Source organism: Phocoena phocoena, chromosome 15 (assembly GCF_963924675.1).
Source record: "Phocoena phocoena chromosome 15, mPhoPho1.1, whole genome shotgun sequence".
Lineage (NCBI taxonomy): Eukaryota > Metazoa > Chordata > Mammalia > Artiodactyla > Phocoenidae > Phocoena > Phocoena phocoena.
This window is the reverse complement of record NC_089233.1, coordinates 63,698,536-63,840,949: the sequence shown is the minus strand read 5'-3', so window position 1 is coordinate 63,840,949 and position 142,414 is coordinate 63,698,536. Positions and strand designations below refer to the sequence as shown.

At 46.0% G+C, this 142,414-nt stretch overlaps 4 protein-coding genes across 6 annotated transcripts in view; 2 read left to right on the top strand and 2 right to left on the bottom strand.

Moving 5' to 3' along the window:
* The window catches only part of MYH7B (myosin heavy chain 7B), a 23,573-nt gene extending 7,118 nt beyond the window's left edge, over positions 1–16,455 (bottom strand). Inside the window, exons 1-24 of the mRNA XM_065893287.1 lie at positions 16,414–16,455; positions 15,950–16,105; positions 14,592–14,698; positions 14,281–14,424; positions 13,621–13,777; positions 13,303–13,330; positions 12,162–12,258; positions 9,844–9,864; positions 9,606–9,698; positions 9,408–9,471; positions 8,256–8,354; positions 7,491–7,594; positions 7,239–7,377; positions 6,819–6,937; positions 6,578–6,727; positions 6,225–6,395; positions 4,968–5,147; positions 4,743–4,875; positions 4,586–4,662; positions 4,073–4,160; positions 3,793–3,910; positions 1,887–2,010; positions 1,649–1,785; positions 610–865 (exon numbers count right to left, since the gene is read on the bottom strand). Coding sequence (XP_065749359.1) covers positions 610–865; positions 1,649–1,785; positions 1,887–2,010; positions 3,793–3,910; positions 4,073–4,160; positions 4,586–4,662; positions 4,743–4,875; positions 4,968–5,147; positions 6,225–6,395; positions 6,578–6,727; positions 6,819–6,937; positions 7,239–7,377; positions 7,491–7,594; positions 8,256–8,354; positions 9,408–9,471; positions 9,606–9,698; positions 9,844–9,864; positions 12,162–12,258; positions 13,303–13,330; positions 13,621–13,777; positions 14,281–14,424; positions 14,592–14,698; positions 15,950–16,040 — 2,697 coding nt within the window. The 5' untranslated portion in view covers positions 16,041–16,105; positions 16,414–16,455. The remainder of the gene's footprint in view (positions 1–609; positions 866–1,648; positions 1,786–1,886; positions 2,011–3,792; positions 3,911–4,072; positions 4,161–4,585; positions 4,663–4,742; positions 4,876–4,967; positions 5,148–6,224; positions 6,396–6,577; positions 6,728–6,818; positions 6,938–7,238; positions 7,378–7,490; positions 7,595–8,255; positions 8,355–9,407; positions 9,472–9,605; positions 9,699–9,843; positions 9,865–12,161; positions 12,259–13,302; positions 13,331–13,620; positions 13,778–14,280; positions 14,425–14,591; positions 14,699–15,949; positions 16,106–16,413) is intronic.
* Positions 16,456–34,048: 17,593 nt separating this feature from the next.
* On the top strand, positions 34,049–67,288 carry GSS (glutathione synthetase). Its single transcript, XM_065892027.1, has 13 exons — positions 34,049–34,135; positions 36,855–36,989; positions 51,831–51,976; positions 54,251–54,326; positions 54,631–54,770; positions 55,459–55,575; positions 58,917–58,997; positions 59,095–59,172; positions 60,684–60,750; positions 63,415–63,609; positions 64,096–64,177; positions 65,655–65,844; positions 66,730–67,288. Exons 2-13 carry the CDS (start codon positions 36,861–36,863, stop codon positions 66,851–66,853), a joined length of 1,425 nt encoding a protein of 474 aa, XP_065748099.1. The 5' UTR covers positions 34,049–34,135; positions 36,855–36,860; the 3' UTR covers positions 66,854–67,288.
* Positions 67,289–67,745: 457 nt separating this feature from the next.
* On the bottom strand, positions 67,746–115,426 carry ACSS2 (acyl-CoA synthetase short chain family member 2). 2 transcript variants are annotated; one of them, XM_065893613.1, is made up of 19 exons: positions 115,207–115,384; positions 108,999–109,194; positions 82,020–82,111; positions 81,698–81,801; positions 81,378–81,450; positions 81,021–81,096; positions 80,745–80,859; positions 79,914–79,952; positions 75,414–75,551; positions 73,907–74,077; positions 73,465–73,598; positions 73,135–73,267; positions 72,997–73,053; positions 72,721–72,801; positions 71,483–71,591; positions 69,957–70,025; positions 69,423–69,599; positions 68,765–68,839; positions 67,746–68,624 (listed from the first exon to the last, which is right to left on the bottom strand). In XM_065893613.1, the coding sequence occupies exons 1-19, from the start codon at positions 115,382–115,384 to the stop codon at positions 68,497–68,499; spliced, it is 2,145 nt and encodes a 714-aa protein (XP_065749685.1). In that variant the 3' UTR covers positions 67,746–68,496. The 2 variants fall into 2 exon arrangements, with proteins under 2 accessions (XP_065749685.1, XP_065749686.1); XM_065893614.1 differs by lacking the exon at positions 79,914–79,952 and having other exon boundaries at positions 115,207–115,426.
* Positions 115,427–118,565: 3,139 nt separating this feature from the next.
* Positions 118,566–141,344, top strand: GGT7 (gamma-glutamyltransferase 7). 2 transcript variants are annotated; one of them, XM_065891932.1, is made up of 15 exons: positions 118,566–118,764; positions 124,910–125,145; positions 125,524–125,675; positions 126,924–127,041; positions 128,054–128,121; positions 128,337–128,410; positions 128,742–128,938; positions 130,860–130,947; positions 132,881–133,008; positions 133,180–133,268; positions 134,914–135,063; positions 135,184–135,301; positions 136,074–136,211; positions 137,366–137,465; positions 140,595–141,344. In XM_065891932.1, the coding sequence occupies exons 1-15, from the start codon at positions 118,596–118,598 to the stop codon at positions 140,756–140,758; spliced, it is 1,989 nt and encodes a 662-aa protein (XP_065748004.1). In that variant the 5' UTR covers positions 118,566–118,595; the 3' UTR covers positions 140,759–141,344. The 2 variants fall into 2 exon arrangements, with proteins under 2 accessions (XP_065748004.1, XP_065748005.1); XM_065891933.1 differs by having other exon boundaries at positions 118,596–118,764; positions 137,366–137,458; positions 140,595–140,657.
* The last annotated feature ends 1,070 nt before the right edge of the window (positions 141,345–142,414 follow it).

Genomic DNA, 142,414 nt, shown 5'->3' with positions numbered 1-142,414 from the left:
CAGTTTCTCTGCCATCACTGTTTCCTCACTACCTGGCTGCATAACGTCTCCTGCTCTAGCAGGTGAGTTTGTGAGCACAGGCCTGTCTGTTCTCCCACCGATGTAGATCCAGAGCTTCCATGGGGCCTGACACTCCAAGTATTTGCTGAAGGAAGGAATGGCTCTGTGGACTTGGTGAGGATCCGGACCCTTGATCTCTACCCTCCGGTTGTTACCGTTGCCTGCTGCCTGGGTTCCCGTGGCCCTCAACCAGAGAAGGCAGCATGCGACTGTCTCGGGGATGGAGGGGAGGGGAGAGCTGGGGAGATGGGGCTGCCCTGTAGCTTTGCAGGAAGCCACGGGGACGCAAGGCGTGGCAGCATTAGGACACATGCATAGACTGGGTGGGGAGGTTGGGAACGTGGGAGGCTGCACACGGGCACAAGCCCACGAGCCTCCGGAATAGGAAGACAGACCCGGGCGAGGCCTGAGCACCCAGAGCATGCCAGGTCCGCCCCGGCTGGGGATCTGGTTATGGTATTTCCTCGGAGCGGCCTGGGGTTCTCTGCGGGGGCTGGGGGCCAGGGGGCACCAAGTCGCAGAAAGAAACCCTGCTCCTCCCCTACTCACTGCCTGCAGCTGCAGGGCCAGGTCATTCTTCTCCTGGGTGACGCTGACGTGCATCTCCTCCAGCTCCTGGCACTTGGCCTTGGCGGTGGCCAGTGCCCCTCGCAGCCCCCGCAGCTCTGCCCGCAGGGCCGCCAGCTCCGCCTCGGCCTGCGCCGAGCGTAGTAGTGGCTTCATCTTGAAAAAGAGCTTCATCCATGACCAGTTCTTGACGGCGTTGAAGGCGCGGATGTTCCACTGGATGGTGAACAGCGCATCCCTGGGGAGGGGCAGCCACAGGTGGCCAGCAGGTTCAGTGCCACCCCTTCATAATGACAGCCCCGATGCTCCCTGAGCACCTACCCTGGGCCGGACATTGCACTGAGCACTTCAGCGTGGGACCTCGTTAACCTTCCCAACAGCCTCTCAAGTAGGTCCTAATCCTCTGCTTTACAGGCGAACTTGAGGGTGAGGCCCAAGGTCACACAGGTCTGCCCCCGGGGTGGGAGCTCAAGAGCCCTGAATGGCCCCTGCAAGTGTCCTGAAGACACCAGGGGCGGTTAAGCCACTGGGCTCTTATATAAGGTCAGACTGCCTGGACTCACATCCCAGCCTCCCACCTCCCGCCACAAGCCAGCAGACAGGCTCCCTCTGCTCAGACACCCCCTCTAGTGAACAGACACGATCATGGCACCTACCTCTCAGGACTGTCCTGTACTTTAACCAAGATAACTTCAAATAAAGTATCTTGCCCAGGGCTTGGCACTTAAGAGTCTTGGGAAACACTAGATGCCCTTATTACTACTCTGGGCCACACTCTGGGATGGCCTGGAGTACAGGCAGGTTCTCTTACCCCAACTTCTGAGGTGAGGAAGTGGTAGCTGGGGGCTGTATGGCACAAACCACAGCCTTGCCCCTTGGGAGGCACGCAGGCAGCCACACGGTGAAATCTGACCCACAGGACGGTATGACAGGGTTCAGAGAGTCTGGGTTCAGAGGGTTCTGCGAGCTGGGGGACAGTGGCTGTACTCCCGCATCACCCCCACCCCCTTCCGACACCCACCTGCCTCCAAGCAGGCGCTGGTACTCGAGGCGCATGAGGCGGCCCCGGCTCCGTGCCTGCAGCAGTGTCAGGACCTTGGCCAGACACTGGTCACGAAGCTCCTCCAAGACGCCTAGAAGCCCAGCCTTGAAGAACACCTGGGGTGTGGGTGGTAGGTGTAACCCTCAGTCGCCTGCGTGACCCCTGCAGTGTGACTGCCCACATCCAGTCCAGCGCCCTAATTCCCTTGTGCCCTGACCTTGGTATGGCCAAACTGGTACTGGGTGTGGTCGATGTTCAGCGAGGCCAGCAGCTTCTCTGTGGCCTTCCTGCTGTCCATGAAGGTGTCGTCTGGGATGGCACTGGGGTTCAGGATGTGGTACCTGGGGGAGCGGGGAAGGGCTGGAGAGGAGGGTGCTGGGCAGGGAGCCGACGACTGAAGAGGCTGGCCCCTCAGAGGCCGGAGCAGAGGCTCCAGAGGGGCACCCCCTGAACAGGCTGGCGGGGGACGGCCTTGTGACACTGGAGGACTGGGCATACCCGGCTTTAAAAGCTTGGGTAGCATTTAAATGCATTCGGTAGTTAAGTTCTTTAAGAGCCTGCAGCATTTACAGAAGGCATACAGCACTTTTATAATTTTTTAGTTTATGATTTTTAATAATTTATCATTTTTTTCAGAAGGCCAAAAAAAGTAAAGAAGGTGATGTGTTACAGCATATCACAAACTGAAGAAACATTTGGGAGAGAATTCTAATCAACAAGAGCAAGGGTTCTGGCACACCCACTTCTAAAGGGGACACACTTGCACATGTGTACAGGGCTGTGTGGGTCAGGCTGTCGTGACCACACTGTGAAGGCAAAACCCTAGAAACACAAAAAGGCCCCTTACTAAGGGACTGATGAACAAAGCACGGTTCACTGGATTATGGGATATTTTACTGCCATAACAAAATGGATGCTGCTGCATGTGTCATTACATTTATCCAAAGCCCTAGAATGTACAACACCACGTTCCATTACACCAACTGTAATGGAAACTATGGACTCTGGGTGATTAGGATGTGTCAGTGCACGCTGATCAGCTGTAACGAATGTCCCACTCTGGTGGGAGATGCTGATGACGGGGGAGGCTGTGCACGTGTGGGGGCAGGGGCTTATGGTAAATCTCTGTGCCTTCCCCTCAATTTTGCTATGAACCTAAAACTGCTCTAAAAAAAGAAAGTCTTAATTTAAAAAAAAAAAGGATGATGATGCAGACTTATGTCTATTAATAAGGAACAATCTCCAAGACATATAGTTACAGGGAAAAACACAGAGAACATGTGCGTGTGCACCCATGTGTACAATATTTGTATGGACACACAAGTATAACGGTCAGCGTGGATGGCCCCGGTTACTTCTGAAGGGGGAGGGAACTGTGCACGATTGCAGCCTGACAAAAATCAAACCTATAAAGGGAAGGCAGAGGGGCTAACAGCACGGACTTGGTGCCAGCCATTACATAAAGTCTAGTCCATGTGAACCCTCATTCAACTCCCAAATCTACCTCCAGCTCTGCCTGCCCCCCGACCCTTGAGCTCCAGACTAACAAATCCCATCTCCCCCTCAGCTTTCCTATCTGCTGGAGACATTTCTTTTTTTTCCAGCCATGCTGTGTGGCTTGTGGGATTTTAGTTCCCCAACTAAGGATCGAACGCCCAGGCGCTCAGCAGTGAGAGCGCGGAGTCCGAACCACTGGACTGCCAGGGAATTCCCTGCTGGAGACATTTCAAAGTTGACATGTTCAAAGTAGAGCTCAATCCACTCTCCTCCTACTTCCCCACAAAATTTTTAAAATCCTATCTTGGTTTCTCAGTAAATCTACCACCAACTCCCCAGTTGCTCAGGCCAAACAACCAGAAGTCACCCTTGTCTTTTCTTTTTCTTTCTTATTCCACATCCAATTCATCAGTAGCAAGGCCTGTTGGCTGCACCTCCAGTATTTACCCTGAGCCTGTTCACTTCTCCCCCAGCCCACCGCCCACCCCCAGGTCTCAGCCATCAGCATCTCCCACTGGGATACCTTCTGGCCCCCTCCCCAGTCCCCCTGCATCCTCCTTGGTGCCCTTCCATCCCCTCAGGCTGGAGCTGGGGAGGAGCCAGGGCTGGGGCAGGGAGACACCCACCGTTGCCGGAAGTCAGCGTAAAGCAGCCTATTGGGGAATCCTTGTCGGCAGATCCGGATCCCCTCCAGAACCCCATTGCAACGCAGCTGGTGTAGCACCAAGAAGGCATCCATGATCCCTGGACATGGTGGGGGTTAAAGGAAAAGACAAGGAGTTCAGGCACAGGGCTCACTTTGAGGCTGAGCAGGCCCTGCGGAGGGGGCAAGACCCAGCTTCCAGTCTGCCCTGTCCCCTCCCTCCAATGTGCCCCCATGCCACCAACCCACCCTGGGGTGACTACCTGGGGTCTTGTTCTCATTGGGGACAATGCAACGGACAAAGTGGGGCTGTGTGGCCCGCAGGTTGGTCATCAGCTTGTTGAGGTTCTCCTGGGGGTGAGGAGAGGGGAGAAAGCACAAGAGGGCAGAGAAGCAGAATTGGAAACCGCAGTGGATGAGCCCCATAAGGACTGCGCAGTAGGTGCCTAAGCGTGTCTCTGCAGTGCTGCCCTTTCACTCTGCTCCTTGTGACCCTTTGCCCTCTTCTGTTTGACTGGGTCCCCGTTACCATCACCAAAGTCTTCACTCCCCCACCCAATCCCCGTGGCTCCGGCCCCATCCCCCGCAAACCCTGCCCAGGCAGCATGGGGACGGGAAGCAGCACAGACTTGCTGTGATGTTCACGTGGAGAGGAATTAAACATCACTGCAAGTCTTAACGGCCGCCCGCCCAGGGTGCAGGGGACAGAGCAGGGAGCCGGGACTGGGTGGAGGTGGCAGGGTGAGGGCCTGCACGAGGCCTAGACTGGGCTTCACCTTGTGTAGCTGGGACACCGTCTGGAATGATGCTGCCTTCCTACGCTTCTCTTTCACCCCAGACTTGAGGGGCTCGGCTAGGAGAGACATGGGACCAGTCACTCCAAGGGACATCCCCCTGTGAGTCCCCTACAGAATCTCATCCCTCTGTACTCACTAGAGCAGGAGCCAGCATAGTTCTCGTAGAGAGTAGCCAAGAGCTTGTTCTGCGACTTTTGGAAGATGGGGATCACCGTCTCATTCAGTGGATCCTTGTTTTTTTCCAGCCAGCCCACGATGCTGTAAGGCACCTGCCAGAGACCAGACGGGGGCTGAACCGAGGAGGGGGAACCCGGAGGAGGGAGGAGAGAGGTCAAGAGCTGGGGTTTCAACAGGCACCTACCACGCCCGCGTAGTGGACCACCTCAAAGTGGGCCTGGTATTTGCGCTTCTTGTCAGGCCGTGGCTGCTGGAAATTGGGCGACTTCCCCGCGTGGTTATCATACAGCTTGGCCTGGAAGCTGGCATCTGAGGCCTTGGGGAACATACACTCCTCCTCCAGAATGGACAGGATGCCCAGTGGCTGGGGACAGGGCACAGCTTGAAGGGCCTCCATCAAGCCAGCCCATCCAGGCTGGGCTGGATCCCCATTTCCTGGAGCCCCTCCCTCTGGGAGCTTTCCCAGACCCTCCAACCTCAGCCATCTGCCCTGAGGGACGAAGAACTGACCTGCACCCAGGAGCCCTGTCTTCTAAGAAAGAAAGTTTGTGGTTTGGCTTCCAAGCCCTTTCTGCCCAACTTGCAGCTCTGAGTTGTTCTCTTTACTTATAAGAAGTGCGCAAACTCAAGCCGGCATCCGTGGTCTCACACTCTCACACGTGGTACAGTCAAAACAGGCAGTTGAGTTCAAATTCTGGCTTCCTCACTTAGTAGCTATGGGGCCCTTAGACCTCTCTAAGCCTCAATTTCCTAACCTGCAAAATGGGGAAATGAATACTTTCATTGCTATTATAACAGCAAAAGCTGTCAACCACCTAAATGTCCACTAGTAGGAGATTACAGAAATGGATGAAAATCATCTGCTGCGTGAACTACTGTGCCTTCTTCAACAAAGCACCATGCTCAAAATACACTCCCAGAGAAAAGGTAGGACGAGAAATGCGTCTGTGTTCATAAGAGAAAAGAGATGCCCAGGATAAAGGACTGGGAGGAAACAGGTTGTGGTAGGATTGGGGGACACATCTTTTCTCCTTTATTTCTGATTTTTCAATTTTTCTTTGATTTTTTTTTCTTTCTAGTCTTTGTACAATAGGGAAATGCATATAATGTTTTATAGACAAATAAACAAACGCCCTGTAGTTCCGGACAGTTTTGAGGGTCCAAAGAAACTGTGGCTGCAACAGTGCTGGGTTGCACGCTCACACACACACACTGCTCACCAACACACAATCACACTCAATCTCCAATACACCTAGTCACACACATGCACACATTTCCATTCATACACACGTTACACACACACGTGCACAGCCACGCTCATACATGCACACACACATGCAGGCTTGCACACGCTCACTCACACACAAGTGCACATTCATTTCTGCTCACCCACTGCTCCCATGCCTTCCCTCCCTTGCAGTGACCTGGCCCCAGGCCTCACCTTCTCGATGAGGTCAATGCAGGGCTGCAGGTCCAGGCCGAAGTCAATGAAGACCCAGTCGATGCCCTCCCGCTTGTACTCCTCCTGCTCGAGCACAAACATGTGCTGGTTGAAGAACTGCTGCAGCTTCTCGTTGGTGAAGTTGATACACAGCTGTTCAAAGCTGTTAAACTATAGTGGGAGGTGCCCGGCTCAGCAGACCTCCTTGTAGATGGAGACAAGGAGACCCACAGAGAACAGGGGTGTGCGGGAGCTCACCCCGCCTCCAGGCAGACACCCAGGGCTCCTGTCCCCACCCCCATGGTCCTCCACCCCAGAGAGAACAGAGCCTGGGGGTGTGGGCCTGCCCTCACCTCAAAGATCTCAAAACCGGCGATGTCCAGGACGCCGATGAAGAACTGACGGGGCAACTTGGTGTCCAGTGTCTGGTTGATCCGTGACACCAGCCACCGGAACAGCCGGTCATAGGTGGCCTTGGCCAGAGCCCCCACGGCAAACACCACCTGGAGGCGCAGGGAGGCTGCTCTGGGACCTGGCAAGGAGGGGACCCTGCCCCAGCCGTCCGCAGGTGGGCCCCGCCTGCCAGCCGCTCACCTGCTCCACGCTCTGACCCTTGGTCACATACTCGTTCCCCACACGCACTCGGGGGTGCAGAAGGCCTTTGAGGAGGTCTCCACTGCTGACCCCCATCAGGTAGGCAGCCTTGTCAGCACCTGGCAGGGCACATGGGTGAGATGAGGGGGAGGAGGCCAAGAACACGGGTACGTGGGAGCTCTACCGGCCTCAACTTAGGGTTATGAGAGGGAGGTTGGAAGAGGTTAAGTTCAGGGTCAGCAAACTGTACAGCTCAGGAGGGTGAGGGTCTGGAATTGAGAAGTCAGGGTTTATAATCAGGGCCAGGTTAAGACTGAGGTCAAAGGCTGTGAATAAGGCTTAGGGTTAATGGTCACGGACTGGATGCTGGGATCAGGGTCAAGAGGATGACCAGGTCAGGCCAGGGTCAGGGCCCCTCACTCTCGGTGCCGTCGGCCTCGGCCTGCTCGTCCCACTGCTTCTGCTTGAATTTCATGTTGCCGAAGTGCAGGAGGGCCCCCACGACCTTGTAGCAGGCACACTTCTCATCCACGCTGAAGCCCAGGATGTCCATGGCATGCTGGGGGTGGGGTGTGGAAGGCTCAGAGAAGTCTGGGCTCCTCCAGGGTTCAGCCGAGTGAAGGGCACTGGACCTGCTCCCCCAGGTTTCCTCCCTTCCCACCACAGACATACGTCAGTGGCCATGAGCTCCTCCCCGTCATTCATGTGGTCCACAGTGATGACGCCCTGGCTGCAGAAGTGGTAGTCATAGGGGTTCATAGACAGAAGCAGCATGTCTGGGGTACAGGGGGCAGAGAAGGGCAGGTCGGCTGTGTTCACCCAGCTCTCCTCCGTCTCCCCATCCCAGCGTGGTGGATCCTGGGAGCCAGCCTGGCAGGAGAGTGTAGGGCCCTCCCGAGACTTTGTAGCTTGAGTTTGTCTCCTCGACTCCCACACCCATGGCTTCTCTTTCTTTACAGTTCTGAGAAATGAGCCTCGGTCCCTATGTCTCACTCATCTTTTGACCATTCCACAAGCCACCCCTATGGCCCAGACCCTGTGCTGGGTGCTGCGGCCCAGCGAGGACCAGATTCTGCCCTGCCAAGAGAGGGGAGCTGGGCCTAGACAGGGCCATTGCTCCCCACTGGTGCTAGGTGGGGCCTCTCTAGTGTCAGGACAGCAGGAGAGACAACCTTGCCAGGGCAATGGTGCTAAGGGGCCCATTTCCTAGCATGAGGAGGAGAGGGCTCAGCAAGAACTGGAAGTCCCAGGAAGGGGGTGGGTGGATAGAAGGTGCTCTGGGTCTCCAGGAAAGAAGGGATGTCACAGACCCCAGAACAGTGGGGGAACAGGTAGCCCAGGGCCTGATCTGATGGGGGCCGGGACAGGGCTGGGCAGCCCAACTGCCACCCAGACCTGTGGGTTCTGTTTCCCACCCCATCTGCTTCTGGCCCTCACCCTGCAGCTCTGGCTTCTTCCCCGAGAGGATCTGGTAGTAGACGTGGTAGCCTCGCTCACCAGGCAGCTGGAAGATCACCCTTGACTTCTCCAGGAGATCTGGGGAAAAGGGAGGTGCTGGCCTAGTTTCTCGAGTGGGTCACCCCACTATGGCTGAGGCGCAGGGAGGAGGTGTCAGCAAGGGGCCGGGGTGTGTGTCGAGGTGCCATGTCTGCACACATGCCAGCATGTGCTGAAGGGTGTCTCTCCATCAGCACACGTGTCACGGTGTGGGAATGCATATGTTTGTACGTCTGTGTGTCTCTGTGTGTGGGTGTATTAACGTAGCTGTCTGTGTATGGGTCTTGATTTGCCTATTCTTTCATCTGTGCTTTCATTCCACCATCCACAGACCACACTCCTTTCCTCCAGAGCACTGCTGGTGTGTCAGTGTGTCCACCGAGCAGAGCCTCTGTGTGTTTGTGCATGGGTCGGTCGGGGCATGAATTATGACGTTCCCGCCTATCACCACCTGCCCATGCTTATCCATCAGCATCTGGCCATGCACCCCAAGATGGGGAGCAGTCAGCGTGGGGGCCCCTCTATGCATGCAGCCTGGGTACCTGGTGTCTATGCAGCAGGTCTGGGTCAGGTGGGATGGGCAATGACCCCAGAGAGGCATTGAGGGAGGCTTCCAGGAAGAATGGGGACTCGAGGTGTAGAGATGAGGCCACGGCAGGAGGGGCACAGGCCTGCCCTATCGAGCACCAGAGAAAAGACTGGGATGGTGGGTGAGGGGAAGGGCCCAGTCACAAGGAGCCTGACTGGCCAAGTAAAGATTTGGGTCTCCATCTTAAGGTGATGGGATCTGGAAAAGGTTTTTAAGCAGGAATGCGATGTGGTCAGATTAGTCTCTAAGAAAAGATCACTCTGGCTGAAAGGAGATCCAGCAGAAGAATGGAGAATGGAAGACTACATGGGGGCTGGGGGAATGTTCCAGGTGAGAGGTGAGGTGGCCTGAGCTGGGCTGTAGCCAGGGGATGAAGAGAAGCGCCTGGGACAGGTGGGAGCCCCAAGGACTTGATGACAGACACTCAGTCTGTCTGAGCGGAAAGACTCAGGCCTGGGCCTGTTTCCCCATCCTCACCCTCCCCCACCCTCTCCTAGACTCACAGCTGTCAATATCCGCGGATGCCAGCTTCCCAGAGGGACCAAAATGAATGCGGATGAACTTGCCCTGTGGGCAGAAAAGCAGCCTCAGTTGGGTGCCCAGCCAGCGCTGCCCTATTCGTCCAAGGCTCCCACCACCTTGTGTCTCCCCGCGACAGACCGGGCTCCACCCACACCCGGCTCTCCCACTGCAGCACTCACGAAGCGGGAAGAGTTGTCGTTCCGCAGGGTCTTGGCATTGCCAAAAGCCTCCATGGCAGGGTTAGCCTCAATGATTTGATCCTCGAGGGTGCCCTGGTGGTGGCGGGCCAAGGGCTCTGTCAGCCCGTGGTCCCGGGGTCTCGGCCCAGCCCAGACAACCTCTGGTTGGGAAGGGGAGGGGGGGTCCCCAGGACCTCATAATTGTTGCCTGCCCCACTCACACCAGCCCCATACCTACCCTGGTCTTCGTGGCCAGAAACTGCCGGGAGGAGAAGGAAGACAAGTTAGAGGCTGTGAGGTGTCACCAGGCAGGACCGGGCAGTGGGTGGCTAGCGGGACAGTGAATGTTAGTCACCCAAATGTGTACCCCCCACCCCGACCCCTCATGCCCGACCCTCCAGGGACTGTTAGAAGGAGAAATGCTAGAAAGTAGAGCAAACATGGCCCTAGTCAGGGGCTTGAGGCAGGGGCTGCGTCTGGGGGTCTCCTATTCACAGCCCCCCCAAGCCCTGTCTCTGGCCTCCTCCATATCCCTTCATTTCCCATGCCCTAGGAAGCGACCCTGCCCCAAGCCCTAGAGGTTCCTGACTACAGTCTACTCCCCTTTAGAGCCCAGCTCAAATGCCCCTTCCTCTAGGAAGGCTTCCCTGATGCTCTGAGGCTGGAAGAGACCTCTTCCTGCCCAAACCTTCTGAGCCCTCCCCTCCCTCTATGACTTTCCTTCTTCCCACTACTCCTCTGTACTGTGGTGAGGTGCGTTTTCACCCTCCCCTCCCTCTATGACTTCCCTTCTTCCCACTACTCCTCTGTACTGTGGTGAGGTGCGTTTTCATTGTACAGTTGTTCACCGACTATTATTCAAAGTAGCCCTGTCGGGTGCACATTATTAGCCCTAAGTTGCAAATGAGGAAACTAAGACTCAGAGCAAGAAAGTGATCTGCTCCAGATGGCACAGTAAGTCAGGGGCAGAGCAGACACTGAGCCCAGGCATCCTGCTTTCCACGATGCCCGAAGCCACCCATATGTCTCATCTAGAGGGACTTACTGAATGGAGGGGATCCTCCCCCCATTGCTCTCCTAGCCTCATCCTTGTCTTCCCTCCTTTTCCCTTTCTTTCTCTTCCCTACCCTGGATCCCAGCAGCCTGGGAAAAAAGGGAGAAAAAGGAAGGAATAGATTTTGGAGTGACAGGTGCCATGCCACCTGTCCCATGCCAGGGGACTGTGGTTATTCACTCACCTCCAGGGAGCCCAAGACTTAAAAATCCCCCTGAGGTATTGCTGGGGAGACAGAGGCAGGAGAGAACTGGCAGGAGCCCCTCCCCCGAGCTCCACCCCACACATTCATATCCAGGGCTTTTGAACAGGGCTCTCTTTGGAGATGTGGTCAATTTGGGGGCCGAGGGGAGGGAGGTTGATAAGGCTCTTAAGCGCCAGCACCCATGGCCCTTGCGGGGCAGCCTTTCTCTCTACCTCCCCTGCCTGACAGCTCCCCCCAACCCCAACTCCACAATGCAGGGCTCCTTTCTGCCCAGGTGCCCCCTACCCCCACCCCTCCCAGCTGCATCCCTGCCAGCTCCCTGCCCTCCATTCCTGTTCTTGGACCAATACCCGACTTTCTGTAGCATCCTCAGAGACACTTTGGGAGTTGGGAAAATGGGGTGGGGGGGAGGGAGGAGAGAGTACCAAAAAGTCAACAGCAAAAACAAAACAATAAAAACAACCACCACCACACCAAAAAAACAAAACTGAAATAAAAAGAAAACACAAGAAAATCAACTGGGAAAGTAGGAAGAGGCAAAAAGAAAAAAAACTTTAAATGGAAAGAAGAAAGAAAAATGTCCCAGAACAAACGCAAGGCTCAACAGGACCAGGAGTAGGGGCTGTGCAGGAGGAGGCCTTGGGTTTCTGGAAAGAAAAGGCAACCCATTTTGGGGTAGGGGAGCACACACAGAGCTCTGAACAGATGGCCCTTGGGGCTAGGAATGAAAGTTGTACCTCAAAAACAAAAACAAAACAAAAAACTGGCTGCCCCATTGTTTCAGAAAATTTCAAAAACCACAAAGAAATCATGGGGTGCAAAACTGCCCCTTAACCTTGGCTGTTGGGAATGCCAAGTGCCCTTGTCTCTGGCTGAAACTGCTTGTTTGATTAACAGCAGGTAACTGTATCTTTGGTGCATGAAAACTAAGAAAACAATTACTTCTTGGTAAAAGCAGCCTACCTGGTAAACTTTTTCAAAATATGAAGGTCATGATGAAAGGGAAAAAGTACATAAAATGCTTAGGAATAGCAATGTGGTCCCACCCGCTGTGTTCCAGATGGGAACAGTGAGGCAAGCCTGGGACCACGTCATACAATGTGACAGAGAATGGCCACAGCCTCGCTGGTCGAGCCTTGCTCAGGCCAGAGTCTGCCACCAGGGTGGGAGGCTCAGGCAGGGCTGGAGGCTCTGGGGAATCAACTTTTTAAAAAGAAAAAAAGAAGAAAAAAAAAGGAGAAGAAAGAAAAGAAAAACAGAAGCAGCAGGGAGCAGCGCCCGCGTGGGCGAGTCTTACGGCCTTCTTGCCCAGCCCGTCTCCCAGGGCAGCGACGATGGCAAAGTACTGAATGACCCGCTTGGTGTTAACCGTCTTACCGGCCCCCGACTCTCCCCTTGGACGACACAAACATGAGTCACCAGTGTCCATCTGGCTACTCTAATTCCTCCCATCCCCCAACACCCTACCCCTCAAGCAGGGCCCCTCTGCCCTCCCCACACCCAGCTACCAACTCAGGACGCACACCTCAACTCAAAACTCCTGAGATAAATCAGCCCTCAGAATTGTTTACAAAACAAGCGAACATAGACCATCCCAGTGAGATGAGAAAACACATTATGATGCCACTGTTTACTGAACACTAACTTACTGCCAGACACTGGGCCAAGTGCTTTACCTATATTGGCTCATTTAAGCCTCAGAAACCTGTAAGGCAGGCACCATTATCATCCGCTTTTGATAGATAAGGAAATGCGGCTCAGAGAAGTTATGTAGCTGTTTCTGCTGTGTGCCAGGTACAGACATTAACTCACTGACTCCTATAGCTCTGTGTGGTAGGTAAGTAGGATTGTTCTGTCTTTTCTGATGAGACTCAGAGGCCCAAGCACACCAGCAGGAAGTGGACCCGTGAGAACTTGAATACAGGTCTTTCTGGTTTCAAAGGTCTTGATCTTCACCAGCAGGCTGCAGACACACACACACACACACACGAACGATGTCCATATTGGCTTGGCTGGATATAAACTTGGTATATAAGAATTCTACCACTTACCAGTGAAAGCAAACAAAGGATTAGAAATAAGATTCAGAAATACGGAGACAGTAAGAAGGAGGAAAGGGGTCTCCCCACTCCCCTTGAGCGAGAATCAGAACTCCCAAAAGATCAAGGTGGGAGAAGATTCCAGGCCCTAGGGACAGAGGGTATCAGGGCTGGTGATCAGTCTGGTACCCCCTTCCTGCCCACCACCCATAACACATCTGCCCAGAATAGGGGGCAGAGAAAATGCTCTAATTTAGTTTCACCTGGGACACTGACTCCAGGCGGTAAAACCCCTGCCCTAAGCACTTTGTATTCAACCTTGGGAAATGATTTTAGTTCCACTCTCTTCCTGCCAGATGGCCAGCATTTCCCACCCCATCCCCAGAGCCCCACACTCACGTGATCAGCATGGACTGGTTCTCTCGGTCTGGAAGAAAGGGGAGGAGATAGACAAGTTAGCCAAAGTGAGGGACCAGCCACAGGTGGAACACCTTGGGTATCCTTGGCGCTGGGGCAGCCCCTCCACCACCCAGGGCCAGAAACGGCAAGGACCAGGTGGGACCTTCAGACTTCAGGCCAACTCCCACTCAGAGAGACAGAAGGATATGCTAGAGTGTCCAACAGCATCAAAAGGAGGGCAGTGCAAGTGGAGGGAAGGGGGTCCTGGAGCCGGGGGAGGGGCCTCGGGTGGGGGAGAGGAGTCAAGGCGGCCCTTACTGCGCAGCATGTCATTGTAGGCGTTATCTGCCACCGCATATATGTGGGGCGGGGCCTCCGAGCGTCGCTTTCCCTTGTAAGCGGCTACCACGGAGGCTGTATAGATCGGGAGCCATTTGTAGGGGTTGATGGTGACACAGAAGAGGCCCGAGTATGTCTGAGGAGAGAGTGTATAGATAGGTTGTTGGAGGCCAAGTTCCCATCCCCAGGCTCTAGCCCTCGCAAAACTGTGACCCTTGCAAAATCCCCCAAGGAGCTGCTTAAGGTGCGATGCCACACCCTTTGTGGCCGCCCTAGCCCCGCCCTAGCCCTTACTCCTACCCACAGCCCGTGGCCCCTTCACAGCCCCATTGCCCAGCCTCTGTGCTGCTGCAGCTCCGCCCCTACACTGTCGTAGCCAAACCTCCAGCCCTACCTCTAGCCCCGCCCCAGCCAGTGGCCCCGCCCACACAGGCCCATGACATCACCCTACCCTGCCTCTAGCCCTGCTCCCCACTGCACACAGCCCCGCCTCTCACTGCACACAGCCCCGCCCCTTCCCCCCGTTCTGTCCCCACCAAGCTGTGCCTCTTGCCCTAGCCCCGCCCCTGCTACTATGGCCCCGCCCCCACCACACACAGCCCCATCCCACCCGTGGCCCCTCCCCGGCCCATGGCTCACATAGATCATCCAGCGAGTATAACGCTGGCGCAGGTTGTGCAGTACGGCTGCCTCGTTGAGGTGCGTCATCATGGCCATGTCCTCCAGCAAGTCGAAGCGGGGCGGGTTCACGGGCTGCAGTTCAGCTTCACGAACCGTCAGCACCTGCCAGGAAGGTCGTATAGTGGGGTGACAGGTGGGCAGGAACAAACTGACCTCAGCCTCTCACTCCTGTACGCTCCCAGACACCCTTTCATCATCCAGAGCACACTGGCCAGGAGCTACACCCGGGAAGGCAGAGGAGCTAATTCCAGGAAAAGGGGGAGCCAAACCTTCTGGTCTTTGGTCTCCACGTTGACTCTGCCCCCAGTAGCCTCGGATTTGACCTCAGCCTCCACGTAAGCATCCTGTTCATCAGGTACCCAGACCCGCTTCTTCCCTGAGTTTTGGGGAGAGCATGGGGGTTTTGAGAAAGGCTGACACACATCCAGGGGTTGGGGACCCAGCTGGGGTTCCCAGATCGTGTCTACACAGCTGTGCCCCTCCTAGGAGCCCCTCTGTCAGGATGCAGGAGTACCCAGAAAAGATCCTTCCAGACACAGACTCCCGGAAGGGCAGAGCTGGGAGGGTCCCTAGAGATCTCAAAGGATTCCCTGACTGAGGTTACAGTCCCTCACAGCCCTGGATTACACACTTGGGTTCAGATTCCTGCTTCTGTTGTATTTGCCCTGTGACCTCAGGAAAATCCCTCATTCTCTATGGGCCTGTCCCTGAAAGGTAAAACATTATGGGCATTTCCTTAGTTCCCATATGGAGCAGCCCTCAATATCAGGCACTTAATTCTCAGTGGGTTCTGCCTCCCCCATTTCACTGAAGACTCAAACCCAGGTCTTGTAAGTCTGTCTTATGCTCCTTCCTGCCTGGTCAGCTGGCCCCAGAGCTACAGGGAGCCCATATTTCATGGCAGTTAAAGGCACAGACTCAGGTGTCCTGCCACTTACTAGGCAAGTGCCTTAGTCAGGACCAGCTCCATGACTTGCAGGCCCCAGTGTTAAAATGCAGATCCTCTTGTTAAGAAATTATTTACAGTTTCAAGGTGGTGATAACAGAGTGTTAAATCGAGCATGAGGCCCCTCTGTGGCTGCAGAGGTTGCACACCCACGAAGCTGGCCCTGGCCCTGGTCTCCATCTCCCCAGGTTGTTGAGATGATGCATGGAAAGTCATCTGCTCTGGGCCTGACACACAATAAGCACTTGATACACATTGCCTATTGTTATTATTGTCCTATGAGCAAACTGGGTCATAAATAGTAGCCTTTATTCCTGTCCCTGATAAACAGAGGCTTTGGCTCTATGGAAAGCACTAAAAATAACTCCAGCACAGGTTTTATGGACATGTGGAGGCAGCCTGCACACATACCAATCACTCTCATCTCAGAAGCTTCAGGCTCCAGCCACAGACGGCAGCTCCAGGAGGTGGGTGATACTGTCCCATTTTACAGAGGAGCAAACCGAGGCTTGCTCACAGACATACAGTGATGTACACAGGCTCCCTGGGATTTTATCCTCAGGGCTAAAGCTTTCAGGCCAGAGTGCTCCTTCAGACCTGAGCTGAGTGCCCCCCTCCCCACTCCTGGTCTGAGTCCATAAGGGCTTCTCTGTAGCTGTGCCCCACTCTGCCCTCACTTACCATCCCACAGGACAGTGTGCACCTTCATCTGCTCCTGGTAGCCCTGGCGGAGGTAGCGGGCAGACTCCCCAAGTTCACTCACATCCATCATGGTAGTGGCACTGAGAAGTGGAGGATGAGATCTTAGAGGTTCAAGGCAGTCCAAGGCAGCAGGCACTGGAGGATGACAGGGGAACTGAGGGACCAGGGGCCCCAAACTGGGGCATGATCGAAAAACCCACAAGACCTAATAGTAGGTGATTCCGTGGGGCTCCCCACTTCAGCCTCCCTGGTGAGGCAACACACACACACACACACACACACACACACACACACACACACTCTCACTCTCTCTCTCTCTCTCTCTCTAACACCAGAGTATCCTCTCCCACAGAAATGGAGAGACTTGTGCCAGCCCATAGGCACCCTCACCCATCAGCCTGTCTGCCCTCCCTTGGGCTCCAACTCCAGCCCTGATCACCCACCTCAGCACCACGGTGAGGGCTGGGAGCTGGGCTACCCCTTTTATTGCCACCGTCAAGGTCAGCGGAGGAGAGCTATGTCAGCAATCTCCACGTGTCACAGCCCCCCCTGCCTGGCCACAGGACACAAAAGGCAAATTCCCTTTTATCTCTACCAGCACGGCCCCTGGGCTATTTTTACCTCCCATTGTCAGGGGATCACAAAGGCAGATAGAGACACTCACTCCACTCAGAGGTTGAGATTCAGACCGACAGGGGCAGGGACAAGGCAGGGAGAGATTTGGGAAGACTGAGGTGCTGGGAGAGAGAAACTGAGTCACAGGGAGCCTGATACACCCAGAAAAAGGTCCACACCCCCAGAAGTGGAGAGCAAGGAGACTCAGGGAGGGCGACCACAAAATGTACTCTGGGACTATTTGGTCCAACCCTCTTTACACATCCAGAGAAACTGAGGCCCAGGGAAAGGAAAGCGCTAGCCAAACCTCACAGATAAACAGTGGCAGAGACCGACTCAAAAAGAGAAGCAGAGACACTAAGGCATCCCTCTCCAAGCACCTGGATGCTGTCTCTTCCCCACTTCCCCTCACCTCTATCCCTAGTTCTCTGAGGTCCCCTGGGGAAATTACACAAGAAGAAAACCAGACCTAGGACCATAGGCATAAAGGAATAATTTAGCTGAAGAGGAAGCAAATTGAGGAAATTTAGACCAATCAGGAGCCCCCTTCATAATGACATTTAAGATTCACAGGAAGCCAAGTTCCCACTCTTAGCCCCCTCCTGCACCCTACTCACATCAGGGGTTCGGGGTGCTGACACTCAGTCTGCCTTCAGAATGTGTCAGGGCACTTCCAGGCTCTCCTTTCCTGTCACCCCATTCAGGCCCTGGTGACGCCACAGAATCTTGGAGTCAGAATATCAAAGGATCCTGGAACCTTCAACACTGGACACAAAGAGGTCCAGAGCCAGGATTCCAGCCAGACATTAGGCTGAGCTCACAAAGAGAAATCCTCTGCACCAACAGGTTACCAATTCCAAATATACAGACATATCTATATTCTATAGGAATAATTTCAAAGATACATTTTCAACCATAAATAGTTCAAAACAGGCAAAACTAACGAATGATGATAAAGTGAAAGAGTGGTCCTTTGAGGGAAAGTAACAACGAGAGGAGGCACAAGAGAAGCTTCTGGAATGCAGGAAACACTCTATATACTAAGCTGGGCTGTAGTTACACAGGTGTGTTCACTTTGTAAAACTAATCGTGCTATATGCTTAAGATGTATGCACTTCACGGTATGTATGTTACGTGAAAACTTTGTTAAAAATGCATGGCCAAATTTGGCAATATCTATCAAAATTACAAATGCCCAGAACCTTTTAGTAATTAATCCTACAGATATTTCCCCATGTTACAAAATGATACAGGTGTCCTTTGGGTGGACAGTTAGATTGTTCTCTTTTTGCCATTACAATCAGGGCTGCGGTGAATATCCTTGTACAGTCTGATGAATTTTCACAAAGTAAACACACTCTGTTCAAGAGCCCAAAATTACCAGTATCCCCATCAACCCTCTTTCAGTTATCACTCCCTCACCTACTATCCTGACTTCTAATATCACAGACGGTTTTGAAATTTATATGAATGGAGTCCTACATTATGTATTCCTTTCTTTTTTCTCTCCACATCACATTTGTGACAACATCATTCTGGTATTTTTTGTTTTGTTTTGTTTTGTTTTGTTTTGTGGTATGCAGGCCTCTCACTGTTGTGGCCTCCCCCTGTCGCGGAGCACAGGCTCCGGACGCGCAGGCCCAGCGACCATGGCTCACAGGCCCAGCCGCTCCATGGCATGTGGGATCCACCCGGACCGGGGCATGAACCCACGTCCCCTGCATCGGCAGGCAGACTCTCAACCACTGTGCCACCAGGGAAGCCCCATCATTCTGTTCTAATTATCTTCACAGAACTTAGATTGTTTCTTCCCTGCCTCTGCCTCCCACCCACACCCACACCCAGTAAAGGGCAAGAGCTTGGTCTAGGCCCCCAGCACCTTGCAGAGTAGCTACACATAGTAGAAAGTCAATAAATATCTATGAAGTAAGAGAATGAAGCAAACTTGATTGATAGTTTAGATTACAGAGTTTTAGTATCCATATGGGGTCAGAGGCCAAGGAGCTGGGCTTGAGCAATTGAGAAAGCCCAGAGGGTAGGGAAAGCTCTGCTCCTGTTCAAAGATGCTCAGAAAGCAGGGCTTTGTGCCTAAGGCCCGAGCAATAGAACCGGCCTGGAGAATCAGAATCTCTAACAAGCCTAGCCTATACCAAATATAATGGGGGTCTGAATTCTAGAGTTACCTGCTCATTGTAGGAACCTGGGGCTGAAAAACCAACCCAAAGAAGTGGGTCTAGAACTGCCCTGTAAGTTCGCTTCTACTACACCGGACACTCCTTCCTGCTGAGATGAGCTCACAGACAAACATGACAAAGCAGTGAGGAAACCCAAGATGCACCTGAGAGATGCAACAAATGCTACAATCTGCAAGGACTTAAGGTACCAACTTTAAACACCTGAAGAGCCATGCTGGAACAGAGGGAGCCTGTGTGACTTGTGTGGCCCCAAGAGCAGAACAACAGTGCAGTTACAAGGAAGCAGAGTTTGAAGATACACACAAAAAAGGACTTTTTCACACTTGGAGCCAATCAGCAATGGAACAGGCTGCCTTGGAAGAAAGTGAGCCTTCCAAAAGCAAGGAAGAATCAAGCAGAGGCTGCACAGGGCTTGAGGCTTTGGACTGGATGACCTCTGAGGTCTACTCCAACCTCAGGACTCCAGGATTCCAGGATTTTAGACCCTCTGGAAGCTTTTTTCTTAACAACCACCCTCTCAACCCAACAAACCCACCCACTGCGTAGCCAGTATAGACAGCCCAAAGTCTTTCTTCTTGCCTTCTCTTCCCAATGCTATAAGTACAGAGACAAGACATATATGCACCTCAGTTTTAGAATGCTGGGGTATTAGAACCCAGGGTCTTTAGAACTCTGAAGTGCTAGAATCCTGGCGCAAAAGACTTGAAGCAAATATGACAAAAGGTACAATGGTTTGTTATTATTTGTACTTCCCTGTATCTTTTACATTTGTCCCTCCTTTGGGTTTTTTTTTTGTTTGTTGTTGTTTTATTTTTATTTTTTAAGATTCTTTTGATGTGGACCATTTTTAGAGTCTTTCATTGAGTTTGTTACAATATTGCTTCGTTTTATGTCTTGTTTTCTTGTCTGCAAGGCATGTGGGATCTTAGCTCCCTGACCAAGGATCGAACCCACACCCCCTGCATTAGAAGGCAAAGTCTTAACCACTGGACCGCCAGGGAAGTCCCCTGTTGTTTTTTTAAATTAAAGACTCCTAGGGCATTAGGAATCAGGAGTATCAGGGCTGGAGGGCTGGAAGGGAAATCAGCTTAGCTAAGCACACCAAGACCCTGATGGGGACAGAGGGAAGCCCAGGCCAGACTCCAGGATCCCACTCCGAAGGCAAGCTCTCTACCCCTGCACATGAAAACTGGGAAAGGAGAAAGCAACTTCAGGCAGGACCAGCATGAAGGCAGCTGGGTCACCTGCAGCCTGGCCAGCAGTGTGTCCACCCTCCTGGGCTAGAGGGACTCTCCCTGGAAATCACTCAAAGAAACACCATCTTCAAGGGACTTAGGGTACTGACAGCCCCAGAAAAGGCTGTTGGGGAGGGCTGGACCTCAGGCTTTCTAGTCTGTGTCTCCAGGCCCCCAGAGCCAGGTGGCCCTGAATAGGTCTACCACTGCCCTCAAAAACTGATATGCTGTCCACCAGCCCCCACTTACACCAGGGAACCTTGGGCCTGGCTAGGAAGAGAGTTGGAGGGGAGAAGCAGGACTCAGGGAAGAGAGTAAAGTGGCCAAAGATAGAGATTGGAAGTCTTAGTATGTAGGAGGCGAGAGCCAAGCTGGGCACCAGGGTCTAGGTGTCCCCAGTTCCTCTCCACCAAAGACCTCAGATCAGCAGTTGCCAAGAGTCCTGGAACCCACAGCTTAGTAGCAGCCAGACTGATTAGACAAAGCTTGAAAGGGGCAGAGTATCTCTGGTGTCTCCTCTTCCAGCCCAAAATGCCAGTAGAGGAGCTGAGCATTGGAGAAAGCAAGGGCAGGCAGGTAGGCAGAGAGGATGTAATTTGGGAGCCACCCCAGCCCCAAATATATCTGCCAACAAGGCACCCCAGTGCCTGGAAGTCCTTCTTTGGATAAAGACATTGAAGGACTCTGTGAAGGAGGGAGGGACACATGAATTCAATTCAATATGCATCTGACAGCTTCTCTTATGTGTCCAGGATGGGAACACAACACTCATTGTCCAGGAAAAAAAGTGATGCTCAAGGAGGATGTCAGAATGGAGGAGTTTGAAGGTTAAAAGATTGTGGCACGTGCTATGAAGGCACCACGCAAAGTAGTGCTGTGGAGGGTAACGGGGGTGTAACTCTATTCAGGTTAGTCAGAGAGGGCCTCTCTGAAGAGATGACATTTAAGGCAAGACCTGAAGGATAAGAGGGAGCCGCTTAGGTGAAGAGCTGGGGGAAGGATATTCCAACCAGGAGGAACAGTAAATACAAAAGCCATGAGGCAGAGCATAGCTTGGTGTGTCTGAGGCCCTGTCACAGTGCTAGTGCCGCTGGGTTAGGAAGGTGGGGAAAGTTTTTCAAGGTGAGGTTAGACAGGTAGGCAGGGGCTGGGTCACCGGGACTCTTGGAGGACTTTACTCCAAGTGCGAAGGGGAGCTGTTAGGGCAGGAGAGTAAGTGGTGAAGGTTAATAATGATCACTCTGGCTGCCATGTAGAGAATGGACTGGAAAAAGCAAGAGATGCCACAGGCAGACCAGGCTGTGGCCATCCAGGGAGAGGCACTGAAGGAAGAGGACAGGGGACGGACAGCGTGAACCTGAACTCCAAGCCCAGAGCAGCCACACGGGCGTAAAGGGAGGTGAGGCTGGACGGAGCAGTTGGGACTGGATTGTGAAGGGCTTCAAAAGCCAGATTAGGATTTGGTTCTTTATCCTGCGGGAGTTGGGGAGCCATCAAAGGCATTTTTATTTTATTTTTTTCATCAAAGAGCTTGGAGCAAGGGCATTTGACAGTGTGTTCAGATTTATGTGTTCACAAGAGCCCCATGACAGCTGGTGTGGAGGATGGACTGCAGGGGCGAGACCGGGGCAGGAAGACTTAGGAGGCGGCTGCCATAAGGGTCTAAATGCGAGGTGGTGAGGCCCAAAGAGGGGCCTCCACCCTGGCACCCCGGGGGGGGTGCCCCTGCTCGTCCAAGGCTTGTCCCCCTCCTGGGGCCGTGGGCAGCTGCAGAGGGCCCGAGTGGGCCCCGGCTCTGATGCTTCAAGCAGAAAATAGGATGAGTGCAGCCAAAAGGCATCAGGGCTGTTTATCCGGTGGAGAGACGCCTCAGCATGGATTTATGGCTGAAAGGTTACTGGGGGGAGGGGATGGGGGGACCAGCTGTCCCCCATCCTCACAAAGGGCAAACAAAGGAGGTGACTATGGCCTCCACTGCAGCAAGAGGGAGAGAGGTTAGACACATGAGGAATATGTCCTGACAGACATCAGAGGATGAAAGGGCCCTTCAGGGATCATGCAAACCAACACTCTCATTGGGCAGCTGGGGAAACGGAGGCACAGAGGAAGAAGCAGGTCCATGCCCAAGGTCACATACTGAATTAAAGCTACAACTAGACACAGCAGCACAACGTCTTCCTTTCAAAGATCTCAGGAGTCTCCCAGAGCACTCCCCAAAGCATGTTCCTTCAACTGCCTCGGAAGGATCTGGGATGTGGCTCTCCCAGAAAGAAGTGTGCTTGTGTAGCCCTCCCAGAGCCCCAACCAGTCACTGGGTTTATGGCATTTGGTGGGAGCCTCCTGTATCTCTCAAGGGTCTTGGTCTTTCTGTGTTACCCTGTCTCTCTCTGCCCTCCGAGACTCTATTTCTTTGTCTTGGCCTCTGACTCAGTCTCTGTAGAGCTGAGCTAGGCTGGACCAATCTCCCACCCCCAGGGGGCCCTCACTGGTAAAGTACCCCCACGTAGACAACGCTTGGGCCCAGTGCCCAGGCTGGAACAGGTGACAGCAGCTGTGGATCTATCTATAGCCCCCTTGCCCTTCAATTGTTCCCAACATCAAACAATGGTTGGGCCCTGGATTAGAGGCACCCCCCAGCAGCCCTGCTGAAATGGATCCCGGGGGCAGGGGATGAGGCTTACGAGGGCCACACTGTGATCTCTCGTGTCTACTTCTGTCTGGATCTCCATGTTCCTACCTATAGCTCTGGGCTCTAAGGCCTTCCAGCTCAGAGGCTGAGTGAGTAAAGGACCAGTGGATAAGGGACAGGGTGTGTGTGAACAGCAGACAGTATATAGGCATGTGAGTGACACGTGGGTTTCCCTCGTCCTACCTTGGTTGACAGACACTCATGGGCACTGGGATGCCAGTTCCATGAGGGCAGAGACCTAGTCTTTTTTATTCTTTGCTGCAGACCAGCCTGAGCCTGGCCATGGCACGTGTTCAATATACAGTACATCTCTGACCTTGGCCCTTAGGAAGAGCAAGGTGTGCTGTGTAGTGGCATGACATAAGTGTGAGCAGCAGTACAGAGCAGTGATGAAGAATACGTTATCTAACGTCAGACTGCCTGAGACTGAATCCTGGCTCTGCCAATTACCAGCCATGAAATCGTGGAAAATCACTTAACCTCTTAACAATGGAGATTCGTACAAAGTACCCACCACATAGGATTCTGATGAGCACTATATGGGTTAAAACATCTGAAGTGCTTAGAACAGTGCCTGGCACATAGCAGAGACTCATGATGTAACGTGGGTTTCCCTCATATTATATTATTATTTACATTATTGTTGTTACTTTCAAGATATCTCATTAAATGAAAAAAGGGAGGAGCAGAGAGGAATAGGTGGCTGGAGGCTAGGAAAGGGACAGACTGATATTTTTTCCTTGTGTATCCTTTTATACCTTTGAATTTTGAATCATGTCTATGTATGACCTATTTCTTAAGTGTTTGCTAAATGAATAAAGGTCGCTTCCAACATATCGACCCTTGAAAAAGCAAGCCCCTACTCTGTGCCAGAGGGGAGGGCCTGGAGGAGGGTGGGTCCTCAGGGTGTGGGCTCAGTGCCCTCAGCCCTGGGTCTGAGTCCCTGGGACACCCTCTGTCCTCCAACCCAAAGGTGGACAAGATGTATCTATGCGAAATCATCCCAGAGCAAATTGTAAGCCAGAAGGAAGGCTTCCCAGTTTCTAGGCCAAGCAGCAGGGGTGGAAGGGGCAGTGGAAAAAGGCTCCTGCCCTCTTCCCTGGCCCCAGCCCCCAGCTCTTCAGCCCAAGCTATTCTTAGAACCCAGATAATGCCAGCAGTTGCTGCTGTTCATATCAGCTTCCAGAGCCACCGGGTCCTGAGAGGCTCAGTGCTGCCCCCACCCCCAGAACGCTGGCCTCTCTGCAAGGTATGGGCGTCCTGCTCACTCTATCCACCGTATCCCGCAGGCCACTGCAGGTAGGTAAGAGGACTGGGTGGAGGGCCCCTCCAAGACTTCCCTTGCCAGGCAGCTGAGTGGAAATAGGAAGGGCTAAAGGACACCCTAGGGTGTGGGCTGACCCCTGGAGGTCACCATCCAGATAGTCTGACCCGGCCTCAGCCTCCAAACTATGCTCAGAATATTAATGAAAGGGCTGGGGGCTCTGGACATGGGTTAGCCTGGGGAGCTGGGGTGGGGGAGAGTGGAAACAGCAGCAGGAGGAAAGCCTGGGAGGGTCAGCGTATAGGGGAGGGAGGACGCTAAAAAAAAGGAGGAAGAGATGGCAGAAGAGGGTCTGATAGCTCTGGCTCCAGAGTCAGACTGTCCAGCTCTGCCCCTTACTTGCTATGTGACCTTGACCTTTTCCTGTTGGAGCTTCAATTTCCATCATAAAATGAGCATAACCTTATTCCATTGGGTTGTTAAGCAGAGTCAAGGAAATAATGTATGTAAAGAGCTTAGCCTGTGCCTGATACCTACAAGCCCTATGTAAATGACGACATTATCATTGACTGTTTGAGCAGGCAATGGTTCTTTTTTAGCTTTGCACCTGCAGGGACTAGGCTGGGCACATGTTAGGACTGCCCCTTTGAGTCCTTGCTCTGCCATTTACAAGCTAAGTGACCGTGAGTTAGTTACTTAACCTCTCTGAGCCTTGGGTCCTTCTTTGCAAAATGGATATATGAAGAGTACCTGCTTTATAATGTTGCTGAGAGATATAAATGAACCAGAGTGCTTAGCCCATGGTAAGAGATCAACAGTGTGAACACGCCAGTCCTGTGGTGATGTGTATGTTGGGGTAGTCTGGAGAGGAGGCCTTGGGTCTGCCACTCTGGGGATGGAATTTGAGGTAGTGCCCAGGGCAGCCAACATTCTGGAAGAGACATCCTTGTGGGCATACGTGGGAGGAAAGTCCCAGGGTCTTAAAAGACCACAGCCACCCCACTGCCAAAATCCTGTGCCAAAACCTTGGCCCTGCCTGGGGTCTCAGGATCAAGACAGGCGTGTCCCAGCCTCTGTCAGCTTCCCATTTTGTTGAGTTCAACAACCGCTCTCTGATGCCACCCAGATTGGGACTGGTTGTAGGCTTGCTCCTAAGGAGGAGTCTGTCTGGTAGAGTGGAGACTGGGGGAAGAACTCTCAGAAGACCAATTAGAGGTAGAGTGGGACGGTGAGGTGAGGTTGTGTCTCTGCCCTTGTGATCATGGTCAGTCAGCTTGGTAGGTGAAGGGCAGAGAGAGGCTCAATGAGTTGGGATTGGAAACCAACCCAAACAGTCTACCCTGGGTATCTTGAGGTGTGCAGGGTGACCCTGCACTCTCCCACATCTCAGGTTATACTGCAAACCTCTCTGTGAATCTGCACTTTGCTAACTTAAGGGTGAGAGGTCTCCCTGAGCACAGCCCTCAGTGTTTTTTTTTTAATGGGTTGAAAATGTTGTTATTACAAATATCTCTATTTTCCTACCTAATTCTTTGGGCCTTAAATTTCATTTCCCAGTCACTTTCCAATTGAAATTTTTCAGATAATTGTATAGTTACAATAATTTATAAGAAATAATACAGGACTTCCCTGGTGGCACAGTGGTTAAGAATCCACCTGCCAATGCAGGGGACACGGGTTCAAGCCCTGGTCCGGGAAGATCCCACATGCTGCGGAGCCACAAAGGCCATGCATCACAACTACTAAGCCTGTGCTCTAGAGCCTGAGAGCCACAGCTACTGAGCCCACGGGCCACAACTACTGAAGCCCGTGTGCTTAGAGCCTGTGCTCCGCAACAAGAGAGGCCACCACAATGAGAAGCCCACGCACCACAACAGAAGAGTAGCCCCCACTCGCCGCAGCTAGAGAAAGCCTGCGCACCGCAGTGAAGACCCAATGCAGCCAAAAATAACTAAATAAAATAAATTTATAACAACAAAAGAAAATGTAAACTGGAATCACCCTATATTAAAAAAAAAAAAAAAAAAGAACCATCTTCCCCAGGGGCCTCTCACTCTGCCCCCTGCTGCCTTCTCCATGCCAGGCCCAGTGGATATTGCAACTTGCATTTCTCACCTACCCAAGCCTGGGCAAGCTTCTCCTTTCTTTGCTGTCCTGGGTTTAGCTGAGCCAGGCTAACAATACAGCACAGTGCTTAAGAGTTCTGGAGTCAGACTGCCTGGGTACAAACCTTCAGTTACTCTGCCCCTTTGATCCTCTGTTCCTCATCTATAAAGCAGGAATAATAACAGCACCTACTCCACAGGGAATTAAATAATACCTATAAAAAGAAAAAGGTACAATGCCTCGCATATGTGTTCAATACACAATCCTTACTATTATTTTTCTTATTATCATTATCATCATCCCCAAACTCAGTGAATAAATAAGGGAAATACAGGGACTTCCCTGGCGGTCCAGTGGTTAAGATTCTGAGCTTCCACTGAAGGGGGCACATGTCTGATCCCTGGTCAGGGAACAAAGATCCCGCATGCTGTGAGGTGCAGCCAAAAAATAATAAAAATTAAAAACAAACAAAACAAAAAACCAAGGGAAATACATACCACCAATACAGAGACCATGAGAAGGTCCTCAAGAAAGGGTCATTCCTAAGACCGTGGGACCCCATTCTCATCATTACACAATTCCCTTCTGGCTTCTCTCTAGCTCCCTCCCTTCTTGGTGAAAGTGTGGGGAGATGGAAGGGCAAGACTATAGCCTCTCCCTGGGGTAAGGCTCCCATTGCTGGTTTCAAGGTGACAACTGCCTTTCCCCATATATATAGAGTTGTTGGTCTCACCCAGTGCTTCCTAGCTCCAGGGTCTCCCTACAAACAGCTGGCAGTCTAGGCCCAGAGCCCTGCCATCCTCTAGCCACAGGAAGAATAGAGGGTCATCTCCTCATCAAAGAGCTGAATCCATTCTACTTTCATGCCATCCACCCGCCCATGCAAATATTTACTGAAAAATAAACTTTGCTGTTAATCTGGGAAATCCTAATGAGATATCATTTCACACCCACTAGCCTGGCACAATCAAAAAAGCCCAACAATACTGAGTCTTGGTGAGGATGCCGAATAAGGGCAATTCTAATACATTGCTGGCAGGAGTGCAAATTTGTGAAACCACTTATGAGAGTAATTTTGTATTATCTAGTAAATCTGAATATGCCCATGACCTTCAACATACTGCACAAGGAGGCACATATTAGACTGTTTACCCTTTGTAACAGCAAAATAGTAGAGACAACCCCAAAGGATCATTCATAGGAGAAAAGGTAAATGAAATGTGGTATTTTTATGCAATGAAACCTATAGAGCAGTGAAAACAAATGAACTAGTTACTCTTATCAACATGGATGAATCTCCCAGCATAAGGCTGAATGAGAAAATCAAGCTGCACAAGAACACACGTTACCATGTAAAGTCCCCCAAACAGGAAAAACAGTATCATATATTTTTTTAGAAACACACACCTAGTAAAAGGGCTAAAAATGCATACGACCTACCTCGCACCATGAATCAAAGACCTAAATGTAACAGCAAAACCCATAAATCTCACAGAAGACAGGTGTGAGTCTTCATGATTTTGGATTAGGCAATGGTTTCGTAGATATGACACTCTAAACATAAGCAACCTAAGGAAAAAAATAGATGAATTAGATTACATCAAAATTAAAAACGTTTGTGCTCCAAAGGACACTATCAAGGGGTGGGATAGGGAGGGTGGGAGGGAGATGCAAGAGAGAGGGGACATGGGCATGTATGTATACATATAGCTGATTCACTTTGTTATACAGCGGCAACTAACACAACAATGTAAAGCAATTATACTCCAATAAAGATATTTTAAAACACCCCAATTTCTTCAATATAAAGAGGCTGCATAAAATATATAGATATTTACCAAAAAAAAAAAAAAAGACAACATCAAGAAACTGAAAAGAAAACCCACAGAATGGGAGAAAATATTTGCAAATCATATATCTGATAAGGGTCTGGTATCCAGAATATATAAAGAATTCTTAAAACTCAATAATATTTTTGCCCTTAAAATGGGTAAAAGGTTTTAATAGACATTTCCCCAAAGGATATATACAAATGGCCAATAAGCACACGAAAACACACTCAATATCATTGTCATTAGGGAAATGCAAATTGAAACCATAATGAGATACCACTTCACACCCATTAGGATGGTCATAATCAAAGAGATAAGTGTTGGTGAAGATGTAAAAATTGAAACTCTCATACATTGCTGGTGGGAATGGAAAACAGTGCAGCCACTTTAGAAAACAGTCTGGCAGTTCCTCAAAAAGTTAAACATAGAGTTACCATATGACCCAGCAAGTCCACTTATATAACCAAGAGAACTGAAAACATATATCCACACAAAAACTTGTTCATAGCAGCGTTATTTATAGCAAAAAGCAGAAACAACCCAAACGTCCACCAAGTGATGGATAAACAAAACGTGCTGTATTCACACAATGGAATACCATACCATAAAAAGGAATGAAATATTGATTCATACTACAACATGGATGAACCTTGAAAACATTATGGTAAGTGAAAGAAGCCAGACACAAAAGACCACATACAGGATTCCATTTATAGTAAATGTCCAGAATGGGCAAATCCATAGAGACAGAAAGCAGATTGCCGGGGCTGGAGACAGGGAGGAATGGGGGAGTGACTGATAATGAGTATGGGGTTCCTTTTGGGGGTGAAAATGTTCTAGAATTAGATAGTGGTGATGGTTGCACAGTCTTGTGAACACACTAAAAGCCACTAAATTGCATACTTAAGCAGGTTGAATTTTATGGTATATGAATAAAAAAATGGCATAGGGGCTTCCCTGGTGGCGCAGTGGTTGAGAGTCCGCCTGCCGATGCAGGGGACAAGGGTTTGTGCCCCGGTCCGGGAAGATCCCACATGCTGCGGAGCGGCTGGGCCCGTGAGCCATAGCCGCTGAGCCTGCGTGTCCGGAGCCTGTGCTCCACAGTGGAAGAGGCCACAACAGTGAGGGGCCCGCGTACCGAAAAAAAAAAAAAAAAAAATGGCATAGAATAATAAACACCAAATTCAGGAGACTCTTAACTTCGCCAGGGGTTGGGGAGGTGCAGTTGTAGAGGGGCACACAGGGGGCCTTCAGCTATATTAGCAGTTTTTATTTCGCAAGTGGGGTGGTGGGTATATGGTTGTCTGTTATACTAACATTTATACTTTTCTCAATGTTTTTATTTTAAATAAAATTTAAAAGCATTTACTGAGTGTCAAGTAGGACCAGGCACTGGGCTACTTGGGTGGTATAATGGTGAGTAAAAGTGGATCTCACCCTTCCCAAAAGGTAGATAAAGATAAGTAGTGGGATTTCCCTGGTGGTCCAGTGGTTAAGAAGCTGTCTTGAGGGTTTCCCTGGTGGCACAGTGGTTAAGAATCCGCCTGCCAATGCAGGGGACACGGGTTCGAGCCCTGGTCCGGGAGGATCCCACATGCCACGGAGCAACTAAGCCTGTGCGCCACAACTACTGAGCCTGTGCTCTAGAGCCCGCGAGCCACAACTACTGAGCCCATGTGCCACAACTACTGAAGCCCACATGCCTAGAGCCCATGCTCCACAACAAGAGAAGACACCACAATGAGAAGCCCCGCGCACCGCAACAAAGACCCAACACAGCCAAAACTTAATTTAAAAAAAATCTGTCTTGCGATGCAGGGGATGCCAGTTCGATCCCTGGTCAGGGAACTAAGATCCCACATGCCACAGAGCAACTAAGCCCTCGTGCTGCAAATACTGAGCCCACGTGCCACAACTACAGAGCCCATTCCCTCTGGAGCCCGCAAGCCACAACTAGAGAGCCTGTGCACCACAACTAGTGAGCCCACATGCTCTGGAGCTCCCGAGCCACAACTAGAAAGAAGCCCGTGCACCACAACGAACAGCCCGAGCACTGCAATGAAAGATCCCATGTGCCGCAACTAAGACCCAATGCAGCCAATAAATAAATAAATATTTTTTTAAAAAAACAATGGATAAGTAGTAAGCGGAAAAGAGGGGCTATAAGTAAGGCATCGCTCCTTTCTGGGCTCCTGTTTCCTCATGGATGAAATGAGAGCTGGACTAGAAGCTTGTTGATAGAAAGTCTCTGAGGATCCTGGGTGCTGAGGAGTGTATCCCCTTTATCGGCTCACAGCTTCAAGAATTCATCATGCACGATGAGCACACAAGCCCTAGAGTCAGTCCTGGTGCCATCAATCACCCCAAGTGGGCCTAAGGTAAAGCCCAACTGAGTCTGTTTCTTCTCAGTAAAATAGAGACAGTAACTTCTCCCTCCCAGGATTACTGAGGCATGTAAATGAGATAACACATGTAAAGTGTCCGGGACAGGCCTGGCACACAGTAAATCCTCAACACATGGAAGAGCCCTCCCTTTGATTCCAAAGGCATTTCCTGAGCAGCATGGCTGGGCCAGGCCTGTGGTAGGTAGGGGCTGGAAGACACAGGAATTCCGCTCTGAACGGCCAAGCAGTGGCCCCCAGTCAGGCGTGGAGACAGCCTCATAATTCCAGGCAGAGTGATATCATTGCTAAAAAAAGACAGCAGCCACGTGCACAAATGCAGACCTCCGTGCAATGCAGACCCTGGGACGACACAGATGTCCCAGTCAAGAGGCCCAGTCTAGGCTTGGCCAGAGGCCCTTACAGGGGGAAAGGCAACATACAAAGAGATTGGCCTCCATTCACACTGCAGTGCAGCCCTCCTTGCCTTTTCCTTAAACTAATTTAGACTCAAATGTTCCCACAAACCCAACAGAGTTTGCAGTGGATTCAGAAGTCAGCTTTGGGAAGCCTGAGCTCGTGGCACATTCCAAGGTACGTGTGTAGGTGCACAATGGCTAAGAGTGTAAAGCTGCATGATCTTCGGCAAGTCAGGGCATTTCTTCAAGCCTCCAAGTCCCCAGCTGTAAAATGGACATGATAACAGTACTCACCTCATAGGTTTGTGGTGAAAGTAAGATAACTGTAAAGCCAGCAGCCAAGTACCCGGCACTTCACGAGCAGATCAAATAAAGATTAGTCATTGTTAGAAAAAAACCAAAAAACAGATTCCATTTTGAAAGTGAGGGAAGTGGGATTCAGAGAGGTGAGAAGTCTTGCCCATAGTCACACTGATAGTTTGTGGAGTCGGGATTTGAACTCAGGTCGGAGACATGAAAGGCTCAAGACATCATAAACTCGCTCTGCTCCAAAATCTTCAGCAGGTTCCCTGATGTCCACTAAAGGGAATCTATCCTTGCCATGGAGGGAGGAACCAGCAAAGGCTTGAGGCCAGAAGGACCTCAGGCAAGTTCCCTAATCCTGGATTCCTTGATCTGGGATCCCTGAGTAGGCCGGAAGAGGTCTCTGAATTCCTCCACATGGTCTGCTAAAAGTTTGTGTCTAATGGAGATTCTCAAAGGAGCCTATGGCCTCAAAAGTAACAAACGACTGACTTGACCTCACTTCCCATGTTTTCTTATCACCCAATGGAGATACAGTACCCACCTGGAAAGGCTGTGAGGGGATCAAATGAGATAGTTTATGAGAAGCACCTGAAACATCCCAAGCTTTCACTTAATGTTGGTTTCCTTCCCTTCCTCCCTCCCCAGCTTATTTCCATCAGTCGGCAAATATTATTGAGTATCTACTATTCCAGGTGCTGGGGGTAAAGTGGTGACCAAGACAGATATTGCCCCTGTTTTCATGGAGCTCACATTCTAGTGGAGGGAAACACATAAAATTAAGAATTTCAGATACTAATAAGTGCTATGTAGAAAGTACACAGGAAAATGTGACACAGGCTGATCAGGTGGGGATGTCATCTGAGAAGGAAACATCTGAATGACAAGAAGGAGCCACTTATGCCAAGATTTAGAGGAAAAGCATCTGGGCAGAGGGAGCAAGAAAGGCAAAGACTTGCTGGAAACATCTTTGGCCAAGAGCCCCTCACTTCCAGTCCCACCACAAACTGGATCCCCTTGAACAAGTCACATAACTTCTGAGGCTCAACTGCCACGTCTACAAAATGGGAATGAAAATACCTTACCTGCCACAATGTGAGAGGACACAACCAAAGGGGTGTTAAGGTCTGGGATCCTCCCCAAATCTCACAAATAGGCACATGATACACGTCATTTGGCACCCATCTTGGAAGAGGAAAACCTGCACAGAGAACCCTGGGTCATGATTTTTTAATTTCATGCTGCCCTAGAAATAGCTTCCTTTGTTCCTTGTTAGCCCGGTGGACTTTTTCTGGCACCTGGGGCCTATTATAGTAACTGCTGCTTCAGACTCTCCCTTAGGTACAAAAGCAGACAAAAGAGGGACATCATGAAATCACAGTTGTGGCAATAAACAGACCACCTATCCCTTCCTTCCCACCAACAAGATTGGAAAGCTCAGTCTGTCCTGTAGGTAATGTACATACTTTATTATTTTTTTAATATTTATGTATTTATTTATTTATTTTGGCTGCACTGGATCTTAGTTGCAGCACGTGGGATCTTCGTTGTGGCATGTGGGCTTCTTAGTTGAGGCATGCATGCAGGAGGATCTAGTTCCCCAACCAGGGATCCAGCCTGGTTCGCCTGCATTGGGAACAAGCAGTCTTACCCACTGGACCACCAGGGAAGTCCCACATACTTTATTTAAGGAGTTGGAAACATCCTGTACTCTGGATTGGGCCGCTGATTTACAATCAGTCGGAGTTCTCTCTCCTAAATATCTCTTTAATCTGTCCCCTTCTCTCCATCTTCTCGGCCCCGCCTCATCATCTCACACCTTAACTACCTCTGAGATCTCTCTCTGGCCTTGGTCTCCCCACTTACAAACCATTTGCCATGGTGTAACCAGAACCTAACACACCATGTCTCCCTCTTCCTTAATATCCTTAGACAACTCATTGGACAAATGCTAAACTTCTTAACCTAGCATCCAAGGCTCCCTCCCCAAGACTGAGCTCCTAAAAGCCTGCTCCAACCCCCAGACCCTCCTCAGTATCTACACCACACTCCTCATTGTCTCTAAAACAAGACTAGCCACATTCAGGATTATTTGCCTTTGCTGTTTCTGCTCCTGCTACTTGGTACACTAGCCCCTTTCCTGCCTCTAACCTCCACCCCTACTTCCTTCACTGTTTACACATGCTTACCTGTCCTTCAAGACCCCAAAAGCCTTCCCTACTTCCCCAGAAAAACACTGTTTACCTGTCTACCTTTTTAATCAGATGTGAAAGCCAGGGCTCTGTCTTATTCATGGTTAATTCCCCAGAGCCCAGACTGATAAATTCAGTTTAATTAAAATTCATATCAGGTGCTTCAGACTGAGAAGAATCCTATCACAATCCAGAAAGAAGGCACAGTTAAAGAACTGGGGAGCTGCCAAGGGGTGAGATGGAGGTAGGGATAAAAAACCTGCATTAAAAAAAAAAAAACTGCACCAGATCCTGATGCGAGTGATATTGGACATTTTGTGAAACACTGGATTACCCTCAAACGTTCCTAACCTTAAAACTGCTGGAAAAATGAAATTACTTTCCTTTTACCATTAAGGCTTTTCCTGCAGCTGTCCCAGGGTTGGAGAAATCGGGTGTTCTTTTCTGGGACCCAGCTGGGTTCCAACACTGGCTCAGCCTTTAACGTGTTATGGGACCCTGTGCTGGGCTCTGTCTCTGTCTCTGGGCCTCTATTACCACACCCACTACCACCAACTGTGTGTCCCTAAGGTAGTGACTGCCCCATTCTGAGTATCAGTTTCCCCATCTTGCGTCGGAAGTCAGCAGTTCCGACGCCCTACGAGCTTTAGCTTTTCAAACCCGTAGCTCCCGGCGGCCCCAACACGACTCCTCCCTTCCTTCCCAAGGTGCTGTTCCAAAGCTGTCCTCACACGGACCGCCCCTTCCCAGCCACCGTCCAGCTCCGCTGCTCTTTAAGCCCTGCCTGGGGGTGGGGGGGTCGGGGGGGGCGGGGGATGGGGGGGGGTGGGAGGGGACGCGCAAGCGCGTTGGATCACATAGAGGCCCCGCCCCCTGAAGCTCCGGTAAAGGCGCGAGAGGGCCTGAGTACGGAGAGCGGCAGGACGACGAACGAGTAGGTTGGGGCACGGCAACGGCGGCCGGCAAAGGTCACGTTTCTTCGGGAGGAAGGCCATGAGGGAGGGGTCTGTCAGCGATTGGAGCCCCGGAGACCAGGAGATGTCTCAGCTCATACCCATGGCAGGGACCTAGAAGCTGGTGTCCAGTGAGGGGGTGGGGCTGGTGCTTCTCGATTGCAGATTTCCTAGATCTCCTGACTCCAGATTGTGCTGGTGTCGGGCACTCGGTGCCGGTGAGACTAGAGCCGGAGTTTTTTTTTTTTTAAACAACAAAAGGGGAAGCGATTAGAACCAAACTTTGCCTCTGGTGGGAGCGAGCGGGCCGTGAGGTGGGGCAGGCCTGGGCAGGAGACCGTGTTGTTGCCCCGGGCCTCACGCAGGCATTGGCCTCGCCCTTGGCTTTTAAGTCCGACCGGGGTTTTCTTGTGGGCGTGTTAAGGCTTTTGGTGATCTGGCTCCAGTATGTCATTCATTCATCATTCTTTCATTTAACATTCATTGAATACTGTAGTAGGCGCTGGAGTTAGAGAAGTGATCAAGACACACTATTCCCAATGATACAGGGAAAATTGATGGGTCGTAGAAAGAAGCCCTGGGCGGGGAACAGGGACGGCTTCTGAAACTAAGTCGTGAGCGGTGGGGATTGTCCCAAAGAGAGACGACAGCAAATGCCAAGGCCTGGAAGCGGGAGACTAGCCGGTGTGTCCTGAAGATACATCACTCCGAATCTGTTTCGTGCCTAGGGAAGAGATGGTGGTAGTCGGAACCACGCCTCCTAACGGTGAAGGTGGAGAGAAATCAAGGAATTCAGAGTACTGTATACTGAGATAGAATCCACAGGATTTGGGGAGAATGGGGTGTAGGAAAGACGTATGTACAAGGCTTGGGTGCCTGGGTCGGGTTCATCAAGAGTAGGAGCAGATTTATGGGGAGACAACAACACATTCTATTCTGGTTCTATGGAGACGCTCAGTAAGCAGTTGGATATTCTCCGTTGAAGGTCAGGAAAAGCACTGCAGTGAAGTTATAGATTCGAGTGTCATCAGCAAAACAGGAATAAAGCCACAAGAAGGATTGAGACTGTAGAATGAGAAAAACAAAGGGCCCAATTAGCACTTCTCATAGTAATTATTTTTGTCTTATCTTTCTCTGCATCCTCAGTCAGGGTCCTGGCATTAGATACCAATCAGCGTTTATGCCAGCTAAACAAAAACCCAACAGCAGGCGGAGATAATAGAATCCCAGAGTTGTGAAGAGATGGGGGCCAATGGAGGGTTCCATTGCTCTAATGTCAGAGTCACAGGTTCTAGTCTTGGCTCTGCCACCAGGCTGCTGGTTGACCTCTGACAAGTCTTCTACCTGTAAAGTAGGTACAGCCAAAAAAGAAGCTCCCATGTATAGAGCTTCAAACACTGCTAAGGAACTACACACAGGTTTTTTTTTTTCATTTAATCCACATGGTGACCTTATTTATAAAGGAAGTAATTATTATGGATTCAAACCCAGGTCTGACTGACCTCAGAGCTTTGTTCTCTACTATGACTGCCCTTATCTATGTCTCACCTGACAGGGTTGTTGTCAGGACCCTCTTGAAATCACATGCTCATTCTTTCAAAACATTGTGCTGAGGCCGACAGACTATCATTATTGGTCTAGCACCAGTTCTGTCATGGGGAGTGGGGGATGGAGCTGAATGTGATGGAGGTTACTTGTCATTCTCCAGCTCTCTTCCTGGGACCACTGAGCTGGGCAGCCATGTTCTAATGACTGGTGTTTCCAGATTTTTATCCAGATTTTCTTATACCCCTGGGGCCTGCTGCAAAATCAGTGAGTGTCAAAGTGTGAGTTGGTTCACCCTGTGTGTCTCTGGCAGCCAGTTGGACTCCTCCTATTACATTGGGCACTTGGGTTTCACTTATTTCTATCCTGCTAATATGATTTCTCAAGAATATTTTCTGTCTTTTGGTTCTATGATGATAGATGTCCATACAAGGAATGTAATCATTTCCTGCTAGTGAGTTTGCCTCTGGTTAGTATGAGGGAGGAGTTCACCTTATTTGCATTTAATAGTATTCCACAAAAAGCTCCTTTCCCCCACTCCCACATAATTTATTTGAAACCTGCCGACATGGGTTGTTGGAGCTAGAAGGGAAATTAATAATATATTGCAGCAGTTCCTGTCCCAGGAAAATTTATTAAAAATACAGAGCTTCAGCCCTTCTCTCCCCTCAGACCTCTTGAATCAGAATCTCTAGTAGGGCCCAGGAATCTGTATTCTTTTCCAAGCTCTCCAGAATATTCAGCTGGTTTGGAAACCATGGTCTACCCCAGACCCCTTGTTTCACAGGTAGAGAACCTGCAGCTCTGGGAGGAGAAAGAACTTGCCACGATCACATATGTTATTAGTGCCTCTTTCTCCAATGGAAAGCATTGGGCTGGGAGTCCAGAGACCCGAGTTCAAGTCCAGGTTTTACTAGTCATTACATTGGGCAAGTCATTTCATCTCTCTGAGCCTCCGCTTCCTTACTGTGAGAATAAGGTCATCATTGGATTAGGACTCAAAAGAAGGAGTGTCAGTGGAAATGCTTTGTCAAGCTTTCCATTTTGTGCTCATGGAAATTGTTAAGAACTGCCAGCCAGTGTTCACTCCCCCGTACCACACTGCCAGTTGCAGGGCCCCAGGCCATCTGTCAGCCCTCCTCTCTCCTGTTGCAGGTCGGGATGGCCACCGGCTGGGGGAGCCTCTTGCAGGATGAACAGCAGCTGGAGGAGCTGGCAAGGCAGGCTGTGGACCGGGCCCTGGCAGAGGGAGTGTTGCTGAGGACCTCACAAGAGCCCAGCTCCTCGGATGTAAGCCCCTGACCCCTCCTCACAGCACTGACCACACTGCTTGGATCCTACTAGGCCCCTGCCAGGCTGGAGGCAGCTCCTTTGGATTATCTTTTTTTTCAATAACTAAAATTGATCTCTAGAAGTATGTAAAGTTAAAAAGCACCATGCTGGAGTAATCAAATTTAAGTCTGGGGCTTGACGTGTGACTTAGGCAAGTTACATAGCCTCTCTCAGCTATAGTTTCTTCAAATATTAAAAGGAATAATAATGGGGACTACCTCATGGAGTTGGTAAGAGAATGAGAAGGTAATTCATGTGAAGCACCTTGCCCAGTAAACTGTTATTTTTTAAGGGCCCCTAGTCACACTGCCTTCCCTGTAATTAGTTTGTGGTATATCCTTCCAGGTCTTTCTCTGTGCATTTACATACATTATATGTATATAAAGAAATACAGTTGACCCTTGAACAGAGCTGTGGTTAGGGGTGCCAGCCTTCTGCACAGTTGAAAATCTGCATATAACTTATAGTCGGCCCTCCATATATGTGGTTCCTCTGTGTCAGAGGTTCAGCATCCATGGATTCAACCAACCTCAGATTGCGTAGAACTGTAGTATCCACTACTGAAAAGAATCTGCGTATAAGTGGACTTGTGCAGTTCAAACCCATGTTGTTCAAGGGTCAACTGTATATAGTTTTTAAAAGACAAATTGGATGATATATATTATGCTGTGATATATTTTTGTTTTCTTTTCATTTAACAATCTGTCTTGAACTCTTTCCAACTCCCTCCGTAAAGGTCAGCTTCATTCTGATGCATAGCATTCCAAGTGTGAATGGATCACAGTTTAGCTTTCCTCTACTGATGGCTGTTCTGGTGATTTCTAATGTTTTATGACTACAAGTAGCCCTACAGGGAACGTCCACGTACATGCCTGTTTGGGCACCTGTATGAGTGTTTCTCTAGGGTTGATACATAAAAGTAGAACTGCTTAGTCTAAACCACATCTTTAAAAAATCTCGTCCTTTAAAAGAGAAAAACTTTTAATTTTGTGACTAAGTAAGACATTTTCAGGCTTCAAAATTCAAAGAGTTTACAGTTTAACCCTCCCTTCCACATTCCCTAGCCACTCACTTCTCCCTCCCTGAAGGCAACCCGTGTTTTAGTATTCTTGTTTATTCTTTTAAACAAGAAAATACGTATATATTCCTTTTCCCCATTTTTTACACAAAGAAGCATATTAGACAAGCTCTTCTAGCCTTAACATATACCTTATGATTATCCACATTAGTAACTAAGCCACATACTTTTTTTTAAAACAAATTTATAAATTTACTTATTTATGGCTGCTTTGGGTCTTCGTTGCTGCACGCAGGCTTTCTCTAGTTGCTGTGAGTGGAGGCTACTCTTCGTTGTGGCACGCGGGCTTCTCATTATGGTGGCTTCTCTTGTTGCAGAGCATGGGCTCTAGGCACTTGGGCTTCAGTAGTTGTGATATACGGGCTCAGTAGTTGTGGCTCGCGGGCTCTAGAGCACAGGCTCGGTAGTTGTAGTGCACGGGCTTAGTTGCTCTGCGGCATGTGGGATGTGGGATCCTCCCGGACCAGGGGTCAAACCCATGTCCCCTGCATTGGCAGGTGGATTCTTAACCACTGCGCCACCAGGGAAGTCCCAAGCCACATGCTTTTTTTTACCAAGCCACATACTCTTTTGTCTCTGTGTGCCCAGAACCTAGTTAAGGGCCTGATAGAGAGTCCAAATTCAATAACTGTTTACTGAGGCCCAAGTGAATGAGAATGGCTGTCACCTAAGGTAGGCTGATACTATAAAAAGTCTGCCTCTGGCTTTGGGAATATAATTGCATGGTTTGTGAACTTCAGATTTTGTGAACTTCTTGTGTGAACCCATGATGAAGCACCTTCCACTCCGAGATTTTATTTCTTCTGTTAATCAATAGGTATTGTGTGCAGGTCCAGCAGCTGGTCCTTTTGGAAATCAATGGAGCCTAGAAAAGGCACAGTCCTCAGTGAGATTTCCAGTCCAGAGAAAAAAGACAGGAAATGTGTGTATGTGTATGTATGTGTGGGGGATTTCATTCCAAATCTTTACCAGGTGCCTGTTCTATGCCTGTCCATTCTAGGCACTGAAGACACAGGTGAGTCAGCCAGAGGCTCTGACCTCTGGAGCTCATGGTCTAGTTGGAGAATGTACTACCAGACAAAATTAAATAATGTCAGTTCTGGAGACTTCCATGGTGGTCCACTGGTTAAGACTTCACCTTCCAATGTAGGGGGTACGGGTTCGATCCCTGGTCAGGGAGCTAAGATACCACATGCCTTGTGGCCAAAAAACCAAAACGTAAAACCAAAGCAATATTGTAACAAATTCAATAAAGACTTTAAAAATGGTCCACATCAGGGGCTTCCCTGGTGGCTCCGTGGTTGAGAGTCTGCCTGCCGATGCAGGAGACATGGGTTCGTGCCCCAGTCTGGAAGGATCCCACATGCCACGGAACGGCTGGGCCCGTGAGCCGTGGCCACTGAGCCTGCGCGTCTGGAGCCTGTGCTCCGTGGCGGGAGGGGCCACAGCAGTGAGAGGCCCGCATACCGAGAAAAAAAAAAAAAAGGTCCACATCAAAAAAAGTCTTTAAAAAAATAATAATGTCAGTTCTATGATTGAGTATTTACTACCTGCCAGGCACTATTCTAAACATTTTGGAATCTCTAACTCATTTAATCCGCACCACAGCAGAGATGAGGAAACCAAGACCCAGAGAAGTTAAGTAACTTCCCAGGGGTCATTTAAATGGTGGTATAATTGGCAGAGCCAGAATTCAAATCCAAGGAGTTTGCCTCCTGAGTCCATGCTCTGAAATTACATTTTTTACTGCCTCTCCCAGGATACTGTATAGGACACCTGGAAGAAGGATCAATTCATTAGTAGTATTTGAACTATACCTTAAAAGACAAATCACAGAAAGGAACAGCACAGCAGAGGCCCCAAAGAAGGAAAAGGCAAAACATGTTCAAGAGAATGCAGCTGAATGCAGGGGACATAAGTGGATATAGTGGGAAAGAGTCAGGCCAAAGTCAGACAGCCAAGAGGCTTTGGGTACTGGGCAGAAGAAGAGTGTGAACTTTATCCTGTAGATCAGGCCTACAGACCAGCCACGTGCAGATTAAATAGTTGGCTTCTGCAGTGTTTAGAGAGTTAAGTTATTTTTTAAAATACATGACCAGGGTACAAAATTCAAAAGGGTATTCAGTGTAGAATAAGTCCTTCCTCCAGTAATGGTTTTCCCTCCCCAGAGGCAAGCATTGTTAACAGGTTTTTCACCAGATTATCTTTAAAAAGTCAGAGCCAACATTTTTTTTTTTATTGAAGTACAGTTGACTTACAATATTGTGTTAGTTTCAGGTGTACAGCATAGTATTTCAGTATTTTTGCAGATTATACTCCATTATAGGTTATTACAAGGGGTATAATTACCTCTGCTATACAGTATATTCTTGTTGCTTATCTATTTTATATATAGTAGTTTGTTTCTGTTAATCCCATACCCCTAATTTGTCCCTCCCCCCTTTGGTAACCACATATAGAAACCCCTTTGTTTTCTATATCTGTGAATCTGTTTTGCATATACATTCATTTGTATTATTTTTTAGATTCTATAAATAAGTGACATTATACAGTATGCTGATATCATACTGACTTATTTCACTAAGCATAATATCTCCACTTTGTTGCAAATGGCAGAATTTCATCCGTTTTATTGCTGAGTAGTATTCCGTTGAATATATATACCATGTCTTCTTTATCCACTCATCTGTTGATAGATACTTAGGTTACTTCCATATCTTGGCTATTATAAATAGTGTTGCTGTGAACATTAGGGTGTATGTTTCTGAATTAGTGTTTTCACTTTCTTCGGATATATAGCCAGGGATGGAATTGCTGGATCATATGGTAGTTCTGTTTTCAGTTTTTTGAGTAACCTCCATACTGTTTTCTATACTGGCTGAAACAATTTACATTCCCACCAACAGTGTATGAGGGTTCCTTTTTCTCCACATCCTCTCCAACATTTGTTATTTGTAGTCTTTTTGATGATAGCCATTCTGACAGGTGTGAAGTGATAGCTCATTGTAGTTTTGATTTGCACTTCTCTAATTAGTGATCTTGAGCATCTTTTCATGTGCCTGTTAGCCATCTGTATGTCTTCTTTGAAGAAATGTCTATTCAGGTTTTCTGCCCATTTTTTGATTGGGTTGTTTGTTTTTTTGATATTGAGTTATATGAGCTGTTTGTATATTTTGGATATTAACCTCATGTCAGTCACATCATTTGCAAATATCTTCTACCATTCGGTAGGTTGTCTTTTCATTTTGTGTTATGTCAAAGAGTGTTCCACCTGTGTTCTCTTCTAGGGATTTTATGGTTTCAGGTCTTACATTTAGGTTTTTAAACCATTTTGAGTTTATTTTTGAATATGGTACGAGGGAATGTTCTAATCTCATTGTTTTACATTTGGCTGTCCAGTTTTCCCAGCACCACTTATTGAAGAGACCGTCTTTTCTTCATTGCATATTCCTGCTTCCTTTGTGGTAGATTAATTGACCATAGGTACATGGGTTTATTTCTGGCTCTGTATTCTGTTCCATTGATCTATGTGTCTGTTTTTCTAACAATACCATGCTGTTCTGATTACTCTAGCTTTGTAGTATAGTCTGAAGTCTGAGAGGGTTATACCTCCAGCTTTGTTCTTTTTTCTCAGGATTGCTTTGCAATTCAGGGTCTTTTATGGTTCCATATAAATTTTAGGATTATTTGTTCTAGTTCTGTGAAAAATGTCATGAGTGTTTTGATAGGGATTGCATTAAGTCTGTAGGTTGCTTTGGGTAGTATGACCATTTTAACAATATTAATTCTTCCAATCTAAGAGGATGGGCTATCTTTCCATTTCTTTGAATCATCTTCAGTTCTCGTCATCAATATTTTTATAGTTTTTAGAGTATAAGTCTTTTACCTTTTTGGTTAAATTTATTGCTAGGGATTTTATTTTTTTGAGATTTTAAACAGGATTGTTTTTGACTTTCTCTTTCTGATATTTCATTATTAGTATGTAGAAATGCAACAGATTTCTGTATATTAATCTTGTATCCTGCTATCTTGCTGAATTCATTTATTAGTTCTAATAGTTTTGGGGTGGAGACTTTAGGGTTCTCCATATAACATATCATGTCATCTGCAAATAGTGATAGTTTTACCTCTTCACTTCCAATTTGGATACCTTTTATTTCTTTTTCTTGTCTGATTGCTGTGGGTAGGACTTCCAATACTAGGTTAAATAGAAACAGTGAGAGTGGGCATACTTGTTCCTGAACTTAGCAAGAAGGGTTTTAGCTTATCATTGTTGAGTATTACGTTGGCTGTGGGTCTGTCATAAATGGCCTTTATTATGTTGAGGTATGTTCCCTGTATACCCACTTTGATGAGTTTTTATCATGAATGGATGTTAAATTTTGTGAAATGTGTTTTTTGTGTCTGTTGAGATGGTCATGGGATTTTTATCCTTCCTTTTGTTAATGTAGTGTATCACATTGATTGATCTGTGAATGTAGAACCATCCTTGTGACCCTGGAATAAATCCAGCTTGATCATGGTATATGATCCTTTTTATGTATTGTTGGATCCAGTTTGATAATACTTTGTTGAGAATTTTTGCATCTATATTCATCAAAGATATTGGCCTGTAATTTTCTTTATTTGTAGTGTCTTTGTCTGGTTTTGGTATCAGTGTAATGGTGACCTTGTAGAATGAATTTGGGAGTGCTCCAGTCTCTTCAATTTTTTGGAATAGTTTGAGAAAGATAGGTATTTGTTCTCCTTTGTATGTTTGGTGGAATTTCCCTGTGAAGCCATCCAGTCCTGGACTTCTGTTTGCTGGGAGTATTTTTATTACAAATTCAATTTCACTTCTAGTGATTGCTCTGTTCAAGTTGTTTCTTCTTGATTCAGTCTTGGCAGGCTGTATATTTCAAGAAATTTGTCTGTTTCTTCTAGGTTGTCCAATTTGTTGGCATATGACTGTTCATAGTATTCTCTTATGATTTTTTTTTTTTTTTTTTTTTTTTTTTTTTTTGCGGTACGCGGGCCTCTCACTGGTGTGGCCTCTCCCGCTGCGGAGCACAGACTCCAGACGCGCAGGCTCAGCGGCCATGGCTCACGGGCCCAGCCGCTCCGCGGCATGTGGGATCTTCCCGGACTGGGGCACGATCCCGTGTCCCCTGCATCGGCAGACGGACTCTCAACCACTGCGCCACCAGGGAAGTCCTCTCTTATGATTTTTTATATCTCTGTGGTATCAGTTGTTATTTCTCCTCTTTCATTTCTTATTTTGTTTATTCAACATTTTTTAAAATCATGAAATTAAACAAAAAAGCTCTAAATACCCAGCTTATCTTGAAAAATCAGGTCATTTGGTTTTCCTGGCTCACTTTCCTTCATGGCAGCAATTGGCTAGAGTGGAGTTATGACTGCCCCCTTTAGATAAGGTGGGGTTCTTACTTCTGTCACTCTCTGTTGTATTGTTTTCCTGGCTGTGAAGATGAGTGTTTATTGCCATGCATGTGCTATAGTTTTTCTTATAATAGAAGAATATGACTCTATGTCTGTGTGTCTATCAAAAGTGAAAAGACTGTGTTTCAGCCTTTAGCCTATGGACAGCAGAAAACAGCGCTATACTATTGATCCCAAATCCAAGTGGGCATAATGAGTCACGTGGACAGAGGCAGAAGGAAGTCTTAACAGAAAAACTCTTTGGGAGTTTTTCATGCCACATGAGATTTGTTGGAGGAGTCAGAGTTCTGAGCTTTAAAACCAAGGAAATACCCCTGCAGTTTTCACACATGCACTCAGTGTATTAAGTCACCCCTTACATATGTGCAGTATTTCCCACTCTAACTCCTAAAGGCTTCAAGCTGAAAAAAACCTTACTCTCACAAACACCCTTCCTTAATTTTGTCTTAAATTGATGCTGAGGATGGCAATTTAGGAATTATTTTGAAAATTTTAATTGGATTTACATTAATTACCTGACATTTCTACTTTTAGAAATTTATGAACCTTCTCACACACAAAATAGCTAGAATGTATATTCTAGGATGTTCACGGAAACATCAAGGTGTAATGGAGGAAACAAAGGAAACCACCTTGATGTTCATAATAGAAAGCTAGATTCAATAAATTATGGTATATACAAAGAATGGAATACTATACCACCATTAAAAAGAATGAGAGAGACCTTCAAGATGGCGGAGGAGTAAGACGTGCAGATCACCTGCCTCCCCACAAATACATCAGAAATACATCTACATGTGGAACAACTCCCACAGAACACCTACTGAACACTGGCAGAAGACCTCAGACTTCCCAAAAGATATATATTTTTTTTCCCTTTTTCTCTTTTTGTGAGTGTGTATGCTTCTTTGTATGATTTTGTCTGTATAGCTTTGTTTTACCATTTGTCCTAGGGTTCTGTCTGTCTGTTTTTGTTTTTCTTTTTTTTTTTCTTAGTATAGTTTTTAGCACTTGTTATCATTGGTGGATTTGTTTTCTGATTTAGTTGCTCTCTTCTTTCTTCCATTTTTTTCTTTTTTTGAAATTTTTTTATTTTTAATATATTTTTTTATTTTAATAACTTTATTTCATTTTATTTTATTTTATTTTATTTTCTCTTTCTTTTTTCTCCCTTTTCTTCTGAGCCATGTGGCTGACAGGGTCTTGGTGCTCCGACCAGGTGTCAGGCCTGTGCCTCTGAGGTGGGAGAGCCAAGTTCAGGACATTGGTCCACCAGAGACCTCCTGGCTCCACGTAATATCAAATGGCGAAAGCTCTCCCAGAGTTCTCCATCTCAATGCTAAGACCCAGCTCCACTCAATGACCAGCAAGCTACAGTGCTGGACACCCTATGCCAAACAACTAGCAAGACAGGAACACAACCCCACCCATTAGCAGAGAGGCTGCCTAAAATCATAGTAAGGTCACAGACACCCCAAAACACACCACCGGACGTGGTCCTGACCATCAGAAAGACAAGATCAAGCCTCATCCACCAGAACACAGGCACCAGTCCCCTCCACCAGGAAGCCTACACAACCCATTGAACCAACCTTAGCCACTGGGAGCAGACACCAAAAACAACGGCAACTATGAACCTGCAGCCTGTGAAAAGGAGACCCCAAACACAGTAAATTAAGCAAAATGAGAAGAAACACACAGAAGATGAAGGAGCAATGTAAAAACCCACCAGACTAAACAAATGAAGAGGAAATAGGCAGTCTACCTGAAAAAGAATCCAGAGTAATGATAGTAAAGATCCAAAATCTTGGAAATAGAATGGAGAAAATACAATAAACGTTTAACAAGGACCTAGAAGAACTAAAGAGCAAACAAACAATGATGAACAACACAATAAATGAAATTAAAAATTCTCTAGAAGGAGTCAATGCTAGAATAACTGAGGCAGAAGAATGGATAAGTGACCTGGAAGATAAAATAGTGGAAAGGGATTTCCCTGGTGGTGCCGTGGTTGGGAATCCACCTGCCAATGCAGGGGACACGGGTTCAAGCCATGGTCTGGGAGGATCCCACATGCTGCGGAGCAGCTGGGCCCATGCACCACTACTACTGAGCCCGTGCACCACAAAAGAGAGTAGCCCCTGCTCGCCACAACTGGAGAGAGCCTGCGCGAAGCAATGAAGCCCCAACACAGCCAAAAATAAATAAATTTATTTTTTTTAAAAATAGTGGAAATAACTACGACAGAGCAGAATAAAGAAAAAAGAATGAAAAGAATTGAGGACAGTCTCAGAGACCTCTGGGACAACATTAAACACACTAACATTCGAATTATAGGGGTCACAGAAGAAGAAGAGAAAAAGAAAGGGACTGAGAAAATATTTGAACAGATTATAGTTGAAAACTTCCCTAATATGGGAAAGGAAATAGTCAGTCAAGTCTGGGAAGCCCAGAGAGTCCCACACAGGATAAATCCAAGGAGAAACATGCCAAGAAACATATTAATGAAGCTATCAAAAATTAAATACAAAGAAAAAATATTAAAAGCAGCAAGGGAAAAACAACAAATAACATACAAGGGAATCTCCATAAGGTTAACAGCTGATCTTTCAGCAGAAACTCTGCAAGCCAGAAGGGAGTGGCAGGACATATTTAAAGTGATGAAAGGGAAAAACCTACAACTAAGATTACTCTACCCAGCGAGGATCTCATTCAGATTCAGTGAAGAAATTAAAACTTTACAGACAAGCAAAAGCTAAGAGAATTCAGCACCACCAAACCAGCTTCACAACAAATTCTAAAGGAACTTCTCTAGGAAACATAAGAGAAGGAAAAGACCTACAATAACAAACCCAAAACAATTAAGAAAATGGTAATAGGAACATACATATCAATAATTACCTTAAATGTAAATGGATTAAATGCTCCAACCAAAAGACACAGACTGGCTGAATGGATACAAAAACAAGACCCATATATATACTGTCTACAAGAGACCCACTTCAGACCTAGGGACACATACAGACTGAAAGTGAGGGGATGGAAAAAGATATTCCATGCAAATGGAAATCAAAAGAAAGCTGCAGTAGTGATTCTCATATCAGACAAAATAGACTTTAAAATAAAGATGATTACAAGAGACAAAGAAGGACACTACATAATGATCAAGGGGTCAATCCAAGAAGAAGACATAACAATTATAAATATTTATGCACCCAACATAGGAGCACCTCAATACATAAGGCAAATGCTAACAGCCATAAAAGGGGAAATCAACAGTACCACAATCATAATAGGGGACTTTAACACCCCACTTTCAACAATGGACAGATGATCCAAAATGAAAATAAATAAGGAAACACAAGCTTTAAGTGATACATTAAACAGGATGGACTTAATTGATATTTATAGGACATTCCATCCAAAAACAACAGAATACACTTTCTTCTCAAGTGCTCATGGGAAATCCTCCAGGATAGATCATATCTTGGGTCACAAATCAAGCCTTGGTAAATTTAAGAAAATTGAAATCATATCAAGTATCTTTTCCGACCACAGCACTATGAGACTAGATATCAATGACAGGAAAAAAATCTGTAAAAAATACAAAAACATGGAGGCTAAACAACACACTACTAAATAACCAAGAGATCACTGAAGAAATATAAAAATACCTAGAAACGAATGACAATGAAAGCATGACGACCCAAAACCTATGGAATGAAGCAAAAGCAGTTCTAAGAGGGAAGTTTATAGCAATACAATCCTACCTCAAGGAATAAAAAACATCTCAAGTAAACAACCTAACCTTACACCTAAAGCAATTAGAGAAAGAAGAACAAAAAGCCCCCAAAGTTAGCAGAAGGAAAGAAATCATAAAGATCAGATCAGAAATAAATGAAATAGAAACAAAGAAAACAATAGCAAAGGTCAATAAAACTAAAAGCTGGTTCTTTGAGAAGATAAACAAAATTGATAAGCCATTAGCCAGACTCATCAAGAAAAAAAGGGAGAAGACTCAAATCAATAGAATTAGAAATGAAAAAGGAGAAGTAACAACTGACACTGCAGAAATACAAAGGACCATGAGAGATTACTACAAGCAACTATATGCCAATAAAATGGACAACCACGAAGAAATGGACAAATTCTAAGAAAAACACAACCTTCTGAGACTGAACCAGGAAGAAATAGAAAATATAAACAGACCAATCACAAGCACTGAAATTGAGACAGTGATTAAAAATCTTCCAAAAAACAAAAGCCCAGGACCAGATGGCTTCACAGGCAAATTCTATCAAACATTTAGAGAAGATCTAACACCTATTCTTCTCAAACTCTTCCAAAATATAGCAGAAGGAGGAACACTCCCAAACTCATTCTACGATGTCACCATCACCCTGATACCAAAACCAGACAAAGATACTACAAAAAAAGAAAATTACAGACCAATATCTCTGATGAATATAGATGCAAAAATCCTCAACAAAATACTAGCAAACAGAATCCAAAAATACATTAAAAGGATCATACACCATGATCAAATGAGATTTATCCCAGGGATGCAAGGATTCTTCAATATATGCAAATCAATCAATGTGATACACCATATTAATGAATTGAAGAATAAAAACCATATGATCATCTCAACAGATACAGAAAAAGCTTTTGGCAAAATTCAACACTATTTATTGTAAAAAAAACTCTCCAGAAAGTGGGCATAGAGGGAACCTACTCAATATAATGAAGGCCATATATGACAAACCCACAGCAAACATCATTCTCAATGGTGAAAAACTGAAAACATTTCCTCTAAGATCAGGAACAACAGAAGGATGCCCACTCTCAACACTATTATTCAACATGGTTTTGGAAGTCCTAGCCACAGCAATCAGAGAAGAAAAAGAAATAAAAGAAATCCAAATCAGAAAAGAAGATGTAAAGATGTCACTGTTTGCAGATGACATGCTACTATGCATAGAGAATCCTAAAGACTCTACCAGAAAACTGCTAGAGCTAATCAATGAATTTGGTAAAGTAGCAGGATACAAAATTAATGCACAGAAATCTCTTGCATTCCTATACACTAATGATGAAAAATCTGAAAAAGAAATTAAGGAAACACTCCCATTTACCATTGCAACAAAAAGAATAAAATACCTAGGAATAAACCTACCTAAGAAGACAAAAGACCTCTATGCAGAAAATTATAAGACACTGATGAAAGTAATTAAAGGTGATACAAACAGATGGAGAGATATACCATGTTCTTGGATTGGAAGAATCAACATTGTGGAAATGACTATACTACCTAAAGCAATCTACTGATTCAGTGCAATCCCTGTCAAACTACCAATGGCATTTTTCACAGAAGTAGAACAAAAAATTTCACAATTTGTATGGAAACACAAAAGACCCTGAATAACCAAAGCAATTTTGAGAAAGAAAAATGGAGCTGGAGGAATCAGGCTCCCGGACTTCAGACTACTACAAAGCTACAGTAATCAAGACAGTATGGTACTGGCACAAAAACAGAAATATAGATCAATGGAAGAGGATAGAAAGGCCGGAGATAAACCCACACACATATGGTCACCATATTTTTGATAAAATATACAAAATGAATATACAGTGGAGAAAAGACAGCCTCTTCAATAAGTGGTGCTGGGAAAACTGGACAGCTACATGTAAAAGAATGAAATTAGAACACTTCCTAACACCACACATAAAAATAAACTCAAAATGGATTGAAGACCTAAATATAAGGCCAGACAGTATAAAACTCTCAGAGGAAAACATAGGCAGAACACTCTATGACATAAATCACAGCAAGATCCTTTTTGACCCACCTCCTAGAGAAATGGAAATAAAAACAAAAATAAACAAATGGGACCTAATGAAAATTAAAAGCTTTTGCACTGCAAAGGAGAACATAAATAAGATGAAAAGACAAACCTCAGAATGGGAGAAAATATTTGCAAATGAAGCAACTGACAAAGGATAAATTTCCAAGATTTACAAGCAGCTCATACAGCTCAATATCAAAAAAACAAACAACCCAATCCAAAAATGGGCAGAAGACCTAAATAGACATTTCTCCAAAGAAGATATACAGATTGCCATCAAACACATGAAAGGATGCTCAACATCACTAACCATTAGAGAAATGCAAATCAAAACTACAATGAGGTATCACCTTGCACCTGTCAGAATGGCCATCATCAAAAAATCTACAAGCAATAAATGCTGGACAGGGTGTGGAGAAAAGGGAACCCGCTTGCACTGTTGGTGGGAATGTAAATTGCTACAGCCACTATGGAGAACAGTATGGAGGTTCCTTAAAAAACTAAAAATAGAGCTACCATATGACCCAGAAATCCCACTACTGGGCATATACCCTGAGCAAACCATAATTCAAAAAGCAACCTAAGTGTCCATCGACAGATGAATGGATAAAGAAGATGTGGCACATATATACAATGGAATATTACTCGGCCATAAAAAGAAATGAAATTGAGTTATTTGTAGTGAGGTGGATGGACCTAGAGTCTGTCATACAGAGTGAAGTAAGTCAAAAAGAGAAAAACAAATAGTGTATGCTAACACATATATATGGAATCTAAAAAAAAAAAAAAAAGGTTCTGAAGAACCTAGGGGCAGGACAGGAATAAAGACACAGACGTAGAGAATGGACTTGAGGACACAGGGAGTGGGAAGGGTAAGCTGGGACGAAGTGAGAGAGTGGCATGGACATATATACACTACCAAATGTAAAATAGATAACTAGTGGGAAGCAGCCGCATATCACAGGGAGATCAGCTTGGTGCTTTGTGTCCACGTAGAGGGATGGGACAGGGAGGGTGGGAGGGAGATGCAAGAAGGAGGAGATATGGGGATATATGTATATGTATAGCTGATTCACGTTGTTATAAAGCAGAAACTAACACACCATTGTAAAGCAATTATACTCCAATAAAGATGTTAAAAAAATAAAGTAAAAAGAATGAGAGTGCTCTATTTGAATGTATTCAGAAATGTCTCTGAAATATTTATAAAGCTAAGGACAGAACAATGTATGTATTATATGCTTGTGTGTGTGTAAAAAGAGAAAATATGTATGTATACGTATACATTAGTCTAGAAGGATATGTGAGACACTAGTATACCATTTGCCTCTGGGGAGGAGAACTGGGTCATTGGGGCTAGGGTGGGAGTGAGATGTACTTTTCACTATGCATCCTTGTATCTTTTTTGATTTTATATCATGTGTTTGTATTATCTATTCAAAATAATAATTTTTAAAAAATTAAATATATAAATGCCAAGTTCTAACACCCTTAACTCATACTATTATAATGACAAGCATATTAACTCAGAGGTTAGACTCAGGAATGCTTCATAATATAAGCACAAAGTCATAATATAAGTCACAAAGTCATCTTACCTTCTGTTACCCAAGTTCTAGTTCATTTGTTGTTGGAAATCTCAGAATGCATTATCCCCTTCTAAAAATAGTATTCTAGATAGTATTTGGGTTTCCTGGCTCTGCCAAAGTCCAGAGAACTCAGAATGCAGCTGAACTCCAGGCCTGGCAACCTGGGTCACCATCTCCAATACTGGGGGGAAACCAATCCTGGCTCCTTCTCTGGAGACCAGAGTCCACTTCTGCTGCAGCCCTACCTGCAGGACTTTCCCTCTCCCCCAACCAGAAGGCAAGGGGACTGGGCTTGGATATGAACTGGCTAAGAGTATGTGTGAGTGTGTGTGTGTGCGTGTGCGTGTGTGTGTATTGTGGTTGTTGTTTAGTAACATTCATGGTTCAAATCCCAGTGTCACCTATTAGCTTTATATAATTTTGGACCCGTTACTTAACCTCTCTGAGACTTAGTTCCCTTACCTATTTATTAGGTACAGATAATAATAGTATCTTTCTCATAGGGTTAAATGATGAATCCACGTAAAGTATTTAAAACAGTGCTGAGCACACAGTCAGTGCTCAATAATTTTTTGGTTTATTTGTCTTCTAGACTTTGTAATATTTTATCTCTTTACATTAAAAAGAAAAAAAAAGATCAGAAGCAAAATGGCCAAAAACAAAGTCTGCAAGTTCTCTTTATACCCATTCCTCATCCTGTTCTCCGCCCTCCCTTCCCAGAGGTAACCACTATTCTGTAGTTTGTGTGTCCTCAATAAATGTAGGGCACCCTTTCCATGGGGTTATGTTTGCAGGAAGACAACCCATTCACAGGTGTTCTACCCGTGCGCACTCTTTCCTCAATCAGGTGGTGAGCTATGCCCCATTCACACTCTTCCCCTCACTGGTCCCGAGTGCCTTGCTGGAGCAGGCCTATGCTGTACAAATGGACTTCAACCTGCTGGTGGATGCTGTCAGCCAGAACGCTGCCTTTCTGGAGCAAACTCTCTCCAGGTACAGGGCAGTGGGGCTTCGGGGGCTGTGAGGTGCTAGAACCAAGAGATTGGAAGACTGGGGAGTCATGAGCTATTACTCAGGCAGGTGACTTGGTGGGGTGGGGGACAGGTACTCCCCAGGAGAAACAAACATTTGTAGAATAGAAGTTAGGAGACTGGCTTCTAACCCTGGCTCTACCACTTATTTATATGGCCTCAAGCAAGTTCCTCTCTTTCTCTGGGCCTCAATTTCTTCATCTGTAAAATGGGAGGTTGGCCTAAATCTAAGGTCCCTTCCAACACTGACATTCTGTGATTCTCTGACCCTTGACCCCCCTGCTTTGAAGACTGAAATTTCCATTTGTAATTAGGGAGAGTCAACCTAGTTTGAGAGAAAACAGAGGGCAGGAGGGGTTATGGGTTTAAAGTCAGATTTCCTACTTCTCTTAAGCAGTGACCCTTTCTTGTCACTTCAGGCCTCTTATCTCTGGGTGGGACGGGGTGCAGACTGGGCCACACCCAGTTCACGAGGATACAGAACCCCTGAAATGACTCACTCTATCCCCCCCCTCTCTGATCTTTTGATCTTTTTTCCCCTTGAGGCCCTGGAGCAAGGGAAATTTCTTTATTTTAGAATTAAGTTAGAATTAAATATATATATGTGTGTGTGTGTGTGTGTATATATATATATGATTGCATGTCTCATTAATTTTTCAAAATCTTTTTTTAAAAAAATATTTATTTATTTGGCTGCACTGGGTCTTCGTTGCGGCATGCGGGATCCAGTTCCCCAACCAGGGATCGAACCCGGGCCCCCTGCATTGGGAGCTCGGAGTCTCAACCGCTGGCCCACCAGCGAAGTCCCCACAAAATCTTTTAAAAATGTGCACATTGGTGTGAGGGTGAAAACGAGAAGGGTTCATAATGGTAAGAAGTTTGGAAACCTTGACTTGGAGCTAAAAACCCACTGAGTCCTGAATGTACAAACCTTTCCACCACCTTTTCTTCAGATCTTTCTCGGGATGGGCCCAGCTTTTGTACCTGTGATTCTAGATTGTGGGAAATATGAGCAGCCTGATATATGACCTTTATCCTAAAGCTGCATTTATGTGTGAGACCTTCCCTGCAGCCCATCTCTGCAACCCCTGTCTTCCCTATTACCCTCTCCTCTGAAATACATACAAACCCTAGCTTGTAAGGGTGAAAAGGCCCAGGGTCACATGAGCTAGAATAGCAGCCTAGGAGAGTCCCAGCTTAGGGACTCTCCTCTTCACCAAGGGCTGCGGAACCCCATGAGAGCTGGCTGGAGAGAGAGGAACTTCAGGGCAGGCCTGAGCTACATGGGCTCAGTGGGGTCCCTGTAACAAGGTGAGCCTGAGAGTTAGGCTTGAGCAGGCATGCAGAGACCACCCTGAATCTTGAGAGGCAACAAGTTAGTTACCTGTGGGTGTTTCTTCCTAAGGCTCCAGAAAACCATACTGGCTGGGTCCTACCTCATGCCACATGTCACAGTAGCACACTGGGCCATGATGATGAGCTAGCAGAGACATGGTCCCCATCCTCATGTGGTTTACAGTCAAATAGGAGAGACAATACTAGTCATCACACAAATAAAATGGAAAATTACAACTGCAATCAGTGCTATAAAGGAGAGGTCCACAGTGCTATGAGAGTGTACACCAGGGGGATCTGACCCAGGTAGGGAAGGCTTCCTTGAGGAAATCACATCATATAAGGACTGGTTGAAGAAAACAATTAGGATATTTAGCTTGAGTCAGAAAAACCTTTTGGGGCACAGGGCATAACTGCTGTCTTCTAATCTCTGAGTGCTGCCATGGAAGAGGTGGAAAAGACTTGTCCTGGGAGGTCCCAGAACATAGGGGAAGCTACGGAGAACTAGAAAGCTTACCAACTACACAATGGTCATATCGTATGCCAGTTTTGAATTCTTCTTGGGAGCACACACTATGTTCAATTCTGTACATGTAATATCTCATTTACTCTTCACTACAACTCTCTGTTATAAATATAATTATATTCCTCTTCATTTTACAGATGACCAAACTGAAGCATAGAGGTGATATGATTGAGGTTGCCCAATAGTGAGTGGTAGAGCTGGGATTTGAACCCAAGTCATCTGGCTCTAAAGCTGGGTTCTAAACCACTGTTCTCTACAGGGTTGGTGTGGGTGTTCAATTTTGAGCCAATAGACCCAGAGAGGATTCAGGAGACAATGGAAATCCTTGACCTTTAATGTTTGATGTAGCCTAGAAAATACTCTTTCCTCTTTCAGCACCATCAAAAGGGACAACTTTACTGCTCATCTCTTTGACATCCACAAGCAAGTCCTGAAAGAGGGCATTGCCCAGGTAACCATTCCCCATTTCACCCCAGTCTGGGACCTGCCCCTCCCATCTTGTTCTCTTTTTTTTTTTTTTTTAACCAGAAGAATTTGGCCTAGTCCCTGAGCTCATGGGAATCTGCCTCTCATTGGTCCCCACTGGGTTTATACATTAGTGGCCAATCCTGGAATGTCCCAAAGAATGATTCCACTGGGTTTGGGAGTGTTAGCTGGCACCTTTGCATAGAGTTCATGGTACCTGTCTGCTCTGTGGCTAGGCCCTCAGAGTCAGCCCCTGGGCAAATGTCCTCAGCCTTCAGTTTTCCCCACAGACGGTGTTCCTGGGCCTGAATCGCTCAGACTACATGTTCCAGCGCAACGCAGATGGCTCTGCAGCCCTGAAACAGATTGAAATCAACACCATCTCCGCCAGCTTTGGGGGCCTAGCCTCCCGGACCCCTGCTGTGCATCGGTGGGTCCCTTGGGCAATCCTGGGCACACTAGTGAGGTGTCAGTCTGATGAGCTGACTGTGGGATCTCCAATGCTGACTGTGCCTTCCTGGGCCTTGGGTCATGTGTTTCCACCTCGTAGCACAGTTTCCACTTGTAATTAAGTCTCGGTGTGTCATAAAAAGAAGGAACCTCAGGGTTCATCTGGTCCTGCCCCTTCATTGTACAAGTTAGTATTCCAGGCAGAAGGAACAGTATCTCTGAGGGTCCTGAGGTAAGAAAGAGGCCTGAAATGAGGTCAGAATCCAAGGCAGAGAGGGAACAGGGGCTTCCCTTCTGAGCGCTGGACCCTAGCAACATCCACTTCTAGTCAGTAGTGATGCTCCAGGTTGCTGTGATTCCAGATGGTCTGTAGCTGGATTCCAGACAGTACCTGGGGCTCAGGTAAAGGGGTTTCAGTTCATTGGGAGGCTTGTGTGGAGTGGAAACACAGGGTCTCAGGGCTCCTCTGGGCATGTACACCAGGGGCCAGGCTTAGGGCAGCCCAACACTTTCCAGCCTGAGGTGGATCCTACAAGAGCATGATGGTAGGATGCTTTTTAGTGCTCAGCTGACTCTCAAAGTGATGTTCCTATAATTGTCTATGAGTCACAGGCAGAAGGGTCTTCCGGGTCCATCCAGTTACTAAGTAGGCATCTCTCTTTCAACAGACATGTTCTCAATGTCCTGGGTAAGACCAAAGAAGCTGCCAAGATCCTCTCCAATAATCCCAGCAAGGGATTGGCCATGGGGATTGCCAAAGCCTGGGAACTCTACGGCTCAGCCAAGTAAGGGGAAGAAAAAGTGTCAGCAGAATCCTGCTTTAGATTCAGCATTCATGGATGCAGCAACTTCTTTGCCTGACATCATTAGGAAATCATGAGGGAATTTTTCTTGAGATAGAAGCTTACTCTTTGAAGTACCAAAATTATTTTAATGGAGTTTTGGGCTTCCTTCTTAAATAAGAGATGCTGATAATAATTTAATCTTTTCTCATTGGCTACAGGTGATGGTTATGACAGTCAGTGATTGCATCTTGATGTAATGCAGGGGTGCTACCTGGAGTGAGAGAGGCATGTGAAGTTGTTTGCCTGCACTAATGGCCCCAGTTATTAGGCTTTATGCTCTTATTCTGTTTTTCATAGTTTTTCTGTCTGTTTTCCTACTAACAGCTCTTCTTACTGCTGTCACTTTGCTTAAATTTAGAATCTCCACTGCCATCCTTATACCTCCTTTTTGATTTGTAGTTTGGGAAAGCAAATGATCTGTTATATTTGTGTCTAATGAGTGTGAGGGCCTTTTTGATGAGTAAATGCATAAACTTTGATTTAGGGATTTTATAGTATCTGTTCAGAGGCATTTTTTTGCTTCCTTCCTATTTCTCAACCATGTTCCAGATGTGTAAAGATGCTAGATGTTCCAGATATGACTTCTGGATAAGTGAGCGGCCACTGTACTAACAGTTATTGCTATGTTAATATAGCATTAATAGTTTACCCTTAATGAGCATCTACTAGTGCCACACTTTGTGCTAAGCTCTTCACATACAGGATCTCATTGAATCCTAAATTCAAACACTCTGAGGTAGATATTATTCATCTCCCCCATTTTAAAGATGAGGAAACTGAGATTCAGAGAGGTGAAGTGCATTGTTCAAGGTCAAGTAGTGAGTTGGTGGTAGAGCCCAGAGTCCATCTCCCTCTAGAACCTGCATTCTTAATCACTTTATTGCCTCCAAGAGAGCCTCTCTGGGCTTATTAAGCCTCACTAAGACTCAAGAAACCTCAGACTCTGAGCATTTGGAAGTCATCAGACAAATATTTTTTCAAGTAGAACTCTTGGCTAGGTTGTATTTTAAGAGTGAAGCCAGGAGATGGGTCAGCTAGGGAACCTGCTGATAGGCGAATGCTGCAGAGGGTTTCTCTAGCCAGGCTGTGAATAACATGGAGAGAAAAGACTTGTGTGCTCAGAATTAGGCACTGGTAGGTAGGAGCTATGGGGTCCCTGAGCCAGGAGTGTATTCCCTCATTTTGAGAGTCAAATAGGCACTTCTGCTGACCCAAATATGACCTTTGCTAAAGTCTGTTCTTTTCCCTGAACATCAGTTTCCGAACTTGTAAAATGGGAGTAATAATAATACCTAAAAGGGTGGTAGTAAGAATTAAATGAAAACATAGATTTGAAAAATGCTTTTAAAAATTCAGTGAGGGTCATTATATGGTACTCTCAATAATAACGATAATGATAGTAATAATTACTACCATTTAAAGAGTTTTGTTTTACAGAAGACCAAACGGAGGGCTCAGAGAGGTTGAATAACTTGCCCAAAGTCACACAGCTAGTAAGTTTAGAATTCACGTTTATCTGCCCCTAAAGCCTGTGTTCTCTCTACTACACTGTTCTTCTGAAAGGAATGGTCCCATAGTATAGACTGAAAAACTGAGGTGCGAGCATTTGTAGAACAGATGAATTTTCATCAATTATCTCATACATTTTAAAAGAATTTTAAAAAATTAAGCCAGGAAAATGATTTCAATTTAGACATTTATTCAAACTCTTTCAAAATATAGTGTCTGTGGTTAGAATGAGTAGGGATAAGAAAAGGGGATTCTTGATATAAAAGGTTGGGAACTATGATTTATTTAACACCCTTATCTTATACATGGGGAAATCAGGGCCCAAGGAAAGGAACTGACTTACCCAAGGGTATACCATAGATCACTGGCAAAGCCAGCATTGGGACTCTGGAGTCCTCATTCCCAGTCAGCATGCTGCTGCTACTTCACCTCCCTTAGCTGATAACTTTCCTAGACCTGCTGTCAAGAGACTGCTCAGAATTAAAGGCAGGAGGAGGTAGAATATGCTTTCCGAGTCTGAGTCCGATTATTTGGCAGGAGGCTTCATTAACCAGAGCATGCAGTTCCACTTTAAACTACAGCCTCTCCTCCACCTTTTCTTGGAGGTGGGCCAGCCTGGGCCAAGTGCCACCTCCCACTCATGAGCAGAGCAGATCAGGCTACAAAGTAAAGAGCAAGGTCATTGGCCCTCGGGACTCTCTCAGGGCAAGATGGCTTGTGAGATCTCAGGCAGGCCAGGAGAAGGGGCATACTAGGACCTGTGTTTTAGTTAAGTGGAAAGGAGTCAGGCAGAGTGTAGTCCAAGAGGTTCAGCTGAGGGAGGGAGAAGCAAAGATAGACAAGAGGCCAAGTATGGGAGGTCAGGAATCCACACTTAAAATCCTAAGCCAAGTCTGCCCACCCAAGAGCTCAGCAAGAAGCCTTGGGCACAGAGCAATACAGCTACAGCAAAAATGGAGTTTGGTACTGCTGAGCAGTGACACTAAGAGAGTCTGGTGGGAGACACCTGGACCTGTTCTTGATAACTGAAAACAGCTTGGTCGGTAGCCAAACAGACAATTCTTTGACATTAGCATTTCCCTGAGTCCTCGAGCTCTTGCTCCTTTAAGAAACATGTGGATAAGCAGAAAGGAAGAGGCCAGGTAAGCCCCAGTGATCCCATTAATACGGTGGGACCAAACGTGGCCCTGTGTACCTCACAGAAATGTTGGGAGGCCCCAGGAGATAATGCCTTATTCATAGTTTTCTCTATAGTGTTTCTGTTGGATTCCATTGAGGATTCCATTGAGCTATTCTTTTTTTTTTCTTTTTGAAAAAATCACACACTCTTTTATTATATGATTCACAATCTAGCAATAGGGTCATTATCCCCTAACTCCCAGCATTGTTCTTTTACAAAATATTCTTCAGTACTCTCACGTCTTTATTCTTCCAGAAGAACTTGGAATCATTATGTTAAATTCTAAGAAAAAGTCCTCTTGGGTTTTTGAGATGGTTTTAAATCTAAATTTTAATTTGCACAGAAGATTGACATCATTACAATATTTCATCTACCTACTGGAGAAGGGGCAGAGACATGTCCATTTTTTCAAGTTTTCTATATTCAGGAAATAATGTGTTGTAGCCTCAGGTGTCTATCCTGAGGCAGTCCTGAGTAGAGAGAATATCTACTCTTTCAGGGAAGCCGTGTTCTCATTCTCACTTCTGAGGGGGTGGGATGAAGGGAAGACAAGATTTGTAGCCACCTTGGGCCACCTGTGCTCTTTCCCCAGTGCTCGGGTGCTACTGATTGCCCAAGAGAAGGAAAGGAATATATTTGACCAGCGTGCCATAGAGAATGAGCTACTGGCCAGGTAAGTAAAGGAGGGGAGACCTCCAGATGTAGCCCCAGGACTGGGGAGAGCCACTCAGAACAGAGCATCCACTCTGAGCCTTGCCCATCTTTCCCAGGAATATCCATGTAATCCGGCGAAAGTTTGAAGATGTCTCTGAAAAGGGGTCTCTAGACCAGGACCGAAGACTGTTTATGTAAGTGTCCAGGGAGCATTCCCCAAGGATCCAATAGAGGGCTGATTTAGGAAACTCATCCTGCTGCCCACTTCCCCTAAATAATCCATTCTTCTGGGAGATGTGATGGCTTGCTTCCTTCTCTCTGAACTTTAGGGTGAACTCTGAAAATATCCCACCATCCCAGGAAATTTTGGACAAGCCAAGTTCTGCTTCTAACGGGTTGTATCAGAACTATTGAGATTCTGGATAACCTTGGTTTTCATATGCCTCTGGGCTCCCAAAAGTTTTCTTGGCCTTCTTGGCTAGTCAAGTCAGACCTGGGCAGTTGGGTTGGGCAGTCAAGGAGGAAGAGGAGTAGCCAGCTCATTCTTTGATTGGTCTGGGAGTTGCTCTCTGAGGTCTTATGCAAGATCTCAAAGGGCCTGGATTTGTGTTCCAAGCCAGGCCCTGTGCTTCCCTTCAGGGGCCACCACCAAGTGACTTCAGTATCACATATTTGGGTAGCATTGCTTACAGCACACATATTTAGACCTGGAAATGTGTGGTTCTTAAAATTAAGAACCTCCTGGCATTTCACAATACCACTTACTATTTTCAAAGTGCGCTTCTATCTTAACAAAACAAAGTCATTAATTTACTTTCCAGATAAATCAAACAATATCAAATAAATCAAAGAAAAGGGGAAGAAGTTCAAAAAGACAGTATGTGGCTTAACTAGATTCATATTCTGCATCTCCCCACCCTCACCCCCTACCATTTAAAAAAGTCAGCTACTTTAAGCAGTGTAAATACAAGTGTGTTTTGCCAGCAGTATGATTATATATAGCAATATGATTCTGCTGCTCAGTAATTTTGAGCCCACTTTTTAAAAATTTACCTCATTTGATTCTGGTTGCCTTCGGCCTTACTAGAATGACTCTAGATCTGGAATACTAGAAGGCATTCCCCACTGCATACCTCCATTTTTTAGTGGAAGCATTGATGGTGTGTGGGCGTCTACTTTCATACTTCCAATGAATCCCTGTTCAGGCTACCCCTGTGCAATGACTTTCAAAGAAAGAAGCCAAATGCATTTTGATGCACCCTGAAATAGATTGAACCACTGAATACATCAGTTTTATCTTATTTTTATTTTTTATCTCTTATACATTTATTTATTTTATTTTATTTATTTTTGGCTGTGTTGGGTCTTCGTTACTGCACGCGGGCTTTCTCTAGTTGGGGCGAGTGGGGGCTACTCTTCGTTGCGGTGTGGGGGCTTCTCATTGTGGTGGCTTCTCTTGTTGCGGAGCACGGGCTCTAGGCACACGGGCTTCAGTAGTTGTGGCTCGTGGGCTCTAGAGCGCAGGCTCAGTAGTTGTGGCGCACAGGCTTAGTTGCTCCACGGCATGTGAGATCTTCCTGGACCAGCGCTCGAACCCATGTCCCCTGCATTGGCAGGCAGATTCTCAACCACTGCGCCACTAAGGAAGTCCCTGAACACATCAGTTTTAATTTAACACAACAGCTTTCTCCATCCTGTGTTCTAGGGACGACCAGGAAGTTGCTGTGGTTTACTTCCGGGATGGCTACATGCCAAGTCATTACAGTCTACAGGTTGGTACTTTCTGTTAGACCATTCTTTGCCTCTGGGACCTACCATCGTTCTTCAGAGATTGAACTCAGGTGTCAGAACAACCTAGGTTATTTCCTGAGCTCTGGCTTCAGTTCTTCCTGAGGGAACTTGCTGCTGGAACTTCCTGTCCTCCCACAAGCTTTTTGCTACCTCTCACCCTCTACACACAATCTTCTAGAATCTGAATCCTCAGGAAACCACAATGCACCAGCCATTCACACTGTTTGTAGGGATATGCTGGTAAATGTGTAACAATCTTTCTGTGGAGACAAGCCCCTATTTGTAGCATTTTCTGATTTCTAGGTTGCAAATACTCCCATCCTGGCCAGTTTCAAAGCTACCCATCTTAACATCTCTGAACAGAGCTGGGAAGAGATGGATTCAGTCAGCTCTCACTAGCCAATGCAAACCAGTGCCACTACACCACTGACCATTTCCTTCTTGCCAACTCTTACTTCTCTTTTATCTGCATCAGAAAGTTTTTATCTGCTGTCCATTCATGTTAATGACAGTAATGATAATATCACCTTAGCTTGCTATCCTACCAGGTAGTTTCAAAATTACATTCCACATCCACTATTTCATTTAATCCTTATAACCACTCTGTGAGGTGCGTAATTATCCCCATTATATAGATGGAGAAACTAAGGTTTGAGAGATGCAGGTGCTTATCTAAGGTCCCACAGAGAGCTCCCAAACTTTCTGACTCTCAGTCCAGTGGCTTTCCTAGTATATCATTCTCCTCCCCCTGCCCCTAATCCACAGCATGGAGAAGCTAAGAAGCCCTACTTTCAGTTGGGAGAAAGTAAAGGAGAAAATAAGTTAGAAAATACCATAAGCAGTAGTCTAGGGGTCATGAGCATTTGGCTCTACCTCTGTGTGACCAGGGGCAGGTTCCTGACCCTTTCTGGGCTCAGTTTCTGTAAGGTGAGGAACTATACTAGAAAATTGAGGGAGCTCCTTCCAGATTGATAATCCTTTGAATGTAAGATCCTCCCTAAGGCCCAGCTGTATAGGGATCTGCCTCTTGTCTCCTTTTCAACCTCATTGCATGCCATCCCGCCACCTCACTCCCACCTTGCAGCCCCACAGGTTTGTCAATCCCACTGTCTATTGGGAAAATGTCCTGGTTCCAGGACAAGGGGTTTGGGGAAAGGGCCAAAGAAAACTTTATTGAGGTAACAAGGAGGGAAATTAGTGCATAAGGGGGAGAACATTTTTAGGGAACTGAGAAACTCAGACCAGTTTTAGACATGGAGGTGAATCTGCTAGGCTTAGTGAATTGCCAGGTGACCATGAGCAAGGCCCTGCTCATCTCTGAGTTTTGCTTTCCCTACTTCCCACAATGGGGTACTTTTCTGGGTTTTTCTCTGATATTCAGGGTACCTTTAACTCTACCCAGAACACTAGCCTAGTTGTTAGGTGGCTGGGGTTATTAGTGAAGACCAGGCAGAGATGCTGCAGGTGGACTGACTACATCAAAGAAAGGACAGCATGCGTGGGGGGTGAGAGTGGGATGGCGGGAGGGGGTGTTCCTCAGGCCATAGCCCTGATCCTGCTGTGGGCAGTTTGATGTGGTCTGGAGTCAAGGACAGACTGTCCCTCTAGTGCCTGAGAATGGGGACTAGAGCTGGGAGGCATGATCCTCTGCTGTTTTCCTGCCTCTCACACCCTAAACTCCTGGCCCACCAGACTACTCATCCTGCGATTACTCACCAGCAGGCCTTTGCTCATATTATTCTGTTAACCTTAATACCTCTTCCCTGTTGAGTCTCACCTGTCAGACTCTACCTGTCCACTCAATTTCACCTCATTAAACAACAATAACAAATATTTATTGAGCACCTACAAAGCTTCAGGCACTGTGTTAGACACTAGGGATACAACAGGAAATAAGACAGACAAGGGTCCTTATGGAGCTCACAGTTTGGTCAGGGAGATGGTCATCAGAAAGTAAACAAAAGTAGAAAAAATGGTTTTTTCTAGCTGGGGGAAACTCTTTGAAACAACAGGGTGGAAACACAGAGAATTATGGGGAAACCCACATTAAATAGGGTGGTTTGAGAAGATGACTTTGAGCCAAGATTTAAGGATGAGAGGGATCCAGCCATCCATCAGAAAAGCCAAAATGACAAGAATTCCAGGCAGAGGGAAATGCAGCAAATGCAAAGGCCCTGAGGTGGAAATGACATTTGTGTTTGAGGATTGACAAACCTGTGTGGCTGTAAGGTGGGAGTGAGGTGGAGGGATGGCATGGAATGAGGTTGAAAAGGAGACAAGAAGCAGATCCTTACAGGATCTTATAGGCCGTGGTAAGGAGTTTGTATTTTATCTGTAGTACAGTAGGAAGCTGAGCTCATAAACAAGTGTCCCACCCCTTTCAAACCTCTTCATCAACTGTTCTACACCTTTTCACCTTTTGTCATTTTCCCTTTTAATTATAGTCATGTGTCATTGTGCTAGACCATAAGCTCCATAAGGGCAAGAATCCTGCATAATAGGAGGGGCCGTACCTGCCTCACAAGGATGTTGCAATGACCCTGGGAGATAATGAATGTGAGGATACCTGACACCTGAAGGATGCTCATTAAAGGCCAGCCAAAGTAAAATAAAGTAGAATTCCTTTTGGTTTCTTCTCTCTGCAGAACTGGGGAGCACGGCTGCTGCTGGAGAGGTCATGTGCTGTCAAGTGCCCGGACATTGCCACGCAGCTGGCTGGGACTAAGAAGGTGCAACAGGAGCTGAGCAGATCAGGCATGCTGGAGGTGTTGCTCCCCGGCCAGCCTGAGGCCGTGGCCCGCCTCCGTGCCACCTTTGCTGGCCTCTACTCACTGGACATGGTGCGTGGACAGCCCGCTTCTCCCACCACAGGCCCCCTAGGTATCAGGGACCCAGAGCCCAATGTGTTGCAGAGGCTGGAACTGGCACTGGGCTGGACTTGGGTCAGTGATGCTCTGAGAAAACCCCTAGAGCCCTGGGAAGGAGGGCTGGAATCCATTGTAAGCTCCCACAGCAAAGGTGGAGATGGGGACGGTAACCAGGGGAAGGGGCTGAGGTAGACAGCAAGAATTGAGGAATATCTGTACCCGTTTTCCAGACCTCCTGCTGCTCCTGAACTGTTGCCCAAGAAAGCTTGTTGTCACTGTACTCACTGCTACAGGGGGCTTGCTGGGGTCATATCCAGATAGTAGCATCCAGCCTAAAGGGGCTTATGGCTCTTCCTCCTCCTGCTCTTCCTCTGATACTGCTCTACACAACCAGCAGGACCTTGGCTCCTGCCTCTTTGGCCCAAGACTGCTAGTGACTGCTTTCTTGCCTCCTGCCAGGGTGAAGAAGGGGACCAGGCTATCACTGAGGCCATTGCTGCCCCTAGCTGCTTCGTGCTAAAGCCCCAGAGAGAGGGTGGAGGTAGGTGGTTCCCCCTTTGCAGGGCTGCTCAGTGAAAGGGGGCCAGCAGGCTGTCACCAGTGCTGATCTGCACTTGCTATGGGCACGGTCCCAGGCTCTGGGGGATACAAGAGGAACTGACACATGTCCCCACCTTGGACAGTGTCCCAGGAGACCCTTTGGTCAAGTGCAGTGGAGCACAAGGGAATGTGTGAGGCGAACATGATAACCACTACACTGCAGAAATGCCCGTGCACAAGGGAATGTGATTAACCAGCACTGGAGGGTTTGGGCAAGTGTAGTCTGAGGTGCCTGAGGGTGAATTGTGGGGAAGCAGGATGGAGGCATATCAGGAGGTTGGATATCTTCCTGCTTAGTTTGAACTCCTTGAGGGCAGGGATCATGTCTGTCTCCTGACCCAGAGGAGATGGTTTTTGATCTTGGCCTTAAGGGTTAGGTACCAGTTTCCCAGGTGGAAAAGGGGGAAGAGTATTCCATACAGAAGAAGCAACCTCGGGCATAGGCACTGGTCCGTGAAAGTGTGATATGTTTGAAGATTAATGAGTAACTGGTCAGGCTGGAGTGCAGTGTGGGAGGTGAGAGAAGGCAGGGATTTGGGTTGGAAAAGATGGTTTGGGACCTGATTATAAAGGACGTTGAATATATGTAGGAAATTGGATTTTATCCTAAGGGTAGCGGGAAGCCATTAGAAAGTTTTAAGGAGGGAAGGGACACATGATTGATCTAGGATCCATGTTTCAGCCATGGTAGAGCGTGTCCTGGAATGTAGGGAGACACTGATGGCAGAGAGACCATAGAGGAGACGGGTATAGTTGTCCAGAGAGCAATGTAGAACGCTGGGCTAGGGCTTATGACAGTGTGTAGTACAAACTGAAGAGACATGTCCAAGTTCATGACAGGTAATGGAAAGAGAGGAGTTAAATGACTCAAGAATGCCTTTCACTTGATTGAGGGTAGGAAGTTCCAGGAGAAGCAGAGTCAGGCAGAAGTAATGAGTTCTGTTTGGACATGTTGAGTTTATTTTGGGAGCCCATGGGATATCTGTGATGTCTAGAGCAGGGAGCTTTAGTTAGAGATTTGGGAGTAAACAAGTTATAGGATATAGATGAAGCCTTGGAAGAGATCTCCCTGGAAAAAAAAGTATATACGTGGAGGAGAGAACACGGTGAAGGACTGATTCCTTGGAAACCCCAGTATTTAAGAGGGGCAGGAGCCAGTCAGGAAGGCTGAGAAGGAACAGCCATAAACAGATATGAAGAGAACCAGGGCAGGATGGTGTGGTGGAAGGTGTGTTCGCTTGTGTAAGAGCTCTCCTGTTAAGGTGACATTTCTTCCTTGGAAGCCAGGCCTGCCCTGGGTTCACTGAGCTGGTGTCAGGAACTGAGGTTCCTGACTTGCCCACGTGGCCCTAGAAGTGGGAGCATAGGGTGGAGAAGGTGGGGAGAGGGTCCAGGGTGACTGCTTAGTGGAATTGCAGGTAACAACCTATACGGGGAGGAGATGGTACAGGCCCTGGAGCGGCTGAAGGACAGTGAGGAGAGAGCCTCCTACATCCTCATGGAGAAGATAGAACCTGAACCTTTTGGGAATTGTCTACTACGACCTGGCAGCCCTGCCCGAGTGGTCCAATGCATTTCAGAGCTGGGCATCTTCGGGGTCTATGTCAGGTGAGCCAAGCAGTGTGTTTCCTTATCTAGTAAATGAGGCCAAGGATCCAAGATCTGCCCACCTCACAAGGCTATCAAATGAAGCCCAGATGAGAAGTGCTTTGAAACTATAAAGGAAATTCCAAGTAGTATCAAGATGGGTGAGAAAATAACCCTGGACTGGGAAACCCCAGGGAAGGAAAGAATTTGGGTCCAGTCCTAGGCCACTGGGGATTCTGGGAAAAGGTAGGATGGGCCAGCTAGAGGATACTCAGTGGCTTTGAAAAGCTGAGTGGCCCCTGGGTTTGGATTTGAGCACTAAAGAATCAGGAAGAGGAAGACTGGGGAATTTGTAAGGAACAGTTCCTGGTCCCTCATACCACTTCCTGCAAAATACTCACACCACGATCAGCGCAAGGAATTCCAGATCCTACCATGCTCCCCACCAGAGCCTGCCCTCTCTATTATCTTCCCCTCCAAGCACTCTCCTTACAGTATCTCTGCTGGCAAGTTCCTCCCCAGCCCCCCACCCCACCCCCACCACAGCCATCTTGAGAGGTAGGAAGGAAATTTACAGCTACAGAACATGAAATGTGAGCCTGGCATCATGCTAAGTGCTGTTCCTGCTTTATTCATTCCTCGTGACCATCTTGCAAAGTGAGAGGTATTATCCCTATTTTAAACTGAGGAAATTGATATTTAGAAAGGCTGAGTAACTTGCTCAAAGACACAGAGCTAATAATATCCAAGCTAGGAGGCAAACCCAAATCTGATTCAAAAATCCTAGCACCTTCTCAGGTGTAGTCAGTCACCCACGTACAGCTCAGCTGGGACGAGTGAAGGTCTTGGGTTTGAGGGCTGAGTCCAGGTGATGGAGTTGTGTGTCTCCTGCTCCCATTTCTATAGGCAGGGAAAGACACTTGTGATGAACAAGCACGTGGGACATCTGCTTCGAACCAAAGCCATCGAGCATGCTGATGGTGGTGTGGCAGCAGGAGTGGCAGTCCTAGACAACCCATACCCTGTGTGAGGACACAGCGAGGCCTGCCCAGACTTTACTCGAAAGACCTTCTATCCTTTGTACTTATCATTCCTCTCCTAGCCCTCCTGAGGGGCTGCCCTCCCCTTACCTTGGGAAGGTTGATCTCTTCTAGAGATTTCCAGGGTCTTCATGGAAGGGTCAGCTGGGTACCTTCCCCACAGCTTTCCCATCTGAGAACCAGAAAAGCTGTGTTTCCTTTAGGTGCAATCTAGAGGCCCCTAAATCCTCAGGGTGTGGGTACAGTTGAAAAGAAACTGATCTGAGGTAAGGGACCATAACACTGCCACCCTCCTGTTAGCCCATTGTCAGCCTTTCCAGCAAGTTCCAGTGTCTGACTTGGGATAGGACTGAGGGGTAGGAGGAAAAGGGTAGAGGGGCACAGCCTTTTCCCACCTCTGCCTTAAATAAAACTACTTTGTTGATTCTGTGATTCCTTGGTTTGTACATTTAGGGGAGGGAGAAGCTATAATCTGAGTCGGGCCACTTCAGGTAGATTGGAGCAGGGGAAGTAACTTGGCTGTAATCAGAGTCTCCCTAGCTCCTGACCCTATGGATAGGACCCTGAAATTTCAATCCTTAGTCACTCACTAATGCTCCCACAGGATCATAGGGGAGAGAGAAGGTCTCTAGCAGGAGCCCAGGAGGGAAGGCAACCATGATGGGACATCACAGTTGTAATCCTGCTTCATTTGCTTTCCTGATTAGCTCAGGAGCTTGTCAAAGGGCCTGGAAGCCCTGCCTAGCTCTGCCTAAACCAAAAGTTCTAGAAGGTGAATATTGGGGTACTCCTGAGGAAAACCACTCCCCTTCCCCACACAAGTCATAACAGCTAGCAAGTACACAGCCTGTAAGATAACCAAGAAAGCAAGTCACCACTTTCTTGAGGTCACAGACTTTATTCCTACAACCACAGCGCTTGAGTACAACAGGCAAGAAAAGAGAGCTTCATCTGAGAATGTCTCTCATGGGCAAGACTCTGTTCAGGGGAGGGTGGGAAAAGAGGACAAGAAAATCAAGCTCCTCTGGTCCTATGAACATAACACATTTACTCCTGCTAAGACACAAATGATCTGAAAACCCTCTGGAAACTGAGCCTGCCTGCACAGCCTCTGGAACAAATGGCAGACAAGCCATCTAGCACAAAAGGGAATTCAGACCTATAACAGAAGCAGCAAAGTGTTTAAAAAATAATAATCAATTGTTCCAGGACTCACAAACAGGCATTTCTAAGGGCAAGTGCATGCCCAAAATAAGTACTGATGCTTCCTGAGAGAGCTGACATAGCATTACAGAGTTGCTTCCCTGCTTCAGTCTATGCCCTCACTTGCCCACTGAACACTTAACTTGGGTTTGGGATATGGCCTTCAGGTCACTGTTCTGGGCGCTAATGGCTCTTTGCAGTCTAGGGGCACAGCAGCCTGAGGTTGACCTGGGCCCTGTCCCATCTGCCTGGCGGTCGCAGGAAGTTGCCTGCACCCAGAGGCAAAGCTCGTCCTCAGTTCCAGACAGCTTGTCGGGGAGGTGGTGTGGGTCAGCACAGGCCCTGAGTACTCCTGGATGAGGGCAGGGAGGGTGGGCAAAACTTTGGAAAGCCAAGCAGGGGGAATCCTGGGTAATGGGCAGGGTCCTGTTCACTGGATGGTCAGGCAACGGTGGTTGAAGAGCTGGGTGATGACGGATGGGTCAGCCACGGTGGACATGTCCCCCAGGTCGTGGTCATTCTGAGCGATCTTCCGAAGCACCCGCCTCATGATTTTCCCTGGGGGACCACAGGCTTCTGGTTACCTGGTGATAACACTGACCCATTCCAGCCCTGCCGAACACTTCCATCCACATACACTCCACCACCACTGGGCCTTGGCAAATCCAGTCCCAATCCCTCAAGGCCTCTGGACATACCTGAGCGGGTTTTAGGCAAGCTGGGTGCATTCTGGATGTAATCCGGTGTGGCAATGGGGCCAATCTTTTCTCTAACTGTAACCAACAAATCATTATGCATTTTTTCAGTACCCTTAGCCAGGCTGCCCAAAACCAAGGCAGAGATGGCTTTGTTTCCAACCTATTTCCTCTTCAAGGTTTTGCCCACAATCATTCTCAGGCTCATTTCTGTCTTTCTCTCTTTTAACACATTGTCTCTTTACACTCTCATTTTATATTAATTCACCTTCATGGAACTCAAGCTCTAGAATCAGCCTGCTAGAGTTGAAATTCCACTTTACTAGCAGTATGGCCTTGGACAAGAGATTTAACTTCTCTGAGCCTCAATTTCTTCATCTTTAAAGTGAGAGCAACAATAGGATCTATTTCATGGAGGTGATTATAGAGATTAAATAGATTAATGCATTTAAAGCACTTAGCTCAGTGGTGGCACAGAGAAAGAATTCTATAAATGTCAATCATTATTAACCTAGTAGAGACTGGGTGGGAAGAGGGTAGTTAGCCCCTAAGGCCCCCTGGGGTCTGTTTGTGGTTTGAGAAGCAGCTCACTATAGCCCTTCCCCAGCAACCTGGGCCATCAGGACAGACCTGAAAATCCCTGCCCAGGGAAGCTCCTTACTCTGTTTCTTGAGCTCCTCAGTGAGGGTGGAGCTGAAGGTGTGGCCATCGCACAGGGTGACAAAACAGTAGAGGCATTCGCCCTTCACAGGATGAGGGTGGCCAACCACAGCTGCCTCTGCGACAGCCTCATGTTCCACAAGTGCTGACTCTACCTCTGCCGTGCTCAGCAGGTGTCCTTGTCAAGGGAAAGGAAGTGCCATGAGAGAGATCCCAGCCCCTGTTCCATCTGTCCCAATAAGGCAGTCCTGGTCTGGTCAAATGGGGAAGGCCTTTCATTCATTCCTCATAGGACATACTTCAGTTGTCCCACCATCCGGACATACTTCAGTTGTCCCACCATCCTGGTTCCACTCCTCCAGGTACATTTCAATGTTTATCACTCTTCTTCCAAAACCTGGGTCCAGAACTGAATGCTTGCTGTACTCCAGGCATGGTCTGGCCAGAGGATATCCTGGCTCTCTCAGAAGGCTTTGGCTGGGAGTTGCTGGGAAAGCAGGGTAAATAAGAAGGGAAAATGGTCCCTGGCCCTCACCAGATACATTCAGCATGTCATCAATCCTGCCAGTGATCCAGTAATAGCCATCCTGATCCCGCCGGCAGCCTGGGAAGAGAAGAAATGTGCACCATAATAAGTACCCCACAGTAGGATACAAGATCCACGTCATCAAACTGCTACACCCACAGCAATAGCCTCCTAACAAGTCTTCCTGCTTCTGCTCTTGCCTGCTGTGGTAGCAGGCTCCAAGATGGCCACACTGATCTCTACCTCCTGGTATTCATACCCCTGTGTAGTCCTCTTTCTCAGTGTACTAGGGTTTGTCTTGTGATCAGTCTGAGTTTGGCAGAAATGATAGGATGTCATTTCTGAGATTAGATTATAGAAGTCTGTGGCTTCTGTGTTGGTTGCATTCTCTCAGATTACTTGCTCTGGGGGAAGCCAGCTGTCATGAGTAGCCCTATGGAAAGGTCCATGTGGCAAAGAACTGAAGGTTCCTGCCAAAAGCCACTTGAGTGAGCTTGGACGTGTGTCTTCCAGGCTCAGTCAAACCTTCAGAGGACTACAGCCCCGACCACAGGTTGACTGCAACCCATGAGAAACTCTGAATGACAACCACCAGCTAAGCCACTCACAGATTCCTGGTCCTCAGAAACTGTATGAGATAATACAATATTTGTTGTTTTAAGCTGCCAGGTTTGAGGGTAATTTGTTCCATGGCAATAGATAACTAACATACTGACCTGAAGTCTATTCTCCATAAAACAAGCAAAGTTATTAAATAATAAATAAATTCTTATCACTTCTCTGCTTAAAACCCCTGATGGTCTCCCACTGTACACTGGATAAAATCCAAACTCCTCACCATGGCTCACGAGGCCCTATCTTATCTCCCTCTCCAACTTGATATGAAATTCTTCCCCTTGCTCACTACATTCCAGCTACACAAGCTTCAGTCTATTCCTCAGACATTCTAAGCTTGTGTCTCACTGGTACAGAACATTCATTCTTACTCCAGATTTTCCCATGCCTGCCTCCTTCTCACCCTTAAGGTCTCTGGTCAAATGTCACTTCAGAGAAACCTCTCACTATCCCATCTATGGTGGCCATCCCTGCAGTATTTATTTGCTGAATTATTTGCCTGTCTCCCCTTACTTGAATGTAAGTCCCATGAGAGCTGTACTGTGCTTAGATAAGTACATGGACATAGTAGGTGGTCAATAAATATTTATGGAAGAATGGATTGGTGGGTGGACACATGGGCAAACATAGGCTCCAGACATGAGGATACACATGACATAGTAATACATACTGCCATATGCCCCATCTCTTTCAGCCTAGGAGCAAGGGAAATAAGAACTTCTTCCCTCATACATCAAATCTCAGATGGCACCATGCTGAGTGCCTTCCTGCAACACTCATTCTTATAATCTTCTCTGTAGTTCTGACTGAATATTAGACGCTGATATATAAGACACAACCCTAACCAACTCTTCTTGGAAATGAAAGGGGACAGTATGTATCTCGGTGGGAGGTTTGGGAAGGGGATAGCCAAGGCTCACCATCTCCTGTCACATAGTACCCGGGAAACTTCTTAAAGTAGGTGGTCTCAAAGCGTTCATGGTTCCCATAGACTGTGCGCATGATCCCTGGCCAGGGCTGCTTGAACACCTGGAGAGTGAGGAAGACACAGTGGTAACATCTGCTACACTGTCTTACAGGAAGGCAATTACAGCTTTGTCAAACCTTAGGAGAAATAGCCTGAATGCCATTCCTGAGAAGTAGGACAAAGTACAGGCTTTGGAGATAGACAATCCAGGCTTGGAATCCCAGCTCTGCCACTTACTAGCTGTGTGACCCCAGGTAGGTAATGTTATCTCTCTGAACTTCAGGATCCTTATCTGTAAATTAGAGAAAATAATCTCTACCTCCCAAAGTTATTGTGAGGATTAAATTAATAGTATGTGGAAGCTGCCTGGCACAATGTTCTGTTAGTAATAAGCATTTAGTAAATTTGAGTCTCCTTTTAGGTAATCCCTCAGGGATGCCAGTCCAGTTTGATGCAAATGAAACAATTATATAAAAATGTGGGACCCACACATAAGTAAGTAATCATTGCCCCAATCAATAATATCCTGTGGCAGCAGATTGACAGGATGGATGAAATTCTAGGCTAAGAGTCAGAAGACCTGGATTCAAGTCTTGCCCTTGTTACTAACTTGCTCTTAATAAAAATGAAGTGCGGTGGAGGGTGGGGGCTGATGATCTCCTCACAACTGTTAATAAAACAATCACAACAACAGCTAACATTTATCAAGCACTAACTGTTAGGTTCTGTGCTAAGTAAAACCTTCACATGGATTATCTAATCAATCCAGCAACCACAGGAGACACAGGTACTATTATAACCCTGTTTTACAAGTGAGAACATTTAGGTTCAGAGGGGTTGGGTAACTTAACTAAGGTCACAGAAGAGGCAGAACCAGGATTTGAACCCAGGCAGGTTGACTCTGGAGCCTATATGATTTTCCACGATGTCTTCCAGACCCGAAAAGGCACCATCAGGTATCTTTGAGCAGAGCCCTTAAGAACTTTGTGGGCCAAAAGGCAGAGAGGCAGGCAAAGTATCCAGGATTCCCCCCTAGGGTCTCTCTGCAGATGATAAACCCTCAACCATGGAGCTTTAGCCAAAAGCAGCTACCGGGAAAGATTAGGTTCTAAGCTCTAAAGGAGAGTCCAGTACCCCTTTGTGGACCCTCCCCCGCGCCTCCTCCTCACTGAGCAAGGGCCAGGATCTCACCAGATAACCTTCAGCTTCACCTTCCAACTCTTCCCCAGACTCATTCAGGACTGCAGGAGCTACACCAAAGAATGGGAAGGTCTAGAAGCAAACGGGAGACAGGACCCACAGAGAGGAATGAGGCAACTCTGACTCAATTCTCTACCTCTCCTAAGGAGCCCCAGAGCCCCAAATTCCTCACACATATCAGTCCAGTCCCCCACTCTCTACCTAGGCCAAATGCCCCAAGACTCTACTTCTGCCCAGCCCAGGACCAGCCAAGGGAGCCTCACTCACAGCAGAACCAGGCTTCATGGGTGTGGCACCAGGGAGGGGGGTCAGCATATGGCCACCCTGTAGAAGTCAGAGATCAGAGGTTTGAGTCAGTCTTCCCACACTGTCCCTGAGCCCCAGCCTTCTGAACCCCTTACTCACTGTCTCTGTCTGCCAGAAGGTGTCCACAATGGGGCAGCGCTGGGCACCTACCACCCGGTGGTACCACAGCCAGGCCTCAGGGTTGATGGGTTCACCCACTGTGCCTAGCACCTGTAAGGATGCCCGGCTATGCCTTGGGCAGGGGAATGGGGAGAGAGGAAGGCTCTGAGCACCACTGGGAGCCAGGAAGACATGCACAGGCTCTTCTCCTGCCCCCTCCCCTATTCCAAGCCAGGGTGTTAGAACAATGGAATGGAAAAGACTGTGCACGAAAGGCCAGCACCAGCTCTGAGGGACACCAATGGGGCAGCAGTTGGGAAGGGGTCTCACCTGGTAACAGGCTCATCTCCAAACTTCATGAGTAGGCGGATAGCTGTAGGTGCTGTGTAGAACTTGGTCACCTTGTACTTGTCCACAATACTCCATAGGCGGCTCATGTCCGGGTATGTGGGAATCCCCTCAAACTGACCCCAGTAATGGCTGGTCATTTTTGGTCCTTCTCAATAGTCCCTCCATTCCCCTGCCATCCCCTCAGGCTCAGCATTTTGCCCTTTCTGACAAATCCATGGCTTCACTCCCTTACCAGACAAGCCAAGAGACCTTCCCAGTCAGGATATACAACCCCCTAAGAACTCCTCTTTCTCCAGGAAACAGGTCATTGTATAAGTCCCTCTGCCTCTAGACCAAGTGGCTTTGGGAGGTTGTCACCCAGGATCATCTTGTCCATCCCCTAAATAAACCAAGTAGCCCTGAGTCCCAGCACCCTGCTTACCAAAACACTGGTGGCACCGTTGGCCAGTGGCCCATAGGTGACATAGGAATGGCCAGTGATCCAGCCAATGTCTGCTGTGCACCAGAACACATCCTCCGCATGGAAGTCAAACACATACTTGAAGGTTGTGGCCACATACAGCATGTAGCCCCCAACTGTGTGTACCACACCCTGGGGAGAAAACAGGGCCTCAGGTTGGGGACTTGGGCTCACCCCGACTGACTACCAAATAGGCTGGACAGAACTAGAGGAAAAGCCTTCTCAGGGATTCTGGTCCTGACAGCATCCCTCTCACAGCATCCATCTCTCTTCCACCCTCTTTGCATGTTCCCATCTCACACCCCACATGTATTTATAGTCAGTCCATCATTCACACCCACACCCTAAGATGGTATTTCTGAACCACCCACATTACTCTCACATACATGAACAGTTCTAGTACACTCACATCTAATAGTGTCTCTATTGTGTGTTTGTGCACACACACTCAATTATATGTTGACACAGTGTGAGTGGAAAAAAAAAGATAATCTTCTTTGCTTACTCCATCAGTACACCATCCCTAGGAAAGAGAGGCCCAAATTGTGTCTCTAAAGGTCCATTGAGGAATATCCAAAGCATGTGGAGAGAATAATTTATGGATGGGTGAGTGGATGGTAGAGTGACATATCTTTCAAGTCAACAGACGAGTCAGAGTTTTAAGTGTTTCCAGCTCCCACACTGTGCCCTGGGAGGTACCAGATGTTAATAGTGTGGCAAGTGGAAGGGACTGAACTCTAAGAGCTGTAGTCTAGAAGGCCAAGGGTGATCCCTGTGCCTACTCTGGGCCTCGACTTTACAGGCAACTTTTCTTCAACCAAACCATGTGGGTATGGGCAGGGAACATAGATGTCAGCCACATGGATTCATCCTTTCCTCCTTTTCTGGGCACCATGAAAGCTTCCACCTGAATGTCTCACCCTGGGCCTCACCACCAGTGATTGAGGATTTATGTCAATTTGATTTAGAAAAGGTAACATGCCATTTCTTTTTTTTTTAAGATTTATTATTTATTTATTTATTTTACTTTCTGTCTGCATCGGGTCTTAGTTGCGACATGTGGGATCTTCATTGAGGCATGCAGGATCTTTCATTGTGGCACGTGGGCTTCTGTCTAGCTGTGGTGCATGGGTTCCAGAGCACGTGGGCTCTGTAGGTTGCAGCACGAGGGCTCTGGTTGCAGCACAAGGGCTCTAGTTGAGGCATGCGAGCTCAGTAGTTGTGGCACGCGGTCTTAGTTGCCCCGTGGCATGTGGGATCTTAGTTCGAACCCACGTACCCTGCATTGAAAGGCGAATTCTTTACCACTGGACCACCAGGGAAGTCCCTAACATGACATTTCTGAAACTCAGGGTTGTACAGTAAAATTCATGTCATTACATGCTTCCTCAGAAACTCACTTCTCACCCCTACACAGTGTATGTGTACACACACACACACACACACACACACACACACACACACTTGCCTTGGGTTTGCCTGTGGAGCCACTAGTATATAGGATGAAGAGTGGGTCTTCAGCATCACACCACTCAGGCTCACACTCATCCCCTGCCTCTTGCATGAGTTCATGCCACCACATGTCAACCCCCTCATTCCAGGAGATCTGCAAGGGGAAGAAGATGGGAATGGGCAGGGAGGAACTGTGAACAGCTCAAGCTGGGTGTAAAAGACACCCCTACTTAGCACCTGGAGGGGCAGGGTGGGACTGGCAGATGGGGGTCCTGGGAGGGAGGAAGGGCCCTGCAAGGGTGGAATTGGGCAGAGAGAATAGAAGCGGAACAGGAGGCTTCTTTGGTACTTCCAGCACCCTGCTCCAGAGCTACTCTCACCCGGCCTCAGGCTAAGGAGGGCCCCTCAGCTGGTCCTTTCTCATTCTTCAATTCCTAGCTTAAATGTCACCTTCTTGGAAAGGCTTTCCCTGAACAGTATCTGATAGGTTCCCATCCCCACCCTCACCCCTGCTATTATTCTTTTTTTTTTTTGGCCACGCAGTGCAGCTTATGGGATCTTAGTTCCCTGACCAGGGATCGAACCTTGGCCCTTAGCAGTGAAAGCGGGGAGTCTTAACCACTGGATCACCAGGGAATTTCCACCCCTGCTATTATTCTTGATCACAGCACCTTATTTCTTTCCCACACAGCACATATTTCCAGTTATTTTATTTAGCTGTTACTTTATTTTGCTTGATTACTGTCTCCCCAAGTAGATAGTAACCTCTATGAGTGCAGTGGCATGTCTGTCTTTCCCACCCCTCCCACCAAATCCCCAACACCTAGTAAAATGCCTAGAACTCAAAAGGCACTCAGTAAATTTTGTTGGATGAGTGAATACGCACACACAAGCCTACATACACACGTATGTACTTATGGGACTAGTGGCTCATCAGCAGGAATGTGGACACCACACAATTCAGAAATGCAGAATTAGTCAGAGCCACAGGTAAGGCGGGTACCTGGCCCCATTAGTTAGTAGCAAAAGAAGTCAACAGATCTTAGTCCAAGCATCTTTTTCTGCATGTCTAGACATCATCCACATCTGGAGGTTCCTACCCCAACTCTGCTCCTGCCTTTACACCACTGGTACCAATGGGCTTCTCATAAAAACACTTGCTTGAGGTTCCATTCAGCAGGAAACCTTGTCTTAAGTTGGTGGAAAAGGACCAAGGTAAATTTCTCCCAGTAGAGGGATGTCCCCCTTATACTGGCATGTGTTTGATAACTACTTCTGGATCTGTCATCCTGACATTTTTCTAAACTCTCTTTGAAACTGCTTTACTTTCCCAGTTATATCACCTGTTTGAAAAAAACGGTCTTCTGAGTCTACTCTTTCCTGAGTGAAGTGTGTTCCCTGAATTTGTCCAAAAGTTGCACTGGATTTAGATTCCCAGTTCTGCCACTTCCTAGCTGTATATGACCTTGGGTAAGCCACTCTACCTCAAGTCACTCATTTTTAAAATGAGGATAGTCATTCTTGCCCTAATAGTCACAGGATTTGGGGAACCTCAGAAGAGAACCGTATTACCTAGTAAACATGAAGCCTTGGATTGTCCTGGGGTGTAGGGAGGACTGATGAATGTCATGAAGGTGAGAAGTTATTTCAGTTCCGCTGAACTCCTCTGGGAGATGAAATAAGAATGTGATGATGGGAACTACTGGGGGTTTGCTACAGCTGTCACGAAACTCTTTCATATTCATTAGCTTCTTGTTCTATGGCCCTGGCTGGCAGGTAGACATGATAGTGTAAGAGAAACACCCTACTCCCATTATATGGCTCTATGGTAATTTACTGTGTCCATATTTAAAAACCCCAAAGTTTTAGACAACACATACCTTGATAAATTATAAAATTACAACTCCCCTCTCTCTGTACTATCTGCCCCTTACTCTGGAGAATTTGAAGCTTCTGACACATAAGGATCATAACAATCACAAGTCCAGGCCAAGAGAGGCACCATTAAGAAGAAAAAGAAAGAAGAGAGAGAAGCTGCCCACAGCTAGGAAACACAAAAATACACCCTATTTTTTTTTTACTGGAATAGCCATATGGGTCTACACATACATTGTCACATGGATAATTTTTTTCCCACCAGATGATCTGCTTGAGATGAGGACATTAATGTATTTAAGCAGAAGTGCGTCAAGAATGCTTGGGCAGGGGCTTCCCTGGTGGCACAGTGGTTGAGAGTCCGCCTGCCGATGCAGGGGACGTGGTTCGTGCCCCGGTCCGGGAGGATTCCACATGCCGCAGAGCGGCTGGGCCCGTGACCCATGGCTGCTGAGCCTGCGCATCCGGAACCTGTGCTCCGCAACGGGAGAGCCACAACAGTGAGAGGCCCGCGTACCACACACAAAAAAAAAGAATGCTTGGGCAAATGGCGCTGGTCTACAGTGCTGGTGTGAGTTGTCATAGAAAAGGCACTAGGTACAAGTAAGGGCAAAGCATAGTTACACTGTGGCAGTGAGGGGACTCTTGTAATCTTGTAAAACTGTTTCTTTTGTGGGTGTGGGTAAGAAGGGGTGGGGTGGGTACTCCAGGTGTGGAGCTGATAACCAGCACCAGGAAGCAGGGTGAGCTCAATTAGTGGCACATATGTTGGTTGTGAATTAGGTGTATACTTATGAGGGCCCAGTGCTTTGAACCAGGAAAAGGTTTGAATTTTCTGAAATAAGAATCGAGGAGTTGGCCTTTGTTATTGGACCAGAATAACCTTAGGGAGGGCAGCCGCCAGGTGTGAGAGAAAAATATGAGGAAGCTCATAGGTAACATGGTTGAGGAAGGTACCTGCCAACTGTACCAGGCTCTCCCTTGAAGATTGCTTAAGGATGAAGGGGTTTGGAGCTCTGCCAAGATTTCTGCAGCTTTGACCGCAGTCCTCAGACCTGGACTTTGTAAGCCAACTTTTATGGTCTTTGGTTTTTTGGTAACTGGCTATTTTCACCTTCAAGAAACAAAAATCCAGGAGCCTGTGACCTGAGGGTCTCAGGTATTAAGAATTGTAAGAGTCTATTTCTTTTCTAGATTCCCTTTTAGAAATGCCAGCCTGGGCTTCCCTGGTGGCGCAGTGGTTGAGAGTCCGCCTGCCGATGCAGGGGACACGGGTTCGTGCCCCGGTCCGGGAAGATCCCACATGCCGCGGAGCAGCTGGGCCCGTGAGCCATGGCCGCTGAGCCTGCGCGTCCGGAGCCTGGGCTCCGCAATGGGAGAGGCCACAACAGTGAGAGGCCCGTGTACCGCAAAAAAAAAAAAAAAAAAAAAGAAATGCCAGCCTGTCTGCTATATTAGAAATGATAAAAGCTAACACTTATGGAGTAGTTACTATGTGCCAAACACCTTACATACATTGACAAAACCCTATCAGGTAGCTACAGTTTTATCCTTATTTTAGAGGCGGGGACACTGAAGCAAGGGAGGCTAAGTAACTTGCCCAAGTTCCCACAATAGCAGGTGACAGAGCCAAGGTTTGAACCCAAGTAGTCTGGCTCCAGAGCCTATACTCTAACCACTAAGTTTGTTTCCTTTTTCAAGAGAAAAGTCTTAGGTCCCTGCCTGAATTTTAAGATGAAAGCATTGTCTCCTGGGAATCAGATCTGTCTCCACCATGCTAATGAGAATAGAGAAAAGGGGGATTATATTTACCATTAGCCTAAGAGGTAGATCATAGCAGATTTAGAGTAAGACACCCTAGGAGGATGGTAAAACTCAGAGGAATAGTGGCTCTTATGTTTTGTTTTAGTAAGGGAGGTGGGTTCCTTTAAAGCATATACTCTCATCTCTCCATTACTGATAAGGGAATTGAAGCCCAGAGAGAAGAGGTGACTTATTCAAGGTCATACAGCTAAAAATTGGTCTCTGGACTCCAAGCCCAGTCTCTCTCCTATACTAATTGGCTTTGAGTTCCCACTTAGAGATCTCCCTTCTTAGAACCACCTACAATGTAACTTTTGTTCAATTTAGCATTTAATTATATCAGAGTTTATAAATCCCAAAGTAGTTTATAAATATATTTAGGAAGCTTCTCTGCTGCCCTATGTAAAACTTAGGTTTTCATTTGTAATACACATCTAACTGCCCAACTTAATGGTGAATTCCCAAGGTCAAGGTCTGTACCTCCTCTACTTGTTCCTCCTCCTGTCTCTCCTGGTTCTGCCTCAACTAAGTGCACAGTAAAAACTTTCTGACAAGTTTACTTGGTCCTCTCTCCCACAGTGGTCCTAAGCAGGAGGAGTGAAATGGAATGTCTGTGGCTACCTCTCTGAGATCCATGCTCTACGCCAACTCAGAGAGGTAGCAACAAGCATTTGGTTTCATGACCCTTCAGAGTGACTTAGATGGCAAAGGACCTAGAAGCAGAGAGAAGGGGGTTAGGTCTGGCAGCCACCTCAATGGGGCAAACAGGCAAAGAGCAGATGGACACACAAACAAGCATGTAGGGAAGCAGTGCCCAAGGCAGTGCAGAGGTGGATACCTGGGGCCAGATGCGCTTGGGTTTCTCTTTCAGCTTACCCTGTTAAGAGCCCACGGAAAGGGTGGTGAGCAGAGTCTGAGGATACGGGAGTGGGAGGGAAGGGTCACTGTGCCCCAAACCTCTGGCTGCCTCTTTTCCCTCAGGCCCCTCTCTCACTGGTCCTCCCAGCCTGCATTTTCCTGATCCTCTACACAGCCCCTATACACTCAGAACCCCTAATGCGGACAGGGGTCTCCAATCTTCCTAGACTAGACTGAAGTCTCTCTAGCCCTAAGACCACTCGGAGCCCCTCAAGTCACAGAGTCTCAGGAACCCTCTGTCCTTCTGGACCCTGGAGCTTTCATCCTTCATGCCCCTTAGACCTGGAGGCCACCATTGGGCTTTTCCATCAGAAGCGTGTATCCAAAGCTAATGAGGGCCATATCTTGAGGGGAAGATCCTGGTCCTTCCATGGTGGGACCACACAGGTAGCCCACCCTAAACCACAGCCCAGTAATCAAGATGACTACAGATAGTCACCCAAGTCAGCCCATTTCTAACCCAAGCCCAAGCCCTGAACATCCCTTGTGCCTATTAGAATACCCCAACGAGCACAGGAGTCTTCCTCACAATCTCTCATGCTAAGTTCCCAAGGTACAAGGGGCTCCCTACCTACATCCAAGGTCAAAGTCCCCCAGCTCCCAGCCAGCCCTGCCAGAGGAGCCATTCCTAGGATTGCTCCCAGATCCTCAGCATTATGATGAGGAAACAAAGAAGGACATCGGGAACTTCCTGGGCAGGAAGAGGGAGCCACTTTGAGCCCAGAGGAGGGCATAGAAGTACCAGACTCACCTGCACATCCGGGCATGGCCTCTTAATCGGGGGGGACTGGCTGGGAGAGTCACCTGTGCCCAGTTCTGCCCGCCCCAGGTGCTTGACCACAATGCAGCATCTCACTGGGAAACCCCTGGAGGAAAGAAAAGCCTGAAGTGGTGGGCTGGTTGGCTCAAAAGAGAATTTGGCAAGACCCACCCATGTCCATCTAGGGTAGGAGGGACAAAAGGGACCTGGCACTGGGGAAATGCCTAGTCAACTCAAGGCAGTAGCCAGCAGACCAAACACACTTACTTCTCCCGACACTTCTCCAGGGCCTCGTCAGCCAGCTCCTTCAGGTTCACAAGCTTTTCCCCCCTGTAGAAGGCATCTTTGGGGAGCAACAGACATTCCAAGCCTTAGGAAGGCACCACACTCCTAGCCCTTTATCCCTAGTGAGCACAATGTCCACAGTCCTCCTGGGTAGGCCTGTTGTCTCTGGCTCTTCCAGCTGATTTGAGCTGACAGAGGGTAAGCTGAGGTGGAACCAGGAGACGAAGGGTAGGCTGCCCCTACCCTTTATGCCGAGCAGTCCCAAATACCAACTAGCTGACTGAAGACCAAGACTTTGGGTGTGGGGGGTTTTGGAGAAGGGGTGAGAGAAGTAGTCACCTGTAGTGATGAGAAGGCTGCAGCTGGAATCCAGGATCCGTTCACAAAGAGACTCTGAAGAGAAGCCCGCAAACTAGGGAAGGGAAGAAAGACTGAAGGAGAGGGCGACCCAGGGATCGAGTGAACAAGGAAAGGAGTCACTTATAAAACCTTCAGGGTCTCTAAGCCAAGGTCATAGAAGAAACTGGATAACTGATAAGGAACCTATGACATTCTAAACTCCTTAGTCTGGTTCTTAAGACCCTCCATCATCCAGGCCCAACCTACTTCTCCTGAGCCCTATCCCCCACCAGGCCCCTTTTTCCAGCCCAAATTCCTACCACAATGGAGTGCAGAGCCCCAAGGCGGGCACACGCCAGCATGGCTACCACGAGCTCTGGTATCATGGGCATGTAGATGGCCACTCGGTCACCCTTGCAAATGCCTGCAGGTAAAGGACACAGACCATGGACCATGGTGGACCCCACCTGCTGCTACGTGCTCCCTCTCATCCAGTTACCCACTGCCACACCCCCGCCCCCGCAGCTGACCTTTTCGGTTCCTCTGTTACCAGATTCCTTCTATTCCTTGTCTACTTCCCCCAAGTCCTCAGATACCCCAAGGCTGGGCTTTCCAGTCCTTTCCCCATATCCCCACACTCACCCTGTTTTCGGAGAACATTGCTGAAATGACACACTTGGACCAGAAGCTCACGGTATGTGATCTGGGTGGTCTCCTCTGGCTCATTGCCCTCCCTGAGATACATCAGAAAGAGCCAGTCATTAGGGAGTATGACCTCTTCCCCAAACAAAAAAATAGAAACAGTCATAAAATCCATTCAGTAACACCAAGGCCTGGGAATGTCCCATGAGGGTGAGTCATCTGCCACCACACCTGGAGCTGACTGGTCAGATACATTGACTTTACAAGGTATTCTTTATTCACAAGCTGTGTGTCACAGGAAAATGCACTGCCATCTCTGAACCTCATTTAATTTGATAAAATGGGATGATGGTTTTCTCTCTTCCATCCTAGGCATGTATTAAGGAGAACTTATATCATGGATGTGATTCTTCCTGAAAGTGATGTCAACACTGCACTGGTGTTACTCAAGTGGGGTCTCCAGATCACTTGTACCCAAGTCACCTAGGGAACTTGTTAAAATGTAGATTCCTGAGCCCAAACTTAGAATCACAATCACAACGTCCAAGAATCTGCTTCTTTACTACAAGCTGGTATAAATAATCAGTAGGTTATATATAAAATACATAACTAATAAGGACCTACTGTATAGCACAGGGAACTCTACTCAGTATTCTGTAATGGCCTACATGGGAAAAGAATCTAAAAAAGAGTGGATATATGTATATGTATAACAGATTCACTTTGCTGTACACCTGAAACTAACACATTGTAAATCAACTATACTCCAACAAGAATTTAAAAAAAAAAGAATCAGTAGGTAATTCTGATGCACATTTAAAGTTAAGACTCACTACCCTCTATCAGCTGATTTCTACCTCCTCAGCCTTGCCTCCTACTCCTGTCTAGGCTTCAGCCTGGTTTCTTTCAGTCATTCTTTCATTTATTCATTTGCTTATTCAACTCCTATGTGCTATATATATGTATAGAAATAAGGCACTGATGAACAAGATAAGCAAGATCCCTGACAACATGGAGCTTATATTCCAATGATAGTGCAGGAAATATACAAGTAAAAAATATAACCAAGATAATTTCAGATTTTGATAAACATTATGAAGGATATAAAGAATGACATAATAATGACTGAGAAATAATTTTCAAAAAGACATCTTAAGGAACTTTCAGACTGTATGCAAAGATTTAACTATAAGAATATTCCCCTCAGTATTATTTTTCAATTTTATGATTTTCAAACAAGTAATACATACAAATCGTACTGCATAAAAAGATATGTAATGATAAGTGTCCCTCCCACCCCTAACCTCCAATCACCCTGCCTCCTGGCAACCATTGTAACTACTATGTTGTGTAACTTTCCAGAAATAGTCAGTATGCAGACAGGGCCACTCCTAGTAAGATGAAGGGTATAGGGCAACTGAACTAGTGAGGAGTAACCAAGAAATCACTTTGGAAGAAGGCTACACCGTTAGCATCTTTCATAAGGTCCTTGGGATATCGTTGAAGATAGAAATTTAAAAAATGAATTTAAAAAACTGAATTTTAATCCTGTTCAGAAGAGAAATAAGTACTTCACAGTCCCCAACCAAGCACGGAATGGGGATGTGGGAAAAAGCTGCTTCAACGATAGGACAGGCCTATTAGACAAGCATATATACATGCATTTATGTTTATGTATTCTCTTTTTTTCTATACAAATGATGGCATACAATACACACTACTCTGTATCTTGTTTTTTATTAAATATAATACACATCCAATAAACTGCACAAATCTTAAGTATAGAGCTTGATCATCTCGCTTTATTCTGAAATTTAACAATATATCTTGACATTATTTTCCATTAAGACTTACAGTGCTATTTCATTTCTTCGTCATCTGCGTAATGTTCCACTGTTTGTGTATGCCATAATTTATATTTAACAAATAAATATTTCAGTGAATATCTTTTTTAATATGTCATTTACTCACTTGAAAATATACCTGTAGAATTAGTAGAACTGAAATTGTTGAGTCAAAGGATATGTACATTTCAAATATTCATAAATATTAGAGGATAGCTACTTTAAGTAAGATGGTCAGGGAAGGCCTCTCTCTTTTTTTTTTTTTTTTTGGCAGTACACGGGCCTCTCACTGTTGTGGCCTCTCCCGTTGCGGAGCACAGGCTCCAGACGCGCAGGCTCAGCAGCCATGGCTCACGGGCCCAGCCGCTCCGCGGCATGTGGGATCTTCCCAGACCGGGGCACAAACCCATGTCCCCTGCATCGGCAGGCGGACTCTCAACCACTGCGCCACCAGGGAAGCCCCCAAAGGCCTCTCTCTGGACAGATGATATTTGAGCTAAGACCCAAGTAATGAAAAGTAGGCAACTATGTAAGGTCTTGGGAAGAGGATCCTGGGCAAAGAGAACATCAAAATTTGGAAAGGCACTGAGGTGGTAAAGAGCGTGGCCTATTCAAAGAACAGAAAGGAAGCCAGTATGGCTGGAGCATAGTGAGCAAGAAGCGGGGTAAGAATCAGAGGTAGGCAGCAGCCAGATCACATAGGGCCTTGTAGGCATGGTAAGAAGTCTGAATTTTATTCTAAGTAGGTTCCGCCTGGCTTCCCTTATACACAAAGGCCCACGTCCACACTCTTAATCATGCCATTGCCCCTGCTCAGAATGCCTTCCCACCTCCTTCAGGCTCCAGCACCACGTAGTCCCCCCATAAAGGTCATTTTGTTCCCTCTTCCTTACTACCCAGGGTACTTATGAAGGAGGTAACTGAAACTCAGAGAGATGTAGTAACTTGGTCCAGGTCACACAATAATAGGTGGCAGAGCCAAGAACAGATCCTCAGTTCTTCTGATTTCAAGTCAGGACTCTTTCTCCTCATGCTGTGAAGGACAGCGACTAGCAGGGAAGCCAGGCCTTTGGAGATTTCACAGAAGATTATCAGCTTCTTTCCAGTTCCTGGCTAGATGTGTTAGTTACTATCCTCTCCTTGGCTTAGCCCTCCTAGGGCTGAGAGGAGACAAGCACAGAGTGCTATCTAAAGTGGGAAGGAACGGGGAGAGAGGAAGCTGGCAAATGGCCCTGAAGGTCAGATGCGAAAAAGCCATTTCCAAAACTGGCTCACTGATGAGTGGCACACCAGAACATCTCTAGTTACAGCTAAATGCCAACATATACAACACACCCATGCAAACCAGCTGACCTGTATGCATTCACATACATAAAATCATATATACTAATATAAAAACACTGTAGGGCTTCCCTGGTGGCACAGTGGTTGAGAGTCTGCCTGCCGATGCAGGGGACACGGGTTCGTGCCCCGGTCTGGGAAGATCCCACATGCCGCGGAGCGGCTGGGACCGTGAGCCATGGCTGCTGAGCCTGCGCGTCCAGAGCCTGTGCTCCACAACGGGAGAGGCCACAACAGTGAGAGGCCCGCATACCGCAAAAAAAAAAAAAAAAGAAAAAAGAAAAAAACACTGTAGAAATACAAGCTGCTCATTTGCACACATAGGCACAAATAGTATAAGCATATGGACCTTGGCAAGTGTATGTATGCACCACACATTTATATACCCACGTATGTGTACAGCTTGCCCCACCAGAAACTCTCTATCACATTATTCTGTTTCATTTTCTTCATGGAACTTTCTATTACTTGAAATTATCTCATGTATTTTATTCACTTGTATATTATCTGCATCTTTCACTGGAATATAAACTCCATGAAAACAAAAACCTTGTCTGTTTTGTTCATTGCTACATCCCTAGCACTTAGAATAGAACCTGGTACATAGAAGGTGCCCAGGAATATATAAGCACAAACCTATACAAGAACAGCTTACTTGAGCCCACTTCCAGTTACACACACAGAGGGTACATCCCTCTCCCTGGCCCTGGGCTTAAGTTATACATTATTGATATAGGCACCTTACTCCTTCCAGTGTCTTCTTTCTCTGACATACACACCCAGCTGGGGCCCCTGGCTGGTTGGGAGAGGGGAGGGGACAAAGTACTAGTCTCAGCCCTCTAGGATGTTAACAGATTTTTCCTTTGTGACCACCTAGAGGCGTGGGATAGGAAGGGTGGGAGGGAGACGCAAGAGGGAGGGGATATGGGGGTATATGTATACATATAGCTGATTCACTTTGTTATACAGCAGAAACTAACACAACATTGTAAAGCAATGATACTCCAATAAAGATGTTAAAAAAATAAAAGAACATCCAATTTAGTCTCCTAACTCCAAAGAAATCCAAAGAGTCCATTTGCTGTGCTCAAGGTCACATTGTACAATAGGTTGTGGCAGATCAGGGACCAGGACTCAGGGTCCAGGCCTCTTTTTTCTATACTAGGAGCTGCAAACTCAAAAATCAATAGGGTTCAGGGACTTCCCTGGTGGCGCAGTGGTTAAGAATCCACCTGCCAATGCAGGGAACATGGGTTTGAGCCCTGGTCCAGGAAGATCCCACATGCCACGGAGCAACTAAGCCCGTGCACCACAACTACTGAGCCTGCGCTCTAGAGCCCGCGAGCCACAACTACTGAGCCCATGTGCCACAACTACTGAAGCCCCCACACCTAGAGCCTGTGCTCCGCAACAAGAGAAGCCACTGCGATGAGAAGCCTGCGCACCGCATCGAAGAGTAGCCCCCACTCGCCGCAGCTAGAGAAAGCCTGCGTGCAGCAACGAAGACCCAATGCAGCCAAAAATAAATAGATAAATTAATAAAATTAATTTTAAAAAAAGAAAGTGAAAAGACAACCCACAGAATGGGAGAAATATTTGGAAAAAAAAAAGAACGAAATTTCGCCATTTGTGATAACATGGATGGACCTAGAGGGTATTATGCTAAATGAAGTAAGTCAAACAGAGAAAGACAAATACCATATGATTTCACTTATATGTGGACTCTAAAAACAAAATAAACATAATGAAACAGAAACAGATTCATAGATACAGAGAAAAAACTAAAGGTTGCTGGGGGGGTGCTGGGCAGGGGGGAAGGATGGGTGAAACAGGCAAAGGAGCTTAAGAGGTACAAACTTCCAGTTATAAAATAAAAAAGTCTTGGGGATGTAATGTACAGCATAGGGAATATAGTCAATAATACTATAACTTTGTATGGTGACAGATGGTAGCTAGACTTATTGTGGTGATCATTTTTGTAATGTATAAAACTATCGAATCACTATGTTATACACCTGAAACCAATATAATATTGTAAGTAAATTATACTTCAATTAAAAAAAGCCTAGGTGAAATATCAATATGTGTCAAGTGTAGAAAATGATATGTTTGGAATGTTTCATAATTTAAAAATTTGAATCATAAGTAAATAAAACCTTTTAATATATCCAAAAAAGAAAATAGCAGCATATGTGCAATGACACTTAGTTTTGGGGGTCCAATAGGGAGAGGCAGGGACTGGAAAACTGGAGAATACATGCTCTGGCAAGAAGAGACATCTAGTACTTAAACTTAGTGTCTATTAACTTTGCCCTCTGGGAATAAGGTCTCAATGTTGCCATTTTTTTCAGTTTTTCAAAGAGGCCTGAAATCTGTTTCTAAATTTTTAAGTGTTGACAATTAATTTTTTAAAATTAATTTTTATTGGAGTATAGTTGCTTTACAATGTTGTGTTAGTTTCTTCAGTACAGCAAAGTGAATCAGTTATACATATACATATATCCCCTCTTTTTTCGATTTCCTTCCCATTTAGGTCACCATAGAGTGCTGAGTAGAGTTCCCTGTGCTATACAGCAGGTCCTCATTAGTTATCTATTTTATGACAACTAATTTTTAAAAGTTTTAAACACTGTGGTCAAACAAAACTATTAATGAGAGATTTAGCTGATGGGCTACAGATTGGGAACACTTGCTGTAGACCCAACTACTTCCCTCTCACCTGGAGGCCATATGGTATGGAACAACTCAAAGTATATAATCTTCTCATATTTTTCTTCCAGGAAAACTTCTGCAACTACCTTACCCTTATACTCTCCAAATTTTACTGTAATCCATTACTGATTCAAAATATATGTAGAATTAGACTACTTCCCTTCACATCTACTTCTACTATCATAGTCCAAAATCACCATTAGGTAAGTCAGATCATGTCATTCCTGTGCTCAAAATGCAAGTCCTCACACTGGCCTGCTAGTTCCTACATGGTCTATTCCCTCATTACCTCTGTCCTCAAGTACTCCCATTCTCTCTTCCTCTCCCTCTCTCTCTATTCCAGCCACACAGCCTCCACACTGTTTGGCAAGAACACCAAGCACACTTTGCCTCAGAACTTTTGCCCTCTACTTGAGCATTCTTCCCCCAGATAGCCACATGACTTATTCCCTATTTTTGAGTTATTGCTCAAATGTTGGCTTGTCAGTGAGGTCATCCTTGACCACTCCATATAAAAGGGCACTTCTTGTCCACCCCGCAGCCCCAGGTGCTCCAAGGTAACATCTTCCACGAAGTCTTCCCTAGTTTCTCTTTTCCCCCACCTACCTCAAAGCTGAAAGTTCTTTCTTCCTTCCAAGTCCCTTTATCTCACTTTCCTTGTGATCTGTTGGTTTACCTTGTATTGCATTTATTGGGGCCTTATCTTTCCCCTTATACCCTGGGTTCTTGGAGGGCAGGGATCATGTCTTCATTTCTGTCTCCTCTGAGCGCAGTAGGCACAGTAAGTACTTAAGGTTCGTGGTCAAATCATTGAAAAACTTATAATTGATTAATGACAGGGAAGACTAGAGCTCTCCTCTTAATATGAGAAGGATAGTCATTAGATTGGAGATTTTAGTTCCCTAGACTAGCAGAAAAGTAAGGCACAAGATAGGAGGAAAGAGCTGAGGAAAAAAATAGGTGGGGAAAACTGGGTTCTTCACAGAAGCATCAGAAGGCAGGATCTAACCTAGTGGGTTAGGTCTTCCAGAGGAGAAACATCCCGATGAGAGTAGTCAAACTTGTTATAAGAGGAAGACTGCAGAAAGAAAAAGACAAATATCGTATGCTAACACATATATATGGAATTTAAGGGGAAAAAAATGTCATGAAGAACCTAGGGGTAAGACAGGAATAAAGACGCAGACCTACTGGAGAACGGACTTGAGGATATGGGGAGGGGGAAGGGTGAGCTTTGACAGGGCGAGAGAGAGTCATGGACATATACACACTAACAAACGTAGTAAGGTAGATAGCTAGGGGGAAGCAGCCGCAAGGCACAGGGATATTAGCTCGGTGCTTTGTGACAGCCTGGAGGGGTGGGATAGGGAGAGTGGGAGGGAGGGAGATGCAAGAGGGAAGACATATGGGAACATATGTGTCTGTATAACTGATTCACTTTGTTATAAAGCAGAAACTAACACACCATTGTAAAGCAATTATACCCCAATAAAGATGTTTAAAAAAAAAAAAGAGGAAGACTGGACTGATCTGTTTAGCCTGGAGGTGAGAAGATACTGAGAGGCATGATAGTAAGTCTCAAATATCTGTATCTCTGTTGCCTCCACCCTAGCAGAAGCCACCTTCATCTCTTGCCTGGATGACCACAATGGCCCCAAACTGGTCTTCCACTTCACTCTTGCCCCCTTCCAATCCATACATAAACCAAAATGACCTATTATAGACACAAACCAGACTACAGCACCTCCTGCTTAAAACTCTTTAGTGTCTTCCATTGCATGTAGAAGAAAATCCAAACTTTACTATGTCTTGTATCTTCTCCAACTCATCTTATGTCATTGTCCCATTCTGCTTAATAGACTCCAAACACATTAGCCTTCTGACCGACAGAACATGCCATGTTCTTTTCCTATCTTTCTTGAACTCTTTGAATGGTTTTCTCTACCTCATGTTTCAGATCTCAGTTTAACTGTCACTTCCTAGTGAGGCTTTCCATGACCACCCCAAGTAGCATTAGTCCTTCCTGTTATTCTTCATCACAAAACTGTATATTTTTTTGTAGCATTTTTCTCAAGCTGTAATTATTTTATTTACTTATTTACTTTTTTTTTTGCTAACTGTCTGTCTCCCCTACTAGACTGTAAGCTTCCTGAAGGCAGAGACCATGTTAGTCTTGTTCACTGCTGAATCCCCCGTACCTTGCAAGGAACCCTGTATATAGTAGATGCTCAATAAATACTTGCTGAATGAATGAATGAACCTGAAGGATAATTATGGGAAAGAAGCAGACTAGCATTTTGTAATTATAAATGGAAGAGCTATGTCAATTGGGAGAGTTCAATATAAGGAAAGCCTTTTTAAATGTCAGAGCTGTCCAGAAGCATAGGAGTGTGCAGGTTGGACCAGGGAAACCCTGACATCTACTTGATCATTCCTGAGGGAGGGAGGTCCTTGGAATTTTCATTTTATAAGCAACCATGTGATTCATGTTCAGTGAAGTTTGAGATGACCTTTAAGGCCCTTCCAACTTTGAGATTCTTTGATTCTGTAAAATTAAGAAATAATGTGTTCTATGATCCATAAAGCACTGCACAAATGTGAAGCACTTAGATATAAGTATACCCTCAAGTCACTTTCCCTTTCACCAAGGGAGCAGGGAGTGGGTGCAACATAGCTTGACCAATTAGCAGCTTAATGTTCCCTCTGGGTACTCCTGGCTGAACAGGGAAAAAGGCTGGAGGAGGAGGTGGGAGGAGGCAAACACCAAAGACTGAATCCTAAATCACTTAGAATAGCAGAGAAGGATAGGGCTTTTGATGTTCACCACCCTTATTTACAGATGAGAAACCTAATGCACAGATGGGAAGTGATAGCCTCGAGGTTACTTAGCACATTAGTAGCAGCATTATTCTAAAGCAGTGCTATCCAATATGGTAGCTACAAGCCACATATAGCTATTGAACACTTGAAATGTGGTGGAGGAACTGAATTTTAATTTAATTTAATCTATTTTAAATATTAACAGTCACCCGTGGCTAGCTCTAGAGTCTATATGTCTCTAGTTCAGGGCATTCTCCTGCTAAATGACATGGCCTCCAAAAGGGCAATGTTGTTTCCAAAACCAGAATTAGCATAAAGAAGAAAATCAAAGTGTAGGAGTCCTGAGAACTGTGGGGTTAAAGTGCACCAAATGTGGATTTTAGTATAGCTATGATCACCCAAGAGAACTGAAAACATACATCCATACAAAACCTTGTTCACAAAGTTCGTAGCAGCATTATTCAAGATATCAAAAAGTGAAAACAATCCAAATATACAACTAAAGAATGGATAAATAAAATATGGTATGTCCATACAATGGAGTATTATTCTGCATAAAAAGTAATGAAGTACTGATACATGCTACAACATGGATGAACCTTGACAAGATTATACTAAGTGAAAGAAGCTAGACACAAAAGACCACATACTGTATGATTCTATTCATGTGAAATGTGCAGAAGAGCGAAAGCCATAGAGACAAAAAGTAGATTAGTGGTTGCCTAGGGCTGAGGCAAGGAAAGTTGGAAGAAAATGAAGAGTGATTGTTAATGAGTATGGGGTTTCTTTTTGCAGTGGTGAAAATGTTCTAAAATTGATTGTGATGATGGTTACACAACTCTTTGAATATGCCAAAAGTCACTGAATTGTACTTTAAATGGGTAAACTATATGCTATGAATTATATCTGAAAAATTTTTGAACTTACTGTGGTTTTGATTAGAACTGCAAAAAGCACACAGATTAATTTGGGGAAAAAAGCAGACATCTATACAAATCTTCCTTTCCTGAAAGATTGTACCTTAGCACTATTCATTCATTCATTCATACTGTTCATTCATTCATACTGTCTCTTTCTATTTGCCTAAAGACTTGCGACTTATTTGTTTTATTTTTAACATTATAGTCATATGTATACACCTGTTTCCCTCACTGGATTGTGAGTTCCTAAAGGCAGGCAGGACATCGTTTTATCTGTTTCCTCCTCAGTGCCTAGCAAACAAAGTTTGACACGCAGTGGGCACTTAATACATAATTGTGAAATGAATGGATAAAAATATGAACAAATAAACTCTGCTCACATGATCAGCCAGATCTAGGCTGATCAGAGTGAGAAAACATGGAAGGAAAGAGGGGATAATAGAGGATACAAATGAAGAAGACAGATGCTAAACAGGCAGCGGGAAACAGACATAGAGGAAAAATATTTAAAACTTATGGAATGGGATTTGGAAACATATCAAGAAGAGTTTCTTGAGCCCCTACAGTGGGCTCAGTTCTGGACTCTATGCCATGGAAGAGACTGGAAGAAGCCCTTGGATATGCAGTTCAGGTTGTGAGACACATGCTTCGCAGTTTGAGCTATAATTACACCCTGTTCTCCTGCCAGCTATTTTCAGGCTTTGCTCCAGAGACCTTGTGCCTGTTCGCCCTGCCCAAAGTGGCTTTGGTGACAGTTGGATTCCATATGTCTTCTCTGTTGAGAAGGCAGACCTGGGCCAGTATAGAAGTTAACCCTTTTCCCACTGCCTACATGCCTGTTTACAGGAGGGAAATCATACACATTCATTCCTACTATCCAGTTGTTCCTGGATGGAACAACTATGCTAGCCTTCCTCAAAACAAGTGAATGAGGGCAGCTCTCTTAGCTCCTTTATTATCATAGCATTTGGAATGCTGCCTTAAACAGGAATATGCCTGGGTTAGAAAAAGAAAGTGGGAAGAACAGCCAGGAACAACATACTACATGTACATCAAGTCTCTCAAGTATAACAGACACATGCAAAAATATTCACTTCAATGGTTCTTTGTTATTTAGGTAGATATCATAGTTTAAGTCAGTAGTTTTCAAGCTAGAGTACTCTATTCCTGTATGTACCTGAGCAGGAAAAGTTTTAAGAGAATAAGTGTCCAGAGACTCAACTTTCATATGTAATCTTTCCTAACATTGATCTAAGTTGGCTCTCCTTTCCCACTTTCTTTCTCCCACTTTATAAAAAAATGCCATCTCTCTCTCTTATCCCAAACCTTATTATGCCTATACAATGCTGAGGTTAAAAAAAACCCTCCAGAGTGCCAAACAAAGGGGCAGTTTGAAAACGCATAACTTCAGAGGGAGAGCCCCAAGAAAGCAAATCAGAGAGCTTCCATAAGAAATCAATATTGAAAGGAGTAACACCTTAATTGACAAACTCATGGCAAGTCTACTTGCCTTATTTCTCCTAGAATTATAATTCAGAAGTTAAATAGTTATCACAGGTCATATATTAGCATAACTGCTTTAACTGAAAAAGAAGTTAGGCATTTTCTAACAAAGTAAATCTGATTTGGCTATGTTGACAGTGAGAACTGGCTGTTCAAATTAGGTAATATGATAAACATTTTCTATAAATTATATGAGCTAAATTTGCAGTTTCAAGATTTTGAAAAAGATATATAAAATATATACATGTATACAATAAAAAACACATTGGAAATTAAATTCTTTGCAATTATTTAATATTACAATAAAATGTTTAAATGTGAACTTTAAAATGTGTGAAGAGCTACATAATTTTTCAAAATTCTTTTAGGCATTAGATTACTAATCTAACTAATTATTTTTCAAAGACACCCTGCCACTGCCCACCACATCAGAAACATCTGAGGAGGTTTTAAAAATACAAGTCAGAAGTCTTACCCTCTGAAAATTCTGATTCAATAGTCTGGGTGGGGTCCAGGGATCTGGATTATTAACAAGATCCTCAGGTAATTATTTGGAGTCACCAGACCTAGATTATTGTTTACCCCTAATTCAATGTATGAATTTGCACAAAATTTCCCCTCTTTTCTGAGCCTCTGTTTTCTTCTCTGTAAAGTATGAGATGGGAGGAAGGAGTCAAGAAGAGGGGGATAATCACTAATGTATCTTAGACTCCTTGATTATCATTTCTTCCTTTCAGAGGCAGGAGAATGGGTCTTAAAAGTCAGTTTCAGAGAAATGAGATTATACTTGGGAAAAAAAAAAAAGAACAAACTTAGCTGAGGTAGATAACAAATAAATAAAAATAACGAAACCTGTATGCCTGCCTCGCCGGTTTTTGTGTACATCAAATAAGAATCCAGCTAATTCATTACACGAGTACAGTTCCCTCACCTGATCTTCACAGCTACTTTTGCAGTAGGTAGAACATGTATTATTATCCCTGTTTTAAAGATACAAGAAATCCAGAGGACACGATTGCCAAGGCCACACAAGGAGAATTCAGGAGAAATCTGTAACTAGGTTCCAGGTTTCTGACTTCCAGGCTAGTGTTTGTTCCACTATACCAATTTGGATTATACCTAAATGAACACGGAGAAGCCTCTCTCCTAAGAATCTCCAGGAGTACTGTAAAGAAGCTGAGAAGACTCCCATCCACTTTGAGCTTTAGCCTATGGTCAAGATCATACCCACCAAGACCTCTTCAGTATTCTGAAGATTTTGAAAGATCCAAAACCTCAGGCAAGGAAACCCACATATGTCTATATTCACAATCCTTGGCAATCAATGCTCAAGTGTCACAGGAGCACTTGTACACCCATTTGCTCCTAGAGACATTCCCCACTCCCCCTGGAAATAAGGAAAAACACATTATCCGCAACATTTCCTTCCTAAATAAAATTCTGGCTCACAAGTAAAAATCTTGCCCCCATCAGGTTGTGAGCTCCGTGAGGACAAGGACCAGATTTCTCATGTTTATTGCTACATTCTTTGTACTTTGTACAGTGCCTGACAAATTTCTATAAATATCTACAAAATTAATTTTTTTAAAACCTGCTGTTAGAAGCTAATGGATTGTCCATGGAGCATGACTATCCATAAGTTGAACCCTTACCTGACCATAAGTTGCATTTACCTGGCATATATGAAAATTAACTCAAAATGGATCAAGGACCTAAATGTAAGACCTAAAACAATAAAAGTCAAAGGAAAAAAGAATCTAACAACAACAACAACTCTGCTGCTAGAAGCTAGTGGATTGTCTGTGGAGCACAGCTGTCCATACAAAAAACTTAGGTTTCTGTCAGTTTGGATGTCATATAAGACAAAACAGAAACAGACTCACACATGCAGAGAACAAACTAGTGTTACCTTGGGGGGAAAGGGGTGAGGAGAGGAGCAAAATATGTGAAGGGGATTAAGAGGTACAAACTACTAGATATAAAATAAATAAGGTACAAGGATGTAATGTTCAGCACAGGGAATACAGTCAATATTTTAATAACTTTATTTGGAGTATAATCCATAAAAATATCCAACTACAATATTGTAGTTTGAACACTTGAAACTAACATAAGTCAACTATGCCTCAATAATAATAAGAAGAATAAAAAAGATAAGACAGTAATCCTCAAGAGTAGCTGAAACTAAAGTTCAACAAGAGGCCTGTCTGACTGCTCATTTGGATAGATTTCCATGTATTAAAATATGGTCAGGGCGGGCTTCCCTGGTGGCGCAGTGGTTGAGAGTCCGCCTGCCGATGCAGAGGACACGGGTTCGTGCCCCAGTCCAGGAAGATCCCACGTGCGGCAGAGCGGCTGGGCCCGTGAGCCATGGCAGCTGAGCCTGCACGTCCAGAGCCTGTGCTCCGCAACGGGAGAGGCCACAACAGTGAGAGGCCCATGTACCACAAAAAAAAAAAAAAAAAAAAAAAGGTCAAAAAAGAAACAAACACTGGTTTCAAAAATAAGCCTCTCATCAAAAATCAGTCAGAGGACTTCCCTGGTGACGCAGTGGTTAAGAATCCGCCTGCCAATGCAGGGGAAATGGGTTCAAGCCCTGGTCCAGGAAGATCCCACATGCCGCGGAGCAACTAAGCCCGCGAGCCACAACTACTGAGCCGTGTGCCACAACTACTGAAGCCCGTGTGCCTAGAGCCCGTGCTCCACAACGAGAAGTAACCACAATGAGAAGCCCCCGCACCGCAATGAAGAGTAGCCCCTGCTTGCCGCAACTAGAGAAAGCCTGCGTGCAGCAACAAAGACCCAAAACATCCAAAAGTAAAAATTAATTAATTAATTAATTTAAAAAATATAAAGTATACAATTCAATTTTAAAAATCAATCAGAAATGCATGTGTTGATATGCTACAGAAACGTTTCCTGCAAGGACAACTCTATGTTATGTATTCCAGGGCAAATAAATAAATAATGATTCTCCAGTAAAACCATAAGGCTTTTAATAAATAGATCAGACCTTAGAACACTAGATGAGAGCTGTTCTCAAAGCCTTACATCCCAGCTAAAGCTCTCTCATTCCTGGGCAAGAATGCTACAATGACAGGGAAACAAATAGGGAAAAAAGTAGACAGGGAAAGAGCTCTGGATTAGGAGTCAGGAAAACTATATATTTAGGTCAAGCTTCACTACCTTTCACAGTGTGAGAGCTTTTGCAAATTACTTCACTTCTCTGGGTCTCAGTTGCCTCAACTGTAAATGAGTGGAATATTTCATTAAATGTGCTTTCTAAGTCTGGATTTTATTATTCATTCTGCCTGAGAGCAAGAAAGAGAGTCGGAAAGGGAGAATCGGGAAAAGCTTCACGAAGAAGATGGCATTTCAAATGGTTCTTAAAGAATAAGCAAGGTTTAGATTGGCCCAGAAAAGGAACAGACCAATTCAGGAAGAAAGGAACAAGGGTGGCTTAGATGCAGAAGTGGGAAAACACAGGCCAGTCTACAGGCCAGTGACAATCCTAAATACTAGTATTTTCATCTATCAGTTGTGTTTTTTCATAAAGCTAAATTTATTTGATATAAAGGACTATACTTTTTGCTATGTATATTCTCATGCAGTTAAGTTATTTTTAATTGAGTGATAGTGACATAAGTTGATATTTGCGGTTTGAAAAATATCCTTACTTCATAAAATTTTAAATTGGCAACTCTTTGGGGGTCTCTGCTGAAAAATTCATTAAATTTTTAAAAATCTCAGACTTCCCCAGTGGCGCAGTGGTTAAGTATCCACCTGCCAATGCAGGGGACACGGGTTTGAGCCCTGGCCCAGGAAGATCCCACATGCCGCAGAGGAACTAAGCCCGTGCCCCACAACTGCTGAGCCTGTGCTCTATAGAGCCCGCAAGCCACAACTACTGAGCCCGCGTGCCACAACTACTGAAGCCCGTGTGCCTAGAGCCCGTGCTCTACAACAAAGAGAAGCCATCGCAATGAGAAGCCCGCGCACTGCAACGAAGAAAAGCCCCCACTCGCTGCAACTAGAGAAAGCCCGCGCACAGCAACGAAGACCCAACACAAAAATAAAATTAATTTTTAAAAAATTATTTTAAAAAAAGATTGAAAAGATAGAATGTCAAGGCCATGAAAATCAAGAAAAGACTAAGGGGCTATTCTAGATTGAAGACTAAAAAGAAAAAAAAAAGACTAAAAAGACATGACAACCACATGTCATGTGTAATTGTGAACTGGATCCTTCTGCCATTAAGGACATTATTAGGACAACTGGTAAAACTTCAGTGGAGTGGAGTCTGAGGATTAGATAGTAGTGGTGTATTAGTGTTGATTTCCTGATTTTGATAGTTGTATTATGGTTATATAGGAGAAAGTCCTTGTTGGAAATACACACTATTCAGGGTCTGCATCTTACTCTCAAATGGTTCAAGAAAAAAGTTATTTGTATTGTACTTGCATCTTTAAGTGTTGATACTGTTTTATTATCTGACTAGAAAATTAGACAACCCACCAGTCGGAGGGGATAGAGGAGCTTAAACTTGCTCATTATTGCCAGCTCCAGCCCCACCCTGGCCCTTCTTGGCATTTCTTCCTCTTTGTGAGGCCTCACGGTAAGGCGAGAAGAGGGAAAAGACAGAAGTCCTTCTGGGAGTCCTGGCAGACAATAAAGGACTCATGTTCACTACCTGCTTACAAACCCTGATATGGTGCTGGCAGATCACCACTCAGGCATGGTGAATACACTTGGCCAAGGCAAGCTTGAAGACCTCTCCAAAAAATCCTTGATTTTCAGACCCAGGTAATCACCTCGTACAGCACCTGCAGCGGGGTGTTGCTTTCAAATAGAGGCGTTCAGTAGCGGCTCTTGGGCAGAGTAAAGTTGACCCTCCAGACCTCATGTTTCTTCAGAGCCCATATTCGCTGATTAGCTTCAGCTCTTGGTTGAAGTGGGATTTAAAAGGTCTCAGGGGGGTCACACACACTTTGCTACAGACGCAGCACCAGGCCACTGGCATGTCAGCTCCACTCTCCTGTCTCTACCTAAGCACAGACCCCAGTAACTGAGGAAGAGCTATACTTGTAACTTTTCTATAAATTTAAGAATGTTTCAAAACTTTAAAGATTCAAAATATAGACTAGAGAGGGCTCATATATATAGGGCCGCAAATGCTTAGTTTAAATTTTATTCTGTAGGTCAGGAAAAGTCAGAGAGGTTCCTAGACTAAAGGCTCTTCCTCCACCTCAAAACATTTTACCTACTAAACTCCCAATCCATAGAGGACTGGAAATGGACAATCTTTGCCAGAGTGGCCATCCAATGATCAGTGCCTACTGCTTGCCAAATTAGGAAAGTAAGGGAATGAGAGGCTAGTCCTTACTCTCATAAACTTAAAATCTTTAATTGGAGAGATCTAAACCACCCACCACATCAGGCCAATATTGGGAAAGAGCAATCAAGAACAAGAAAATGCAGGAGTAGGAAATTACCAAAGGAATGCAAAAGAAATAACTTAAGCGTGGTCAATTATGAAACACTTCCTAGAAATGGTGGATTTTGAGCCAAGTTTGAGAAAAGAAGTTAAGTTCATTAGAGGAAAGAAGGACATTTTGTAAAGTATAGAAAAGTCATATGTGGCTGCCAGTCTTGAACCCTTCTGCCTAACAGTGCCCTTAGACATGTGTAATATGTATGAGTATTAGCACCACCTCATAGTAATAAATCTTTTCAGTGTGTTTTGTTGTCTTTCGTCTCAGCTAATCCTTGTAGCAATTTTTTGAGATTGGCAAAACAAGATTTGCTATCCCCATTTGAAAGGTCAGAAAACTGAGGCTCAGAAGGGTGTCATCACTTGCTGAAGGTCATAAAGCAATGGTTGGGACCTCTGCCTGCAGATCCTCAGGTAGGCTTTCTGGGTTTTGGTTTTTGTTTTTTCTAATATATACATGATCAAGAGAGTGATCTTTTCAAAATGTAACTCTGATATGTCACATCTCTACTTGAAATTCTTCATTGTCTACCTAGCACTTGTCACAATTGCAATTTTACATCTCTGTGTATGAAACACAAATTTCTGATCCTCCCCCAAAACTTCTCCTCCCAGTTTCTTCTCCAACTCAACTAATGGAAATTCCATCTTTCCAGTGCTCAGACAAAAAAACCTTTGTTTCTTGACTCCATTCTCTTATACCCCACATCAAGTTCATCAGCAAATCCTATTGGCTCTGCCTTCAAAATATTCCAAAATCTGGGGAATTCCCTGGTGGTCCAGTGGTTAGGACTCCACGCTCTCACTTACAAGGGCCCAGGTTCAATCCCTGGTGTCTCAGGGAACTAAGATCCCATGAGTCACACAGTGTGGCCAAAAAAATAGAAATAAAAAATCTGACCACTTTTCACAGCTTCTACTGTTGTCTCCATTATCATATCTTATCTGAACTGTTGTCAGTGCCCCCTTACTGGTCCCCTTGCTATTGCCCTGTGCCTCCCACCCACTATTCTCAAGGTAGTATGCAGACTATATATAGTAGATATTCAGTTAAAAAAAATTGTTTGATGAATGGATGAATGAACACATCTCAGCTAAGGAAAGGATGTTATTTCTTTGAGGTTTGCCCTTTAATGTGTTAAGCCTTATAAATTATCATTATAAATTGTAGTCAACATTTCTAAAGCCAGCCCTAAACCATCTAAGTAAACTACTGGCTAGATAAGTGACAGATTGTCAAAGAAGCTAAGTCTGTGAAGTAGAAGCATAGTGTCTATAACAAAGAATGTAAGCGTCCTTCTGTCCAGAACAAGTTACAACTGCTATGTGACCTGGCAAAGTCACTTCCACTCTCTGAGCCTTAAGCTCCTCATCTGCCAAGTGTTCTTGTGAACCATACCTAGGTTCAAAAAAACAAGGGAACAATTATACACGTACAACACAGAGGAGACATAGTTTATTATTAGAATAAGTAGAAAACTCTTAGGCATTATGGGAGATTGTAAATAATTCCCTGTCCAGGGCATACCATAGGTAGAGTACTTAATAAATGATATTGGCCAACTAGAGTATGTATACAAGAGACCAACATGCATGATGAAGGAGTTGTTCAAGAAACTATATCATACAAGGAACCTGGGAATGTGGACTCATGACTACCTCATCCATAAAACAAGAGCACTGACTAGGTCAGGGGTTTTCAAACTGAGTTCTGCAAATCCATGGAGGTTCCACACATATATCTCACAGGGACCACAGTGACAAGGTAAAGAAGCCAACAGAATGTAGCTCTGGTCCTCCAATCTATGCTTCAACCAGATCAGCTCTGCTTTTTTCCTGTTTTAGGAATGAGGCTTTGGCATAATGACAAAAATAGCTAACATACTGTTTGCCAAGCACTAAGCCCTTTACACAGATTATTCCAATTATTCCTCACACCAATCTAGGAACCGTTATTTTATTTTTTTGGTTGTGTTGGGTCTTTGTTGCTGTATGCAGGCTTTCTCTAGTTGTGGCGAGAGGGGGCTACTCTTTGTTGGGGTGCGCGGGCTTCTCATGCGGTGGCTTCTCTTGTTGAGGAGCATGGGCTCTAGGCAGGCAAGCTTCAGTAGTTGCAGCACACGGGCTTCAGTAGTTGTGGTGGTGGGCTCAGTATTTGCAGTGCACAGGCTTCAGCAGTTGTGGCTCACAGGCTCAGTAGTTGTGGTGCACAGGCTTAGCTGCTCCACAGCATGTGGGATCTTCCCTGACCAGGGATCAAACTCATGTCCCCCGCGTTGGCAGGCAGATTCTTAACCATTGCACCACCAGGGAAGTCCCTAGGAACTATTATTGTTCCCATTTTACACATGGGAAAACTTAGGTTTAAAAAGGTGAGGCAATTTGCTCAATTTGTGGGAGTAGTTACTGAAACCCAAGCATAGACCAGATCCTGTCAATCACTATACATATAATATTATATTTGAATAAAAGGATTCTAATGCTTTTAGAAAATTGAAAATTACTGAACTAGATGATCTTCAAGGCATCTTCTAGATTTAGATATCTATAATTCTACATTCAGCCTGGCAAAGGGATACTGCCCTCAAATACCTGAAGGGATGTCTTGTGGAGAAAAGAATGGGATTATTCTATGTGGCCGCAGAGCAGAGAACTAAGACCAAGGGAAGAGGAGAGAATGGAGATAAAGTTATACGGAGGTAATATATCTAAGAACTTTGTAAAAGAGCTGCCTAACAATGGGATAGGTATTGTGTGAACTCTGTGGTCTTGGTAGTGTCCCAGAATCAGAATGATCACTTATGAGAATTGTTGGGGATGGAGATACTGGGGCTACAACTCCTGGTTTGTACAGGAAGTGGACCTCAAAGGTCTGGGAGTGAGAGTCTCAAATTCTCACAGAGGTTCAAGGTATCAGACGCTAGGGATCATTACCAGTGACCAAACTCTCCCATACCAAATCCAGGAAAAGGGAGAAGGCCCATCTTCAGCTCCAAGCCTTCTGTATTTACTGTTGTAAATGTGAGGCTTCCCTAAGGCAAGAACCCATGCTCCCACCTAACTACCTGCTCTCTTCAAAGGACAAGAGGCCAGTACTGGGTTCCTCCCCTTCCCCCAACCTTCCCTAGCTGCCTTGCCACTGCAGTTCCCTACATTTGTGATAGAAATTCTGAAGGTCAGTGACAGAAGTAACTTTAGCAAGTATCCTGTTCACCCCAGACAGTTTACCAGTGAGATAAAGAAGGCTCAGAAAAAGGTCATTATCTAAAGCCATTCTCCTCATTAAATATTTACTTAATACACTGGTAAAAGAAATCAGCCCAGACACAAACTCAGGTAGCTGACATGGCTCAGGACACTGAGTCAGGCCTCAAGACAGTCTCCATTTATTACACACTTATTATTAGATATGCTAGTACACATATTAATGTATAACATATACTATTATTATTATAATACATTTATTATTCATTTCCCACCTACTTCCAAAAAGTGACTAGTGACTTGGACAGCACAGTCTACTTGTTTCATTTTTATCACTTTAGGGAGTGGCTCTTTAAGGCATCAAGAGTCTGAAACTCAGGGGAAGTGAGAGAAGAAAATTAGAGATCCACCTTAAACATGAAATCCTCCAGTCCTCCTCCACAATCTGCCCGCCTGATTCAAGTGGAGAAAGACTGTTCCCAGCAATAGTTATTTCCCCACATATCTCCCGTTAGTTTAAAGCATTTATGCTAAAGTGTTCATATTACCAGACAAGGGGATCAGATTCTCTTCCTCAGCTTCTTCATCCCTTCTAAAATCCTCCTCTTCTTTTATCATCTCAACAGAAGCCCAGCCTGCCTACTGAGTCACCATAGAGTCACTACAGGTTGCAACAGAACTTCTAAAAACAACTTCCTCTTCAGAAACAATCACAGAATCCTGAAACGTCAGTGTTGGAAGGGACCTTGCAGAGTATCAGTAGTTCATCTCCCACCACTCCCACAAAGGGAAGGCCCAGAGAGGGGAAGAGAATGGTCTGAGGCCATCTTCTTTCTCAAATGAGTGTTTTTCCTTAGCAAGTATAGTAGACCCTAGAACAACATAGGGGTTAATCTGCATATAACTTACAGTTGCCTCTCCATATCCTTGATTCCTCCATATCTGCTGATTTAACCAACCACAGACCATGCAGTACTGTAGTATTTACTGTTGAAAAATATCTGCGTATAAGTGGACCCATGCAGTTCAAACCCACATTGTTCAAGGGTCAAATGGTATATTTGAATAAGTAAATACACTATTGTGAAACCAGTGGAGATATAGATGGAGGACAAAAAAGTCCCTCCCTTCCCATAGTGATCATCTAGTTCACTGAACTAGTGATCAACTAGTGATCATCTAGTTCACTGAAATGAACTCCAGAACATGGACCTAGATAATTAACAGAGTCCTTGGACATGAATGCTAAGACAACACACTCTAGGGCTCTGGTTTTCCATGTCACCTTGACAATCTTCTCCTTGTCAGACCATGGGCTTATCTCACCTTCCCAACCATCCCCACCTCCTCAAATACACACACTCACACATACCCCACCAGGATCTGGACAGTTCTAAATATCATATTTTGGAACTCATACTCAGGAACATACAGGGATCCTGAGAGCAGAGCTTCTGTCCTAAAGTCACCTGCTTCTCAGAAGTTTCTAAGGAAGGACTGAATAATAGAGCCTGTGGAGAGATATTCCAGTGATTTCAGCTGAGGTTGAAGGGGGAGATGGTATAGAGATAATGATAGCCATAGGCAACCCAAAGCAAAAAGTAGAAGGAATGGACTATACCAAATATTTTGGGCTTTGGAGATTGGGTTCCTCTCCTGGAATAACCTAGAGACTGAGCAGCTCATATAAATCACCAGAATAATAGCCATCAACCACTCTTTCCATCCACTCCCCATAATCTCCCACTGCTTACTTAATCCCCCAATCTCCCACTGTTTGCCAGTATCCCTTTAACTCCTTGAGCTACCTCTAATATTCCTCACCGACTCTCTCTCCCTGAATTACTTTTCTAATAACTTTGTTACTGATTTCCTTCTCACATGTACACACATAAACCCCCACGAACCTGCCATGTTAGGGGGAAGAAAGTGCAAGAGAGGTTAAAACCAAAGTCTTAAGAGCAAATTTAGCCTCTGGATCAGATGACTGTGTGCCTCTGAAAGAGGTAAAGTGTTATATAGACTAAGGGGACCCTTGACTCTTCTCTCTCACTTTCTCTGTCTGTGCGCCCACCATCTACACACCCAGTTACCTATGTTGGTTTCTTTCCTTTAAATTACTCTAACATTTCATTGTTCAATTCCATTCCCACCAGCAATATCCCAGTTCAGGCATCTCTACCTTGAATAACAAAACTCTCAATTCTCTGACTTTCCACTCTCACTTCCATATGAATCCAGATTAATCTTCTTAAACCCAGCTGTGACTGCATCATTCCCCTGCATAAAATCTTTCCTAGGTCTCCAAAAATAGTCAAGATGTCCCATTCCTGGACCTCATCCACTGCTGAAGATAACCTTGACTCCTCTCTCTCTCTCACTCCTCAAATCCAATCCAAGTCAGCAAATTCCATGGGCTCTTCACTCAAAATAGATCCAGATTTTGACCACTTTTAACCACCTTCAAGCTACTACTAAAGTCTAAATCACCATCATTGTTCAGCTGGATTTCTATAATAGTCTCATAATTGATCTCCATGCTTCTATTCTTGCCCTTCTACAGTCTATTCTCAACACAAAGACAGATTCTAAACATAATTCTAAATATAAGTCAAATCATTTTTACTTCTATGCTCAAGATTGTCCAGTGGTTCCCCATTTCACTGTGAATAAAACCCAAAAGTCTTTCAAGATTCTATACAATCTAGTGTCCTGCTGACCTCATTCCCTACTACTCTGTTTTTCTAGCTAATACTGCTTCAGCTACACTAACTTCCTAGCTAGTATTCAAATACCCCAGGTAGCAGAACACTCCCATCTCAGGACCTTTGCACTTGCTCCTCCATGTACCTGGAATATTTCCCTTTCCCAAGCCAGCTATGGGCATAACACTCTTCATTTCCTTCATATCTCTGCTCAAATGTCACCTTTATCAGAGAGTGCTTCCCTTATCAATCCCTATTCTTCATTGCCATTCCTTTTTCCTTAAACTGCTTTGTATTTTTCTATAGCACTTATCACTACCTGTCACATATTTATTGGTTGGTTTGTTTATTGTCTGTCTCCTTAAGCTGGAATATAACCTTCACGAGGGCAGAGAGTTTGTCTGTTTGTTCAAAATACTTCCTGGTACATAGTAAGTTCTTAATAAGTATTGAATGAATAAATTGTTCCCTACATAAACCCTTTACTCTAGACAGACTTGGTCATCTCACTGTCCCGATATAATAATAATGGCGGCTAATATTTGAGTGCTTTCAATGTGCCAGGAATTGGACACATGGGTTTGTTATCCTTTTCAATCCTGTTCAGCTGACAACTCCATGAGATAAAAACTATTTTTATCTACATTTCACAGTTGAGAAAACTGAGGCTCAAAGAGGTTATGTAACTTGTGCAAAATCGTAAAGCTAGTTAGTGGCAGAAACACAACTCAAATTAGGTTAGTTTGACACCAAAACACATTCTCCTAATTTTATGTTATACTGCCTCCCTGCAATGCTTTCTCCCTTCTGTGAACTATTAGTAAAAGTGGCTCTTTGCAATTTGACCCATAATTGCTTTCAGGCTGTTTCATGTAGGCCTGTCTGGTCTTCCCCAATAGAATGTAAATCTATTTTACATTCATTAAAGGGTCTGGGCCATTTAAACCTGGTGACACCATTTATTTTACATTTTTAAGCAAATTAATTTAAAGTTAATTTAACTAATATGACTAATTTCTCTTTTCACTGGTCACAGCCAAGTACTGCACAGCTAGAATAACGAAGTACTATTGACCCTTGAACAACACGGGTTTGAAATGCATGAATACATTTATATGCAGACTTTTTTCAATTGTAAATACTACAGTACTACATGATCCACTGTTGGTTGAATCCACAAATGTGGAACCTCGGATACAGAGGCTATGGAGGGCCAGCTATAAATTACATGCAGGTTGGATTGTGCAAGTGTTGGCACTTCTAACCCTCGAGTTGTTCAAGGGTCCACTGTAGTATCATATGGTAAAAAGAGAAGTTGAGTAGGAGTGAGGATATCTGGAGATTAGTTTCAGCACTGTCTCCAAGCAGGTTTATCACCCTTAAGCAAATCACTTAGCTTCTCTGATCCTTAATCTACCCATCTGTAAAGAGAGCTGGCCTAGATGGACTCTAAAACAGTCACTTCAAATTCTAAAAATACTGTTCTTCCGTGAGTATTTACAATGTGTCAAGCCAAAAGTAAAAGGCCAAATTCTTCCTTAATATTGTTCTATTTTGGCTTATTGGAGTACTTTCCTAAGAGCACTATTTCCTTTGTGGATTATTTCAGTATGTATATAAGATATGCCCTAAAACAAGAAGTGACCTACAAATGTGGTTTTCTAATGCCATTATAGCTATCTAAATGCCTAGGTTGAAAAGAAAGTCATACTATGGCTCCATAAGAAGTGTATCAACTGGAACAAATCACTGAAAAGATGTCACTTTAAAAGCATTAATAGAAAGTAGAGCGGGAAGAAGGTGGGCTCCAAGACAAAGGACAAAGGAGAAAAACAGCACTTCAGAGAATAAATTATATGATAGTTTGAAAAAAATTGAGTATATGATAAAGGCAAATAGTGCAAGAAAGATGGCAGGCGATTTTTAACTTCTGTGAAAAAAAAATCTTTACATAAAAGGAACTGCAACTGTGATAGATTATTCTAACATAAACATTGATTTTTAAATCAACTAAAAAACAGAGGTATAATTATATTGAGGAAAAAAGAGAAGGAAGCTGGAGGAGTACACAAGAACTGAATTCTCATCTATCATAAAAGGAAGTCAATACTTTCTAAAAAAAAAGATGAAGAAATAGCAGTGTAAGCATATTATTTTTAAAATATGGAGGTAGAAAAGGGAAGTAACCAAGTATCTCGCATGTTTGCACTTTACTTTCTTTTAACAAATGTGATTTATTTGTAGCTTGAGAATTGAATAATAATGGCCAGTGTGGTACTTGTCTCCACTCTTCTTACCCTTGTACCATAACACATAACATAGGGCTGTGTACCCAATATCTTTAAAAATTCTTATTGGTTGAGTGACCAATGTAAAAATGGAGTGAAAATGTCTTGTTATAGAGTTACAGAATTTTGCACTGAAAGTAAATGTAGAGACTATATAATCGAGTGCTTCCCAAATTGGTGTTCCATGGAATACTGCTTCTTTTGATGTTAATAGCATGCTACAAAATGTGTTTGGGGCTCAAATAAACTTTAAAAATCCCATGTTAAAATTAATCAGGTGTCTTTACTGTAGGACTTCTTGGAGTCTTTACTATATTAATATACATTGGGAATCCCACAAAGGTAATTTATTATGTAGTGCTTCTCAGTCTCATTTGTTTCATGAATCAAGAAGCCCCTGCTAATATGTCTAGTAGTTAGTGAGTGGTTCCTAGAGCATTCTTGGGAGAACAGTGATCTAATCTACTCCTTTCATTTTACAAATGTGGAGACAGGCTCTGTTCAGGTATGTATGGTAGGGGAACTAAAAGAAGGGCCTCAGCATTCTGCAGCAATATCCAGTGATTGGACAACTCTGGCCTGTGTTTTTCAGTCTTTCATCTTGCACCTGAATTATTTCAAACCAGGTAACAAATTTAGACAAAAGCATCTCCTCTGAAAACCTTTAAAGGTTTTTTGATCCCTAAGGAACCTAGGAGGTGGGCCCAAGTGTCAGCTGGAGCTCAAGCATAAAGTCCCAGGGCAGAAGCTAAACAAAGTCTCAACAGGCATAATAGGCCATGACTTTCAGTGGCAAAGTGACCCCAAACTGAACAATGGTAATGTGATAACAGACCACTCACATCTGTATGTTGTTTTCCAATGAACAAATAAATGCTTTTACAATATCATATTTGATTCTCATAACAATCTAGAGATAAAGACAAGGGTAGAATTATTACCCCCATTTTATGAATGAGGAAACTGACTTTCAGAGAGTTAAATGCCTTGCTTAGGGTTACAAAGCAAGTGAATGGCACAGTTGGAATAAGAATCTGAGTTTCCTATCTCTCAGGTTAGGGCTTTTCTCAATATATCACACAAACTGGGCAAATTTTTACTGACTACCAATTTAATTCTTCCATGAAATACCAACGTGCTCCTATTGGCTTACTTAAAAAGAAACAGATCAATTCCAAAGTGCTCATGGTTGGTGGCAGAAGCAACACTCCAATAACTGGAACTTCAAGATCCTATATCAGGTTCAGTTTTGTAACACCTCCTCTAAGCTATGTTGCTAGGAGGAGGGGGGGGTCTCAGTTTCAGTTGGGGAGGCAGTGTGGCCTAGTGTTAAAAGCAAGGAATCAGACAGACGGGTTTGAATCCTGGCTCTACCAGTTACTCATGCTATGACCTTATTCACTATGAAGCACAGATGTGTGCTTCATTTCTTCAGCTATAAAATGGAGCAAACAATACCTACTTTGCAAAGCTAAGTTGGGAGGCTAGTATAAGAAATTAAAAGGATAGTATAGTGTCATGGTTAAGAGTATAAACTCTGGAATTGTGCTACTGGGGTTTGAATCTTAGCCCTGCTTCTTACTAGTTGTATGACTTCAGATAAGTCATTTATCTACATCTCAGAATTTCAGTTTTCACATATGTAAAATGAGGAAAATAAATAATGTATTCTTAGTTGCTGTGAGCATCAAATATGATAATATTTGCTAAGCACTTGAGCACAGTGTCTGGCATATATCTCAATCAAAGGTAATGATGATAACAGTGGTAGTGGTAGTGAAAAATCCAATATCCATTTTTCTCCCAAAGCAAGAATGAGAAAGAAAGCTACTTAGTACTGTTTGCTTCCATTTACCCTCTCACCTTGTTCCTCTCCAAGTTGAGAACACTAGACTAGAAGTCAGGACACTTGGCTTTGAATGTCAATTCTGTCACATTCTAGTTATGTGATTTTAGGGAAGTCATTAACTTACTTGAGGTATTTTTCCTCACCTGAGACATTAAGTTAATGATACTTTGCTTATTCTTCTGGGTTGTTGTAAGCATCAAATGAATTCATGGATTTTTAAGGTACTTTGTGAACTATAAAATACTATATAAATGTGAGGATGACTTTTTATCTGCCACAGGCTATAAAATAGATGTTTTTACCAGTAAAAAGCAACTTTATCGCCAAGTTTTTTCTCGTAGACAATTCGATCCAGTACATTGTAGCAGATGTTGGTAGTTGCTCCTTTCATCCACTCAATAAAGATTTTCCCTTTAGTCATATCAAAGTTGTACTGGAGGAATGGACCAGGACATGGGGTCTTCCAGTAAAATTCCTTGGCAATGTCTCCCCAAAACTCTGCAACAGAAAAGGAAGCCCAGACATCACTTAGCTTCTCAGACATATTTATCCTCAGATAGCTTACCAGTCTATGCACAGGACCAAGTCATAACTCTGCCTGTACTCTAGGACCTACCACCTGGGTCCCTCCTCTACCTATCAAATCTTAACACCCACCACACTCCTAAACCACCTTCTATTCCTATGGGCTGAATCTTGACTCAAATTTCTTCCCTCCCTTCTCAAAACTGCCACTCCATTTTTCACCGTCTATTTAAATTGTAGCCACAATGCCTAGTACGCTGTAGTCAATCAGTAACTTTTTAAATGAACTAATTAGTGAAAGGAAGAAATCCTTTACCCACAGAGCCTTCCATGACATAGGAGGCTTAATTTGTTCATTCACTCTCAGCAATTATTTAATGAGCATCTCTTTCTCCTACTACTACTTGCCCAAGTGTTACTTGCTAAGTGCCAGATGTTGCTTTAAGCTCCTTAAATGCATTATCTTATTTAGTTCTTACTACAACCCTAGGAGGTAGGCCTTATTTTCATTCTTATTTTATTGATTTGAAAATCGAGGCTCAGAGAGGTTAAATAATTTGCCCAAGGTTATACATTTACTAAGTCACCATTTGAACTGCCCTGAGGAAGACATTGTTGCTAAAATCCGAAAGATGAATAGGAGTTTTTCTCCACGCCTCCACCAAGAAAGACATTAATATGGGACAGAAAAGAACCAAGGGTATGCGTTAAGAGGAACTCCCTTAGGCCGAAGCACTGAGAATTACAGAAAGAACAGCAGGAATTGATGCATAAACTGGGCAGATAAGGCAATCCTTCTAAGAAAGAATTCTAAGGAAGCTAAGGATTCTAAGGATTCTAAGGAATGCTTCTAAGGAAGCATAAAGAATTTGCTATTTACCCTAAGAGCAATGGAAAGCCATCACAGGAGTTTAATCAGGAGAAGGACATGATCAGATTTATAATCTTGAAATATTTGCCTGGCTACTTTGGAGAAAAGGTACTCAACAGGTTAAACATACAACTGCAGAACACCTAGGATAATCTCAGTACTGGATCAGGAGCTAGAGGAGAGAGAGACACTTAGAACCTTAATAATGGAAGGAACTTTAGAGGTTATCACCCCCTCATTTTACTGATAAGAAATCAAATTTATAGAGGTAAAGTGACTTGTTCAAGGTTAGATGATTTAGCTTATATAATCTGATTAAAGAGATAAGACTAACATAAAATATTTTTGAATATACAAGACAGAATATAATTGAAAGCTAAATCACATGGAGTACAATTTGCAATGAATTAAAGAAATCCAAATTAAATCAACCCCAAGGTGCCATTATATGCCAATAAAACTAGCAAAGACTAAAAGAAAGATTAAACTCAATGCTTGAGTGGCCCTAGAAAACAGATACTCTTATATGATAACAGCATTATAAGAAATTAGCACAATTTACTGAACAGCAGGGCAATGCCTGACAAGAATCATAACATTTTTAATACCCTTTCATCTGCTAACTTAACTTTGGGGAACCCACTCTAAGAAAATAATACCAAAGGAAAAAAAGAGATTACTCAAGAGATGTTTATACTAACACTATTTATAATAGTGAAACTAGAAACAACCCTAAAGCCCAATAATGAAAAAACTGATAAAAACTAGCAATACTGGTAGTGATAACAATAGAATACTAAATGGCCATTAAAGAGGGAACAAATGGGTCTAACTCTGAAGTCCATGTTGTTACAACTACACTGAGTATGTGTGTATACTCAAAAATATTTTAAAGTGATAATTAGTAGGCATAAACTATGTAAAACTATATATGAACCACATTTATGTCCATCAACAAGGAGTGAAGAAAACTGAGTTTTATGATCACTTAGTTTTTTTTGTTTTGCTTTGCTTTGTTTTGTTTTGTTTTTTGGCCACGCCACGCTGCATATGGGATCTTAGTTCCCCAACCAGGGATCAAACCTGTGCGCCCTGCAGTGGAAGCTCGGAGTCTTAAACACTGGAACGCCAGGGAAGTCCATGATCACTTAGTTTTTGTTTTTGTTTATTTCTGGTGGAGCTGTTGAACTCTGGATGTTTCTTTGGCACACATTCTAAGTACTGAAAAAGTTTAGAAGAGGAAAAGATGAAAATGGTCTGGGATGATCAGGGAATGCTCTGTGGAATTGTCGGGGTTTGACTAGGTAGAGAGGAACAGAAGGGAATGGGCAAAGGCTAGGAGATGGGAAAGGGACTTTTGCATATCCAGTATATCAACAAGAATGACCTGTTGTAGAATGAGGGGTATATGGTAGGGAGTAGCGGAAGATAAGAATAGAAAGGTGGGGTGTTCTAGTTATCCAGAGACTCTGAAAGAAAGGCAGAATTTTAATTTGAAGCTGTAGGAAATAGGGAACTATTGCAAGTTTTTGAAGTGACATATGAAAGCAGTGTTTCCATAATATCAGGCTAATAGTGTCTAGATAAATCTAAATCTAAATCTACCAGAAATATTGGAAATGAGTGAGACTAGTGGAGAGAGAAGCAATTAGGAGGCTGCTCCCTTGAATTAAAAGGGTCTATGGGAATGGAAGAAAAGGTAACCTGAGAGAGATTTTGAAAGAGTATTTGACAGAATTTGGTGAAAGGCAGCCTATGGATCAGGGAAGAGGAACAGCATAGCTATTGGGAGAACAGGTTCTGCAATCAAAACTACCTTGGTTCAAATCACAGCTCCACCACTAAGTACCTGTGTGACCTTGTGCAATTAAGTTAACCTCTCTAAGCTTCAGTTTCCTTCTCCATAAAATGGGGATAATAGTCTCTACATCAAATCAAACAGAATTTGTGCTTAGTAAGCAGTAAGCAATCTATAAATAAATAAGATATACAGATAGATAGGATCTGGGATGGTGCCATTGACAGGGATTAGAAAATTAGGGAGGAAAGCAGGTTTGGAAGGGAAAATTGGTAAATCTGAGTCACAGTCATATTAAATATGGTATAACAACAGGGTGTGTGAATAAAATGCTCTACAGACCTATGAAATTTGAGACTAGAGCAAAAGTGAGATCCTGGATACAGAGCTAAATATGTAGAAAAGGAGTTCTTGTGACAGCAATAGCTCACCCCTGGGGAGAAGATATTTGCAAATCATATATCCAATAAAGGGTTAGTATTCAAAATATATAAAGAACTCATACAACTCAACAACAAAAAAACAAACAACCCAATTAAAAAATGAGCATAGGTGCTGAACAGACATTTTTCCAAAGAAGACATACAGATGGGCAACAGGCACATGAAAAAATGTTCAGTATTACTAATTATTAGGGAAATGCAAATCAAGACCGCAATGAGATATCACCTCCACCCGTTTGAATGGCTATTATCAAAAAGGCAAGAAATAACACGTTTTGGAAAGGATATGGAGAGACGAAACCCTCATACATTGTTGGTGGGAATGTATATTGGTGCAGCCACTTTGGAATATGGCGATTCCTCAAAAAATTAAGAATAGAACTATTATACAATCCATTATTCCACTTCTGAGTATTTTTCTGAAGAAAACAGAAACACTATTTTGAAAAGATATATGTACTCCTATGTTCATTGTAGTAGTATTTACAATAAATAGCCAAGATATGAAAGCAACCTAAGTGTCTATTGATAGATGAATGATAAAGAAGATGTGATATATAGAGATATATATTTATTATATGGATATATGAATATTACTCAACCATAAAAAGAATGAAATCTCACCATTTCAGACAGTTAGACAAAGACAAATACCATATGCTTTCCCTCATATGTGGTATATAAAAAACAAACAAAACAAAATAAATGAACAAACCAAACTAAACAAAAACAAACACGTAGATACAGAGAACAGATCAATGGTTACCAGAGAGGAAGGTTGGGGAGGGGAAAATGAGTAAAGAGGGTAATTATATGGTGATGGATGGAAACTAAATTTTTGGTGGTGACCACACTGTAGTGTATACAGAAGTAGAAATATAACACTGTACACAGGGAACTTAAATAATGTTACCTCAATTAAAAAAAAATGCCTCACCCCTGGGAAACAGATGAACTCATGACAGGAGAAAATAGAGAGGGAAGAGAAGTGAAAAGAGGCCTGAAGTAGGAGGGGAGGGATAAATTAGGAGTTTGGGATTAACGTATACACACTACTATATGTAAAATAGATAACAAATAAGGACCTACTGTGTAGCACAGGGAACTATACTCAATATTTTGTAATAACCTATAAGGGAAAAGAGTCTGAAAAAGGATATACATAAATAACTGAATGACTTTGCTGTATACTTAAAACTAACACAACATTGTAAATCAACTACAATTAAAAAAAAAAAGAAAGAAAGAAAGAAAAGAAAAGAAACAAGCTGGGGACATCTAACCTGAAAGTGAACTTAGATTAGGGGGTGAGACTATAGATTAGATCACCTCTCTGAGAGCCAACCAGGCAGTCTCCATTGGAAAAATGAAGATATGATATTATTATAGAACCAGTATATTAATTGGTCTTTACATTTTATTCCTAGAGAATCCCAACAAAAACATGGTGTTATCCCAAGAAGTCAGAATCCTGGAGTGGTTGGTGGATACAGGTGTGTGATATAAGTGTGTTTTATGAAAGTTCCATGTGATTGTGTTTTTATTTAAAGATATTGGCTCATTTCCCTATTAAAGGAAGCCTACTGTGAATTCTTTTATAAAGCGTAGAAACTTTTGGCAAGGAAAGAATTACCAACCAGTTGACTCTTTTAAGTGTAATATTTGTCTAAGGTGTGGTATACATTAATGAGCAGTAAGACACTCTCTATGTAGGCAAATTTAGTCAATAAATATCTATACGAACACCTTAAAAAAATAAAAGAGGTCTGAGGACTCAAACTTGGACACTGCATGCAGCAATCAACCACTCTACACTTGATTCAGTCTCATCCGGCATTACTCAATAATTGCTTCATCCACTTTGTTCCTATTGTTATCAGACTAACCGCTATTTAGTGAACACTACTGTGCATCAGGCACTCTATAATGCACACCTCACTTATTACTCATTTTTGCCCTCAAACGAAACTGTGAGGCAGGTATTATTACCTCTGTCTTATAGATAAAGAGAAGGAATTCCAGACAGGTTTTAAAATCTGCCTAAGGCCACACAGTAAATGAGTGGTAGAGCCAGGATCTAAATCTAGATTTTTCTGAGTTTGATTCGGTGGCTCAAGCTTGTCCCACTGCCAACATCATGCTGCCTCCCACCTCAGCTACAGTTGTGACCCCTAACCCAGCTTGAGGGCACAGATGGGGAATTTTCCCCACACGTTCTTAAAGACATGGAACTACCTATCAGAATTTCTGAGTTATTACAATCCCATCCCTAATTTCTTTTTAAAAGACAACATTTTAGTGACTTGTTCAGTCTTATATGGTAGTTTCCATTGGGATTGCTAAAATACTAAAAATAGATCTGGGACTCCATTACTAATTTGGGGACCCCAGGATGGGACCCTACTGCCCCTCAGCAGTGGAGACTAACTCACAGGTTAAAGATGTCAGGAGGCACTGGGTAGGCTGGTCTGAAAAGCGGCTAAGAAAATTCTCTTTGTGGCCCGCCTCTCCTCAAGGCGCTCTGCGCCCTTAAGAACCCGCCTTTTCACCTGAGGAACTGTTCTCTTCTTAGGACACTTTCACTCTCCTCACAAAACCTGCATCTCCTCACGAAACCCCCAAGCCGCCAAGGAACCCCCCCAATTCCTAGGGAACCCTCATTTCCTACAGAACCCTCCTTCTCAGAGAACCCCCCTCTCCTCCCGGAACCCCTTTTCCGTCTCCTTAAAGAACCGCAATTCTTCCCTCACAAAACCTCTATCTTCTCACGGACCCCTCAGTTTCCCAAGGGAACCCCAACTCCTCACTCTCCTGTGAGCCCCCCACTTCTCTCCTCCCTGACGTCTCTCAGGCCCGCCCGGGCCCGGCCTCACCTCTCGGCTCCTCCAAGGAGCGCCTGTGCAGCTCGCGGTAGCGCTGCAGCGAGGGGACGTGCGCGGAACGGCTGACCTCGGGCGGCGGAGACCAACTCAGCAACCGGCTCCGGGCTCCAGCCTCCTCCCGGACCCCGCTCCCACCGCCGCTCCGGCCCCGCTCCTCGGGAAGCCCCATCACCTCAAGTTCCGAACACCGTTGCAGCCTTGGCGGTCTCAGCGGACGGCCAGGAGGGGGAAAACAGGCCGACCGAGGGGCGGGGGCCTTCAGAGAAGGGCGGGGCCTGACAGCAGAGGCGTGGCTTAGGCATGTGGCGGGGGAGGTGGCCCGGAGGGGCGGAGCCATGCCTGGTGGAGGTGGGACCAGGGCTAGCAAAGAGACCGATAGGGAAAAGTCGAACATTGCTTGGGGGATGGGGCGGAGCTGACTTGCGGAAAGGGTGGAACCGCAGCTCGAAAGCAGAAGGGGAGGGGCCAGGCGTGACGGGAGAGAGGGTGGGCCCATGGAGTGACGGGGAGTGGCGAGGCTGGCTGTGACAGGGTCTACGAATTTCCATCCAGACCTAAAATGCAAAGACTCATTAAGTGAAGACTAGGAGGCGCCTTCAGTCTTTGCTAGTAAACCCATTTCAGTGCATAAATGGTAAACTCAGGGAAAGGGAGGGCTTTGTACAAGGTCACAGAAAAAACAACGACCGTAACTTGGGCCAAACCTAGGTCTCCTGACTCCAGGTGTTTTTACCGCCTCATCAGGCTGACGCTAAGGCTTGTGAAATGACAAAGTCTATGCAAGTAGAAGGAATCACACACTTCTTTCCTTCCCAGTCTCTTACTTCACCAAGAGACCCCTCTCCTGCCACACCTGGGCTCAGACACCTCTGGCTTCTCTCTATCTCTTCCACTCCAGAAAGGAAAGACCAGCCAGGACCCTCCATCTCCCACCTGTACTTACCACCAAGAAGGGCCCACTCCTGCCCATCGGTTCACAGAATGGCCGTCAAGGCAGGAAGGATCCTTAAGTATCCAACTCCAAGAGTGATTCTGAGGCCCAGAAGCAGGTAGCCCCCACTTCCTGAAGCCTACACAGGACCCCACCTGGCCCAGCCTCCCTTCCCACCTGCTCTCTTGTTCTTTGTCCAGCTAGCTGCAAGGCCAGCACACCCTAAACTGGAAAAAAACAACAAACAAACAAACCTCCCCATGGTCATACCTTGATCCAGAGCCTACCCAATCCTGAGGAAAGGGTCTCAGGGCTCCCAGAAGGGATACAGACCTCATGGAATAGACATGGACCCCACTGAGAAGACGATACTTCATCGAGGAGGCATTAACTGCACAAAAGGGACACACACTTCACTGAAGGTACATGGACTCCATTAAGGGAACACAGATCTTACTGGGGCATCTCAGATCTCACTGAAAGGGCTGTGGACCCTGCTAATAGGACATGAATGGCATTGAAGGTCACTGACCTTACTGAGGGCACATGGGCTTCCTCCAAAGAGATACAAAATATATAGACTTTACTAAAGAGGCATGAACCCCACTGAGAGGACTCAACCCCACTGAAGGGCCTCTTACTACACTGAGAGAATGCACACCACTGAGGGGGCACAGACCTTATTTAGTGGGGACAGACCCTACTCAGGGGATCAGACTTCACTGAAGCATAATAAGCCCTATGGACCTCACTGAGGAGACAGGAACCTCTCTGTGAAGAGAAAGGCATATGCAATGGCACACAGTCCTACTATAAATGGTCATCTTTCCATCCCACACACAAAGTTCTGGGCAGCACTCTCCCTTCTCCCCTCTCTTCCCAGCCCTTCTTTCAGGCCCCAGAGCTGTTCCCAACACACTGCTGCCCTCTCCTGTCTACAGGTGGCACTGCAGATGCTGGGCCCATAATGGATTTACAAGCAGTTCAGGTCATCTCTGAGCCTGGAGCCTGGGGTTGGGGAAGGAGGGGATGTGTGGCCAGGAGCTTGACCAGTCCCCTCCCTCTGCCTGTGGACTGTGAAATGGAAGTCTGGAAAAGAGGCCTAATAATATAGGGAACCAACACCCCATCCCTGGAAATGGGGTAGTAGTGCAAACTATGGTGTAGTTGGAATTCCTCAGTGAGAAGAGGACGGATCCGGTTGGACAAGGTGAGAATCCACGAGATTAAGAAAAAAATGTTAATAATGATTATGGCATTTACTGTATTAAGTAGGTGTCAAGCCATATACTAAAAACTTTCCATGTGTTATTTAGTCCTCACAACCCAGAGATGGATACAGTCATTCTCTCCATTTTACAAATGAAGAAACCCATACTCAAAGAGATTAAGTGTTTTGCCCAAGATCACACAGTTTGTAAGCTGTAGCAGAGGGAATAGAACCCAGATACCTAGACTTTAGACCCATTCCCTACCCTTTTATCCTCCCCCAACCCAGCCCACTTCTACCATATCACCACCACCATGATTTCTTTCTCAAAGTTTCCTTTCCAGAACCACATAAAATAAAAGCTCTTTAAATAATGGTAAATATGCAAGTTCCAGAGACCCCATTCCAGCCAATTAAATCATGATCGCTAGAGTGGAATCTAGGGATCCGCTTTTAAGATCCTAAGACAAGCTCAAGTTTAGGCTCACTGCCCTATGCTGATAGGTCAGGGGTTCTAGAAGCGGTTGTGATTGAAAGAGGAGTCGACGAAGTGTGGGGGGTCCAGGGAAGGATCTGACGTCCGAGGAGAGATGTCCAAGGAGGGGCCTCGAAATGAAGCAGGTTGTGCATGAAGTAGGGGCTGGGGCTGGGGGTCGGGGGTGAAGGCGGAGTCTGAAGTCGAAAGAGGGGTCTGGGGTCGGAGGAAGAGTCTGAGATAGGAGGATAAGGATCTTGGAGTCCAAGGAGGGGTCTGAGGTTCGAGGAGTTTGGCATTAGAGACAGTATCTGGGGTCTACAGGAGGTTTGCAGTCAGTGAAAGGGACTGCGAGCCGAGGCAGGAGCCTGGAGTCTGAGGAGGATCCTAGCTCAAACTGGAAGGAGGAAGGGGTTTGGTCCCTGGGCTACGTAAGGTGCCCCGAGCCACTAAGGTCGCGCTTACCGCGTGCTCTTCCCTCCTGACCCCCGACTGCGCGGCCCGGACCCGTCCTCCAGGCTCTGCATCCACACCCACACCCCAGCCTGCGCTCTCAATGCAGGCTGACAACGCTAAGCAGGCGGGGCCGAGTCAAACCCCGACACCCTCCAGGGTCTGGGTTTGAGGCGCCCCCTCCCGGCGGTCCAGGAGCTCAGGCCCCGCCCTCCTCCCTCCTCCCCACCGTCTCCCCGGCCTCAAGCCCCAGCCCGGCCCCCGCCGCCCCACTTCCGGCAGGCGCTGCGCTGCTGGGGGCGCGGGCGAGGATGGCGGCAGAGAACGAGGCCAGTCAGGAGAGCGCCCTGGGCGCCTACTCGCCGGTGGACTACATGAGCATCACCAGCTTCCCGAGGCTGCCGGAGGACGAGCCGGCGCCCGCGGCCCCTCTGAGGAGCCGCAAGGACGAGGACGCCTTCCTGGGAGACCCAGATACCGGTGAGGCCCGCTGGCCCCGTCCCTGCCCCCTGGGACGTCCCCGGTCCTCCTTCATCTACGCGAAGCATCACCTCCAGCTCCATATCCCTAATTCATTCCCTTCCTTCTGGACCTCTCCCTTCTCCCTTGTCTCTGTTCATTATCTGGTGGGGCTGGGGATGCATTTCTTCCTTGGAGGCTTAGGATGCGACAAGGGAGAACGATGCTAGGGACTGCAGTAGGAGGGGTTGGGGTTACCCCCTTGGGAAGAACCAACTAATAAGGAAGGAATGTTGGCGGGGAGTTCCTAAGGAACAGCTGTGATCACCTAGAAGAGGATTTTCTCTAGTCACAGAGAACAGGATAGGAGAAACCAAGTCAGAGACTGCAGCAGGATGGATAGAAGCTAGGTCTTGAGAAGAACTTCCCCACAGCCAGGGATTGTGGGAAGGAGAGACGATGAGAAGAAGCTGAGAATCTCTTCGTGTCCTGGGAGGGGTAAAGAGAAATGATTCCCATCCATCTGCGAGTGATGGGTTCTGGGAGACAGGGGGATGGACTGCATGACCTCTCAAAGTCCTTGGGGACCAGAGCACCTTCACTGCCCTGTGGATACCTCACCCCTCCCAGAGCAGTGGATCAGGCCAGGATGTTAGTAAGGTACCCTGCCCCCTAGGAAGCAGGCTCCAGAATTTTACTGTATTCTCTTCAGCCCTCTTCAGGAACTGCAAGGGGTGGGAGTAGGGAGGGAGGAGACGGAGCTTGGGGGACACCTGGGGCTGAGAGCTCTCTGAGCATTTCTTCCCTAATGCTCTTTCTCCTGTCCATGTGGCTCAGCTCTCTGTCCTCCCCTCCACTCTTCATCCTCCATCCTCCATCCCCCATTCCCTCAACGTCACTTCCTGGCATTAGAGCCTCCTTCTACTTCACTCTCTCTTCCTCTCAGTGCCTGCACTTGAGCCCTATCCCTCACCAGCCTGGCAGATCCTGCTTCTCTTGCCCAGCCCTCTCTGGCCTGGCCCTTCTATGGCTACTCCTAGCCTGACAGCCCCAAATTCTTTCCCCCTCCACAATTCTCCAGTCACCTGGCCCTGACCAGCAGCCCCTGCCAACCTATCTTGTACCCTTCCTGGAGGGGGTTTGAGGGGAGGGTGGGGAGGCTTATGGTCATCACATGTCAAAGCCGCAGATTAAAACTTCTTTTCTGAAGGGAGTAGCCCTGGAATCAGGAGGTAGCCGGGAGAGAAGTGGGAGGATGTGTCCTGGTGGATACCAGCCTGAAACCAGGTCCTTTGTTCAGGAGCCAAGAATACCACTTATGGTCCCAGCACTGCCCTGACTCACTGTGTGTCAATGGGCACAGCTACCCTGACCTAGGTCTTAGTTTCCTCTTCCAGCTCAACTGGGAATGCCTATCTCTCCCAATCTAGAGATTGGAAACCCCTGATATGTTTTATCCTCCTTTCCTATGAATGTCTTAGCATTTATCAAAACCTGTGATTATTTATTTGTGCAACCTTTGATTATTCCATGTCTATAAGCCCTGTGAGGATGGGATCATGACTGTCTTGTTCACCATCCTTTCTGCACCATCGAGGGCAGTGCTAAGCTTTCAATAAAAACTGTTGAAGAAATAAATGAATGAAAGAGAAGATCTCAGGATGAAAGAATGGCAAGGGAAGGGTTCTCAAACCTCAGGGAGTTCCTTGAGGAGTTAATACAGGCTCTGCCCTCAACTGTATAAAAATCCAGGAGAGACCCTGGTCACCTGAGTTTCTAGGAAGCTGCACCTTATGCCAAGTTGTGCACTAAGGTTCCAAGGACCTTGCCATCCTACCTGTGTAGTCATTTCAATACCATGTCTCCCAGCACTACTTCCAAGCCCCAAGACTCCTCTGGCCCAGCTGGACCAGCCTGCTGGCTAACATGACCCCCTGTGTTCTCAACCTGCTGGTGCCACCTGATGGTACTGCCCCATCCTCTTATGCAGGACTTTGGTTGTGCCCAGCTAGCCTCTAGCCTGCCATTCCACAGAACCAAGTGCCAGGCACCCCACAGCAGGCCTTGTGGAAAACAGAGCTAGATGGTGACCACTCCAAGACTGGCGAAAACTTTCTTTGCTCTTTCCTGAGCTCCAAGCCCATGTGTTCTTCTCTCTCCCAGACATCTGCCTCTAGATGTCCTGAAAGTCCCTCACCTTCAACATGTTCCATGCTGTACTCATCCTCTCTTCCCCATACACCTGTTCTTCCCCCAATGTCATTCTCAATTAATGACACTGCCATCCATCCAGTCCCCAAGGTAGAAGCCTAGGAGCCACCCATGATTCTCTCCCTTCTGCTCACTTCTAAACAGTGGTCAGATGCTCTCTGTCTTCCTCCTAAGTATCTTCCAAATTCCATCTCACCATCCCTGTCATCACCACTGTAGACTAAGCCACCATCCTCTCTTATCTCTATTACCCATAGGCTTCTAGCTATTCTTCCTGCTTCCTGACTCTCCCCCACCCCCTCCCAACCCAATCCATCCAGCACCCTGCATTTCTGATCATGTCACTCCCTGTTTCAAAAATCTTTAGTGATTCTCCCCTCAAAGGAGTAAGCAAGCCAGGGACCAAGTCAACTCTGTTCAGGGTTCATTTGTCATAAACCCAACTAAAACTGAGCTACATCTAAAAAGAGAATTTTATTGGGTAGCATAACTGAAAAGTTCAGGATATAGGGCTTCAGGCATAGCTGCATTGAGGTACCTGAAAAAGATTTGGATTTTCTCCATCTTTTGCTTTGCCTTCATTTTTATGGGCTTCATCTTCAGAAAACCTCCCATCTTGTGGGAGCAAGATGTCCCCAGTAGCAACAGGCTTACATCTTACCACCTTAGCAACCTAGACAAGAAAGTCTTTCTCTTTCCCAATATTTTAGCAAAAAACAAAACAAAACAGAGTTTGAAAATCATTGGTGCTGGTGCTGGTCACGTGAACGTGAACCAATCACTGTACAGAGGTGCCTGTTCTGATTGGCTAGGCCTAGGTCATATACTCACTCTGACCAGGAATGAGGGAATGAGGAAGGAGAGAGGGGATTTGGTGTTCTCTAAAAGAAAATTGAGTGGGGAATGGTGACTAAGCAGATAAAAATTAGATGCCTACTAAGCCAACTGCCTTCAGACAACTCCTGCTGTTGTCCCACAAATTCAGAACAGCCAAAATTAAACTCATCCTTTTTCTCCCAAATGACTTGTTTCTTCTGGTCCCAAACTAGCCTTTTCCCAATGTCCTGCTGTTGTCCTTACACATCAGCAAAATCAATGGTATTGCTTCCCCACCACTTACACAGTTGATACTCAGTAAATATTTTTATTGAATAAATGGAAAACAATATTCATTTATATTATATATTCATAATAAATTATTGGTAGAATAAGAAGTCTTGAATATATCTAACTCTGATGGGGCCATAGCATCTTCACCTCCTGGCTCCTCATATCTGATTGGAGAAAACAGATTTAAGGACAAGTGCCTGGAAATATCAACTTGAATTAGTTTATCAACTATAAATCAGTTTTATTTACAGACTCTGGTGCTGGTGCTGAGGGTTAGAAGCAAGCATGATCAACTGAGGGAGGCTTCCAGAAGACAAGTCTCTTTTTTTAAATAGAAAATTAAAAAAAAATTATATGTTCATGGTGAAAAAAAAAGAACAGTGAGAAAATGTAAAAGTCCTCTTCTCCATTCTTATCTCCTGCAGTTTTTCCTATTTATTTAAAAATATATGTATTGATTTTAAAAAACAAAAGAAATATATGTAAGTGGTAAAAATTTCAAACAAAAAATTCTCCCACTCCATCTCATTCCCATCTTCAGTATCTTCCCCCAAAAGTAACCACCATGAAGAATTTCTAAAAATTATCTATATATGTATGTGGTTTCTTATTTATACAAAAGAGGGGAGTATGGATTATGGAGGTCCTTGAACACCAGGTTAAGGAGCTTGGATTTTTATCATTTTGGCATTGATGAACCATGATAGTATTTTAAACAGGAAAATGTAACAGTCAATTCTTAATATTATCCCACAGACTTTTAAAGGGGTTATACTCCTAGGCCATAGTAGCAAGTGTTCAAAAATATTTTGAATGAATGAACTTTTAAAAACACAATGTGAGTACAGTCACATATTAAGGTCAAGGTATCAGGCTATTTCTTTACTATTCACAAACACCCAGGACCTTTAGACCATTTAGAGACCTGGGTTCAACGCTAATATATCCCAGAGGAGGGAGACTATGGGATGGAAGAGGGTCTCAGCCCTGGCCAGGGTGGAAAAGAAATGGAAATAACTTTGAGTGAGCACCTACAGAGTGCCTGGTATACATCACCTTTTTGAATCCTTGTACCATCCAGCCAGTTAGGGATCAGCTCCATTATTAGGATGAGGAAAGTGAGGCTCATGACTTGAAATGACTTGTCCATAGTCACCCAGCAAGTAAGTAGCTTTCAAATGTCCCCTGCCTCTACTTTAATTATCCTTAGATCCGTTCTCCAGATAGCAGCCAGAGGGATCTTTTTAAAACACAAAACAGAAGGCTTCACATTCTTGCTTAAAACTCTCCAGTGGCCTCCTGTGGCTCTCAGGGTAAAATCCAACCTTCTCACTAAGCCCTCAAGGCCCAGCGCATCTGCCCTAGCCTCCACCTACTACTCTTTCCTTTCCCCTTGCTCACCACACCAGAGCCACCCCAACCTTGGTTATTTGTTTTCTAATGCACCGAACTTATTCCTATATTAAGGCCTTTGCACCTGCTGTTCCTTCTTTGCAGAACACTCTACACACTCACTCCTTGCTCTACATATGGCTGGCTCCTCATCCCTTAGTTCTCAGCTTAAAAGTCACCTCTGCGAGAGTCCTTGCCTGACTTCCCCAGCTAATTGCCTCCAACATGTACCATTATTCTCTATCATTTCATCCTTTTTTGTTGTTGTTGTAATTCTATTCTTTTTTTAATTGAAGTATAGTTGATTTACAATGTTGTGTTAATTATTGCTGTACAGCAAAGTGACTCAGTTATACATATATACATGTATACATTCTTTTTCACATTCTTTTCCATTATGGCTTTTTAAAAATATTTATTTATTTATTTATTTATTTTTGGCTGCTTTGGGTCTTCGTTGCTGCACACGGGCTTTCTCTAGTTGCAGCGAGCGGGGGCTACTCTTCGTTGTGGTGCGCGTGCTTCTCATTGCGGTGGCTTCTCTTGTTGCGGAGCATGGGCTCTAGGCACGTGGGCTTCAGTAGTTGTGGCCCACAGGCTCAGTAGTTGTGGCTCACGGTCTCTAGAGCGCAGGCTCAGTAGTTGTGGCGCATGGGCTTAGTTGCTCCGTGGCATCCCGGGACGGGATCTTCCCGGATAAGGCTCGAACCCGTGTCCCCTGCATTGGCAGGCAGATTCTTAACCACAGCACCACCAGGGAAGTCCCTCCATTATGGCTTATCACAGGATATTGAATATAGTTCCCTGTGCTATACAGTAGGACCTTGTCATCCTTCTCTTTCTTCATAGCACCTGCCACAGCTTGTAATGATATACTCCTTTGTTTACTTGTTTATTATCTTCTTCCTCCACTGGTTTTCAAAACCCATGAGGGCAGGAACTGTTTGTTCCTTTCCCCTAGCATCTAGCATGGGACCAGACAAATAGCAGGCCCTCCATATTTGTTGAATGAATGAATGGATGGATGGATGTATCGCGAAATCAAGGTTGGAAGACAGGGCCCCTCCGCTCAGTTTATGGAGCTGCCTCCTTGCACAGAAGGCTGGGCCCCAGCTGAGGCAAGATCTGGTTTCCAGGGAGGACCCAACCCCTGCCTCTCCAGGAAGTGTTCTCAGCCCTGGGTCCTGGGTCCCGGGCCATGTGGCCTAGGGATGGGAATCCAGCTGCCCTGCTGCCCAGTTGGGGCTCCCTCCCTGTCTCTTCCAAGCAAGGGCCACCCCCCACCCCCCACCGCCCTCCCTGGGGTGCATGGGGAGACGCTGAAAGGGGAGCAGTGCTGTCTAGTGGAGTTTGGGGGCTGGGGGCCGAGAGAGGGGGGGACGCGGAATAGCCCCGCCTAGAGGGCGGGTAGGGCCGGGTAAGAGGCGCCCCGACCAACCCCCGCCGCCCGCAGACCCGGACTCCTTCCTGAAGTCAGCGCGGCTTCAGCGGCTGCCGTCGTCGTCGTCGGAGATGGGCAGCCAGGACGGGTCGCCGTTGCGGGAGACGCGCAAAGACCCGTTCTCCGCGGCAGCGTCCGAGTGCTCCTGCCGCCAGGACGGGCTCACGGTCATCGTCACAGCCTGCCTCACCTTTGCCACCGGTGTCACTGTGGCGCTCATCATGCAGATCTACTTCGGGGACCCCCAGGTGAGGAGGAAGCGGAGGGGGAGAGGAGAGAACCTGGGGAGGAGGGGTGAAGAAGCGCTTAAGGAGACCTTGGGAACTGAGGACTGGCTGAGTGGTGAAAGGGGGCCAGCAAATGGAAAGGGGAGAGGGCGGTGACATGGGAGAGGAAGGTCTCAAGGGAGGGCCTCCCGGGGCGTGAGGCGGACAGAGCTCAAAGAAGGGAACTGATCAGGTAGGAGGCACTTGAGGTAAGGAAAGAAGACTCTTAGGGGAGAGTCAAGGGGATAAAAGGGCAGGGCTCCCATCCCTACCCTCTGTTGGAGGTTCTGGGGTTAGTGGAGCTGCCTTAGGGAGGCAGGGGGCCTCTTCTGCCCCCACCTAGTCCCCTCCCCCTTCCAGATCTTTCACCAGGGCGCTGTGGTGACTGATGCCGCCCACTGCACATCGCTGGGCATAGAGGTGCTCAGTAAACAGGGATCTTCCGTGGATGCAGCTGTGGCAGCAGCCCTGTGTTTGGGGATCGTGGCTCCTCACAGTTCTGGCCTGGGCGGGTAAGAAGCTCCCAGCTGCGGAGGTTGGGGTGCCCCAGGCCTCCTTCTTTCTCTTGGTCTGTGGGCCTCATGTGCGCTTCTCCCAGTTTGAGCAGAGGAGCAACTGGGCCCCATCTCCTTGCATTTTCTCTTTCTACACCCAATCTTACCCCTTTCTCTTTACATGGAGTCCAAGGAGGTGTTTTCAGAAGATTCTTCTTTAACTGGGAAAAGGATTTCATAAACTCTAAAGTGAGGTACACAGTTGGGGGTATACTGTCATTAATTAAGGCTGTGATACTTCAACTTTTAGCGTTTACAAATCCTTAAAACACATCCCTGTGAGTCTGATGAAAGCAATGGATCCTCTATCCTCAAAAAATACACCCCAGGGTAAGACCTCTTAAAACAGAGACTATAAACCGGCCACCCATGGGCCACACCCGGCACACAGCCTGGTTTAGTTTGCACACTTAAATTTTTAAAAATTTGGTTGCTGATGTTAAAAAATTGAGAATTTTCATAAAAATCCAGATTTCTAACATTTCTTGAACAATCAGGAGACCTAATAACATTGGGCCTACATTCTCACCCGGCTGCAGTTATCTGGAGCTGAATAGAAGCTGTTTCCCATCATGGGGCTTGTACTGTCCACTTGGCCATAGTTCCTACCACTCCCTTTTGTTTAGCTGTCCTGCTTTCCCTATTATGTTAGCTGGCAGCCCAGTTATCTCAGATGTAACCCCCATCTCAGATGGAAGCAAACCACAGAAAAGGGACAAGCTGACTAAGTCCATATCTTGGCTCCTGAAAGACCAGCCTTCCAGGCCCTACGAAAGAAATTTCACTTTTGGTTGTGTACAGTCTGTCCTTACATAATTCAGTCCTGGGAGAGGGAGAGGGACGTACCACAGAGGCAGGTGCAGGAAGCTGGCAGGGGTCCAACTGTGGTAGGAGGTGGGGGTGGAGGGGGAGCAGAACATCCCGCTTTCCCAGTCTCTGGGTTTTCCCTTGTCAGGGATTAAAGGCTCCAATAACAGGCTGGAAGAGGTCCATGGACTCTGGGTCCCCCAACCCCTTGATTTCACTCCCCACCCTAATAGGGTAGCTGAGTCTCTGAATCTCTGCTGGGGAGGGAGCTCAGACACCTGACTCCTGATGACAGACTGAGCCTTTAGCCATCAGCGTGGGGGGCTTGAGGAACAGCAGGCTAATTGTTCAGAGGAGTGGCATCTTATCATCACCCTCCCCCTTCCGTGTCTCTCCTAGTGGGGGTGTGATGCTGGTACATGACATCCGACGGAATAAGAGCCACCTAATTGATTTCCGAGAGTCTGCCCCAGGGGCTCTCAGAGAAGAGGCCCTGCAGAGATCCTGGGAGACCAAGGTGGGGACCCTGGTGAGAAGGTGGGGGGTGTCTCCCTTCACTGCCCTTCTGCTAACCCAAGCATTACCTTGCTGAATATTTACTATGGAGGTGAGGGAAAGAGTTAAGCAGGATGCTCTTAGGCTCTGAGGGAGATAGGCAGCCCCCAAAATAAAATAATGAACCAGGACTTCCCTGGCGGTCCAGTGGTTAAGACTCCACGCTTCCACTGCAGGGGATGCGGGTTTGATCCCGGGTAGGGGAAAGATCCCGCATGCTGCAAGGTGCAGCCAATAATAATAATAATAATAATAATGAACCAGAAAATCTGATTGTTTGATGACAGGCAGTGCAGCACCACATTACTTCTCTGATGACCTTGCCCATCTGGCACATAAGAAGGAAGAAAAAGAGCCATCGAGCAGTCTGAGATGTCACAAAGTAGCTGCACTATCACTCACACATCTCATTCTGAGGCTGTCATTGGTGACTTTCCTATAGCCCATGACGTATTGGAACTGACATGACATAGAGGAACTGCTGGAGGCAAGCCCACTATCTACTGAGAGCAAAGGAGGAAATAGAATTGCTTGGGAAAATAGATATTTAGTGCAGTGGCAAAAGCCAAACACACCCCTGAATTATCACAGTTCAGAGTAATGGTGGTGTGTTAATGAAAAGGTTAAATGAAGGTCACTTGTCCACTGTTTTAAAAGGCAAGAGTAGGTATAATCCAATCTAGACAGGTTTCCATCTAAATTGTTATGTCTTGGCTCTTAAAAGGGTTTGCTTAATTTATAAATCCCTCAGCTATGACAGATAAAGGAGGCCTTTCTGCATTTGTTGATAGGAAGTCAGGGAGGTGGGAGGGATGCCTGCTGGGGACAGCTTGTCCCTCCTCTGGGATACTTGGCCTGTGTCTCTCCCCTGTGCCAGCCCCCATCCCTGGCTTGGGGCTCTGAGGAATTCAGCCCAGCGCCCCCCCTTCCAGTGACCTGGTCTCCTCTCTCCCTCACCTGCCCGCCTTGCCCAGCCTGGGCTCTTGGTGGGGGTTCCCGGAATGGTGAAGGGGCTACACGAAGCTCACCAGCTCTATGGCAGGTAAAGGTTCTCCCCCTGGGGACCAGGGGCCCCTGCCTGCACTCCTCCTTGGGTGGCCTTCTCCTACCTTCCTGGATTCTTCCCTTCCCAACTCCCCCCTCCTAATATCCCCTTCCCTTGCCAGGACTCTCCTTCCCAGGAACCCCCCTCCCCCCCCAGGACCCTTCTTCCTCCCCCCAGGACCTCCTCCACCCCCTGCTCTCCGGCTCCCCCAGGCTGCCATGGTCCCAAGTCCTCGCCTTCGCAGCAGCTGTGGCCCAAGATGGCTTCAACATGACCCATGATCTAGGTCAGTGGGGCCTGGAGGTGGAGGGAAAGGCATGAGTTTGATGGAGAGGGGAGAGGGAACCTCTGCGATTTAGGTCCTAAGCCAGGAAGTGCCTCTCTTCCACTTTGCTCCTCAGACCCCCTCCCCACACCACCCTACCTTCACTGGGAGGGATCCTCCAATGGGGAGGGGGATCTGGGATTGGCCCATATACACCACCACTACCCCCACCCCCGTAACAGGCTCCTGGGGGGCCGGAGGGCTTAGGGCCGGCCTCTCAGCCCTCATCCACCCCACCTGTTGCGTGTACAGTCCCGACACCCCCATCCCAGCCTCGTGTCCCTGCCCGCAGCCCAAGCCCTGGCTGAACAGCCGCCACCCAATGCGTCTGAGCGCTTCCGTGAGACGTTCCTGCCCTCGGGTCACCCGCCGCTACCTGGCTCACTGCTGCGACGGCCTGACCTGGCGGCGGTGCTGGATGTGCTTGGCACCTATGGCCCCGCTGCCTTCTATGCCGGTGGCAACCTCACACTGGAGATGGTGGCAGAGGTGAGCGTGTGGGGCACCCCCGGCCCTGCGGCGGAGGACCCTACTGCAGAGAAGTCCTCTTCCCCCTTACTTCCCTGTCTTTCTTTCTGCATATATTTACTGCGGATTCCATTTACTTGAAATTCTAGAATAGACAAAACTAACCTCAGAATCAGATCAGTAGTTTGGGGAATTGGAGGGGTTGACTGGGATGAGGCACAAAGAACCTCCTAGGGTGATGAGAATATTTTGTCTTGATTGTGAGAGGTACCTTTGAGCTCCCCAGGGCTGGTACCAACCTGTATAGTGGCCTGTCCTGGCCCTCCCAGGCCTGGTGGAGACCCAGGATCAGCCTCAGCCTCCCTGAGCCCACAATCCCACCCTGCTCCCTGGATATTCTAGGGACCGAGGGAGACACCATCTTCACTGATGACTCAGGACGGGGGAGGATCGACACAAGGGCTTTACCACCCAACCCCAAAGAGTCTCAGTCTGAGGCAGTAATGGGTTCTGAGAACTACTGTTGATAGTTCGAAACCACTAACGGAAAATTATGTTCAAGATAAGGATACACAGACCAACTCAGTGATTGTCTCATCTGTACAATGCGAGTGGTTATGTCTATCTCTGCCATACAGTTGTGGGAATTAAACAGGTCCACCATTCATTCCACTTTCATGGAGAGCCTGCTCTGTGCCAGCTTCTGTGCTGGGCATTGGAGTTACGGATGTGGTGATAGATGCCTGTCTCAAACAGACATCCCTGGAAAGTCCAGCAGCGTACTGGTTTTAGATCTGCTGGGTCCAGGGACCCCTTCCACATTGTAAGGACTTGTTCTGTATCTCTTTCTTTCCGTCTCACAACTCTACTTTCCTCTGTTTGAAATCACTCTGTCAGATCCTTTCCACACCTGCTCTCCAGCAGCCATCCTTCCGGCAAGCCATCCCAGAGAAAGAGCCTTTCTCATTCAAATAGTTCCAGCAAAGCCTCAAGGTTATGTCTCACAGCCCATCATAGGTCTCATGACTATTCCCAAACCAGTCACGGTAGCACAGAAAAGGAATGATCTGATTAGCCAGACCTGGGTTGCATATCCTCTCCTGGTGGTGGAGAAGGGGATGAAGGAAACTCTAACAAAGACCATCAGAGCTTTAAGAGAGAAAAACCCAAAGCTGAGTTTATTAACTTACCAGACAAAGCCAAGAAATTCAATGTGTAGGTCACTGAGGGTAGATTAGACGTCACAGGCTTCAGGTACTTAAAAGTACTAAAAAAGGAGAGGATTCCTAGTGGTTATGCTAATTTAGAATTAAAAATTAGCATGCTGGATAGAATGAGCCCATCAGTTTGTACAAGATTAGATCATTGGTCAGTAAAGTGCTCAGTTATGTCCCGTAAGGGTTGTCCTACGAGGGTCATCCAGAGTTCATGGTTTTGGAGTGGTTTTAGTTAGTTATAGTGAAATGCAGAATTCAGTTTTGATATCTCCTAGGCAAGTGCTGCTGTAAGTGGAAAATCTTCCTTCTACATAGGCAGAGGGCAGTATGTGCAAAGACATGTAGTCATGAGTTCAGGACCTGCAGGTCACTCTGGGTCGCTGTACAGAGCTCATTGGGGAATAGCAGGACGTGAAGTAGGAGAGGTAGGCAGGGGCCAGATCACTAAGGGCCTTGAATGCCAAGCTAAGGAGGTCATTCATAGATTGTATCCAGTACAATGTCTGGCACATAGTGGGTGCTTATTGTTAGTGCTTTTCCCCTTCCTTTTTCCTGGGGTACCCACAGCTGATGGGGTCCCTAAAGGCCATGATGGGAACTGCAGAAGGCACAATATTTGTAACCATTTGATCTGTGTATGATCCAAACATATACCTTAGGCTAAACCGCACGCTCACAGTGTGGTGTGTGACTCACAGTGGTGGGGGTCATTCTCTCCCCTCCAGGCTCAGCATGCAGGGGGTGTCATAACTGAGGAGGACTTCAGCAACTACAGTGCCCTCTTGGAGAAGCCTGTGTGTGGCGTGTACAGAGGTGACCTCTCCCCCAGCTCCCAGGGTCCCCACTCAGGAGAGGCCTCCCAGTCCACAGCCACATCCTTTTGGCCTAGTGGCTCCTCCCCATTTCACAAGAGAGAAACCGAAGCAATGAGCTGCCTTAACAGCCAACCGTTGAAGCAAGCCAGAGTCAGCCTACTTCTAAAGTAGTTGTGGAGTCGGTTACCCCAAATATTTAGGATATGGGGAGGGAGGTCTGGTCAAAGGCTAAGGCCTGAAATTTGGGGTTCTGGCCATAGGTTTTCTCTTTTTTTTTAAATAGATTTATTTATGTATTTATTTATTGGCTGCATTCGGTCTTCCATTGCTGTGCGTGGGCTTTCTCTAGTTGCAGCGAGCGGAGGCTACTCTTCGTTGCGGTGCAAGGGCCTCTCATTGTGGTGGCTTCTCTTGTTGCGGAGCACAGGCTCCAGGTGTGCAGGCTTCAGCAGTTGTGGCTCGCGGGCTCCAGAGCGCAGGCTTAGTAGCTGTGGCGCATGGGCCTAGTTGCTCCACGGCATGTGGGATCCTCCCGGACCAGGGCTCGAACCCATGTCCCCTGCATTGGCAGGCGGACTCTCAACCACTGTACCACCAGGGAAGCCCCATAGGTGTTCTTGATTCAGGGTCTGTGTTGCCTCAGCCCGCTCCCCAGCCTCACACTCACTGCCCTATGCTTCCTAAGAAGAGTCCATAAGACCAAAATCCATCTTAGCTTCAGGTTAGAACAAACCCTTCAGGACAGTCAGAGACCTGCCCCCTCATTGTGCCAAAAGGAAGCTGAGACCCAGGGGAGGAATGGAACTTAACCTGCCAAACTCAAAACCAGTGAGGAACCCAGAAAGCCAAGCATTATGACATGGGTAAACGCCATGTTTGCAAACCCAAAGTGGTAGGTTCCTGAGTCCCTCAGAAGGTTCTCAGGCTTTCTCCCCTCGAGGAGGCCCAGATAACCTCAAGCTCCAGGAGAGGCTGCCTCTGCATTCAGGTTTCCAGGCCTCAATCTCTTAAGCCTGATTCTTCTACCAGAAGTGGTGTTATACTGAGCAGAGGAAGAGCATAGCTTTGGAGCCAGGAAGACCTGGGTTTGAGTACCAGCTGTGCCATTCACCTTGAACAAGCCACTTCCCACTCAGAGCCTTGTTTCCCTCCTTAAAATGGAGATAATAATAGTGCCTACTGCGCAGGGTGCCCACGAGGAGGTGATGAGATGATGTTGGAAGTTATCCTGATCAGAATGGGTACTGAATGTGTAGTATTTGATTTCCATTTGCCCTCCGCAGCCTGGGTTCTCTTGGCAATGTCAGTACCTTGAGTACTCTGGGCTCCCCTTACCTCTTGTAACTTTGGACCAGCTTGCCTCTTTGTACCTCAGTTTCCTTACCTGTAAAATGGGAATGATAACAGTACCCGTTATGAGGATTAAATGAGTTAATTAGTTAACGTAACTGTCATGTGTCAAGTATTATTATTGTTCCTTTGATGTCCAAACATCCAATAACAGGGGCCTCAAATAGAAAGAGAAGTTTGCTGTTTCCAGGAAGTTTCAGGGGTGGGACCAGCAGGAGCCCTGAATAATATCCTGGCCTAAGGGAGGAGCTGAAAGGAGACACATGGTGGACCAGGACACTGGACATCTGGACACCTGTCCCTGCTCTGCCAATGGACTGCAGTGTGACTCTGGGCAAATCACAGTTTTCTTGAGCCTTAGTTTCCTCATATGGATGAGGAAACTAAAGACAAGTGTTCTGGGTTGGAGTCCTGGCCCTGCCCTTGACTTGCCGTGTGAACTTGGGTGGGTCCCTTTGCCTCCCAGTGTAGTTTTCCTACCTGATGAGGGGGTTCAGTGCAGTGGTTTCAGTCTGTGTGATGGAGGGATGTGGAGATGCTTTGACCTCTCCCCTGCCGTCGGTAATTTCCTGTCCTTTCAGGCCACCTGGTTCTCAGTCCCCGACCCCCACACACAGGCCCTGCCCTCATCAGTGCTCTCAACATCCTCGAGGGCTTCAACCTCACCAGCCTGGTATCCCGGGAACAGGCTCTTCACTGGGTGGCGGAGGTAAGGCTGACCCCCTCCACTCCACCCTGGGCCTGGGGACACTAAGAGTGGGGGGGATGGGGTAGTGCCAGAAGGCCTGACTAAATCACCTCCGAGTTTTCTCACACAGCACCTGGTGTGGGTGCTGGGAGGGGCTTGGCAACCTCTTCCACACTCCTGCTCTGTTTTCAGACCCTGAAGATCGCATTAGCTCTGGCCAGCAGACTGGGAGATCCCGTCTACGATTCTACCATCACTGAGAGCATGGATGACATGCTCAGGTGGGTCCCGAGGGGCAGGACCCTGGCTACTGCAGAGGCGGTGGCAGGTGTGGGGAAAGAATCAGGTGAAAAGCAGCTGGTGGAGCAATAAGGCCTGAAGGCCCAAGTCAATTTCAGCTCAACCCCAACTCACAGTGTGACACTAGTTGCCTCACCTTGTGCCTTAGTTTCCGCATCTGTACAACAAGGTGGTCTACTTTATATGGCTCTCAAATTTTTTTGACCCTAGCAGGCACCTATATGGACCCATCTGTTCCCCCTTTTGAGTAGAAAAAGAAAGCCTAATAACAATGAAAAGAGCCCCCAAGCAAATACTAGAGGTGGTGGGGATTTTGATTCAAATGTACTTACATCAGCAGCATAACATAGTAAGCTTGTGGGCTCTAGTCGGACTGTCTCAGTTCAAATCCCAGCCTCACCATCCACTAGCTGTGCAGCCTTGGGCAAGTCATTTAAACTCTCTAAGTCTCAGTTTCTACAAGGGCCTGCCATTAACAGTGCCAGCCTCATGAGGTTGTGGTGCGGACTAAACAAGATCATACATGCAAAGCACTTAGCAAGTTGTCTGGCATGTAATAAATATTCAACAAATATCATTGTTATTCTCAATTGGCAATAGAGGTAAGATTGATTACTATTTAGCTGCTACTATAACTGACTTAAAGGCTAGCTAAAGGAAAAATCAGAAGCCAAAAATATAGTTCATATAAATTTATACGGATACTCAAACAACCCTCTATGAATTAAGTTGCAAATGATGAAACTAAATGAACAGCTAATAATTAAAAAGCAGAAACAGCAGCAACCAAAAACGAAAACCAGCTCAAGGCCACAAGGATAAAGCGTAAAAACCAAGCCTCCTCACTGCCTGCCCCCAAACCACTTGAAACAAAACCCTCTGTGCCCTCTCTGTGTGGCCACTAGCCCTCGTGGGTGAAAACTGAATGGACGTCCTCAGTAATCCTTGGTGACTTGTCATTCTCTAGTCAGTTAGAATAACTAACTAACCATTATCAGGTAAAAAACCCTCAGTTGAACTTTAAAAATAGAAAATTTCATGTTTTCAAGATCAATGCATATTTAGCTCTAAAACACGAACACTTATGTTAAATTAATTTAACTAATTTATCCAATAAATAGTTATTGCTGTGCCAAGTCCTCCTGTGCCTTGAAGAAAAAATTCTAATAGCAAGTAAAGGTCCCTGTATACAAAACCCTCCTCTAGCTAAACTCTTAATAAAACTTTAGTTCTGGACTACAAACCCTAGGTTAAATGAATTCAGTTTGTTCATTCAAAACAAATATTTTCTGAGCATCCCCTGTGTTCCAGGTACTTTCATAGAAAGGATTCAATAAATATAGTCAAGTAACTAAAAGACTTGACTTAAACATGAAATAAATTCAACATTGCCTCTAGAAGAAAACCTGAATAACACCTAAGTAAATTCATTCAGTTCAACAACTATTTCCTGTTTATTCCCTATATGCTAGGAATAAATGAGCCTCTGCTCTCATAGACCTAACAGTTCAGTGGGGGGAGGCAGATGTTAATCAAATAATTGCACAAACAGACAGCACAAAGTGTGGTAGGTGGGGTGTAATGAGAGCCTATTGTGTGTTCATCTCCTACCTCTTGTCTTTTCAGCAAAGTGGAGGCTGCCTACTTCCGGGGCCAGATCAATGACTCCCAGACAGCCCCTGTCCCGCTCCTGCCCATCTATGAGCTAAATGGGGCTCCCACGGCTGCCCAGGTGCTGATCATGGGCCCTGACGACTTCATTGTAGCCATGGTCAGGTATGCCAGCTCAGACTTAGAACCTGGCACAAGAGATCATCTGGACCAGGAAGGAGGTGGGGCGGGGGGTGGGAGTGAGGGCGGGCGCAGGGCTCACCTGGCCCTAACCTCGGCCCCCAGCTCCCTGAACCGGCCCTTTGGCAGCGGCCTCATCACCCCCTCGGGGATCCTGCTCAACAGCCAGATGCTGGACTTCTCTTGGCCTAACAGGACTGCTAACCACCCTGCGCCTAGCCTGGTAGGGCCTTGCTTTCCTCCTCCCCTGGGGACCCTGAGGCTAGGTAGAAGATGCAGTAGTATAACTGCTCCTCCCTCCCCACTTCTTCTATGAAATTATATTATAAAGAAAAACAGCCTAAACAAGGTGTCCACTTCATCCCCAGCCCAAGTCCAGGGCTTGGAGCCTGTTGGGTGCAAAGAAACCTCATCCCATTCTGCTACTGTCTCACTGTGTGACACAGGGAAAGTCTTCCCCCCTCTCTGGTCCTCAGTTTCTTCACCTACTTTACAGTGAGGATATTGGCCCCCTTTTGATGCTTTGGGTACTTTTCAGCATTAGTAGTTTATGACTGTGTGATGCTGAGCACTATAGGGGCACTGAAGAAGGACCCAAGAAGAAAGGAGATGTGAATTATTGTCTGTTGTGAGAGCAGCATTCTTAACTCCCTGCAGGCTGGGACCCCAGCAAGACAAAGACAGATAGAGATGACCAGGGTGGGGATTATTCTGTTCTTTCTCATAGTCATCTTTCTTGGCTTGATCCCTCTCCTGCCACCCATGGTAGCCCCATAGCAGCCCCTTAGCTCAGTGGGCCCATTATCTACCTCAGTTATCCAGGGACCCTGCCCATTTCACAAACAGCAGACTGTGGCCTGGGGATGGGCCAGTCCCCATGAAGACTGCGCCTGTGGAAGATTCAGGAGAGGGAGATGTTGGAAGAATGGTGGAGTAGCCCTTTCCTGTCTTGTCCCGCCTCTTATTCCCCTGTGGTCTCGGTCCTCTGACAACAGGAGAACTCGGTGCAGCCAGGGAAGCGGCCACTGTCTTTCCTGCTGCCCACTGTGGTCCGGCCAGCAGAAGGACTCTGTGGGACCTACCTTGCTCTGGGGGCCAATGGAGCTGCCCGGGGCCTCAGCGGCCTGACCCAGGTGAGTTTTCCCCCATGATGGGCCTTTTGTGGCCAGGAGGCAAGCTGTGACCTGGGCTGCAGATGCCCCTCATGTCTCTGACTTGTCCTCATCTCCTACTCACGCAGCAAACGTGGGCTGAGGCTGCTTTGTGCCAGGCCCATCCTGAGCACTGGGGACGTGAACTACATTGTTCTTAGCAAAAATGGAGCCCTGAATCGCCATGTCTTCTCAGGTTGCAGGGAAATCGCAGGACCAGTAGAATTGAGAGGTGATAGAACATCTGGGCTGCCTGGGTTCTGTCAATCTCTAGTCCCATCATGCCTCTAGTCAACATCTGAATAACAAGCAGCCTTCTTTAGGGTCTGCTTTTGAAAGGAAGGGCCTGCTACCTTCTAAAACACCTCACAACAGTTCCACGAATGTCTTGAGCATCTGATATATGTGTCAGGACCGTACTTTGGCAGATGGTGAGTTAACAAACCTGAGCTTTGGAATCAGACACCTCTGGGTCCCTGCCAATTTCCAGCTGTGTGGTGTTGGGGAATTCACTTAACCTCTCTGAATCTCAGTCTCCTCATCTGTAAAATGAAGATAATAACAAATAGCTAACATTTATGGAGATTGTACTCAGTGCCAGGCACAGTGTTACATGTGGTAACCCTTTTAAGCTTCCCAACTTTGGGAGGAATCCTTACTTCTATTTCATAGATGAGGAAACTGAGACCCAGAGAAGTTAAGAAGTTAGGTTCAGTTTAGTAAGAATGGGCAGACAGTTTGGTTACAGAGCCTACCCATACTTCCAGCCACTAAGCTGAAAGTACCCACATTGTGCCCTAGACCAGCCCCAGCTATTAGCCCTCTCCTGGCCAAGAGGAAGGGAGGAGAGCCTTGGATTGTATTAAAGGAGACTGGGTGCTAGTGATGCCTCTTCCCTAGCTCTCTCCAAACTCTGGAATGAATGGATTTTTTTCTCTGGCCTGTGGTTTCCCCTCTGTAAAATGGAGACAGTCATCACAGGCCTGCCTGTTTTCTGGGGCTGTTGAGAAACTCAGATGACATCCCTGGTGTAAGTGTTCAAAAGACTAAGGAGTCTGGACCAGGGACGAAGGCTGTGGATTCCTGAACCCACACCTCTGGGACAGCCCTGACTTCTGCCCCTTGGCTGCCTACAGGTCCTACTGAATGTCCTGACTTTGAACCGGAACCTGAGTGACAGCCTGGCCCGTGGCCGCCTGCACCCCGACCTGCAGACCAACCTCCTGCAGGTGGACAGTGAGTGAAGAGCAAAGGTCCCCATGGGGTGGGCACAGGGCAGGGTGGAGAAAGGGGCTCCTCCCAAGGGTGCCCCTGCCTCTCCCAGCACCAACTCCGTGCCAGTGAAAGTTTGGTTTCTTTTAACCAACTCCTACTGGAACAGTGGAAGATCTGCGGATTGGAACCTGTCCTGCCATTTCCTGGCTGTGGCCTTGGGAAATTCACGTCTCCACTCTGAGCCTCGGTTTTCTCACTTGTAAAATAAGATATAGTTGTTCATTTTGCAAACCATTCATTCAACAGTTTGTATTGAGTACCTACTGTGTGCCAGGCATTATCCTAGGTGCTAGGGATACTGCATTTATAGGCAGACAGGAAAAGAAATAAAGAAATATAAAAAAGCAAAACAAATGCTCTGCAGAGCATTAAAGCAGGATGATGTATATGACTAACTCGATGACTGGGGAAGCGTTCTCTTTGGTGACATTGAAGCTGAGATCTGGAGAGTGAGAGAGAGCCCACCAAGCAGAGAACTGTGGCAGGCTTTGTAGGCCAAGGGAACAAATGCAAAGAACTCACTGCAGGAATGGGCTTGGTGGTTTAGGAGTAGAAAGGAAACCAGGGTGAGTGAGGGTAAGATCAGATCAGAAAGCAGGCAGGGGTCAGGTCATAGACCTTACAGATTATGGTGAGGAGATAGACTTTCCTCTAAAAAGGACAGGTGCTTAATTTTGGACACAGCTTAATTTCATAACTGGGAAAGTATGTGCACCTTTGAGGAGTTTTTATTAGAACAATGTATTATGCTAGTCCAAAGGGGCTACAAAATTGCATGAGACATGGTCCTTGCTTATCCGGTCTCCCCATTTTACAGATAAAGAAACTGATGTTCACAGAGGTTATAAACTAGTCAAAGACAAACCAATAAATGGCAGAATTGATATCAGATACATACCTGGTTGATACCAAAGACTCAGTTCTTTACCGCATGGCTCTTGATACCTCCTGGACTGAAGCATGGTAGAAGCCACAGACCTAATTCCTCAGTAGTCACACCCTGTGGTTGCTCAGTGACACTTGGATCCCGGCTGATGGGTGATGAGGCCAAGTCCTTGAAAATGAATATTGCTCAACTAACATCTTCAGGTCTCTGTAGAATGTCAGGCTCTGTGCTCAGTTACTGTGGGGGTGAGGGTGCTCATCCCAGCCCTCCCTTGAAGGGCACACAGTCTAAGACAGGCTATGACGAGCGGAGGCTTGGTGAAAGGAAAGTTCACCCACCTGAGGGCTCCAGGAGGCTTAATGGAAGAGGTGACAACTGGCTGGACCTTGATATATGAGCAGGAATTTGGCATGTGGAGGTAAAGAACACTCTGGACGGGGTCGGGTTGTCGAGGGGAACAGCTTGGGCAAAGCCAGAAAAAATGGCTCAGAGAACAGCCAGGGGGCCAGCTGGACTAGAGACATTGTTTCCCAAACTTCAGAATTTATCCAGTACCTTCATGGCTTTTGACAGATTTGCACACCATCTAAAGCATTATTTACATAATGTGTGTCTACAAATGGATTTCCTTTTTAACCTGAATGTATTTTAAAACTAAACCTTATATCATAATCACAAATGGAAAAATGGCATCATTTGCCTCAAATAGATGATAAACAGCTACAAAAAAATCAAATGTTTCTAGGTTTTAGTTAGACATTTTTGCCCATAGAATGTTCTGAGGTCTGCTCTCTCTTTTAAAGGAGATTAGAAATGTTGGGGACCAGACTGGAACGTAGTCCTTTCTATTATCAAAAGGATTGAAAGTGAACCACAAAGGGAATATATTTCCAACTTGGTGATGTAATGCTGTTTAATGTGTGTCTTTATCTCAAGAACTACCCCAAATCATCCCATTTGGGGAAGTAAGAAGATCAGATTTTTGCTGAGGAGCATTGGGAGGTGAGGTTACAGGGCTTACCATGGAGGTTCATGTTAAGAAGTATGGACTTCATCTAGTTGAGCATGGGAGGGATATGACACGATTTGTTTTATGTAGGGGAGGTGGATTGAAGGGAGGAGAACTTAAGTCAGAGAAACACAAGAAGAAACTGGGATAATGGTCCAGGCAAGAGATGATGAAGACCTGAACTTATACGAGAGAGTGGGGATTTGTTCATTTATCTAGAAAACACTTGTTTAACATTTACTGTGTCCTCACCCTGTTCTAGGCACTGGGACTCAATAGTGAACAAGACAGCATTTTTGCCTTCAAAAAACTTACATTCTAGTGGAGAGAGACACAGTAAATAAATAAACAAGATGCAGGTAGCAGCAAGTACTTTGAAAGAAAATAAAGCAAGGTAAAGATAACAGGGGCTGCTATTTTAGATAGTGGCCAAGGAAGTTCTTGAAGACTGGAATGAAGTAAGGGAGCCAGTTTTGTGATTATCTAGTAGGAGAGCATTCTAAGCAGAGAGAACAGCAAGTGCAAAGGCCCTGAGGTAGGAGCATGTTTGGCCTACTTGAGGGACAGCAAGGAGGCTAGAGCAGAGTTAAGCAAGGGAGAGAGTAGAAGGAAATGAGGAGAGGAGTTTAGAGGGTTACAAGTTTCCAGATGATTTTGGGCATCAGAGGCCTTGGTAAGGACTTTGGATTTTATTCTAAGAGTCATCAAAGTTGTTGGAAGGTTTTGAGCAGGGCAAATGACATGGGCTGACTAATGGCTGCTGTGTGAATAGGCTGTAAGGAAGCAGGACTGGAAGCAGAAAGACCCGTTAGTGGGCTATGTGGTAATCCTGGCAAGTAATGATGGCAGCTTGGCCTAGGCAGGTGGAATGAAGACCCCCAAAGCCAAGCCCTTTTTCCAATATTAAGAATGACTATACATTATCAATCACTTACTATATGCAAGGCTCTGAGCTTTGTGCATTGTGTGCCTTGTCTTCTTTAATCCCTGCAACAACTTTATGTGGTAGGTTCTCAGATAATACCCATTTTATTATACATGATGAGACTGAGGCTCAGAGTAGTAAAGCAATTTGCCCAAGGTCATACAGCTCCTTAGTAGGGCATCCAGGACCAGGACTCAGGTCTGACCGTCAGACTCCTGAGCCAGTGTTCTAAACTCTCTGAATGTGTATATGTTGGGGAATGGTTTTCAGGTGAGTTCACAGAGGAAGAGATTGAGTTCCTGGAAGCCAGGGGTCACCACGTGGAGAAGGTAGATGTCTTGTCCTGGGTCCATGGCAGCCGGAGGACCAACAACTTCATCATCGGTGTGAAGGACCCTCGGAGCCCAGATGCAGCCGGAGCTACCATCCTGTAGAGCAGCAGGGTGGGGCGGGGGTCTCTTCTCCCCGCCTTTGCATGTTCCTAGAGTCCCTCCTTCTCCCAGGTTTGGTCTCAGAGGGACCCCAGGGATGCCCCAGATCAGGGGCCAGAGGGGATGCTTAGCAAACCCTATCTCAGAGTAACTGGAAAATTCTCCATCTGGAGGCCTGTGGTGGTGGCAGTGGTGGTGAGTGTCAGTGTCCACGACCAGGCAGGCAGGACCTTGAGGAGTCAGACTATCTGTCTGTCTGTCTCCTTTCCCTTAGCCATGCAGGCTCTGAGCTTAGGGCTGTGCTTGCAAACCCTTCTCAAGGGTCCTCGCCACCCCAGCATCTCCAGTTGGGCCTGACCTGGCCTTGTTTTCCAGCTCCCTTCTCCTGTCCCCAGCCTCATTTCTTAAATGACTAGGATTTTTTTAAATGGACCATCCTAGGGAGGGGGCGCTCCTCTCCTCCTCCCATCAGGTTGATTTGGGGGCCTTTCATCTGGGGTGGGCCCAAGGTGTGGGGTAGGGGTGGGGGTGGGGACCAGCTCAGGGGCTTCCATTTGCAAAGGGGAATTAAAGAAAGAATATTGCTTAACCATGGCTCTGACCTGATTTATGTTTGGCTGTGTTGGGAGTGGGAGTGAAAGAGGAGACCTTGGCTCACCTTGTCCCAGTAGCCCTGACTCCAGGGCAAGCTGGAGTCAACTTTGTGGGGGTTGTAACAATATCTGCTGTCCATCAAAGACTTGCACTAATAAAAATAATTACAATTATAGATAGAATCTATTGAACACTTAATGTGTACCAGGCTCTATGCTAAATGCTTTATGTAGATAATATTAATTACATTATAAATCTTCATTACAGACTTTATGAGGTTGGTACTAATATTATTCCCATTTTACAGATGGGACACTGGCAAAAAGGATTAAGGAGCTTGTCTAATGTTCCTCATGTATTAAGTGGAAGAATTGGGATTCAATCTCAGGGTGTTGAACCCCTAATCTATGCTCTTAACCATTTGCACATCTACTAGGTAAAATATTTGTTATAAAGTATACTTTATACAGTATATATCAGACAATAAGTACCTTTTACAAATTATATCGTTCATGCATGAATGTACCTATCCATTATATTACAGGTACTTTGTTAGGCACTGGAGATTCAGGATTGAAAAAGACAGACAGTTTTTTTTATGGATTTGCAGTCTATAGGGAGTCAAACATTAAATAAATAAGGGCACAGATAATTAGGGTAATTGCCATCATGATAAACTATATGAGGAATGCTATGAGAATGTATAACAGGAAAGGTAATCTAGTTCAGTTGTGGGGTGGGATCAGCAAAGGCTTCCCCAAGGTAATGAAGAGATGAGTAATACTGACAGAAAAGGATTAGATGTGGGGTGTGGGAGTGTCATTTTAGGCAAAGGGAACAGTGTGTGTAAAGGTCCCATGGTGAAGAGGAGAAAGAATGCCAGTGTATTCTTCCTAGAGCAGGGGTCAGTCAACAGACTTTTTCTGCAAAGGGCCAGATATGAATATTTCAGTCTTTCAAGCCATATGGTCCTTGTAGTAACTACTCAACTTTGCTGTTGTAGTGCAAAAGCAGGCATAGACATGTAACCAGATGGCTGTGGCTGTATTCCCATAAAACTTTATT

What these genes read in the sequence shown, in the direction of transcription:
- GGT7 (XM_065891932.1), top strand. Translation starts at nt 118,596, where the DNA reads ATGGCGGCAGAGAACGAGGCCAGTCAGGAGAGCGCCCTGGGCGCCTAC. An exon ending in CCTGGGAGACCCAGATACCG is followed by an intron (nt 118,765 to 124,909) that starts GTGAGGCCCGCT and finishes CGCCGCCCGCAG; the next exon opens with ACCCGGACTCCTTCCTGAAG. An exon ending in CACAGTTCTGGCCTGGGCGG is followed by an intron (nt 125,676 to 126,923) that starts GTAAGAAGCTCC and finishes TGTCTCTCCTAG; the next exon opens with TGGGGGTGTGATGCTGGTAC.
- GSS (XM_065892027.1), top strand. Translation starts at nt 36,861, where the DNA reads ATGGCCACCGGCTGGGGGAGCCTCTTGCAGGATGAACAGCAGCTGGAG. An exon ending in CGGACCCCTGCTGTGCATCG is followed by an intron (nt 54,771 to 55,458) that starts GTGGGTCCCTTG and finishes CTCTTTCAACAG; the next exon opens with ACATGTTCTCAATGTCCTGG. An exon ending in ATCTTCGGGGTCTATGTCAG is followed by an intron (nt 65,845 to 66,729) that starts GTGAGCCAAGCA and finishes CCATTTCTATAG; the next exon opens with GCAGGGAAAGACACTTGTGA.
- ACSS2 (XM_065893613.1), bottom strand. Translation starts at nt 115,384, where the DNA reads ATGGGGCTTCCCGAGGAGCGGGGCCGGAGCGGCGGTGGGAGCGGGGTC. An exon ending in CAGCCTTCTCATCACTACAG is followed by an intron (nt 81,097 to 81,377) that starts GTGACTACTTCT and finishes TGCTCCCCAAAG; the next exon opens with ATGCCTTCTACAGGGGGGAA. An exon ending in TGACATGCTGAATGTATCTG is followed by an intron (nt 69,600 to 69,956) that starts GTGAGGGCCAGG and finishes TCCCTTGACAAG; the next exon opens with GACACCTGCTGAGCACGGCA.